At 33.8% G+C, this 144179-nt stretch overlaps 1 protein-coding gene across 1 annotated transcript; it reads right to left on the bottom strand.

Annotated features, from left to right (window-relative positions):
- Positions 1 to 59271: 59271 nt before the first annotated feature.
- LOC115881197 (craniofacial development protein 2-like) lies at positions 59272 to 60147 on the bottom strand. The gene has a single exon (XM_030898606.1). The coding sequence runs from the start codon at positions 60145 to 60147 to the stop codon at positions 59272 to 59274; it is 876 nt and encodes a 291-aa protein (XP_030754466.1).
- Between the last annotated feature and the right edge of the window lie 84032 nt (positions 60148 to 144179).

Genomic DNA, 144179 nt, shown 5'->3' on the forward strand with positions numbered 1-144179 from the left:
GAGATATATTACTATTATCAGTAAAAATCTAAAATATTATAAAAAAATCACATTTTTGTAGAAAAAATCTAGATTTAATTCTCTTAACAATAATTTATGTATTCAAACACCAGAGAGTTAGCGACTTAAAAAATATAAAACAAAATATTTCAAAATACCGTACTTTATAGATTCCTCACGTTCCCTCTAGACCAATTCAACAGTTTCAGCAGACACTTCACAAAAGCCAATAATCCTCATACTTCACTATTTCCTAATGTTTTCTTCGACTGACCCATTTTTAAATAAAAGCGCGCCATTTTACACTCTCGCAACGTTTTCTTCTACTGCTCCAACGTATCGGCACTGCGAATAGGTATTAAGTAACCATTACAAGTGACAAAAAGCCCTTACATTTATCTTGAAAACGTGACCCACTTCCTAAAGTTCTTGCGAAACGGTTCGGCTTAAATTGCCTAATTGAAAAATATGACAGGTCATAATCGTTTATTTGCCCGTGGTGTTTTTTCTTTTCTGTGAAAGTTGGGGTTTTCCGATTTTTTCACGGCATTTTTGTTTTATGGGTGACTAGAGCGTAGAAACTGTAAAGTTTTATTTCGGCTAATAAAGAGTTATAGGTTTTTGGAAGTGTAAAATGCAATAAAATGTTCCTTAAAGGAACTATATGGGATTTTTTACATAACCCTTTCATTAACCTTGCAACACGCGCGCGTATTTACAGTCCGCAGATATTTTATTTTTGAAGTAAAACTTCTTTACGCGCGCTGGGAGTAAAAATTCAAGGCCGTGAAACGACACGACACACGAGATGAAAGTGACAAAGACAGTGATGAGGTGTTCTGGTGTTTCGCCATTTTCCACGCAGAATCTGCATTCGCCGTTGTTTCTAAGTTTCAATCTACTGACATAGTATAAGGAAACTAGTAGTTTTACTCCTTGTCAAATCCTTTGTTCTTTTTCTGCCACTTTATATGTTTGTTCTTACCTCCCGTGACCACTGACGTAGCTGTATAGTCGTGGTATATTAACTAGGCAAAGTATAGTCGTGGCACTCGCCATAGTTTCACAAATATGTATTTAGGAAAATATGAGTTCACAATAAAATAAAATAAAAAAAATTGTAAATCATCGATTAAAAACTTGCTTGAAAACAGAATATTTTCACATTTCGTGTAGGTAACAATTCTTCTGTATCTGAAAATCTTCTGATGGGAATAAATGCGGAAAAAATATATAATGACATATTTTTATATTATTATCTATTTCAGAGATTTTCTACAACTTTTTTTTTATTTAAACAAGTTTAATTTTCTGTAGATAACTGGATTCGGCATAAAATTCTGCATATAGTACACTGTCTTTATTTAAAGCACACTGAGGTGTTGCCATTCTATTTCCTATTTACTAAAATTTTGGTTAAAAACATTACCTATGTATATAAGAAAAGTGGTAAAAAACTAGAGTGAATATAACTTTATTAATACTTAGCTAGGTTTTCTTAAACATGAAGGATACCAGAATAAATTCGTGTAAAAAAATTACTTTATCGTATACAGGATATTTTTTATGGCGTCACCAAAATCGTAATATTTAAAATGTTGTATCTCATTTTTTTTAATGCAACACCTTGTATATTATTTTTCTTTCAGATGTAGAATTAAAAGGTGAACATTTTTTGTATTTAAAGTGTTCTTAAATTTTTAGCCGTTTTGCAAATATTTTCTGTATTTCATTACATATGGGATTTTCAACGATAAAATATCAGACAAAGATCATATAAGGTGCTTTGATAAAATTTACTGTTGAAAGAGCCATATGTAAAAAATGTATAATACTGCGAATATCTGCGAAACCGTTAAGAATTTAGAAACACTTTAAATAAAAAAATGTTTACATTTTAATTCTGTATCTGACAGAAAAATAATATACAGAATATTGCATTTAAAAAAAATGAGATATACCATTTTAAATATTCCGATTTTGGTGACGCAATAAAAAACACTCTATATAGAATAATGTATATAGAATCATGTAAAATAATTTAAAAAAACTCACTTTACCATAACTTTTTTTGTGACACCCTGTATATAACAAAGTATTTTAGGATACGCCCCTTTATAAACCTTGAAACATATGAATAAAACTTTTTTCACATCTTCGACAACGACGACGATATTGGACTTCCTCGCACTAATGGGCCACCCTGTATATTTACGGTGGTTTAAAGCTAGGCGTGGCACTTTTCTTCCCTCAAATATAAACTCAATATTTTGTCTATAATATTTTGAATATTCTTATATTACGACCACTTATAATAAAAAATAAATAAAAAAAAACATAAAAAAAATACAGTCCACTAAATTTATAAGAGATTATGCTATTATAAAATTCTTTCAATTAAAAAATATGAATAATTTGCGGAGACTTTAGATGTACAAAATATTTACTCTAAAATTGTTTCAAAAACCAATCTATATAAATTATCTCGTAAATTATTATTGGAATAAAAATTTTATGGCAAATCCCCTAACCAAAAAATATTTTCATGCGCATATTTGAGACAACCTGTATATCTAAAAAACTATTTTTAAAATCTGCCCACATGCTAAAAAAAATAATAACATTTAATTAATTACATAATATCTCAGCTTCTAAAATAAACAAATATAATTAAATGTTTATTGATAATTACTATCAGCTTGCCGATTTTTATCCGATGGAAATCTAAAAAACTCAAAGAACAACTTTTTGAATTATTACTACAATTAATAGCAGCAAACAGTAAGGCCACTCATTTTTTGTCAATCCGTCTCTGTGCTGGGACGCAACGCTCGAACCTCGCAGCTCGACGGACGGAATTTAACTGAAACGCTTTGCAACCTGCCGACATTCGACAGCTTGCAAAAACTGGCAGAAAATATTTGCGAGAGTGCAACTACTCTTTTCCTTAAACTATGCTACTGAGGTATTCACTGAGGAGACTGTGTCCTGTTAAAAATTCTGTGAAAATCCGAAGATTGTTCTTTTTCTTTCTATTTTACTTAAATGAAGGAAAATATTTGATTTTTCTCGGTCTTAAGTCCTGAGAACACCCCTAAGACAGAACATTTACAGCCTGAATATAATAATACAGGGTGGTGCACAGAGTTCATTATTGCAGAATTAGGTGGTAATAAATACATATTCAAAAAATACATGTTTTGAAAAGTTGAAACGTATATTTTTTAAATGATGGTCGGACAGTGATGTAGATTTTATATTTAAAATAAATTAATCGTACTTTTATACAGGGTGTTTATTTTTTATTAATTAATTAAAAAACACTTCATGTGTGTATGTCTCACACGTCATAACTCTTAAGATATAGGGTGGTAAAATTTTCCGAAAAGAATATAAAAATTAAAATAAAAAAAATTATATTTTAGGTCGTCCTCGAATTTTACCACATAGATTGTGTTGAAAACATATGTCAAGACATGAGTATTTTGCTTTTCAAATGGACTCCCTTCGTACCAAATAGATTTGGTGTAGATAAATAGATTTTTTTTATTTATTGACATTATGTTTCCAAAAAAATATTTTTTGAAGTTTTTGGCACTTCTTGGCAGCCAATTTTAGAATGACTCTTTAGATAAAAGGATTACTCATAATAAAAACGTCTTTCGAAAATAAATATGAATAAATCCTGTATTTGGCAAGTTACAAAATCCAGTCTTGCGAAAGAAAAATAATTTTTTACGAAACATTTAAGAGAAATCCTTTTTTCTATTTCACACGGGACGTAAATATATTATGAAATTACCCAAAAATAATTAAAAACACCAACTTAGTCTCAAAAATCGCTGCCTAGTTATGCAAATTACAACTTCAAAAATTCAAAGATAAGCGTCACAAAACCAATAAAGTAAACAATCTAAGACAAAATCAACTTTGACGTTGCGCCTAAGCAACCTATGTTGAGATAAAAAAAAATATTGTTTTTTAATCATGTCTCTGGTTTATTGACAATGAAATACACCATCAATCGTAGTTTTTTTGATACCTTATTTTTTCGATTTATTAATTCCTAAAAAAATTAAAATGACCTATGTATGGCGCACCGCTCATACGGAGGCTCCAAGGAGAACGACAGTTTGTATTGAAATGAAATTTTGTGAGCATATGTAGGTTAATTCAGAGCACTTTAAAAAAATAGAGAGTTCTACAGGGTGTCCCCAAAAAACTTACATATCAAAGTTGTGTTTTTTGTAATAGAAACACCTTATATATTAATTGATTTTCCGATTCTTGGAGAAAAATAAAGGTGAGTTTTATAAGAGAAGTATATGACTAAAATGTAAGGTTCTTGACATATTTAAGATTTTCTAGAAATAAAGAACAATTTTTCAATTACAATAAAAGCTACCTAAATTGGAATTTACCCGGAATAGCCTAATTTTTAGTTAAATTAACTATTGTACTTTAAACCAAATTAAAACTTGCTCAAAAAAGTTATACAGGGTGAGACAAAATTAATATTGAACATTGGTCACCTTTAAAAGCATGTTACTCTTTTATTTTAAATGGAACACACAGTATATTATTCCGATATTCAATGGAGGATTCGTATCTCTTCAAAATACTATTAAGGTTACCTACCCCTCAAACAAAGGTTTTCTTAGATATTTTCATTTACATGATTTGATCTAACTAGATCTTTATTATTTGATAAAATCTAGGTGTTTATGATATGCCTGACGTTACTTCAACATAGCTGTCTAATTAGTCCAACTTTAACAACTAGTTTGGTTTGGTTTGGTTTGGTTGGTTTTTACTTCAACATAGCTGTCTAATTAGTCCAACTTTAACAACTAGTTATCATTTTGTGTCAGTTAAAACAAAAAAAAAATTCTCAGGAATTTTCGGAAAATTCCTGAGAATTTATCCTACATAAGAGAGAATTGATGTGATTCTATTAGTAGGTGAATGCAGTGTGCATTCACCAATTAAAAGAATACTTAAATGCTCTTGATTTTATCTAGTCTGGTTTTTTTTTATGGCGACATGTTAAAGAAAGCTTGACCAACTATTGTCGGCAACATGAGAAAAATTATTGTAACTGCTTTTCGAGGTAGAACTCCACATATGCCTTTTAAAATGAAAAGATCCTTTTGAAAAGACAATCATTTTATGCAGTTAACAGGAAAGGAAGCATTTTGAGCATTTGATTACATTTCGCTAATTCTTGTCAGATAATTATAGGTTTATATCTAGTTTTAATTCTGTAATAATTAAAATATGTTTTAAACGTGTATCTTTTTATTACCGTTGAGTATTTTACTCTACAATCTTTAATTTTTATTAAATTATCACAAGGTATATCACATAGTCACCTAGATTTTTTCATATAATAAAGATCTACTGACACAAAATCATAAAAATTAAGATATCTACGAAAATCTTTGTGTGAGGGGTAGGCAAACTTAATAATATTTTGAAGATATATAAATTCTCCATTGAACACCAGAATAATATACTGGGTAGGCATTTAAAATAAAGAAGTAACTTGCTTTTAAAAGTGACTAATGTTCCATATTAATTTTGTCTCACCCTGTATAAGTTTTCATGTCAAATTTCAATTTGTGTTAACATACAATGGTTACTGTAATTAAATATTATTACAGTAATTATATTGACTTTGATAAATTGTGCATTAAAAAAACACAACTTTGATGTGTAACTTTTTTTGGTGACACCCTGTATAATTCTATATATTTTTATAAAATGCTTTCAGTTAACCTACATATGCTGTCAAAATTTCATTTCGATATAAACTACCCTTTTCCTTGGAGCTTCCGTATGAGAGGCGCCACCCTGTACATAATATATTACACTCACCGGCACGAAAAACGGGCACCTTAAAATTTCCATGGATTTCAAAGTTTTATATTTTGTGTATGGACCGATTTAGATAATTTTTAAGCAATTTGAAGCTAAATTATTTAAATTTTTAGTATCTCGTTTTAAATTGAAAAAGAAAATTGCCATCTGTCAATTATACGAGGGAAAACAAAATGTTGATAGAATTTTGGTGAAACTTTGAAACACCCTGTGGAGTACGTTAACAAAGCAAGGAATCTAAAATTAATTTCATCATCTAGATGTATCTATTCTCGATAGTTTGTTTTTTGATTCGTCTCAATAGCTTTATTCTTTTTGGAGATATTTGCTTTTGAAGAAGATACTAACATTTTTTGTATATTTGCCATGCTGTATATTTGCCATGCCTTTGCTTTTAGTCCTAGTCAACATACCTAAGAAATAGTGATAATGATTTATGTAATGTTACTGTCTTTGAAAAGTCATACTATTATTGTCTGTTGGGCAGTCACTCTAGCTGATATGATATAGCTATATCTGATATACTTCAGATCTTAAAATCATCTCTACTAGAGTAAACGTCAATAAACAATAATAATATGACTTTTCAATGACAGTGACATTACAAAAAACAATTATCACTATTTTATAAGTATGTTATTGTCTTATTCAAAAGTGAATATCTCCAATAAAAATAAAGCTATCGATTTGAATTAAATAAAAAACTATCGAGAAGAGTCATATCTAGATGATAAAATGATGTTTAAATTCCTCGCTTTGTTAACGTACTCTACAGGGTGTTTCAAACTTTCACCAAAATATCAACATTTTGTTTTTCCACGTATAATTGACAGACGGAAACTTTCATTTTTAATTTAGAAAGATATACTAAAAAGTCAAATAATTTAACTACAAATTGCTTAAAAGATCATTAAAATCGGCCAACTAGAACAAAATATACTAAACTTTAAAATACATCAAAATATCAATATCGTATTTCGTGCTGGTGCGTGTATTTATTAATATTTATATTAAGACTCCTTTAAGGTAATTTTTAGATTTTTAAAATGTTGCAAAATTAAGTTTAATTTTTTTAAATGAAAAAAAAAATGTAAAAATAAATTTTTACAATTTTACAATTTTTCTTTATTTACAAACCTAAAAGCAATTTAATAATTTTAACCGTATAACATCGAATAACAAACTTCCACAAATTAGTTGCCCATTAAAAAATATACAAGAGTCGTTAAGCGACTAAATTTACTTTAATAAGTTTCCTGATTGGGGCCTTCAGAAAAACATTTTAATATTTTACGGAAAAAAAAGGGGAAAATTGCGCCATTTGTTTATTACGCCGAATTAAGCTCGGTTCGGGTCATTTCGAGACTCGCGTTCAACCTGTCGAGAAAATTCTCATTTTCCTAATTTCCTTCTTTTTCCGCGAGCGTTTCCCGGGCGGGCGTTCGAGTTGCGCTTAGATAAAACATCTAAACGGGATTGCAGAAGGAAAACGTAAAAACTACACTGAAACGATTAATTTTTTGGTATATTTTATTTAAAGTTAGTTAATTATTAGTGTTATAAGAACCATTACTGTAGAAAATTTAATGGTCTACAACATTTGTTTAGGTACTTTTGTGATAGCCGTTTAGGAGAAAAAAGCAAAAACACATATTTTTGACTTTTGACCTTGAATAATTTTTTTATCAGACGTGGGAGTGGTGGGGATTTTTTAGATATCATTTATAATAGTGTATTTAAGACCTGTACTAATTTTCAGCTCTATGCGAATTATTGTTAATCGAAATGTCTATTTTGACTGGGGTATTAACCGCAAGGGCAGATTAAATGATACTTTAACAGAGAGGATAGGTTAAAAACTTTATTCTGCAATCCTGTATTAAAAATATTCAAATTACAAAGAATTATCATTATTATTTTTATTCATGCAAATTTTTATAGTGCAATTGACATTACCCGAAATATGTAATGGGAAGGAAGGATCATATTTATGTTTCGTTAGGGATACAGATGTATTGGATTCAATGGTTCGATATTCCACACTATTAAGAATGCATTCTGATACAGCAATCTTCTTGGACACCGATTCTTCAATGTATGTCTCTGCTACCGAATAAGACTGCCAACCGACCGCTTTACTGCGACCAAGTCTGCTCCAGAATTTGCAACCATCGAAGCGGCAGAACGTCGAAAACAATGTCCAGTATACATTTCTGGATTTGGTAACTTTAAAAACTGAGCTATCTTCTGGGGAATTTTATAAATGGTGTTAATTCCTACAGGTTGAACAGTGCATTTTTTTTTCGATAGTTAATGAATAATTTGTTATGCGTCACATTATTAGGGTGTAGGGCAATGTATTTTCGTATAATCTCCAAAACGCTGTCCCCAGATTTTTTTTTTCTGTAATACAAAACGAGAAGCGAAACAACTATAAAAGAATGTCGATTATCAAGATTCCCAACTTCTAATTTGTACAATTCATCCGAACGGCATGCTCCATGTAAACCAATTATAGCTATAACCTGTAATCCAAAAAAACTTTAGGCTTTACAGTTTTAAGGTTATTCTCAGTTAAACCTTAACAGGAAGATATTCATCATCTCCAGCAATGCAAAGAAATGTCACGACATCTGGGTTTAAAATTTTTGACTTTTTCGGTTTGTAACCGCTACATGATTTCTTAAAGAAAGCTATGTGCTTAGTATATCTACAAAGTTTAGATATTACTATACTACGGAAATTTAAACGATATAGCTTATCCTTATCTTGAAATATCAATGTTTTCATTGACCAGTATTATTGTACTTTTTAGCATTGAAAAGTACGACGAAAAATTAAAAAATATTGACTCACAACTCACAACTAAAGAGACAGCTTTATTTATTTGTCAAATTACATAGAAACCAACGCCAACCCAGCACAATATTTTTTATACTCGTAATAAATTCCTTGAAATAATAATTTCTGAATATTTTTTAAAACGTAACTCGCTATGGAAAAAAATATTGTTTTATACACGACTATAAAATTGCATTATGGTCTCCCGAAATTAAAATCTTTTCGGTCGACGATAAAATACCATTTTATCGTCTTGTATAAAAAAATAACTATTTTAATAATATATAAAAATAAATTGACCATTTTCATAGTCTCACTAAAACTCGAAGATAGCTGGACCTATTTGGGTAATTTTTGTTTTGTTTGACAAAATTGTAGAAGTCCAAGTAAGGTTTAAGTGGTTAGGAAATATGAAGAAATTGCAGGAAAAATAGTAAAGTCAACAATAAAAAATATTTTTTTTTGACAACTGGTTTAATAACAAACTGTGTTTATAACTAACTAAAAATTTAAAAAAAATTCGCGATAAAAACATCGTACCGTTTTTCTAGGGTCGAAATATACTACCCCTAAAATATTTGCGCAGATTAAAGACTCACCCTGTGTAATTCAACATATATGTATTTTGAATGTAAATGTAGAGTAGTCGATATATTGGCAGTAAATGCCGAAAAAAATACTAAAGTCAGGATTTTAGAGGCTTTTTTGAAACACAAAATTTTAAAAAATACCTCTTTGAATTTATACTCTTTTATATAAATTAGTGAAGTTGCCAAATATTATTTATATTAATACTCATTTGACGGACACTTTACATTTTTCAAATGTTGTTAAAATAATGTAAATTTAAGATAAATACGAAAAAGAAAAAATATGTTGTTGGTAATAAAAATACATATTTTTAAATGTTTCTTTGTTTGCAAATCTAAAACCAATTTAGTGCCAGTCCTGAAAATAATTGCACTTATTTTAGTCTCACCCTGTATAATATACTGCCTTGATTAAAAAAAATTAATAAGAGTAATAACAATAATAAAATAAATTAAAATTTTAATAATAAATAACGCTTTATTGTGCAAAAAGCCAAAATAGCTTCATCGACAAAGCATTTACACAACAAACAAAAGCACAAAAGACATACAAATAATAAAAAATACACATTACAAATCATACAATTCAAAAAAAAACTAAGTTATCAAAATTACAAATAGAACATACATGGACAATTTCAGAACACAAAAAAAGGTGTTTAAATAAAATTTTACAATAGGAAGATTGTAAATAGATTTAATCTTAAGAGTTATATAATTACTCTTAATACTTTGACCAGTGTGTGAGATGATCAAAATTTTAAATTTCAAAATTGTTCATGATCAACAAAAAAGTCGTTTACCGCATATAGGGCTATCTCCAGTAAGTATGATTTCAGAGCTTTGCGAAATGCGGGAAAGAATAAAAGCGACTTGATATTCAAAGGCAGATGATTGTACATTTCTTTGGCGTTATACAGTATTGAACTTTTAACTAGTTCTGAGCTCGGGGTTGGCAGATAAAGATCGTGCTCCGCATTCCTGAGTGGATAGTTATGAAATAGCCTTTCGGGAATAGCAGATATGTGCTTGCGGATTAAGCAAACTGATTCAAAAATGAATAAAGAAGGAAGAGTCAGTATTTTGAAATTTACTACTGTTCAATCCCAATAAATATCGAACTGCTCTCTTTTGAAGTTTGAAAATACGATCTAATTTTGTTGCGCTGCAAGTACTCCAGAATGGAAGGCATAACGAAGATGTGATTCGAAAAGGGCGTAATAGGCTATTCTAGAGGTTGATAAGTTAAGTTCCTTAGAAACTGATATTAGCGTAAAACAGGCAGAGCTTAGTTTCTTTGATAGAGCTTCGATGTGAAAGTCCGAGTTGTCTACAACAAGTCCTAAGAATTTCCCACGACGTCAATATGTATTCATTCAATGTACTTTTTATTCAATCTTATTATTTAAGCATAAGGCTTAAAAGTTTGGTTTAGACAGAATACTGTGTTATAAATATAGCTGGCGGAAATGTTCATTTTTACATTTTATTATAGAAGGCAATAAAATCTTCAAAGTTTTTATGTTTATAATCTTGTACTTAATACAGAGCAATATATTTGAACAGGTGAATAAAATTATACTAAGTAGACTCAAATCAAAACCAACCTACATATTACTTATGAAATCATCTTGTGCATGTGTGTATTTCTAACATATAACAGATGCCAACCCATCACACTTATCTGTATTCCATTGAACTTAAAATACATTTTATTACAAACATTTCTTACTGGTTTATAATGAGAAAAATCATCACTTCTTTTATTCCGGGGTCTTTAATATTTTCAAAAGATCTTTTTTACGACTATTATGTCTTCAAATGAGGGTGTCAACAAGATATCTCTTTCAACCACCGAAAAATTAAAATAAATATCACTTTTTTTGTCGCCATCTACAAGATAAGAATAACGACGAATTAACGAGTTGACTCTCTCCTGTCAGTTTATCATCTCGAGCGACTCGTTTTTTTTCTTGTTTCTTTTTTATTTTCCTTCGTCTACTATTAGCGAACCTCGACAAGACCCTTTTTGCCCCACTTTCGACACTTTGATTCATCCGGGTGACAAATTTATCAGGACCGGCTTTGTCCTCTCGGACCATTTTATTTTTCGATGGCTTGTTATTATCAAGTTATCATATTTTTTTTTCTTTTCAGTTTTTTCGCACCTTTTTGAAGTGAAACTTCTTTACGCGCGTTGGGAGTAAAATTTCAAGGCCGTGGAGCTAGCGAGAGGAAAAGTGGTAACGGCAGTGTTGCCACAGCCACCCCGTTTGGGGGAGATCCCTTTAAAAAACATTTTAACCTCCCTATCTCGTGATAATCTACCCCGATGAAAAATAAGCTTGTGGCAACGCTGGGTAACGATCTGTGCCATACGCGACTAAGAAAATCACTATAATACACTTGATACTGTACCAACCTTGATGTGTACCAATATCCTTTGATTGTGTGCTAGAAAATAAATTTTCATGCAAATTTTCATCGATAGGTTTGTAGCTTCTGAATAACGGTCTAGGTAAAGCATTTAGCTCATTTGGCAGCTCAAAATTAGAATTATTAGAGTTAGTCATTGGATGACACTCTCATATTTCTTTCAAACCAATAATCAACGAGAATATTCATATAATTTAATATAATTTCTCTAAATCACTATAGATAATGAATAATGAACAAAGCATTTAAACAAAAACAGACCACACAAAACAAATTGTTGTCAAAAAAAAGTCCGAGATATACCGTACTGGTAATTGTTACTTTTTAAATCGCATAGGGATCTTATTAAGTCGGAATGACAGAAATGCGACGATGTGCTGTTGCGGCGTTGCCACATTTCTCCGGTGCGCCTTTCCCTATCAAGTAAAGTAAAATCACGATTGCAAACCGCTTATTTTTAAAAGGTTTTTTAGATACAAAAAGGTAACTAGATAAAATCATTAGTGTGTCCATTTTTTTTATAACGAGCAAACGCCAGTAATCGCGAAAATTTAAAAACTCAACTTTTTAACACATAACACGCGATAACTTAAGAACCACTTTAGATATTGAAACTTTTTTATTTTGAAGATCGGATTTTTTACAAGATGTTTAAATAAGAAAAATTCGATAGGCCTGTTTTTTCCATTCAAATTTTTAAACAACCTATCCATTTACTTTTAGTGCATAAGAATTTTCAGCAATCGTGTAACTTTTTTTTATAAAGATTTTTACATACTGTCTGCGAAGAAAAGATAGCAGAAATATTAAGAAAGTTTTTGAAAACTACAATCAATTATCTCTGATGGATTTCGAGATATCGATTTTTGAATTCGGAGTTCTAATAGCGCGACCACTGTCGAACACCAACTCAGCTCCACTTATTTTTACCAAAAATGCATGGGTTTCTAACTTGCACTTAAAAATGTTCAAGCAATAGGGAAAATTACAACGACTCGTTAATAAATAAACAAATAAGTATCACGTATTTTAAGTACTGACAGAGGTACTGCTATATCTCCTTCCACGTCCCTTAGCAATATGCGCAGTTTCTCGGTTTATTTCGTTCTCTCATTGTTCGGTACATTATAAACGCAATGTACTTCTTACATACGGAAATCCAACTCCAATTTTCATCCATATACTGACGTTACTTAGAAATTATTTGGAAAAAATCGAACCAAAAATGAAATTTCTACCCCTGCATCTCCGGAACATTTTAGGCAATTTAGGACATATTATAGAATATGCTGCCGAAGTTTCCTGAATACAGTTCGGACCACCCTGTATAATTACCATTTTAGTAAAAATATTAGATTTACTTAAACACACATTGCAATAACGAAGTTCTATTCAGTGATAAACATATAAAACCAAAATAACAAGCATAAATCTTACTTTAACTAAATTGAAACAAAAGAACAAGAATAAAGACAAATGCCTCACAATATTTAATATATCACACCCACAACAAAGTAGGCATACCCGCATGAAGCTTTTCTCTTACGCTTACGAATCCTCGGCGCAATTTTCCAGCATGAATAAAGAAAATAGGATTTCCTGTATAGAAGTCTCGTCTCACACCGTCAATATGAGTTTATAAAATCGCGTACCTTCGTCAGTATGATATGTTTGTATATCTTGTTTTAAATTATAACGCGTGACGTCATATTTGTAGAAAGATAGTTGTCAGATTGGGCAATATTTTTGTTTTCATATTTTTAAGTTTACTAGAACTCGAATCTTATAGTATTTACACAGCAGACACAGCAGTGTAACATAACAGTAACAGCGTGTTTCAAAAAGTAGTTTGGTTTGGTTTAGTTTGGTTAATTTTATATTAATAAACCACACTTATTCTAAAGAAAAATAATAATACATGCAGAAAAACAGAAATTTGCAGAAAAAGTAGCTAGAAATTAATATTAATGAGCATGTAAAGCGGTGTCTGATGACCAAATATACAGAGTGGTTCGAACTGTATTCCGGAAACTTCGGCAACATATTCAGCAGATAAAAATAAATAAAAATTTTCGTATAAATGTCCTATATTGATTAGTTTCGGAGATACAGGGTGTAGAAGTATCATTTTTATTTCCATTTGTTCCAAATAATTTCTGAAGTAACGTCAATATTTGGATGATAATTGGCGTCTGGGAGTTTTTAAGATGAGAAATTTGATCTTGATGTCAATATGACACCGCTAGGTTCCGACAGTACCCATTGTAGTTCTCCGCGATGGGTTTGTCATTTTAGGAAATCGACCAGAGCTCACCTGATGAAGGGTAAAGGCCCAGAAACCGGTCGTGAGAGGTTGGTTGATTTTCCCGAAATGTGGACAGTGCGGACACAACGTGGACTTGGCAAGCATTATATAATTTATTTATATAATTATATATATACGTAAAACTACAAGAAAACTATTTCCACTTTGTTCTATTTACACTGAGTTGATATGCAAATAAAAATTAAACTATATCCTCTGTAATATTTGTAATTACGTGTCATAAAATCGTAAAAAGCAATTTAATAAAACAAACGTTTTATTAACGTGCACTAACCGAAAATATTAAACATTATTAGACCATAATGGAACATAAATCGAAAAACATTAATCTTGCTCAAACTAATATGAAATGAAAAAGGAAAAATAAAATTTAGCACATTACTACACCCACTAAAACTTGAACAAAACCGCATGAAGCTTTTCTATAACGAGATCGCCACCACGCAATTTTCCAAAATAAATAAAGAAAATGGGATTTTCTCAATGGGACATTCGTACGTTCATACCACCACCGCCAATTCGACGTTTCTAAAATTGGAAACATTCGTCAGAATAATCCCGTTTACGTTGTTTTTTTAGTTTTTTTTTTATTTCTGCCTAGTGTAGATGGATGGTGTAGGGTAAAGCTTGATTGCGTTACTCGTTTGGTAACGAGTTTAAAATTGTAACGTCGATGGAAGTGTTGAAATATATCGGTTTGTTTTTTACTATCGGAATGAGAAAGCTGGACAGACTCGTGATCGATGGTAAACTGATGACAAACGAGATTAGTAGAAAATGTAGAACTTGAAAATTGCTTGATTGTTTATAAGTGCATTTTGTCTTGCCTAAATTTTCATTAGATTGGTTTACGTTTGAAATTACCCAGACAATTGTCATTAAGGGAAAATCGAAATATTTTAAATTTTCTAAAACCCCTTACATACTACATACTGCCATTACTCGTGGACGAGTATTCGACACGCATCAGAAGATGGTCATGCAAAGGCAAGTTTTCTTTCATGAGCTTTTCTGTGACTGAAAAGCCCGATACGTGATGTTATTTGCCTACTGCACTACGGACATTCAAAAATCTCATTGCTTTGTTGCCTCTTTACGTTTTGGTTGTCGCTGTTAACTGAGTTTACAATTCTTCTCCATTGGGTTCTATTGTGAACTGCTTCTTCCCACTCATTTTGTATGTTAATCACTTTTAAGTTTTTGTGAAAAATTTAAAGTACCTTTTGAGTTGTCCACCCAGCCTCCTCTTACCGTCTACAAGCTCACAGTAAAGCAGAGATTTTGGTATGCGGTTTTCTTAAGGTGCGTATTCATTATCCGAACGAACGAACGAACGAACGAACGAACGAATGTTCGCTAGTGGTATGGACGGGGACCGCACGTTCGTTCGGATAATGAATACGCACCTTTACATTCTGCATACGTGACCAGTCCATCTTAAGCGAGATTTTGTAACCATGACTTCAATACTCTCGTAGTTAGCTTTTTCAAGGACCCATACGTTTGAGACATGATGGAACCATCGGATTCTTAAGAGTTGTCTAAGGTGTCTCTGTTGCAACTTGTTTAATGCGTTCCTGTGTCGGCGGTACGGCACCCAGGCTTCGCTACCATATAACATGGTAGGGATTATAATTGCTCGGTACACTGCAAGTTTCGTTTTTGTGCTCAAGTCATTATTGTAGAAAACCCTCTCTTTTAATTTCCAGAATGCTCTTGAGGCGCTGCTAATCTTGTGCTGAATTTCAGAGTCGATATTGGTCTTTTCCGAAATCAAACTGCCGAGGTAATTGAATTCCGCTACATATTCCAATAGTCATTCTCCGATTTTTATAGCATTGTTATGATCTTCCGGGGGAGTGCATATGATTTTGGTTTTGTCAATGTTTAGCTTAAGACCCAAAGCCTCGTATGCCCAGGTATATCTGTTCAATATTTCTTGTAATTGTTGTAACGTCTAAAACCCTTCAAGAAATATAGCATGTAAAATATTTCCTGAACGCTTTAGTTATTTAAACTGGCAGATTTATTTAACTTTATTCTATTCATCCATTAAAGTTGAATTAAATAAATATTCTGTCTTCAGAATACTTAATCCGAAGTCTTTTCTCTGAGATAGATGGTCCTCTGAGTTAACTGTAAAAGGAAACTGTAAAACTGTCAGTTTTAAATAATAAACCATTCAAATTGTTTTAAGACGGGAACTACTCTAAAAGGTGTCGTAAGAAAAACATGAACGGATATGTCGAAACACTAATAATAATATTGGTTGTAATAAGAATAAAAGGTGTCTAGTGAAGAGACTAAGAAATGCTAGTAAAAATGAAATAATTGATAATTTTCAGTACATTTATTGTTAATAAACTTCTTTCGACAATATGTAAAATTCAAAATAAATCCATCTGATTGAAAACTTTTCCAACCAATTGCAAACGATAATGTAAAATGTTTTTCCATCGGGAAATTCGATTAGAAAAGGAAGACCGTACCGTCCGCATACGATCGAGAATTTTCCACGCCGAAACCAAATAGTTGCTTGGGAAAATGGGTGGAAATTTGCAAGTTATACGTTCCGTTTGGAAAGTAATAGAACGTCGTTCTGTTTACATCGCAACTGCTCGAGATTAGAGAGTTCCGCCGGTCGGAAGTGGAAAACATCTCGAGACGACGCGATAGAACATTAATCAAAGAAATAAATTAAGAAGGAAAATAACTGGGCCTGCATTTGTCGCTTTATCGTATTTTTTTAACAAATTATCGAAAATTACACTTGGGGTTTGAAACCTTGGGTGCTACAAGAGCAAAATAAAACACTAATTCACCACAATACAACAAAACACGATTTCTTATGTGAGCTGTTAAACTTGCCAGACATATGAAGTTTTTTTGCAACAAAAACGAGACTTAATGAAGCCAAACTTCAATAATGACAGATATTTTTCAGAAAGCGTGTTCCATAATAAGGAAGATTTCAGGCTAAACCGGGGGCAAAACATAGAAATGGAACAAAAAGAAGTCTAAGATAAGAATGTATAATTAATGACTTTGAAGGGGTTTAATCACCGCGAACATACAACAACCTATAGATCCATTGTGTCCCCCTTTGTTGAGTTATGGGCTATGAAAATAGCCAGTATCTGAGACGGTTTTAGAGAAGGTTTCTCCATCTCCGATATCAGTAGTACCATAGTTTATGGCACTTTTTTCCTACTTAAATTCACTGTCATAAGTTCTTCAAATATCTTAGACCGTTGCAGGATTCCCATTCCAGGTTACAGATGGAGTTTTACTAGTTGATTTCTGCAAAACGGTCTAGGTAGTGGAGTTTTCGCTCTTTTTCTAGCTAGATCACTTGCTTTCTCAAAACCTTCTTCCTTGATCTCCTTCTGCATCCAGAGTAGAAAGACTTTGTTTTCTTTGCCTAATTTATTCAGCATCTCTGATTTGTTCAGCAGCTCCCCAATTCTTTGACCAACTTCGAATTGATTGATACTGAGTTGATCGCTTTTTAACGCTGCATGGCTGTCAGATAAGATGGCTATTTATGCTTTCCAACAGTTCCTATACAAAGGTTAGTCTTGGGTCGAGATTTTCGTATGTAAGAAGAGCACAATGCGTTTATAATGTACTGAACAAAGAAAGAACAGTAACCACGTTGCCAAACGTATGTAATAAACCGAGAAACTGTGCACATTGCTAAGAGACGTGGTAGGGGATATAGCAGATTTGTCGCAGTCGACTAGTCGACCCAATCAGTACTTCTGTCATTAATTAAAGTTTTAGGGAAAGTTGTACATCAGCTTCACTATTTAATTACGTCTCATGATTAAATCGTATAGTTTATTTGTTTATTTATTAACGAGTAGTTGTAATTTTCCCTATAGGTTGAAAAATTATAAATGCTAGTTAGAAACACTTACATTTTTGGTAAAAATAAGTGGAATTGAGTTGGTGTTCGACAGTGGTCGCGCTATTAGAACTCTGAATTCAAAAATCGATATCTCGAAATCTATATATTAGAAATAATTGATTGTAGTTTTTTTCAAAAACTTTCTTAACATTTCTGCTATATTTTCTTCGCAGACAGTATGTAAAAATGCCGGTCTTCAAAATAAAAAAAAAATTTCAATATCTACAGTGGTTCTTAAGTTATGGCGTGTTACGTGTAAAAACGTTTTTAAATTATCGCAGTTACTAATGTTTTCTCGTTATGAAAAAATGGACACTCTAACGATATCCTTATAATTCCAATTCAGATGCTCAGAAACATATCTAATGATTTTATCTAGTTATCTTTTCGAAATAAATTCTTTTAAAAAAGCGGTTTGCGATCGTGATTTTGTTTTACTTGATAGGGAAAGGCGTATCGGCAACGCCGCAACAGCACACCGTCGCATTTCTCTCACTCTGACTTAATAAGATCCCTATGTGATTTACTTCCACACATGAAAATACCGACCCAAATGTAACAGTTGCCAGCCCGGTAATAAGATAAGTTGTACGCATCTTTCGATAGCGTATAATTCTGCCTGTATAATAGGAGCCCATCCCTAACAAGATAAAAAACAGAAAAAAACATTCATTCAAGCTGTTCTGGTATAAAACCTACGGTTTCTCCATTTCTTTTTTAAACTTTTTCCGGATTGTTTGTAAGGTTCAAGTTAAAAAAAAACTGCCTAGTGTTTGATACTTTTACCCTCATCCACGCAAAGTTTTAACGTTGCTATATTACTCCAATACATTTTGAGCTGTTTGCTCTTTTTTGCTTTTTTCCTTAAAACCGGCTCCCTTGTTCGCCCTTTTCGCCTTTCTTGCTTGAAATGTGGTTCGTTATAGTAAAAGTACAATGAAAGTTATAAATTGAAAGATAGGCGCTTTATTTTTTACCATCAATCTAACTTTGTTATTTTTCGGGGTGTTATCCGGCTTTTTATCAATTTCCTGAAAGCGGGACGGAGTGAAAAAAATTGGAAAGGACGGGATATAGTTGTGTGGGGAAATAATAGGAGCTAAGATAAATACGAATTGAGAGCTGGATTATAACAATAGATTGATAGGCGTAATTTGTCAGAAAAAAATCGGGGTTTAGCGAAAATAACACGTCTACGCTGTTCGAGGAAAATATTAATTTGATGATAAAATAAAGAAATATTTCTAAGTAAAGATATTTTGGATGGAATACCCTTATTATATACGGGGTTGAGAACTTTTCATTTTTAAATGGCACTCCGTTATATTTCTACTTTATCCTTGGGAAATTTGAGTTCTTGAATCTTGTTTCAAAAGTTGAGATATGTTATGTCATTCTCATTCTATTCAGTGTGCCATTTTCTGTCGATTAAATTAGAAATACACCGAGAATACCATTTAAAAATTAAAAATTGTAGTCAACCAAAAACAATTGAATTAATCCTAATTTATGTCATATACTAACATACCAAATAAAAGTTATAGTGGCGAGCCACTCTTGAGACGCACCCGGTATAATTATAATCATTAATACAATACTCTATATTTATACTTTGTTTTCGCACGTAAATGAGATAAAATATTTATAAAAATTAAGAAATTAACAAGAAAACAATAAAATAACGGAGCTATTTTACCTACTGGTAAAACGAATGCACTGTTCTTGGTAACGAATGCCCTTATTACAAATTTGCAAGTAGCTCATGTAATGAGACTTGGACCACGTAATGAGTCCACGTGGACTTGACATAATCACCAAGTCCACGTGGACTCTCTACCGCATATAGGTAGCGATCTATAAAATACCTATATTGCTGTTTATTTAAATGTGTTTTTGTAGTAAATTGATCATACTCCAATATTGTGTACGCTTTCTTGAAATTTCTTTCATAGGCACAGATCCAGTAAACGTACCTTAAAAGCGTCTCAGATACTGGCATTTGTCAAAGCCCTGATTTTTTATGATGAACTATATCTAAAAAAATGGAAAACAAATTTCTTGCAGTACAGATATATAATAAATTATATAAGATTCTTGCCTTGAACTACTGATATGGAAATTTAATTCCACACTGTGTTTGTCATAATGTGGATCAACCTGCTCTCACTACCGGTTTCGGAGCCATACTCCATCATCAGGTGCGCTTGAGTCAATTCCACAAAATGATAAACACAGCGCAGAGTATCTAATTCCGACTTGTCCGAAAATAGCGGTTAACGGTTTGTTCTCACAGCTGTAAGAAACATATTTCCAACAGATAATTATGCGCAATAGGGTAAAACGCGTTCGCACAGAAGTTTCTGATTGGTTTCCAACCAACAGTATGCTGTTCACACAGAAAATTCTGATTGTTAGCTGACAGTCAGACCTGTTCGCGGATCTTTTGCGAGTAAAGTGTCCGGCGCATGCGTATTGAGACCCGAAGTCATTACTTGGTAAACTTAACCTACAAAACGTGTGTTGTTTTTGTTTAGTGTTTTTTTTCTTCAAAAAATAAAGAAAAGAGATGAGCGATTTTGAATCTTCCGAAGAATCTGAGGCGTCCGACTGTGTCTATATCCGAATTTTCGGATATAGACACAGATCTAGAAGAGCTGATTGAGGAATTGTGGTATTAGATCAAAAAAGAAGAGTACGGGATTCGCTGTTCACACAGACAATTTTAAATCGATCAGAAATTGCATTATTAGAGACCTGCGCATTAACACCGGTTTGGAAGAAGTCACAAACATGTTGGGAACACGCTGTAAGAACAATCTTTAAATATCGCGCACGGCGAGATAGCCGCCTGCGTGCAATGGTACTTTCGTACCACGTATTTGTGGAATCGACCCAAGCTCACCTGATGATGGAGTAGGGCTCCGAAACCGGTAGTGAGAGCAGGTTGATCCTCATTATGACGGACACAGTGTGGAATTAAATTTCTATATCAGCAGTTCAAGGCAAGAATCTTATATACTTTATTATCTAAAAAAATATACACTACAATCTATAATATAGCGTGCGAATTTCGGTGGTTTCGCAACATTTTGTTGCGGCGCCAGTCTAATCTTCGTCGCGTGACGTCGTTTCAATTTGTGTTTTATTTAATGGAAACAAACGCACATACCGACACGAAAACTATGAATTATACTGTTCTGTCTATTGAAAATGCAGCGAGACAGGTTGCCTTGACATTGCACTAAAACGACTTTGATTTTTCTTTATATTTTTAGTCGATGGGTCCCGGAAATCGATTTAGATAATGTGCTCTGTGTAATTTGCTTGGAAAGTCGAACACGATATGTCTAAGTGAATTAGATTCTTATTTTTACTAAAATATATTTTATAGGTTAAGGGAAGTTAATATAATGTAATAAAAATATAGTGTGTGCACTATGTGCGCATATTTGAAGTGAAACTTCTTAGTAACAGCTATTAAATTGGAGGAAGGATTTGAAGAATATATATATTTTTATAAATGCTTTTTATAAACTTCAAAAAAAAATAGAATTGATATAAAACCGTATATTATTCTAGCTTTATAATTTTATGTTTTTTTTTTGATATATAAAACATATGTTACTTGTCTTGTCATTATTCAATCCATTATTCTAATTCTCAGAATATTGTTAACAAAAGTTTCATCTTAAAATAAAATTTTAATCAATCACAATTGCTTATCTCCATCATTTACCGGATTAACAATACCGAAATTACAGCTCAGTTACAAATAATTCATTATTTATAGTGATTTATAGTAATTTTATTAAAATTATAGGAATATTCTCGTTGATTATTGGTTTGAAATAAATATAACAGTGTCCTCTATTGAAAATGCGAGTTTCTATCTCTAAATTGTAATTCTGAGCTGGCAAATGAGCTACATGCTTTACCTAGACCGTTATTCAGAAGCTACAGACCAATCGATGAAAATATGCATAACCACATCAAGGTTGGTACAGTATCGTAAAGTTTATTATACTGATTTTCTTAGCCGCGTATGGCACAGATCGTTACTTAGTGTTGCCATAAGGTTATTTTTCATCGGGGTAGATTATCACGAGATAGCGGGATTAAATTGTTTTAAAAAGGGGTAGATCTACACCGAATGGGGCAGCTGTTGCAGCAAAACCGCTATCACTTTTCCTCTCGCTAGCTCGCGCGTCACGGGCGTCACGGCCCGTCATTCATGGCCATGTGTCACGGCCTTGAGTTTTTACTCCCAAGGCGCGTAAACGTTCATGGATCGTGCCATCCATCACGAGAATCCATGGAGTACCAAATTACTCCAAATGGTACGCTCTACAAAATATTGCAGACTGTAAAACACCGTAGATTGTTTTAGGCATTTCATAATACAATAGTTGCAATTTTTGGTTGCCTACCTACTGTTTGAGATTCATTTGTTTATTTTTAACGGAGGTTAAGTGAATTTTCCTTGTTATCAGTGCTAATTGATTAAGATGAAATTGTTTCCTTGGTTTTTAAGGTATGTAAGGAGTCGTTAAATATTATTTTTATTAGTAGTTGAAATTTTATCGAGAATTAGTTTAATAACGCATGACTATTTTTGATTCGATTTTATATGTCAAGATTTTCGGGAGAAGGGGCATTGTTAATATAAAACCCTTGTTTATATATTAATAGTTAGTCAATGTGCCTGTATAAGTCGATGCTGCCAACTGGTGGCAGAAATTAAAACGTAAAAAGGGGCGGAGACTATTGAATTTGGCAAAGAAGTAGGGACTAGGAATTATTTGAATTTAATTCTCGGTAAAGAATAAAAGAATAAAATATCTTTCTGATTCGAACCGAATTTATACCTCAAAGCGTTATTTACATTTTTTATTTTTGGACATGGATTTATATTTATTTTGATTTTCATGGCCACTTATTGGATACTAAAGTATTATATTAGGTACATAAATATTTTATTTTTAGATGGATAATTAAAGAATATAATATGAAACTATATCTACCTACGTCTGTAACTTTGTAAAAAGTGTGGCGGATTTAACATAATGTTTTTTTTAAATGTAACATCCTATTTTATTTTAGATTCTGCGTAAAATTCTATTACTTTTTTTACGTATATTTCTTGTATAATGCTGTAACCACAGATAACACATAATCCAGATGGCTATTGCTTACGGAACAGCATGTTCTCGATGAGACAGTTCCCGATTAATGACACAGAGGGCGCCTATAGCCAAATCTAATAATATTTTTAAAACGAACGAATTTGGATCCACTCCACGGCCACGCGATGTGAAGCGACGTCGCCGGTTGTTCACATTTATAAGCAAATACCCGGTCAAACCCAGGGAAAATGTATATTCGGACGTTTAATACTAGACAATTGGATATGAAAATACTAGTCGCAGTGGATGTTTGAAAGTCAGAATTTCTAGATGCATATGTTTTCTATTTATGGCCATGAAATTTATAATTTAGATTTTATTTTTAATATTTGTCTCTTAATATTCATTAGCTGAAATTAAGGGTAAAGGTTATCTATATAGTAATAAATAAAATTTGGCACATAGGTTCCTTAAGTGATGCAAATGAGCACTAAGAAGGTATTTTTTGAAAATTCGACCGCTAAGGGGGTGAAATTAGGGATGAAAATTTGTTAAAATCAGGTTTAAGAGTATGGAATTTTTCACGAGTGCTACTTGACTAACGTAATTGAACACTAAGCGGCAATTTTTGGAAATTCGCTCGTTAAGGGGATGATATGAGGGGTACTTTTGTATACAAAAAAAGCATGTCCTAGGACTACGAAATTTTGTACAGAGGTGCATAAGTAGCGTAACTTAACAGTTCAAAGCGATTTTAGGAAATTCTTCTCCTAAGGGGTGAAACTGGGGGTGAAATTTTGCATATTTTTATAAAATTAGTCCGAGGAGTTTGAAATTTGGAAATTGTTAATTAAGTGACGAAAGTGAGTACTCAGAAGCGAATTTTGGACATTCATCCCCTAAGAAATAAGGGATGAAAATTGGTATAAAAATTTGTTAAAATCGGTTTTAAAAGTATGAAATTCTGCGTAGACGTTCCTTATGTAACGTAATTTAGCACTAAGAGGCAATTTTAGGAAATTTGCCCTCTAAGGGGGTGAAATGAAGGGTGAACGTTCTGAAAAAAATCTGTCCTAGAAGTATGAAAATTTACACAGGAGTTCCTCAAGTGATGAAAGTTATACTCAGAAGCGAATTTTGGGCATTCATCCCTTAAGAAATAAGGGATGAAAATATGTACAAAAATTTGTTAAAATCGGTTTTAGAAGTATAAAATTCTGCGCAGACGTTCCTTATATAAGGTAATTTAGCACTAAGAGGCAATTTTTCGAAATTTTCCCTCTAAGGGGGTGAAATGAGGGGTGAACTTTCTGAAAAAAATCTGTCCTAGTTGCACAGAGGTTCCTCAAATGATGAAAGTGAGTACTCAGAAGCGAATTTTAGGCATTCGCCCCATAAAAATTAAGGGATGAAAATTTGTACAAAAATTCATTAAAATCGGTTTTGGAAGTATGAAATTTTGCGCAGACGTCCCTTTTGTAACGAAATTTAGCACTAAGGAACAATTTTTGGAAATTCACCCTCTAAGGGGGTGAAATGAGGTGTGGACGTTCTGAAAAAAAATTGCTTGTTATTGCTAAATTACGCTACATAAGCAACAAACAGAATTTCATACTTCTAAACACGATTTTAACAAATGTTTGTACAAATTTTCATCCCTTATTTCACTCTCTTAGGAGATGAACGTCCAAAATCCATTACAGTTACATCCAAACATACATGTTTATAAATTACATCATTTTTAATTTTATATATTCATAATGAAATGAAATATATTTCGATATAACGTTTGCCAACCACGCAACTGAAGTGCAAGCGACATCTGTGCAAGAGAAGCAAAACCTCCCAAAAAAGTTAGAAAAGAAATCTACAAATTTCAGATTATTCAAATCTCACTCCAATATTTTTCCAAATTGGAGTGAAATTGAGGTGACAATTTTTAACACGTAAGGAGCCATCTGGATTATGTGTTATCTGTGGTGTAACCTAAAACTAGTTTTATAATATTTCAATTTGTTGATGAAGAAAAAATATTAGATATTTATATGTAGATATTTAAGGTAGATGCTACAGGGTGTTCAATATATATTTTTGAAATTCGACTACGTATTTAAAATAGAAAAAATATCTGCAGATTCTTTCAATGACGCAGCCTATACTGAGTGTTTTTTCAAAAGCGTTTCACCTCTATAACTTTTTTATTTTTTCAGATAAAAAATTAAATTCGGGGTTTACCAAATTCGGTATGTTACTATATGACATAAATCGAGATTGATTCGTATTCCGTTAGTTTCGGTCACTTCCTGTTTCACCGGAAATGTATACAACATTTGATTTTTAAATGGTACCCTCGGTATTTTTTATACTTTATTTGATAGAAAATGACATTCTGAATAGAATGACATATATCGAATGACCCATACCCAGTCATTGTTTTATTTAATTCCAAAGCATACTTCTAAATTTATCAACATCCAGAATTTTGTGGGTTATAAAGGAAACTGCAGGTTATGCAACATTCAATGGAATGAAATATGCTGGGCATAACCAAAAATTGGTCAAGTGCGAGTAGGACTCGCGCACGAAGGGTTCCGTACCATTCATTATCTATACAACATTAGGCACTCTATTATTATAAACTTTTTTTCCGATTTAGCTGAAATTTTGAATGCGCGTATAAGTAATTTAAAAAAAATGAAGAAACACATTACTAAAAATTGTATTAATCAATAATAAATATGTAAAAAGTAAAAATATGTAAAAGTTAAAAAAAAGATTAAAAAAAAGTCGCCTTGACTAGGATTCAAACCTGCCCTACTACTTCTCCAACGTCATAGCAGCGTAAAGTCCTAACGCTTTAACCACGCGGCCACCGAGGACTTGAAAGATTCTATGTAAAATTCTTACATAAAAGATAATGTTTAGTAAAAGTACTTTTTTATTTATAAACATTTATTTAATTCTGTTTTTAGTATCTGTTCTTATAGCGGCAACATAGGTACATTATCTGTAAAAATTTCAACTGTCTAGCTATAACGTTTCATAAGATAGACCTTTGTGATAGACGGACGAACGTACAGCGAAGTCTTGGTAATAGGGTTCCCGTTTTTACCCTTTGGGTACGAAACCCTAAAAATGACCGAATAAAATAGAGAAACGATTTCTTTAAAAAACTGTTGTGTTAAAACGCCAACGTTATATGAAAATCTCACTTCATCAACAAATTCATCTCAAATAACAAGCTGAGTTCGCGCAAGACGGAACAATGACGAAAGTTAATCGCCTTAATAGAAATTTGAACATACTGCATCTGATATTCATCCCCGATAAATAGGAATGCAAATTAATTAAGCTAACCTTAATCAATTCAATTAACTGTTAACTCTCTCTCTCTCAATAGAATAGAGGGGGAGAGGGGGCAAACGGTGGGTGACAACTAAACAATTGCCATTGTTTATAACGCCTCCGAAGTTCAAAGTTTGAACTATCAAGCGGGGATTATAGAAAATTATTCGGCACGAGCTCTAGGGCTCTTCATAAGGCTGCGCGTCGTCTGGGATAAATTATAGTAATGTTTTCGGAAGTAATTGCCAGAAATTTTTGAAGTGAAATTTCTTTACGCGCGATGGGAGCAAACATTCAAGGTCGTGACAAACCACGACCTTGAGATGACAATGATCGCGGAGACACCAAAATCATTTGATTTAAAGCTAAGAAAAGCATTATAATAACTTTGATACTGTACCTCTGTACATATTATATCTTCTGGTTGTGTGCTAGGAAGTAAATTTTCATGCATATTTTCATCTATAGGTTTGTACCTTCTGAATAACGGTCTAGGTGAAGCTCTTAGCTCATTTGCTAGCTCAGAGTTAGAATTATTATAGTTAAGCAACTCGCATTTTCATTTGAGGACATTGCCATATTTATTTCAAACCAACGATCAATGAGAATATTTGTATAAATTAACAAAATTACTGTAAACTACTATAAATACGAATTGTTGGTTAGGTTCAAAAATTTTTCTCTCCTTAATAGGCCAGTGCAAATAATTTTGTATTTGCAAAAATTTTTAGAAAGCTGCGACCATTGAAAATATTTAGACTTAGTAACCCTTATTAACATACTAAAAGTCCTCATTTGTCCGATGTGTGCGTCATCAAAAAAAATCGGCCGCCATCTTGAATTTTGGTACTTTTTGGGAAAAAAATGTAATTAACTCGAAAACGATGCGTTATAGCGAAAAACTTCAAGAGGTAAAAATTAAAGACAATAAAAATCTCTATCAGAATTAATAAAAAGTAGTTTATTACCCTAACGCAGTGACGTACAAAAATTTTTTGAAAATTGAGCAATTTTTAAAAGGAATCACCGAAATGCAAATTACTATTTTTTTAAGCTTATTAACAAATAACATGGATATTTAGCATCAATTCAACTAAAATACAGTCCTTATGACATTTTCAAGAAATATTTATTGGTGGTTTAATAATATTTCTAAATTAATTTTTAAATTAACAAAAATTGTCAAAGCTATCCTTTACTAAATACATGTGTACTAATAATGTGCGAAAGCAGCTTCCACCTTGTTCCGGTCGGAGCTATTTGCTCTTAAACCAAGGTCTTTTTGTTACCTCATTGTAAACAACTTGTTTTTAAAAATACAGTGACAGTTTGAAAAATGTTATTAGGCTATAGGTTGGAAGAAAAAAATAAAATGTAATAAACTACTTGCGAATGTCTTTTTGACATAAATATCATCTACGATCTTAACTTAAGATCTTAACACTTTTTCATTATGAAAAATACATTATTATTTTAACTTCAGAGCAAAAATCGATTATATTTATGCGATTAAGGGATGGGGTTCCCATAAGGGACATTGCAGATGCATTAGGGATAAACAAAAAAACAGTGTTGTTGGCTAAATCCAAAAAAAAAATCAATATAATTCAAATATCCTTATAGACCAGGAGTTCCATCTGGGACTACTAATTCTTGTAGAACTTTTTTTTTATCGCAATGGTACATAGTTTATTATATCCAGATTTGCAATTACAGTAAATCATTTTTAATACAAATTCTGGTGCCACTGCGTTTGACATTGTTGTTTTGGTTTGGTTAACTAAGTTATCCGTTTTTTTACTCCATCCACATTCTGTGTTGCCTCTTCTCCGTTATTTATCCAATACTGCATTTATAAGGTATAAGTCCTATAATAATAATTTTCAGCTGCGTTAGTTGTTGGAGGTAAGGTAGCTAAATCAAAATTTTTACTATAAGTACCTGATGAGATGTAAGGGCTTTATATTGTTGCGGGCCGGTGTGGACTCGACCTAACCTCACAATATGGCCCGCCCTCGGATGACCTTAACATCGCATAGACACCGCAATGATTCATTCGTTCGAGAAGAATCGAGTCCCACTGGAATGGACGAGTACATACGAGAACATTCGAAAACCTTCTCTACGCACCTAACGATCTATGGACAATTCTAGAGTTCTTTACCTGCCGGTATAAAAGCCGGCGGCCGTGGCCTACAGGGGGCAGTTATAAATATACAGTTGACGCGCTAAAATTCAAAATAAATTCTTAGTTATAAATCGTTTGTAAATAGTTCTATAAGTCTTTTATCGTTATTATTTTTGTTCATTAGTGTTAAATAAATAGTGTTTAAATAAATTGTGACTTTCTATCCACACGGAACCGACGAAAAACGTAACAATTGGTGTCAGGTGTGGGGTGTGTGATAAGAAAAATAAAAAGACTAACAATGGCTCTGAAGAAATTGTTGAAAGACTTGAAAGTGTCCGAACTGAAATCCATATTGGAAGAGAGAGAGTGCGAGACAGATGGAAAGAAAAGTATTTTGCAAACCAGACTGAGAGACGTTTTGAGGGAGGAAGGCGAGGATCCGGACACATTTTGCTTTGAGTTCAAAGGTGACCTTGACTCGTGCCTACAAAAATTAGAAGATAAAATGACGGAAAACTCTCAAAAATTAGAAGACAGTTTGAATGACAAAATTACAGAAAATTCCCGAGAATTGCAAGACAATTTAAACGGCAATTTGAATAATTTAGAAGATAAAATCAGTGATAAAATGATGAAAAATTCCCAGGATTTAATTAATATTTTAGAAGATAAGATCGCAGAAAATTCTAAAGATATACAGGCCAGCTTTAATAATAAAATACAGGAATTAGAAGAAAAGATAATAGATACACAAGATAAAATAACAGAGATTGAGGAAGATGTAAATAGAAAAATCGAAATTTTAAAACAAGAAATAGAAAAGGCCAATTCACCAAAATGTCAAGAAACATCGGAGGCACCGAAACTAGTCGAAAATAAGTATATCTCAAAGTCAGTTATTAAGCCTCACAGTTTGACGGAAAAACCGCTTGGGCCAATTATTTTGCCAGTTTGAGGCCGCTGCGAGAGCGAACGGATGGACAATCGCTGAAAAGGCTACCGCTTTGACTGTCGCACTGCGAGGAGATGCGACTGATATTCTGCAGACATTGTCACCATCGGAACAGGGAGATTATCAGCAATTGGTACGACATTTAGAAATGAGGTACGGCCAAGCTCATTTGGAACATGTCTATCATTCCCAGCTAAAAATCGCATTCAAAAGTCAAATGAGTCTCTGCAGGAGTTTGAAGCCGACGTAGCCCGCCTCGTTCGCCTTGCGTACCCTGCTACGCCAGAGAATGTTATGGAGCGGTTGGCAGTACAGGCATTCTCCGACGGCTTACGTGATAACGAGACAAGACAAGCACTTCTCCTAGCCCATCCAACGCACTTGGTGGATGCTTTAGCACGTGCCCTAGAATTTGAGGCCGCGAAACAAAGTTCTCGGTCTCTAGTGAGAGTACGGGCGGTCAACCAATGTTCCGACGAATCCGTGGAAAGCATTGTGCGGAAAGTCATGGAGGAGTACATGCAAGAAAGGACCGACTTGTTGCTGGAATTGCGGCCAGGCAGGACACGTAAGAAGTCACTGTAAAGAAAAAGACGTGGACCCGGTTTCGCCAAGTGTCGAATCAAAGGGACACATATCGAGCAGTACCCAACAGGTTCCAACCAAAACTGCTCAAGTCGCATCGCTACAACACAAGTTCAACAGCATTTTTGTGGATGGTTTCGTGGATGGAGAGTTACGAACCATGCTTTTGGATACGGGTGCAACCAAAACGATCATCAGGCCGGATATCCTTAAAACATCAAAAAGGATTAAAACAACACAATGGCGACTACGTACAGCTACAGGAAGCTCCGCTCTCATCCATGGAGAGGTAGATCTTAATTTTGTTATCGGAAGCACCTGTTTTAATCATCGAGTGTTAGTAGCAGACATCGAAGATGAACTTATTCTCGGAATGGACATCATGACCACTAGAGGTTTTCAGCTAAACCTCAAACAAGGAATTTTGAAAATAAATGAAGAAGAAGTGGTTCTGCATCGAAAATGTGAGGAGACGCTTCGTATGGTGGTAGCAGAAGATGTTTCGATCCCTGAGCGCTGTGAGACATTTTTGGATGGTTGCCTGGAAGGTAAAATGAATAATGGGAGTATTATTCTGTTGGAGCCAAGGAATCATGACAGCGAAATAGGACGAGGGGTCGCTGTTGGAAAAGCCCTGCTACGAGCGAAGAAGACTGTACCGGTGAGAGTAATGAACACGAATTATTATTCTGTATCCTTGAAGAAGGGAACCCCGTTAGGGTACTGTTGTTCGGTCTCCTCAGTCATTCGAAGCGTGGAGGCCTCCAAAGTTTCGACTTCAAAAATTCCGGACAAAATGGTGAAGGAGTTAGTAAACGTTAAGGGATTATTTCCTGAAAATAGTAGAAAATTGAGAAACCTGATAATCAAGTATCAAGATGTGTTTGATAAAGGAGAAGCAGGACAGAGAGGTCGTACCAATTTAGTACAACACAAAATTGATACCGGAGATGCACAACCAATCAAACAAAATCCGAGAAGACTTCCGCTCGCCAAACGTGAAGAAGCTGATAAAATCCTTCGAGAAATGAAAGAAGACGGTGTCATCGAACCATCTAACAGCCCGTGGACATCGCCGGTAGTACTAGTAAAGAAGAAAGACGGTACCACCAGGTTCTGTATTGATTATCGGCAGCTCAATAATGTTACCAAGAAGGATAGTTATCCCCTGCCGAGGATAGACGATACTCTAGACACGCTGGCGGGGTCAACGATATTCTCTAAGTTAGATCTGAAGAGTGGATATTGGCAAGTCGACATGGCGCCGAAAGACAGAGAGAAGACAGCGTTCTCGGTGGGCTCCGGACTGTGGCAATTTACCGTCATGCCTTTTGGATTGTGCAACGCGCCAGCTACCTTTGAGAGATTAATGGAGTCTGTGTTAAGGGACTATCCTGGACTACCTGTTTAGTGTACCTGGATGACATCATAGTGGTTGGGAAATCCTTTGACGATCATCTGAAGAATTTGGAAGAAGTTTTCAAGCGACTAGGGGAGCTCTGGTTTGAAACTTAGCCCCAAGAAATGTCATCTGTGTCAAGAAAGGTACACTACTTGGGCCATGTAGTCTCCTCCCAAGGAGTTGCGGTAGATCCACAGAAGACCAAGACAGTGGAAGAGTGGCCGATACCTAAAGATAAACATGAACTACGAAGCTTTTGGGACTATGCACATACTATCGCCGCTATGTACAGGGTTTTGCCACCATCGCAAAACCATTGACCAGACTTACCGAAGGCGAGAGGCGTTTCTCTTGGGACTCAGATTCTGACGAGGCATTCCGAAAATTGAAGAAGGCCCTGACTAGTGCGCCCATACTTAGCTACCCTCTTGGCAACGGAAACTTTATATTGGATACCGACGCTAGCAATGTTGCGTTAGGCGCTGTTCTGTCTCAGATCCAGGATGGTCAAGAAAAAGTCATTGGTTATTTTAGTAAGACCTTGTCAAAACCGGAAAGGAACTACTGTGTAACCAGACGAGAATTACTAGCAGTAGTTAAAGCAGTGGAACACTTCTACAAGTATCTCTATGGAAGAAAGTTCTTGTTAAGAACAGACCATGCTGCTTTGAAATGGCTGTTGCAATTTAAGAATCCTGAAGGGCAGGTAGCTAGATGGATTGAACGATTACAAGAATTTGACTTCGACACAGAACATCGAGCTGGGGCAATCCATCGGAATGCCGACGCACTTTCCAGAAGACCTTGCGCTAAGGACTGTAAGCATTGTTCCCGAGCTGAAGAGAAAGAAGTGAAACTCCTAAGAACAACTGTGGTTAATGATAATTGGCAACCCGAAGATCTTGCAAATGACCAAACCAGTGACCCAGAATTAGGTTTAGTAATTAACTGGAAAACACAGGCCAAAGACCAACGTGGGAAGAAGTTTGCAGATATTCGCCGAACGTAAAGTCGTATGGGCCCAGTGGAATTCCTTGGTAATAGATAACGGACTACTTCGCCGTGTGATCGAGAGACCGGAGGGACAAGAAGAGAGAAGGCAGATCGTCATTCCAAAGAAGAGGGTCCCAGAAGTCTTGGAGGAAGTTCACAATGGAACCAGCGGAGGACATCTTGGTGTTACCAAGACACTTGGCAAGCTGCGTGAACGGTTCTACTGGGTGAACTGCAAAGAAGATGTGAGGGCCTGGTGTAAGAAATGTGACATTTGCGCAGCCATTAATGGGCCACAAAAGCGTGGTAAAGCCCCTATGCGCCAGTACAATGTTGGTAGTCCCTTCGAACGAATAGCGATCGACGTGGCTGGTCCTTTCCCGGAGACGAACGATGGCAACAAATACATTGTGGTAGTAATGGATTACTTCAGCAAATGGGTCGAGGCCTACGCGTTGCCAAATCAAGAAGCGTCCACGATTGCTGATGCCCTTGTTAAAGAATGGATCTGCAGGTTTGGTGTTCCCATGGAGCTTCATTCAGATCAGGGAAGAAACTTTGAGTCCAATCTGTTCCAAGGCGTCTGTGAAGTCCTGAACATCCGCAAGACCAGGACGACTGCTCTACATCCACAATCCGATGGGATGGTTGAACGCATGAACAGAACTATCAACCGTTATCTGGCCAAAGTAGTCTCTGACCACCAAAGAGACTGGGACAAATTTCTTCACCTGTTCCTGTTGGCCTACCGTTCATCCGTCCAAGAATCTACAGGGCAAACTCCAGCCAGCATCGTTATGGGACGGGAAGTGCGCCTACCCTGTGATCTGAAATTTGGTTGCCGACCGGGAGAAGAAGTCGCCGGAGAAGATTATGTCCACACACTACGTCAAAGGATGGACGACATTCATCAGAGAGTCCGCCTAAATATTCAAAGTGCTAGTGACCGAATGAAGGAACACTACGACATTCAAGCTGAGCATGGAGGATACCAACCAGGGAAGTTGGTGTGGCTATATAACCCGCAGAGACGTCGTGGGTTATCTCCGAAGCTACAATCCTCGTGGGAAGGGCCATACGAAGTCATGGATAGAATTAATGACGTCGTATACCGTATCAGAAAATTGCCAAAAGGAAAACCGAGGGTAGTCCATTTCAACCGTTTGAGCCCCTACCAAGGCGAAATAGAAGATCGTGCTGGGACCGTGAGAACCTGCAGCTTTGATCCCCCTGATTCGGAGATGTCCTTTGACGATTTCATGGCCCGATACAACAGCAGTGAGAAGGCTCGCTATGGTGTAACCAAAGAAGATCAACGAGACCTCTTTTCCGTGCCTCCTGATTATTCGCTCGCTCATTGTGTGGCTCGAGATTTGCGGATGTCCAGAGGAATCGCTGCGACGTTCAATGAGAAGTTTGGGCGTGTCGGAGAACTACGCCGACAGGATCCAGAGGTTGGAAGCGTCTTGAGGCTAACCGACAATGCACATGGTCAAGCAAGGCACATCTTCTACCTGGTCACCAAGGAATGGTCCCCGAGTAAGCCGACTTATCTCAATCTATGGAAGACCCTGATTGAACTGAGAGAAGCCCTGCTAAACAACAACATTGCACGATTAGCCATTCCGAAGCTGGCGTGTGGACTCGATGGTTTGAGTTGGCGTACAATCCGGAACATGATTGAAGTCTTGTTCAGATTTACGGGAATCGAGATCCTCGTTTGCTGCTACAACCCAAAGCTGAGATCGGGAGAGAAAACTGTAGACTGCTATTTCTACCAGACTTCGCAATGTACCAGGGGCCAGCTTTGCAAATACTTCATTCACCGTATACATCGGGACGAGCATGTACCTAAGAAGGGGGCAGTGTTGCGGGCCGGTGTGGACTCGACCTAACCTCACAATATGGCCCGCCCTCGGATGACCTTAACATCGCATAGACACCGCAATGATTCATTCGTTCTAGAAGAATCGAGTCCCACTGGAATGGACTAGTACATACGAGAACATTCGAAAACCTTGTCTACGCACCTAACGATCTATGGACAATTCTAGAGTTCTTTACCTGTCGGTATAAAAGCCGGCGGCGGTGGCCTACAGGGGGCAGTTATAAATATACAGTTGACGCGCTAAAATTCAAAATAAATTCTTAGTTATAAATCGTTTGTAAATAGTTCTATAAGTCTTTTATCGTTATTATTTTTGTTCATTAGTGTTAAATAAATAGTGTTTAAATAAATTGTGACTTTCTATCCACACGGAACCGACGAAAAACGTAACAATATTTAAAATACCTCAACTGATCTAAATCTTTAATCTATATATATAAATCTAAAATAAAATGATGTAATTTGTCGCACATGACGATCTTTTTGCAACGTTTTGAAAGTCGCCAGTTTACATTACATTTCATTTTTTTTCCAACCTGTAGCCTAATTTTTCAAACTGTCACTGTATTTTTAAAAACAAGTTGTTTACAAAATGGTAACCATAAGATCTTGGTTTCAGTGCAAATAGCCCCGACAGGGACAAGGTGGAGACTTGCTTTCGCACATTATTAGTACACATTTATTTAGTAAAGGATAGCTTTACAATTTTTGTTAATTTTGAAATATTATTAACCCACCAATAAAAAATATTTGTTGAAAATGTCACAAGGATTGTATTTCAGTTGAATTGATGCTAAATATCCATGTTATTTGTTAATAAGCTTAAATAATTAGTAATTTGCATTTCGGTGATTCCTTTTAAAAATTGCTCGGTATTCAAAATTTTTTTGTACGTCATTGCGTTAGGATAATAATTTTTTTATTGGTTCTAATAGAGTTTCTTATTCACTTTAATTTTTACCTCTTGAAGTTTTCCGCTATAATAAACCATTTTCGAGTTATTTACATTTTTTCCCAAAAAGTACCAAAATTCAAGATGGCGGCCGATTTTTTTTGATGACGCACACATCGGACAAATGGGGACTTTTAGTATGTTAATAAGGGTTACTAAGGCTAACTATTTTCAATGGTCGCAGCTTTCTAAAATTTTTTGCAATTTCAACATGGTGAATGTCTTAACTGCACTGGGGTATAAATAAATTAAAGCGTTAACATTATTAGGAATTTGCATAAAAGTGTGTATTTTGAGTGGTATTCCACTAAATTTGCAGGCTATTGAGGAAAAAGCAAATGTACAGATTACAGAAATAATTTGAAAATAATATTTATATTAAAACAGTACTATATGTCACTTTTTCAAACTGTCCTTCAAGTCCTCCAATTTAATAACCGTTGGTAAGACTTCAAATATTCGCACATATTGCAAACACAATTATTTTATCAATATTTTTTCATTCCTTTTTTTGTTAAAGATAAGAAATTCTTCGATTAACATTTGACAAAGATTTTGAAAGAATATTAAGTATATCTGTAGAAGAAGTAAATAGGTAAACATAATAAGAGTGACGGTAATGAACATGAATACATGCTCACCCAACCTCTCAGATGTAACACAAAAAATACTTAAGAAAATAATTGAGTATATTATTAATAATTAGATCTCTACTGACGAAGCATGGCATACTACACCCAAACTCGGCCATAGAAAGGTTGTACTTACCTAGAAATAAAGGAGGACGAGGACTGATCAGTTTAGAGTCTGCTAACCAGGAAGAAAGGCAGAAACTACGAAAATACTTACTCACCAAAAATGCATCTGTGTATAAAAGCATATAATATAAATCGACCAAGATCCGGAAGCAGAAAATCTTGCAGGACAGATAAAACAGCGCTGGCAGAGTCAAGTATCGCATGGTAGATTTTACGCCTCCTTGCACCACGAAGATGTGGATTTCAAGGCCTCAAATACCGTATGATCGAATAAAAACGATGGCTATGAAATGAAGATCGCTGTCATTTTATATGTAAATTTATATTTTTTCCAAGCCAACTGGACGCCGTTTTTATTCGATCATACGGTACTTGCCTAACAGCTGGATACCTCTTCCCAGCAACCGAAGGCGCAATACTATCCATTCAAGACCAAGTGATAAAAACCCGAACATATGCACGGTACATATTAAAACAACAAGTTGAAAGCACGAAGTGTCGATTGTGTAATATCAGTGAGGAGTTTGTACACCATTCATCTTCTGGATGCAGTAAAATAGCCGGGACCAGATACCTAGAGAGACATAATAACATGAGAAAAGTAGTGCACCAGTTGGTATGCCTGAATAAGGGCCTCCTTGACACATTCACCCCCCACCACATGTACGTTCCAAAAACTGTATTAGAAAATAACATCACCAAGACAACTAAACCTCCCAAACAACACCATCATGTGGATGCAAAAGCAGTGGTGTTTGGTACTGTCGGAATTATTCGAAGAATTGTCTCACCCTATTGACAATATTAGTCGTGTGACATGGACTACAACTACCACTATTAGTGTGAAAAAATAATAAAAAAAATAATAATTGGCAGTAAAGAGTTGCTAGCTTTAAAGCTTCAAAGTAGTAAATAAGGACACGAAGAGAGTCTCGAAATTTATATATTTAAATATTTAGGCAAAAAATTTATAAATATATTAGAAAAAATTGTAACACCGTGCTCGGCCCAAATGGTCCAAAAATCAGTTGTTCGCAAATATCTACCAAAATATGCAATTTACAATTTTTTTGGAACTACGGAAATGGTCCTTATCATTTTTTACGTAGAATTAGTAGTTTTCGAGATATTTCGCCTCAAAAATCCCCCAATTTTACTAAGAATTCAATTTTCAAGTCCGTTTAAGTTAACGTTCCGAAGCTAGATTTCGTAAGCGTATCACTGATTGATAGGTCAAATTGTTACTAACTCGGCTAAAATTTAATATTTTTTGATGATTAAAAGTTCATTTAAAACGTAGAATCAACAGCTATCACATTCTGGAATTTGTTTAATTTTTTTCATATTTTATAATAAAAAAACCGGGCAAACATTCCTTAGCCCAAAAATTTTCAGGTTTTTACAAACTTATTCATATTTTCACTAATAATAGCTTATTTGTCAAGATTTTTTAACTGTTGTTCTTAGAGCCTCTTTAAGCAACTCAGAAACTTTGAAGTATTTTTGTTTAATCCCATTTAATAAAAAAAAAACAACTATTGGTGAGTGGCTTTTTTCAGTTTTTTTGGGATTTCCGGAAAGTGTAAATAAAAAATTGTATAATAACTTTATATTGTTGTCTGTTAACAAGTTTTCGAGATTTGGCCCGATCATTTGAACTAGCTAAATAGTGGACCCAAGTAGCATTTGGACGTTATCTAACATCGGGTATACGTCGCGTTCAATAAACCCGACGTCGGGTACCAACGTCGGTTCGACCGCCTGACGACCCTTATTTGCACCTAAATGGGGAACACAGATTCGGGTCGCCTCGACGTCGCGTCGGTATCTGACCTAATAGGGAATGTAATTCTACCAATTACCAACGTCATATTACGTTGGATTTCAGTTACTTAAAATTCGTCGCTAAGCACTTACGTTACGTTTGTTTTCAAATTCGCTACCAAGAATACATAAAAACCTAACCAAACTACCTAATTACAAATGGATTCATAATCACTCCTCGAATATAACTATAAGTGCCTAGCTAATTTCATATTATAAGAAATTCTGAATCATTAATCCAGACATCAGTTTTGTCAACGGAAGTCACTTTTTTTATATATCTGATTAAACTACTCCGGAAAACAACGAGCGCCTTCAAAATTAGGTAGATTTATGAAATAAAAATATCTATAAAAAAGTAACTCCCAAATTTTTTTTTTATTTTCTAGCCGGTTTAATCATAAAACTGTACTGTGGTTCCCCAAACTCAACCTTATCAATATTATTCTACTAGAAATCGGAATGTGAATATAAATTTTAAAAACAAAAAACGATTTTAAAATGGCTGACAATCGGATACTTGTTAAGAATGGCCGATTTCTGTGTCCGACTTAATATGAACTACCAATATACCAATTCCAACCTGGTCTCCAACATTAGTCGTCTCACACGACCGAAGTCGTCAAACCGGACGACCGGCAATCGTATTATGACGTATATAATTCCAACGTACGCCACGTAAAATTTGCGATCGGCCGGCATACGTAGGAGTATCCGTCGTCGGCCACAGAGCATATAATTTTTCGTATTCCTGGTAAACGATTCCCGACGTTGTCTGTTATTGGTCTATGATAGTTCAATTGTTTGTTGTCAAAAAATGTTTGAGGGTTGACAGGTCAACGGTTTCGTATATTCGAAAAACGTTTCGATTTGTGCAATTATGTTTTAGCTTTTGTTTTCTCCTTAAAAAATGGGCAGCTACTTTTTTTAGATAGTATATATACAAAATTTAAAAGAATTGGAATCAGTACCTCACATATGAGAGGAGGATGGGGTCTGCTGGTTTCTTAAGCTAAAAAAGAAATTAAGATGCACCAGTGTAATGCAGCATCTCTTCCGGATAAAAAGCATTCGTGGGTGGAGGCAAGACTTTACTACTACTATTATTATTTTGTAAAAGCCTCGACCTCTTTCTGTAAAATGTAGATGAATGTCTAAATGCATTTTTAGTGTTTTTTAGGCATAATAAAAAAAATTAAGTTTGTTTACAAAAACTTTTTAATAGGTTATGTTCATGATGTTCATTAGGCCGCAAATGCTACTTAATGGGTTGTATTTACGGACGTAAATCGAGATACGTAAATTAGGTAATAAACATGAACATAAAATACAACAAAATATAATTGGACGTTACTTTAGAGATTATCAGTGAGACGTATCCTATTCGGACAACGGGTAGGTCGCTAGTTCAAGTATATGTACGTCGTGCAAGCCAACGTGGGAACGACGTTGGGAAATTAATAAAAATGGTACGATGTTATTTTGTAAGTCCACAGATTATTGGATTTACCGACTCAGATCCAACGACGTCGCTTTTAATAGGAAAGCGACGTCACCGGTCGTATCACCAGCACCCGACCTAAATTTGCACAAAGTCTGACGTCGCTTCAAGTCAGATTTAGTTCGAAGTCAGATAATGCTACTTGGGGATAGTGATGGGTTGTTATTTAACTATCTGTTATTTTATAACAATTATTTAGAAATAACATAACGCAACCGTTACTGCTTTTAAAAAATAACAGATATAAAATAACGACACGCAGAGATCGAGTGTTCGTGAAACGAAGTCGGCGCTCTGCACCGCCACGAAATTCGATGCTGCTCGAAACAATTCCAAAAACAACTAGTATGGATGGAAAACCTATTATTTCGACAACCATCGATACAGGCGGCGAGATACAACGGACAACGGTGGGGTATGCGCTACGGCGCGGCGCGTCGTGTTGGGCTGACAACAGCTTAAAAATAATAGGATATAAAAGAAGCAGCTTTTTGAAACAGTTGCGGGCATAACGCCTGGCTGTCGAGATAACAGGAGTGGGAAAGGAGCGCTGCTGCATCGATCGATTGTCGATGGAGGCTCGCAACGGGTTGGAGAATAACGCATCAGTTGTTTTAGCTATGTTGTTTTTTTTTACCTGTTACGAGCATAACAGAACGGCGTTCGAGATAATCGGAGGTTTGAAACAGGTTGGAGAATAACGCGTCAGTTGTTTTAGATACATATTGTTTTTCAACCTGTTACGAGCATAACGGGCGGAGGTCGAGATATTATGGCGCTGTATGTTTCAATACTTTGTTATTAAGTTTCAATATTTAAGTATTTATTTATTCTAAAAAATTTTCAGAATAATATTTTAAGATTTTTTAAAAATGTATACAGGGTGTTTTGAAAAATCTGGTCATTGATTAATCACGATCCTGCTTAAAGCCCTTGACGTAAAAAGCTGATTTTTGGAAAACGGATTGACTTTAGGGTGTAGAGGTGCGATAAGAAGGGATTTTTCGAAACTCAAATTCTAAGGGGGTGAAACCACCCTCAAATATTAGAATATTTTTATTTAAAAACTGGTGAGTTTTTCGAAAAAACTCTTAAACACATATATTTTATTTTGTTGTTTTACATATTTTGAGATTTTTACAAAATATATACAGCGTGTTTCATGAAATATGACCACTGAGTAATCACTATTCTGCTTAAACTGCTTGACGTTTAAAGCTGATTTTTGGTAAACGGATTGACTGTGGGGTGTAGAGGTGCGATAAGGAGGGGTTTCTCGAATCTCAAATTCCAAGAGGGTGAAAACGCCCCTCAAATATTACAATATTTATTATTTAAAAAACGGTTAGTCTTTCGGGAAAACGATTGGACACGCATAATTTATTTTGTTTTTTACATATTTTGAAATTTTTTAAAAAATAATACAGGGTGTTCCAAAAAGTTGAGTAATTGATTAACTACGATTCTGCTTAAACTTCTCGACGTTTAAAGCATATTTTTGGCAAATGTGAGAAAATTTTATCCAGTTTGTATGTTAGAAGAGGAGGCGTAGGTAGATCGGAATTTATAGATATAGACGAGTGGCGGTATTTTGGCTTTTTTATATCGCAATTTGTAAACAGCGCTTATTTGTAAACAACCCCCGTTTTTAGAGAGGTATTTTAGATAACAATCGATATTTAGAAATGTTATGACACCCTGGAAATACTACCACCGAGCATGTCATTGTTGCAACTGCGTTAATACGCCTGGCGGTGACCGCCTCATATTCTTTCAGATATTTAGCAATAAAATAAAGAAACCTGTTATTTTTACGCTGTTATTTTAAGCTGTTTTTTATAAATAACTATAACAGTTTCAACTGTTATCTAAAAATAACAGTTTTGCCCATCACTACTTGGGGATGGTTTTATGGTTAGGCCCGTCGAGTGAACTTCTCAGTGAACTTTTTAGTATATTCAGCCTTTGCGCTGTACTACTTCAGTACTTTACTTTTATTTATAGTACTTTTTAACGTGCACTTCCACGTAAAATAAAAGAAAATCTCTGTAAAATCTAGCACACATATTGCAGTAGAGCATTAAATGAAATAATAATTTTCTTTTCTTTGCTGAATATATTTTTCTAAACATTTAAATTCACTGCAAAGTCGCATTGTAAAAGTAAAACGAAAAAAAAGGGAGGCGGCTAGCAAAACGCATTATGAAAACTAAATGAAACTAGAATTTAATAAAAAGCTCAGCCCCGAATATATGCTTTCTTTTATTCTTTATCTCTTTTTTACGTACGTGGCATAAAGTATTTCAGTACATATGGAAATGCTTCCCTTAATTTAATCATAAAGATGCGAATATCTGAATAAGTAAATCACGGCGGTAAAAAAATCGGTTAAAATTGCAAAAATGGGAAAAGTAATTCTTAACTTTATTTAAAATGATTTCTCTGAAAAGTGCACTTATTTTATTAAAACGTACTTTTATGCATGTACGAAAATTATCCTTATAGGAATAAAGTATAAAATTAGGTACCATTTATATAATTATTCGTAATTACACCCACTTGCAATTATTTGAACATACACACATGGCCAAAATGATTGCATATAACGATATTTTTATTTTATTTTGGACCTAATATGATTCTTTTTATATTTTTGGACATATTGGCTTACTACACGACTAACTAATATAAAATTAAAAATCTAAGTGCAACTAGGCTGTTATTAGAAATTTATTTCATAATGAGTGAAAATCAATAAAACAAATTTCATTTTAAACAGAAAATATTGAAAACAATTTTAATAGTCTGTGTTGCCTCCTGGAGTCTCAACGCAAGCTGTGAGACGACGTGGCATGCTCTCAATTAAATTGTCCAGAAGATGTTGAGGAACGGCTTTCCATGTTTTGCGCGCAGCAATTTTCAAATCATTTAAGGTACGGGGGGGATCATTCCTTTTGGCGTTATGGCGTTTTAGCATGTCCCAAGCATGCTCGATCGCATTCATGTCTGGAGACATCGGTGGCCACCACGGTTTTCTTATACCCTCTTCCTCACAAAATTCGCGAACAGCTAAAGTGCGATGGGGAGGAACATTATCGTCCATGTAAACAAATTCATCCCCCACTGCCCCTCCAAATGGACGCACAATAGGCTCTAAAACGTCTCTAAGATATGAGGCACCTGTCATCGTGCCATCAATAAAAATAAGAGGAGTTTGGGCTCCGTGCATTATACCTGCCCACTGTAACGTTTTTAGTTCATTACATGCCTTTTTTATATATAATATATGATGTCTGGCCTATCATCACCGGATTCCCTCTCGTTCAGGCCGGATAGTTTATTTGACGCGTAATTTTTACGTTACCTAGTCGCCAACCCTGTTATCGTTCGACAAAACCCTGTTACTATTCTGTGGAGGCGCGCGCTGTCAACATCGCTTCTGTCAACTCTCTGTGATTTAACGGCACTTTTGGTTTGACCGTTTGGCCTGTCAGACGCCATTAGTCCCAGTTTTTTAGAAATGGTGATTATTTAAATCTTGCTGTATAATTTGAATCAGCTGCTATTTCGAGGCTACAGGTAAAGATGAGTTATTACCTTGTATAGATTCGATATTATTATTGAATATTTTTAGGGTAGAGTTACGGATGTCCCAACTTGTATTTGTGTTTTGCTGGCATGTTGGCGTCCCTTTTCTTTTATCCTTCAGAATGTCACATGGAAGAAAGGACATGTTGTTTATTATTTATTGAGCCCTCGGAAGTATTTCAAGGTAGGTTTATTTTGTTCATTAGACCTTGTTTAGTTTTAAACAAGAGTTTCATATTTTTTAGGGTCCAAGGTACGGACTGTATCCAAGGTACGGACTGTGTCCAAGGTACGGACTGTGTCCAAGGTACGGGTAGTGTCTTATGTACGGACATTATCTTATGTACGGATGTCCTGTGGACGAGTGTCCCCAGTAAGAATGATTTTTTCTTACATATAAGTGCCACAGCGTGGATGTAGCTTGAGTCCCATGCTGCTTCGTTCCCAGCTATAAGCTAGTTAGTTAAGGCTGTATAAATTCATGGTGTCCTCATTCTGGCCCCTTTGGTTTTGTTGGATGGCTGAGTACAGAGATGCGAGACCACCTCACGCTGCTACTGTTTGAAGCAAGATTATACATAAAGAACAGCTAAGTGTAGATTTACGTTCTAGTTTTTATGTTTTAGATTTTCTATATTTTCAGTCTTAAACAGTAACGTACATTTTAAATAATATCGTACAGACTATGTTTGGTGGTTAGATTATTAAGAACATTTATGTCGATTCAGTAGTTACAATGTGATTTAGATTTTATGTTTCATTATATTACGACTTGTAATAGTACATATTACTTTCTATAGATATTATTATTGCGCTATATTAACAGATGAATAACGAGACATAGATTCTAGAATCTACAAGTTGCAACATATCAGATTTAACACCGCATAAAATTTAACAATTTAAATAAAGTAATGCTACTTTTCTTATATTTTCTATAACGTTACACGCATTGTATTTTTTCATAGTCTTTTCATAGAACATATTTAATATTCTTCTCTGTACATGCCTGGCGCCCAATATTTATAATTTCGAGTTATTATTGTTAATTAGTTTCTTTCCAGTGAAATACCTTATCCACGACTGCTCTACCAACGAAAAGCTGCCGTTCGCAGTGATAATGTTTTAAAAAAACGCTACACCACTGCCCATACCATAATGCATGAGACGGGACAAGGGGTTGAGCACCATTCAAGCGTGCTCGTCTTCCCTGTTCTTCCAAAGTTCGTCGCGAGTCTGACACTAGGCCTATTCTTGTTTTATCACTAAACATGACGAAATTCCAGTTAGGTCATTTGTTCTTATCTCCTCAGTTCATCGTAGTCGAGTAATTTTGTGTTGTAAATTAAGCTTCGGAAAACGTAGAGGCTTCCTTAAATGTAATCCTCTGCCATGGAGTCTTCTTCTTAAGGTCTTTCTTGAAACATTTACTCCTACAAGGCGAGCTAACTCATTTTTAGTAGCAGTACTAGAAAGCAGGGGATTGCGTCGTGCAATTATGGATATTTGACAGTCTTGCACAGCAGTAGTAACTCTCTTTCTTCCAGGCCGGTCTGTAACCTTGTTTGTGTCCCTGAATTTTTTTAATATTTGCAAAACATCGCTTTGGTTAACTCCTACAATTTCAGCTATTTTCAGGCATTTTAAGGCCAAAACAATGGTCAAATTTCTTCTGAAACCCAAGAGACCACAAATCGAAATATACAAGAATTTGTAATAATATTGGGTCTGAACGATAAACATTGTTTACCATATCCATTTTAACAAAAAAATGTTTATTACAGATTATCAAAGCTATGTGTAAAAAAAGATTCTTTAAATTCCTTTCCGTAAATTTTTAAACGATATATACAATAATTTTGGCCATGTGTGTATACTAAGTGACTTCTATAATGAATGGTCTAATTTTCAATAGAGTTTGAAAATATGTTAGCATTAAGTAGTTTACAACTCAAAGAGTTTCGGACTTTCATGGTCTTTATTTATCTTGCTTACACAACGTTTCTGTCAGAAGTATCACTGACCGTTATCAAGTGTGAACTACGGTCAAATGTGATAACGGTCAGACCGAAAAAAAAAACATACGTTAAAATTACTGATTCCTACAAATCATCCACTTAATCCCTTTAGCACCGTTTATTCACACAAAGATAACAAATAGTCATAAATAACCGACTATATATTTTTTTCATCAAAAACTAAGAGTATCGTTTTCTATTTTACACAAAGGACCAATTCAATTGCAATATGTGTGACACAACCGTCTCCATTACTCGGGGAAATGTGACCATACCAGCATTAGGTACACAGGTGTATATTTCACAGGGCACGACTGCTTGTGATTCGCAATAAATCATGACAATTGATTATCGATTACTCGGACAATATACCGCAGAATGAATGCATAAAATAAGTGCATTTTTACAGACGTAATATACAGGGTGAGTTTCCTACGATGTTCTCTATGGGTATCTCGGAAACTACTGTAGATAGTGAGTCTTAATTAAATAAATGGTTAAATGGGGAAAGAATTGCAGTTTTGTGGGGTCATAAATATGCGCCTTTCAGATAGATTTTTAGATATTTCGAATAAAACAAGTTTTGGCTATTTTAAAAATTATCCCTATTTCCGCATAGCCAACAATAGACAACAGTGGGCCCAACTACAAAGAGAGTATGTAAATTAAGTAAATGCCTTTATTGTCAAAAAAAAAACAATTTGTAGACAAAGGTAAACTAAACAAACAAAGTAAACAAACAAAATAAACAAACAAACAAACAAACAAACAAACAAAGGAGAATACAAAACATTCTATAAATAACATTGTCGGTCTTATTGTTTAAAATAAACATTTATAAACGTTTACAATGTCAAAGAATAAAAAAAAAATATAATAATATTCAACAATATTTAGTTTATAATAAATATCAATGACCTGTAAAAAATTATTTTGTCATTGGTAAATATAGCAATAGCTAACATTAGACCAGTGTATACAAGATCAAATTCGATTATCAAAATATAAGTCACATACGGCGTAGAAAGCCTTGTCTAGTAAATAGCGTTCGAAAGTTCGCTTTGCTAAATGAAGAAAATTATGTTATGGATTTGATTTCAAATGGCAGGTGATTGTGCATTTTTTTCGAGTTGTATAATATTGAACTTTTAACTAACTCTGAGCGTGAGGTAGGTAGTTAAAGATCTTGCTCCGCGTTCCTGAGTGGATAAGTGTGAGATAGCATTTCTTGAGAAGCTGATACATATATTATTATTATATTATTAGATACGTATTAGGCAAACGGATTCAAATATAAATAAGCAAGGAAGAGTTAATATTTTTAATTTTCTAAAAAAGTCCTGGCAATGAGTTCTGCTGTTTACTACCAGTGAATATCGAACAGCTCTCTTCTGGATTTTGAAAATGCGGCCAAATTGAGTCGCACAACACTTACCCCAGAATGGAAGGGCATACCTGAGGTGCGACTCAAAAAGTGCATAATAAACAGTTCTAGCCACTGACAAGTTAAGATCCTTAGAAACAAATCTTAATGCAAAACAGGCCGAGCTTAATTTTTTCGACAAAGCGTCGATATGCATGTCCCATTTCAGAGAATTGTCTACAACAAGCCCTAAGAATTTTACATATTTTACGACATCAATGGTGGTGTTGTTAAGTACAAAAGGCTGCAGCGAGTTTTTATACAACAAAGCTTTAGTTTTAGAAATGTTGAGACTCTGTAGGTTCGAATCGCACCAAGATTTAATGGTGATTAAGTCATTTGATATAATCCTATGAAGAGCCGTGACGTCCTTGTTGCTCCAAGTGAAGCTAGTGTCGTCCGCAAAAAGAAATATTTTACCACTTATGTTTATGTTAGCAATGCCGTTAATAAAAAGAAGAAACAAAATAGGGCCTAGTACTGAGCCTTGTGGTACTCCACATTCTATTGGCTTGCTAGAAGACAACGTCGTATTCACCCTCACAAGTTGACTTCTGTTGCTCAGATACGACCTAAACCATTCGAGAGATGTTCCCCTGAACCCATAGTGCTGCAGTTTAATAATTAATTAATAACGCCTTAGAAAAATCACAGAAACTTTTTGCTGTAGAATGATGGTTATTTAGGCTGGAGTAAACTTTATTAAGGAGGAGAAACATAGCGTAATTTGTGGACTTGTTGCTTAGAAATCCAAATTGATGTTCAGTAAGTATTTTGTACTTAAACAGAAAAGATACCAGCCTTCTTTTAACCCACCTTTCTATGATCTTAGATAGCGTTGGAAAGAGTGCAATTGGGCGATAGTTAGAAGCTTCATCTTTGTCTCCTCCTTTGTGCAGAGGAATGATTATTGCCGTCTTAAGACATTATGGAAAAATACCATTTTGGAATGACATGTTTATTAAAGTAGTTAGGTGATTCAGAGTGCTTTCTGGCAGATTCGAAAATATTTTTAAAGTTAGGTGAGGGAGGCTACACCATAATTGGAAACGGTTGAATAATTTGAGAATAACTATATATATGATACTATGATAACTATAATATTGTCAAAAAACGCACTTTATTTTGCTGTTGGCTGTAAGTAACTAGCCGGGTCAGCTTGTTGATCATAGATCATATATCTGATACACTACGCTATAAAAAATATAGATAATAAACAATCTGTTATTCAGCAGCTGCATTTGCCTACACTTTTAAAGTAGAGTTTATTAATATTTAATAATAAAAGTCATTAAATTTTAACCAGATTACATTTTAAAATAAAACGCCATACACCGTGTTCATACGAACGCAGTACCTCATGCAACAAATGGGCAAATTACTTGAAGCAATGGCGTATAAAATATTACCACGGGAAAATGTTCGATAGATTTGATTACGGAGATAAGGAAAATTGTTTCCTTTCTGCGATAGAAAAGGCGCGGCTTTCCCATATAATTTCGTTATAGTTTCCTATTGAAAAGAGTCGGAAAATCGATGTTTAGTTTTGATTAAGGTTCGATAAAGTCGAGTGAAAGAACGCTAAGTCCTGATGGGAAATTACTGATAGGGCGGGAAATTGTCTGGAAGGAATATGGAAATATGAAAATTATGTCACGTTTCTTCAGGTAGTTAAAAAAGGAGAACTAGTACGTCTTTGTGCGCTTTATAATATAAAAGATAATTTCATTTGCATTTAATAACTTTTTTACTCGAATTACTTTATTAGAGATCATACCGAATAAACGTTTAGTCACGTGATTAAGATTGACCGGCACAGCGTTGCCCACTTTTACATTTTTTCTTTTAATCAAAATATTTCAGGAAACAAAAATAAACTAATTGTAAATATATAAACAGTTAATACACACATGGCCAAAATTATTGAATATATCGTTTAAAAATACGGAAAGTGATTTAAAGAATCTTTTTTTATACATAGCTTTGATAATCTGTAATAAACATATTTTTGTTAAAATGGATATGGTAATAGCTATTTATGTAACTAGTACCTAAAATGATGTTTTTTAGGACGAATCATTACTGTTTGCGGACGAGGCGTTAGCCGAGTCCGAAATAGTAGATGAGTCCTAAAAAACATAATTTAGGTACGTGTTACATACACTATTTTTTGTCATACGCTTTTTACAGTTTTTTAGAACGCATATTTGCAAATTTTCCATATTTGAAATTATAATGTTTGAAAAAGTTGGCTTATAAATTCATATCTTAGTAACGAGTTTGTTTATTTCATCGCATTTTGACATGTCATTCGAAATTTGTCACAAAATCACACAAATTCATCAACAATTTTAAAATGTTCCAAAATCCCGAACATATTGCTAATAAGGCCAAAGAAATCGTGTTGGATTTACTTCCTGTGAAGTCTCGTGCCATTTACCAGAAAGAATATGATGTTTTTAATGAATGGAAAGACAAAAATGGCGTATTCGTTGTAAATGAAGATGTATTGCTAAATTATTTCCACGAAAAGTAAGTACCTAGGTACCTATTTAAAAGAGGCTTTTAAATTAAAATATTCTTAAATTACAGTCACAAACATTCAAACCATCGTCAATTTGGTCGAAATATTCCATGCTGAGAGCAGTGTTAAGTGTTAAAGAAGATATTTATATTGACAAATTTCCAAAACTTATTGCTTTTTGAAGAGGAATTCGGTTGGTTACGAGCCTAAAAAGTCTAAGGTTTTGTCCATAAAAGAGATCGGTGATTTTTTGGCCACGGCTAGTGATGAAACTTATTTACTTACTAAGGTAAGTTTGCGATAATGATTTTTAAAATATATAGATGGTTTCTTATTCCATTGTATTTGATTTTTAGGTAGCTCTTGTCATTGGCCTTTGTGGAGCATGTAGAAGAGAAGAATTGTACTCTCTACGAGTGCAAGACATCATAGAAAAAGACAACAGCTGCCTTTTAGTTACCCTTGCGGATACAAAAACTAATATCAAAAGAGTGTTTCCGGTGGTGAACGAAGGGAACGTTGTCAATCCAGTTGAGTTGTATAGAAAATATGCTTGTCTTAGGCCAAAAAATGTACCACATGATTATGTCTTCATCTCTTATCGTAAAGGAAAATGCACCGTGCAACGAGTCGGCATTCATTCATTTGGGAAGATGCCATCGATTGTAGCAGCATTTTTAAAGTTGTCGAACCCAAACGAATATACAGGTCATTGTTTCCGACGTAGTTCTGCTACTCTTGCTGCAGATGCAGATGTGGATTTTACATCGCTGAAACGCCTAGGAGGTTGGAGGTAAAAATTTTAATATTTTCCGATCTTGTTCTAAACAACAATAATTATTTAGGTCGTCCACAGTGGCCGAAGGTTACATAGAAGAATCTATTGAGAAAAAGAAGAAAGTTTGCAAACTGCTAATGGGGGAAAAGAAAATCGCGACCACTTCCACGGATGTATTACCAAGTACATCATCGTTCGCATTTACTCCACCTCATCAGAAAGTAAATTTACCTGCCAATGGAGGAGTCGTTTCGATTGCAGATGCAAGTTTTCAAAATGCACAAAATTGTTCATTTCATTTTTATTTTTCCAAATAACTTAGCTTTTGATATTGTTAGTATTTAATAATTTAAAAATCAAATACAATGGAATAAGAAACCATCTATATATTTTAAAAATCATTATCGCAAACTTACCTTAGTAAGTAAATAAGTTTCATCACTAGCCGTGGCCAAAAAATCACCGATCTCTTTTATGGACAAAACCTTAGACTTTTTAGGCTCGTAACCAACCGAATTCCTCTTCAAAAAAGCAAAAGTTTTGGAAATTTGTCAATATAAATATCTTCTTTAACACTTAACACTGCTCTCAGCATGGAATATTTCGACCAAATTGACGATGGTTTGAATGTTTGTGACTGTAATTTAAGAATATTTTAATTTAAAAGCCTCTTTTAAATAGGTACCTAGGTACTTACTTTAAACAAATAACTTAGCTTTTGATATTGTTAGTATTTAATAATTTAATTATAAATATATGTATAATTTTATGTGATTTTGTGACAAATTTCGAATGACAAAATAAAACAACCAAATAACGAATTTAGACATTTTAGTCCATAAAGGTTGCCATGACGACCTTTACGGCCTAGGCCGAAAAAGAAACATTTTACGGACTGAAATGAGTCCGTAAAATAGCTGTTTTTGGGAGCGTATGACAAAAACAATGTTTATCGTTCAGACCCAATATTATTACAAATTCCTGCACATTTCAATTTGTGGTCTCTTGGGTATCAGAAGAAATTTGACCATTGTTTTGGCCTTAAAATACCTAGAAACATTATTTTACAGTTTTATAGAGTCAGAATAGTAACACTGTCTCAACAGGACTACTAACTGGCAAGTTGCAATAGCTCAAATTGTAGGAGTTAACCAGAGCGATGTTTCGCGAATATTAAAAAAATCAGGGAGACAAACAAGGTTACAGACAGGCCTGGAAGAGGTAGAAAGAGAGTTACTACTGCTGAGCAAGACCGTCGAATATTTCTAATTGCACGACGCAATCCCCTGCTTTCAAGTACTGCTATTAAAAATGAGTTAGCTCGTGTTGAAGGAGTAAATATTTCAAGAAAGACTATGGTCTTTCCTCCGTGCATTATACCTGCCCATACCATAATGCTTCCCCCTTGAAACGGGACACGGGGTTGAGCTGCATTCAAGCGTGCTCGTCTTTCAGATGCTCTCCAGACCAAAGTTCGTCGCGAGTCTGACACTAGGCCTATTCTTGTTTCATCACTAAACATGACGAAATTCCAATTAGGTCCATTTCCTCTCATCTCCTCAGTCCATTGTAGTCGCGTAATTTTGTGCTGCAAATTAAGCTTCGGAAAAGGTAGAGGACTCCTTAAATGTAATCCTCTATCATGGAGTCTTCTTGCTATTGGAAGACGAGCACGCTTGAATGCAGCTCAACCCCGTGTCCTGTTTGAAGGGGGAAGCATTATGGTATGGGCAGGTATAATGCACGGAGCTCGAACTCCCCTTGTTTTTATTGATGGCACAATGACAGGTGCCTCATCCGTTTTAGAGACGTTTTTGGGCCGTTACATGGACAGTAATGTTCCTCCCCATCGCACTTTAGCGGTTCACGAATTTTGTGAGGAAGAGAATATAAGAAAACTGTGGTGGCCACCGATGTCTGCAGATAGGAATGTGATCGAGCATGCTTGGGACATGCTAAAACGCCATATAGCCAAAAGGAATGATCCCCTCCGTACCCTAAATGAATTGAAATTTGCTGCGCGTGAAACATGGGAAGCCATTCCTCAACATCTTCTGGACAACTTAATTATATTCGACAACTTAATTGAGAGCATGCCACGCCGTCTCACAGCTTGCATTGAGGCTGGAGGAGGCTTTCTCTTGTGAGTTTTCTTAGGATAATTAGGGTACGCACTGACATGTAATTTTTAGTCCGCTGACTATTTAGTTGCAAAAGTGAAAACAATTCATTCTTATGGAGCCGATCGGGCCAATATTTGATTACATTGCGTAGCCTTAGGCTATGCCCTGACAGGCAATTTTTAATCGGCCGCCTATTTAGTTGCATATTTGTAACCAACCAATATATCCTTATGGAGTCGTGCTCACATGTAATCAAATAGTCGGGCGAGCGACTTTATAAGTATGCAATATTTTCACTTTTACAGCTAAATAGCCGGCCGACTAAAAATTACAGGTCATCGCGTAGGCTTATTGTATCGAATTTCCCTTCACAGTATCCATATTATTTAAAATCGTAAGTCCGGGAATTCAAAGTGTCTTGTTTCTCTAATTAATATTTTTTTAGAAAATATGCGATAATTGTTTTGAGTAGTTTATTAACATCAAAACTCATCTTCGTAACAGCCCTTAGGAGACGTAAAGGGCCATTACTACCGATTTTCCGTTCAAAATATTCTAATAAAGTTGCGATGAGTTTTTTGCGGATATTAAGCTATCTTATACACTAAAAGAGGTTCTAAAAAGATCATGTTCGACTGCAAGGTCTGCTAGTAAAAATTCATTTAAACCAAAACTCGTAATACAAAACTAAAGTTGCAAAACGCATGACAATGTCAGGAAATATATAAATAAATGTGGCATGTTGACATTTTTTATAGCAGAGCTACCACCTGAATCCTCAGCGGGAAATTTAAATTCCAGTGCCGGATATGTCCATTGTTGGCAACAATGAATTTAAAAATTGGGCCCTCGATTACGTAACTAAAAGTTTAATTAATATCAAATATACTTTACATGCGATAATTTTTAGTGTGTGCCAAAACCACCAAAAATGTGTTGAAGAATATTGGAAAATGGAATTAAAATATTCCAAATATTAGATACTTTTATGTCTTTTAAATAGCTTTTTTAATTAAAGAATATGAAAGTTAACCTCCCTAACCACTAGAGGGATGACTCAGAAAAGAGATGCATTTATAGTTATTAATGATACAAGTTCGATAATAAAACGCGTGTAACGTTAAGTTAGTTACACAAGTTTCATTAAAAAGTTCGTATCGAACGTGTATCATTCAAAATTTAATCTACGACGCGACACGAGGGACGATCCAAAGAGATTTGATTTAATTTAAAATATCAGAGATATCCTCATAAAAATTAAAATTCAAAATTAGCAGGTGCCCATATTAATCGACGCCGTGGTAATCGTGCTTGTTTATTGTTTCCATTTTGACTTTGACAACTCAATTATTGATGTTCAATTTTGTGTTAAACGTTCAGTTTTAGCAAAAAGCAAAAAATAATATTAATATGGGTGATTCTGATTCTGAAAGTGTCTCTTCGGATATTGAAGGCATTGCGCAAAACGTTGTCGATTCCCTACTTCCCGAAAAATCAAGACAAACGTACGAGCCAGCCTATGTAAAACTTGAAGATTGGTGTAAAGGGAAAGGAATCAAGAATAGTAGGTACCTTTTTTTGCTTGTTTCTTATTTTAGAATTTGCGGTGTTATTATGAATTCATAATAGCATTAGTGATATTATGAAAGCCATAATGACATCCAAATGACAATGTTAAATGTGTCATAATGACATTGCCGTAGATTAATAACTATAATACTTCTCGCCTTCTTTCATAATAATAATAGGGTGGTGACAATCTCGATGCTCAACATTGGTATCTCAGAAACTATGAGAGATACGAATTCGGTTAAATGAGACAAAAGTTGCGTAATTAGAAGTTTGACAAACACCTCTTAAGAAAACCCCGGTATCTTGATTAGTTTCGGATTTATGTAAAAAAAATGAAAATAATACGTCTATTTTAAATGACAATATCTTCAGAACTATTGTATCTATTGCATCGTAAGTTGGTAGCTTTACATTTTTGACTTCGGTCAGATACACCGAACAATTAATTAACAATAACAGACAATTTGACTCGAAATACCATGTGTGTGATACCAAATTATTCGTAAAAAATGGTTTTTCCAAATATGCTAACGAGCCTCCCTTGTTCGTTTGGAAAAATTGAGATATGATTAAAAATACGATTTGGGCATCTTATAAGTACGGGCCAGGACAAGACACGAAAATCATTAGATTATCAAATCTATTTTTCCAAGGCTCTTTGATTAAAAACTAGTGTTTTTAACACAGCCATGGCACTCTAGATTGAAATTTAAAATACAATTTTTTTAAAGCGAGAATGTCAAAAGTTGACATATGATATGTCATTCGATTCAGAGTGTCATTTTCTATCAAATAATGCAAAAACAAACCGAGGGTGTCATTTAAAAATCAAAAGTTGTAGTCATTTCCGGTGAAACAGGAAGTGACCAAAAACAATTGAATACGTCAATTATTCCTATTTTATGTCATATACTTACATACTAAATCTCGTTTTTTTATCTAAAAAAAATTAAAAAGTTATAGCGGTGAGCCACTTTTGAAACGCACCCGGTATAAAATGACAGCAATCTTCATTTCATGCCACCGCTGACACCGTTTTTTTTTCGATTATATGGTAGTTAATCAGTACAATAATTAATTTTAATATATTACTACGTTCACTAAGATCTAAAATAGTAATTTTAGTGTAACAAAAATGTTAATTGCTACAGTAATACGTTGTATATTCAGTTTACGGTTGGATGCTATCTACCAACACCATATAAATATAACAAACACGTTCTATGGTTGCATCTCTATAGTATGTTCTATCTTCTAGTTGCTGGTAGCGTTAAAAAACAAGATGGCAATATTTTAAAAGTCTTAATGATATTAAGTTGTATAAGTGATTCTTATATAGGGAAAATTATAAAAAAAAACATAAATATCACAATTTTAAATTTAAATGTGTAATACAATTTCTTGTATTGACCTGTATTGAACTCTACTATATAATTTTTGTGCGCCCAGATTTAACAAAAATAACTTGCTGACATATAAAGTGTCAATTGGATTTCCAAGGCAGACTTGATCTTAGGCGAATTAAAAAAAAATAGTGAATTTACACAATAATGAATAAAAATTAGATACCACCGAATAGATTATCTTTTGTTCTACCTAATACTATAAAACATTCAAAATGGGGGCCATAAGAAAACAAAAACTTGACTGTTGTGCGAAATCTAGAAGGCTTAAAAATTTTCTGAAAACGGCATTTAATTTGCCGAAGTCAAAAATATAAAGCTACCAACTTACGTTGCAATAGATACAATAGTTCTGAAGATATTGTAATTTAATTTAAACGTATTATTTTAATTTTTTGACATAAATCCGAAACTAATCAAGATACAGGGGTTTTAAATTCTTGATAGGTGTGTGTCAAACTTCTAATTACGCAAGTTTTGTCCCATTTAATCGAATTGGTATCTCTCGTAGTTTCTGAAATGCCAATGCTGAGCATCGAAATTATCACCACCCTGTATCCCCTCATTATACTTCATTTGTTATTATACTTTACTTTGTTTACTGTATAATTTATCCTCATATTCTACAGTTTTATGAAGACTAATTTTGTGTACTTCGCACCAGAGCCACGGGTAAGAAAATATGTTAATTCGCCCACATACTCGCTCGTATGAAGTATATTATGGGGCCTAGGGGGAGTGGACCCGATCTGGGGCTTACAGCTCCTCCGAGAGGTCTCCTAGCTAGAGGCGCAAAATGTCATTTTATCATTTTAACGTCTGGAATATGCTTGCCAGTTTAGTTCTAATGCTTTTATCGGCACTTTAATGACACTAATCAGCGTTGATGTAAGACGCTTTGATATAATTTGTTAGTTTTAGACGGTTTAAAGTAGAAAAGCATGTTACATTACACCTTTTCTAAGTGCTTGTTTTATATTATCATTAGATGTATTTTTTAGCTTCACAGGGTTATTTTTCTTTTTACAGTTTCAAACTATGTCGGTTAAAATAGAATATAATTGGCAAAACTTACACCGTTCAATAAAAAGAAAAAAAAACAGTGTTTTAATTTAATCGACACAATGTAGTATTAATAGGAATATAGTTATTTTTCTATACAGTATAATAAAAATATTAAAAAAAATTGTATGTGCACTATGTGCGCATATTTGAAGTGAAACTTCTTCTTACTTCCTGTCTGTCCATCTGTCTGTCTGAGGACTCCACTCGGGTACCTCTATCCACGTGCCGTCTTTTTTTATATAAGTCCTTTTCGTCTGTGAAATCACTTAACTCAATATAATTCTGAAGTCAAGACACTCAGAATTCAATTTAAATACCTATTTTTTAAATGTTAATTTTAATTTTATTGTATTACCCATTACCGATGTTTTTTATTATCTATATTAATTTATTGTAGATACAGATTAGAATAAAATATTATATAAACAACTATAATAAACAATAAAAAAAGAAACGCATCAAGGGAATAAAAACATCAACAACTTAAATAAAATTAAATTTTGTGGTACTTTGTACACAGTGACAGGTTGTCCCATTTTTGTGTGTTTTACAGGGTTTGGTTACTTTTTTATGAAACTAAAGATGGTAAACACATATTTGATGCCGCTGTTAAAAATTTACGATAAATATATATGAAAAAAAGACTTAAATCTTTTCTAAAAATACTTAAATCTCGTAAAAGAATTAAAGCTTTTAAAAGATATAAGTCTTTTGTAAATTATTGACTTATGTCATTAAAAAAAGATTTAAATCTTTTTTAATGACTTAAATTTTTTTCTATTTCAGAATAAAGACTTAAATCACAAGTCATTTTGAAAATGGCTTAAACTTTAAGTCTTTTTGAAATATGACTTAAAATCGAATGATTTAAGCCATTAAAATGATTTAAGTCAAGAAAAGACTTAAGTTTTCTGTGAGCTTTCAGCTCTGCTGCTAGCCAGTCCCAATTATGCCGAAATCAAACCACATTTTTCTTCAATATCAAATCCTTAGTCTCACACTGATGAAGATGTAAACAAAATGTCGTATCCAATTTTGCAGGGTGGGACTGTGTACACCTTCGCTCACATAGTCTACCCATCAAATTTGGTCGCGATAGGACGACATTAAAATTTGGCGTTTCTCACGTCAAAACTAACTGTCACACGTGTAGTAAACGGTCAAGTTAGCCTTGGTCCAATCTATCGACATACATAATTTCATTTAAATCGGACGATTTTTTTGATTTGATTTATTGATGATGGTGTTTCGTAGAGCACGAAACTTCGTCTAAATATCATGAAAATTGGACTCGAAGAACCACATCTACGTTACAAGTTTCAGCCCCCTAACTCCCATAGTGTGTCATGGCATTCAATTTTTACTCCCATCGCGGGTAAAAAAGTACTTTCAAAAATCACTTAAAAAATCTAATACCTATTGACATTTTTAACCAAACAGCATTTTCCCTATCATGACATCAAAGTTCAAAAAAATGGATAAAAAAAATATTAAAAATATGTTTTCTACAAATGTCAAAAAATGACAAGCTTCGCGAATTGATAGCAATGTGCGAAGTGACACTTTTTTTCATTTTCCTACGTTACCATGACACGGTGCGCGAAGTAATGCGCGAAATGCCTATTTCGCACACTGCATGTAAATTATATGGGATTTTGGAATTCTGATTTTTGGAAAATGAAGAACTAAATCATAACTATTTATTTATTTCGAAATATTCAAGAATAAACAAATATCAAATATCAAACTTAACACTGATGCATATTCTAGTTATTATTTACAATATTAACATTAATAGTACAACCAGTACACGAACCAGTATTTAATCAAACTAGATAGTTCTAGATCTAAACTAGATAGTTCTGATTTTGCTTGAGATATGGGGGTTTTGGGACTTGAGACAATATCCAATTTTGATGTACTTGATCCCGGTATTTGACACTCTAAAATTTTATTTGATATTTGAATTTTGTTGTTGGTAAATATAATAATAATTTTTAGGGATATCCCGATTTTAATGTTTGTAGAAAAAATATTGTTTGCAACTCGTGCGCGAACTACTTTGGTGATCTCTACTAATTTTTCAACTCGGCTACACCTCGTTAAAAAATTCAAGTATCGATCACCAAAGTCGCACTTCGCGCACTAGGTACAAAAATAACTATTATCGTAGTAAAACAAATAATAAGAAACAAACATAAAGGAAAAAATAGCAGGGAAACAAAAGGAAAATTATACTGGATGTTCATATATACCTATAATACGGGAAGAATACTTTTTTGTTTTAGGTCTCTCACAAATTTATATCCAAATAATTAAAACAACGTCGGGTTAGTTACACAACTTATAAGTCAAAAACGGTTGGACCAATTTTAATAATCTCTGGTTAATTGGATTCGTATCCGCTACGCATAACAGAATAACTATTACAATATAGGAAAGGGTCATGAAAAATAAATAAACAGAACATACATTTTTAAGTAAATTAGGTTTGCAACAACGCCATTTTCCGCAATTGACAGCTGAGAACGCTTATTTCTTCTTCTTAGCACGCCGTCTCCCTTCGGAGGTTGGCGATCCAATTGGCAATTGTGACTCGGGAGATGGCATCCCTGAAAATTTGGACTGATGTTCGATCAAGCCATCGACGCAGGTCTTTAAGCTAGGAGTTCTGTCTTCTTCCGACTGACCTCTTTCCTTCGATTTTCCCCTCAATTATAAGACGTAGCATTTCGTATTTATCTCATCTCATGATATGCCCGATATATTGGATTTTTCTTTCCTTGATAGTTGTAAGGAGTTCTTTGCCCTTCTGCATAGCTCTGAGTACTTCAGTGTTGGTTTTTCTATTCACCCAGGATATTCGTAGTATTCTCCTGTAGAAATACATCTCAAAAGCCTCGATGCGGGCTTCTATGAGCGGACTGAGAGTCCAGCTCTCCCAGCCATAGAGGAGAATTGGGAATATATAACATCGAAGCATTCGCAGTCGGAGTTGTAGGTCGAGGTCCCGCCTGATGAAAAGGTTCCTCATACTGAAAAAAGCACTCCTAGCTTGTTCAATCCGTGACAGGATCTCCTTTTTCGGATCACACCCTTCATTTACAAGTGCACCCAGATATCTAAAGGATGACACTTGTTCAATCATGTTATTGTTTATTTGAAGAGTGGCTTGTATTGGTGTGAAAAGCGCATTTCGCACAATTTTCCATTTTTCCTCCACTTCGCTGACTGGTGCTCCCAGTTCGATGTTAGTGTGTAATCTCCTCTCTAGCGTATGACTAGTGATTGTTTTTTTAGGGGTTCTTTGAGTTGTTTGATATCTATGCGTTTCGGTGTCTTAGTTGGTCTCGCATGTATGAAGCGCCTCACCTTCATCCATCACCGGGTTGTGATCGCTGTTTACGTCAGCACCGGGATACGTTTTAACTGACTTTACCGCCTTTTTGTGCTCCTTGTTTATCAGTATGAAATCAATTTGATTCCTAATTAGATTCTCATCACAGTCCGCCGGCGACCTCCAAGTGTAGAGACGACGAGGAGGCTGCTTGAAAAATGTATTAACGATAGCAAGTTGTTGTGTGCAAAACTGAACCAGGCGATCTCCTCTCAAGTTCCGGATGCCTAGCCCAAAGCCTCCAACCACATCACCTTCTGCTCCTACACCCACTTTAGCATTGAAATCACCTATGATAATGGTTAGTTCCCCCTTCTTTGTGAGTTTCATGATGTCTTCCAGTTCATTGTAGAACTGTTCCACTATATCATCCTGCTTTTCACTTGTTGGTGCGTATACCTGAACAATGTTCATTATTCGACGTGAGGTTTTAATTTTAAGAACCATCAGGCGATCCGAAATGGGAAAGAAATCGACGACCGATCTCTCAATACCTGAAGAGACCAGAACTCCGACACCGTTGTAATGGTTCGGGTTGTCATTTCCTGAGTAATAGAGGGTTCCGTGTTCTATTCTTATAGTGCCGGAACCGGGCCATCGGACTTCACTTAGGCCCAAGATCTTTATTTGCAATCGGTGCATCTCCGCATCCAGGTTGGCAAGTTTACCAGCCGCGTAAAGACTTCGCACATTCCATGTGGCAACCCTGGTAATTCTGTCAAATATCTGAAGTTTTGCATACGGGGGGATTCTTCGCACCCTCTCTCCATTTAAGGAGTGCCCCGGACTGAGGGCCCTTTCTGAGTTTGTATCTGCCATATTGAATTTTTTGGAAAAGTTAGTGCAGTAGGACTTCCGTTTCCTTTTTGCACCGTAGTGCAGAAGCCGTTTAAACTGTACCAGTCACGCCTTCTACGTTCGTAGATATGCCGTAAATGAAGATTATTTTTCAATCGCCACATCTAGGATACTAGGGGAACTGCTGCTTTCCACCAGGCTCAAATTGACAGCTGAGGACGCTTATAGCTTATTTGTAATAATTGATGTCCACTAGCCCAGTCAAATTAGAGAAATCGGTGGAAAAAAATTCCTACAGTTTTGAAAATGGTTTTCATTGATTCCTCTAGACTTGAGCTGATATGTGTCAAAAGTCCCCGAAGATAGACGATGAGCTCGAGGAGCGGGGAGGAGTTAAATGTCAATTTTTTTTCACATTGTAGCTTATATCTGAGTAAATATGACACCTACGAAAAAATACCATATATAAAAAATTGAAACTCAGAAAATTCTCTACAAAATTTGTTGAATGCATTTTTTTCATAGCTCTAACCTTTTAAGCGTTACAGGGTTGACAAAATAACGCTATTTCTCATATTGTATTTTCGCATTTAAAATCCAATTGGTCTAAATTTAACCTTTCATATTAATAACGGTAATATGTTATCTAATGGGTCCTAATGTTATCTTTCAAGTCTTCATTGCATTGTGACTTTTTGTCTTCCGTTGGAGAGCACTAGTGCACACAGGACTGAACAATAACTGCAAGTTAAAGATTAATGCTTGCCTGCTTTACAGTAGAAAAAAGTATTCCACAGCATGTAGCGCAGCTGCAAATATTGTTGAAAGTATACGAAAACCAAGAATGATGGTTAATGGTCGATGATAGCTCAGAGTTGAATATTTCTATCCCCGCCTGTAGTAGATTTTTTTAATGTTAGTACGATTGTAGACGGTTTTAATGTAGCACGAAGCATTTGAGGTATTAGCATTTGAGGTCTGGTTCCCTACAGTTGTATATTGCAATGATATTCTACATCATTTCTTTCTGTAGGTACAGTTAACTTAATTGTAATACTTACGTATCTGCACTCCCCAATCTATTTCGCAAATATAGTATGAGCCTTCCCTCGCAGAATTTCAGTGAGGCTTAAAAGCGCATATGAAAGTGTGATTTCAGAATCTTCTCAATCTACAATAATTGAATACAATAATAATATCCACATATATAACATGAGTCTCCATACTTTAAAATTATCTATATTATTCCACATCATCCGTTTTAGACAAGTAATTTGTATTCTATAAAAAGTGATTTTAATTTACTATTTATAGTAATGCATGTACTTTTAAGCTTACTTTTTTAATTTAGTAGGTCTTTCAAATTCTTTTTTAGTTTTGTACAATATTAAAAGTTTAAAAAAGGCCCATCGTTTAAATTACAATATCGTGGTCTATATTATGAAATTTAAATTACAAAAAATCTACGTTATTAAAGATAAAGTTCATTATAAGACTTTTGAATTAAATAATTTTATGAAGGTATTTATTATTTCCGACACACAAATTAATTCAGAAACACAATAATTCACTATTATTTTATAAATGTATTATTATTTATTGTGTTTCTTTAATATATTAATATAATTAATATATGTCGGTTTCCATAATGTCAGTTTTGATTGTTTTAACTACACAAAAATATAAAGCAAAATAAATGAACAGAAAACATTATCCTTGTTAACAAATAACTTGTGCAGTCAAGGAGTGATTTATGTGAACGCATCACGTCTAAAATTTATAAAATCACAGTATATACTAAAAATTTTACTTAATACTTAAAAAAACATGATATCGTACCTCTTCAACGCTATTTGAACGAAAAACGTGCAATAAAAAGAAATGTGTTTGTACAGATTTGGAATATGCCATTTGATTTAGTATTCAAATTAATGAAGGGCATAGGAAACCATGAAGTCAACAACAACAGGGAACAAAAATGTATGTCATTTTTATAGAGAATTTTGTCAGCTTTATTTTTATATATAGAGCGTTTTTTGGTAGACGTCATAGTTTTCGAGATATAAGAAAAAAAGGGAAAAAAATGACATTTAACTCCTCCCCACCCCTCGAGCTCATCGTATATCTTCGGGGACTTTTGACATATATCAACCCAAGTCTAGAGGAATCGTTTAAAACCATTTTCAAAACTGTGGGATTTTTTTTCCAACGATAGGCCTTTTTTAACTAATTTGACTGGGGTACACTACCAGTATATTTTGATATAGCATGCCTAAGAGTAAAGTGGTTTAATTGTTTCAAAATATGTAAACATTTGCTTAAACAAGTTAATAATGAAATATATGTATATGTCATATTGCTACCTTCCCATTTGGGAGGTGGGTTCAAAATTGTACCTATATAAAACACAAAATTTTAGTTCAATGTAATCACACAATAAAACACAGATTAACAAGACAGACGTTTAAGTTTATTCAGAGTAGGGTAGCTCATCATTTGAAACAATACAATTTAAAATGGTTTAAATAATTATTACAATAATATAGGGAAATTAAAATGACTATATTATAAATTAAATATTTGCAACAATTGGTAATACTGGTTACCAGTTAGTGTAACCTAGGCTAAAAAATTACCTACTCTACTAAAATTTAATATAAATGAAAAACGGGGTACCCACGATATAAATGATACTTATAATTACTAAATAAATGGTCTTTAACTAAAACTAATCAGAAGCAACAAAAAAAAATATGTACAATATTTATTAAGTACGCAGGAACGAGAGGGAGCTAATAAAGAGTTTGGTACTTAGCTTTTATTCGTAAGGGTCCCAAAAATCCCCTAGGATCTGCCGCACAAACAAAAGGCCCAACCACGTGGCTTCCCCTTAGCTGATCAATTGGTTTGAACAGGAACCTCGCTAGCCAGTCGTGAAAACCCTCGTGGAATCAAGTCGGTGTGTAAAAAGAAAAATCAAACCAAGGTGCCTAATTTAAAATTAACCCAATAAAAAAATTGTCCCACGTGATAATTAATAATCCAAAATTAACTTACCCAAACTGTGGGCGATTTCCTTGGAAATAATACAAAAGATGCAACGCTATTAGTTTCGTCTCAATCCAGCCGTAGCTGTATGATATAATTAATATCAATTAAACGTAGAGAATTATTAACCTTTCCCAAAATCAAATGAAAGGATTTTTCAACTCAAAACGTGACTTCACTGCCAGCGTGCCGAAAAGAAAAAGAAAGGAAATCACCAGACAGGTGGGCGCTTGGAATTTTAATCTCGAAACCCCCTCCTGATATAAAATTAGCTATAAAATCCCTAGGTACTTCCGCAACCAGTTAAGTACCAATGTTGCCAGGATGAATCCGATAATCAAAGAAAATTAATAATAAATCAAACAATAATAAGTTAAATGCAATTACAATTAGATACAATTGATAATAATTTAAGATCATTAATAAATAAAAGTATTAAAATAAGTTAAATGCTAAAATTAATTATTTAGAGACTAAATATGAATGAGGTGAAATATGATTTAAGAAAACTTCAAGAAGCTGGCAACACCGTTACCCGCGTTGACGATTTGACGTTTGCCTTAACCACAAATAAATTAATCATAACAAAAATCACAATCAGATTATTTATTAATAATAATTTTTGAAGGTAACAATATGTAGAATCACTGTTATCGACTATGGAAAAATAGTAACGTTTTTCGAAAAATTAAACCACTGTTTAACTCTGATATAACTAATATGACTTTATATTTTTGGAATTCCCTTGTATACGAAATGAAATACTTTAATATTGACTGGTTTCATAGAGTTGAATTTTATGAAGAACAAAAATATCTGAGTAACGAATGATGAAGTGAAATTTCTTAACGCGCCCTGGGAATAAAAATTCAAGGCCGTGACACACGAACTAGCCAGACGACCGTGACACACAAGGTAATGGTAACAATCGAAAAAGTGGTAAGCCAATGAGGAAGTTGAGATGGGTCTTTGGAGTGTCGTAACTCGGGCCCTATGTGAGCTATGGGGCTGAAATTCGGAATGTAGATGGAGCTCAAAGAGCCCCAAATTTTATACATACATACTGCCATTACTAGCTGACGAGTATTGAACACGCATCAGAAGATGATCACGCAAGGCGTTTTCTTTCATGAGTTTTTCTGTGACTGAAAAGCCCGATACGTGCTGTTATTTGCCTACCGCACTCCGCACATGCAAAAATTTCATTGCTTTGTTGCCTCTTTACTTTTTGGTTGTCGCTGTTAACTGAGTTTACAATTCTTCTCCATTGAGTTCTATAGTGAGCTGCTTCTTCCCACTTATTCTGCATGTTAATCTCCTTTAAGTTTTCGTGGAAATGTCCTTGTACCTTTTTAGTTGTCCACCCGATCTCCTCTTACCGTCTACAAGCTCACCGTAAAGCAGAGATTTTGGTATGCGGTTTTCTGTCATTCTGCATACGTGATCAGCCCATCTTAAGCGGGATTTTGTAACCATGACTTCAATACTCTCGCAGCTATTATCCAGAGACATGATGAAACCACTGGATTCTTAAGAGTTGTCTAGTCTAAGGTGTCTCTGTTGCAACTTGTTTAATGCGTTCATGTGACGGCTGTACGACACCCAGGTTTCGCTCCCACATAACATGGTGGGGATTATAATTGCTCGGTATACTGCCAGTTTCGTTTTTGTACTCAAGTCATGACTGTAGAAAACCCTGTCTTTTAATTTCCAGAATGCTCTTGAAGCGCTGATAATCCTGTGCTGAATTTCAGAGTCAATATTGGCTTTTTTCAAAATCAAACTGCCGAGGTAATTGAATTCCGCCACATATTCCAATAGTTCTTCTACGATTTTTATAGCATTGTTGTGATCTTCCGGGGGAGTGCACATGATCTTGGTTTTGTCGATGTTTTGGCTTAAGGCCCAAAGCTTCGTATTTATGATGAGGTATATGTTTTCAACATTTCTTGTAATTGTGGTAACGTGTTTGCAACTAGAGCGCAGTCATCAGCGTATTGAAGTTCTGTTTTTTCTGTGTATTGAAGTTCTGTTTTCCAAATTTTATAGATTTAAATAAAAATTGGTATGTTGATAGATTGACCAAGGCCAACTTCACCGTGTACGACACGTGTCACTGTGACTGTTAGTTTTGACGTGGTCCCACCCTGCAAAGTTGGATACGACGTTTTGTTTACATCTTCATCAGGGTAGGACCATGGCTGGGAAACTTAAATGGAAATGACAGTTCATTAAAAATAGTTTTTCCTCCAAGATGCAGAGGCGCAAAATATTAAAACTGTCAATATTAACAATGCAAATGTCAATATCTGACAATAATAAAATTTGACTTTAACTGTCACTCAGAGACGCTTTTGTTGTGATTTTACGGTTTGATTTCGTCTTGATTTGTCGAATTATTGTAAAATTAAATTCCTTCAGATTTTTTGCCAGTATTCTGTTTTAGACAATGTTTTTTTAAAAATGGTGGGACAATTTGTGTTTTGTAATAACTCTTAATTATTTTTTATCATGGAGTTTAATTGTTGTACACCTGGTTTCCGAAGGATACAATGGTAAGTAAATTAAACATATCTACTTACAGTTATAGATTTTTTAAATTAGTACTGCTAATAAATGCTACTTGCAGAGCAGCATTTAATTTTTTTTACGGCATGTAAGGAATTAAGGATGCATTTTATATTAGCATGATCAGCAGATGATTACATCTGATTTAATTTGTTTTTATTATTTCAGGTCCCAAACGGAAACAAACTGGGAATCTTGCCTACACCAAAATTATATACCTAGCCGTTTCCAATTCACTTCAAAGAGAGGCAAATTATGTAAAACTGCCTGCTATTTGCTGAAAACCGCCAAAGATTAAATTATAACTGTAACAACTTAATATATACTATTTCTAGTATTTTTAATATATTTTTTAATTAATATCCGACATATAGGAACACTTTGTATGCTTTTAATTCAGTTGATTTATCGTTTATAATATGTTCACTCCAATTAAAAGCACACAAAGTGTTCTTACATGTATGTCTAAATTTATTTTAAATTAACTAAAACAACCCCCCTTCCCCGCACCCCTCTCTTCCATTAGTATTTCTTCCTCCGTCTACCAGAGGCGCCCTTGTATAATAAAATTGAAATGTATTATAAGTTGCCTATCTATTTAATAGTATAAGTCTTTTATCTATGGGTAGGACTAAGGATTTGATATTGAAGAAAGATGTGGGTCGATATCGGTATAATTGGGAACGGGCTACATGATAACGCCCTCGACGTTTCGAACCGATGCCTCTAAATGGACGAAATCATGAGGATTTTTCTTAATTATGGGTCGATTGGAACCAAACTCGGTACGTGAATAGAGGTACCCGAATGTAGTCTTGAGACGGGCGGACTATTATTTTAATACAAATATGGGGATAGTGAATCAAATTATTTATTAATTTTTAATTTATTACTTTTACAACATTTCAAACTACACTTTTCCAAATATGTTCATCAAATCCTTCAATTTAATAGCTGTTACTAAGAAGTTTCACGTCAAATATGAGCACATAGTGCACACACCTTTTTTTGTAGACACAAAAATAAACTGATCGAAAAAAGTTAAGGATGTTGTATTTTCGCTAAAAAGAAAATTTTTCAGAAAAAATGTGTTATAACTATTAATACCTATGTCGTTAATGTTTAAAAAAATACTGTTTGTAAACATAAAGAATTATACCCAAACAAATAAATAGCATTATCATCAAAAACGTACATTTAATTTTTGTTTAGAATAGAATTTGTTTGCGTGTTGCTAAACGGCAGTTTGCTATATTGTGGTTATTCTGTCATCGATAATATAAATAGACGTCATTTAATAGTAGAGGAAGCAAATCAAGCCTTTGGGTTGCTTCTTGGCGGTGCGCGACAGATCGATGTGGCTGGTCGATTTAAAGTCACCTAAAGTGTAATTTCTAGACTTAATAACTCGATTTAATGAGACTGGATCTGTCATAGAAGGCACAGTGAGGATAGACCAAGGTCGACAAATGCTAGGAAGGACCGAAGCTTAATGAGAGGAGCTAGGATGGATCCTGCAAGAAACTACACGTTGCTCAGCCAGGACCTTTTGGCTGCTAGTAGGGTACGTATTTAATTGCCCCTCGGACGGTCTTAAATCGATTAAAAACGCAGGTTTACATTGCCATAGGCCTATAAGACGCCCTCCGTGATCCTCCAATGATATCGTCAGCATAAATTTCACCTGTCATTGTACCTTCACAGACATACAATTCCGTTCGGCCTCCGTAGAAAATTCCACCCCAGACCATATTACACTTCTAACTCCAAAGGGATACCCTTCTTGGGAACATATCGGTAGTTAAATCTTGTATTTCTTAGTCTCCACACACGAACTGTACTGTCAGTACAAAGAGAAAAGCGGCTTTCATCACTGAACATCGTTATTCATTATTAACTCATTATTCCAATTAGCTCTTTCATTACACCAGAGCAAACGTTAAGCTTTATGACCTCAACCTGACTCTCGCGGTCAACGGAGGGCGTCTTACAGGCCTAAAGTAATGTAAACCTGCTTTTTTTCATCGATTTAGGATCGTCCGCGGGTTAATACGTACTCTGCTGGCAGCCAAAAGGTCACGTCTGAGCAACGTGTAGTTTCTTGCAGGATCCATCCTAGCCCCTCTCAGTAAGCTTCGGTCCTCCCTAGCATTTGTCGACCTTCCCTATTCCTCTCCATGACAGATCCAGTCTCATCAAATTGGTTTTTAAGCCTAGAAATTACACTTTAGGTGACTTTAAATCGATCAGCCACATCGATCTGTCGCGCACCGCTAAGAACCAACCCAATGGCTTGATTTGCTTCCTCTATGACGTCTGTTCATATTATCGATGACAGAATAACCACAGTATCGGAAACTTCCACTTAGCAACACGCAAACAAGTTCTATTCTAAACAAAAATTAAATTTACATTTTTGATGATAATGCTTTTTATTTGTTTGGGTACAATTTTTTATGTTTACAAACAGTATTTTTTTAATATTTATTAAAAATATTAATAGTTATAACACATTTTTTCTGAAAAATTTTCTTAATTTTCTTTCTTTCTAAAACACAATATTCTTAACTTTTTTTGATTAGTTTAAAACAATTAAATGAAGAAGAACGATTTCTTGATATTTAAGACTTATATCTACCTGTTTAAATTAACATATAACCTTATTCCGCTCACGTTACTCCGAAATGCATAAAACCGGGGTTCATAAAGTCTAGAAATAATAGTGTGTATGGAGAAGGGAATAAGAAAAGGGAGCGGACGATTTGTGTTTCAAATTGCGGCGAATTGACGTCGATAAATTTTCAATTCCGGAAAAGTCGAATGCATTTTCTTCGCAGAAAATAAGAGAAAAGGGAGCAAGTACGAAAGAGAGATTTTATATTAGCTAGATGGGTAAGGTAATAAATGGAATTTGCGATTTTGCTAACTGAATAGCGTTTAATATAATTGGTTTTAGTTCTAACGTTGTTTATTATAATGTCATTTAATTAGATGAACAAAATGCTTCATTCAGAACCTCGCACTTAGTGGAAACAATTAGTTATTTTAATTACACTTTATATTTTTTAGTTTACGATCGTTCACAATATCTAAAAAACACAATTAAAATTAATAGAATATCTTAGCAACAGCTGTAGTCAATTGTATCCAGAGAGTCTAATATTTAGCTTATAAAATAATCAACTTTTGATTTTTAACCACAATTTCTCTTCAAATTCTGTCAAAAGTTTGTTAATTTTTTCTACCGAATGAAAAAACTACCACTAATTTTGACGTTCTGAATGCTTACTTACAGACACCTTCAATGTGTATAAAGGAGTCCGCCAGGGCTGTATACTGTCACCAATACTTTTTAATAGATGCGTCGAAAAGATATTTCAAATGGCCCTGGAAGGGGAAAGTGGAGGAATTAAGATTAACGGAGTTCCAATTAACAATATAAGATATGCAGATGATACGGCAATCCTAGCACCAACTTTAGAGGATCTCCAGCAAATAATAAATAAGTTAGAGGACATGGGAAATCGTTTCGGTCTTAAAATCAACGCTACCAAGACCAAACTTATGGTAATAGGACGCCAGCCTATAATCAACACCACATTGACGGTGGAGGGAAATATTATAGAGCGAGTACCTCGATTTAAATATCTAGGTGCTATGATCAATGAACGATGGGACTGCGATGAGGAAGTTAAACTTAGAACGAATTATACAAAATCAACATTTTAATTTAAAAACTTCCTATTAGCACGCAGTACTTAGACTACGGGTACTACAAATGCTACATATGGCCCATCTACTATACGGCGCAGAAACGTGGTCTCTCAAGGCTAGAACCCTGAACCGCATCGAGGCTTTCGAGATGTGGACTCTTCGGAGACTCTTACGTGTACCATGGACCGCACATGCCACCAACGAAGAAGTTTTAAGAACTGCAGGGTATGAACGAGAAATGCTTAATATAGTTAAAGAAAGAAAAGTTTCATACCTCGGCCATATCCTTAGAGGAGACAAACATTACATTCCTAAGCTGATTCAACAAAGAAAAATAGAGTGACGGCGAGGCCCAGGAAGAAAACAACATTCTTGGCTAAGAAACATACGGGATTGATGTAACATCAGCGACGCAGCCACCATATTTCGAAGAGCCGAAAACGGAACTCTGCACATTGTATGAAGAGTACAGACAATCGCCAACGTGCGGCTAAGCACAAGGCACAGGAAGAAGAAGAAGAATGCTTACATTGAAATTAAAAGAACAAACTTCTACTCTAATAATTGAAATCACTAATTTATTCCGCTAATTGCGAGGTTCTGAATGAACCTTAAGGATTCAGAACGTCAAAATTAGTGGTAGACATGTTCAATTAGTAGAAAAAGTTATCAAAATTTTAACTTCTCCACTAATTATATTTCAAAATTTGCCAGAAATATCATTTTGGCCTTTGATTATCTTCCGTTAAGAGAGATTGTGGTTAGAAATCAAAAGTTGATTGTTTTCTAAGCTAAATATTTTTTTTAATCTTTCTCTATGGATACAACTCACTAACACAAGCTGTTGCTAGGATACTCTATTAATTTTAATTGTTTTTTAAATATTGTAAATAATTGTAAACCAAGAAGTATAAAGTGTAACTGAAACCACTAATTTGTTCTTATAATTGCGAGGTTCTGAATGAGGCTTTATAGTTTGTTAAGATTGTCTCAAAGTATGTTGCATAGAAATGTAATTTTATTTAATTTTTATTTGTCGTACCTTAAGACCATTACTATAAATTATAAACAAACTTTACTGTACACGGTGTCCCATTTTCGAGTGCTTTATGGGTATTCTCCTTTATGAGTAGAGATACAAAGATGATCGAGCTAAAGATGCAACACATTGATTTGTCCTAGCCCCTTTGGTTTGTGAAATACAGGGCGAATTTGAAAATGTTCCATTTTGCGACTCTCTTTTATATGTATATCTTAGTTATCTTATTTTATCGAAAAGGTAAAAACTCTATGTCGTTGTTCATTCTAATCAAATGTTCATACCACCTAAGCTGACATTGCTCAATTTCATTCAGAATCAAATCTACTTTTAGTTCCTCTCTTATAAAGCTGTTCCTTTGTCTACCTTTTCCTTATTACCCCAAGTACTCTTAGTAGATATAACATCTCCATTCTTTGGATCTTACTCTTCAATCTTTTAGTTAATACCGAACTTTCACAACCAAAAATCAACGTCGGTATGAATACTGTCTTGTATACACTCATCTTCACTGCTCTCGAGATTTCTTCACTGCTCTCGAGACGTGTTACCAATGCTTTCCATGATTTCCGTCTCTTGTTCTCCTGTGTTGCTGTTTAGGTTAACCATGTTTAGGTCATATTTCAAGAAAGACAGCTCGCAGCAACACTTTAGTTAATTATAAATTTAAGTTAATAATAAATTCTACGTAAAAAACTCTATGGGTTTCAGTTTTCACCTTTTCGATATGTTATAAGTTAATAACGAGGTTAACAATGATGTATTTATTTTTGTTAACATGGAAACTTTAAAAATTTGAAATAGCTCAAGAGTAAAATGCGTTAGTTAAATAAATTTTCTGGTTTAAAAAGTAGATCTCATTTTTGAAGTTACTGCGATGTGCTATTGAAAAATAATAATTGCTTTATTTTTTTATGTCCATTTATTTAATTAATACTGACATACATATCTATTGGGGAATAACAAAAAAAAACATAATCAAATTGACATAATTAAATAATCGTTTACAATAGGTAAATAATTTTCGAAAAAAACGTCCAAAAAACGTAATTAAATTTGACGTAATCAATTCATTAAGCTGATTTATTGCATAATTTTTTGTAAATTAAAACTATAATTACAAATAGAGTGAGAAATGTAATAGAAATAGGGTGTCCTTTAAATTGAATTAGGGTCAAGTTTCGTTTAGCCGAAATCTGCTAAAAAAGAAAAAAACTTTTTTTTGCCATTTTAGGTACCTCAGGGAGTATATTACTGAAAAAATTTTGCCGCGGAAATGCGTCACCATTTTTTGAATGCGGTTTAAAAGTAACGAAATGACATACATGAAAAATTAATATTATTTCATATTTTAGACGTCTTTGTAAATACTAATACGAAAATAAAATTCCGCGGAAATGCTCTGTTGCCATTTTTTTGAATACGGTTTAGAAGTAACGAACCGTCTTCTGTTATGGACAGATGGGGCCGTTTTTGAACATTTCTCGCGGAATTCATTGTGGGGGATGAAACATACCCTCTCATAACTGCGAAGTACTTCTAATTCTTGTCGAGATTATACGGAAAATTTCAAAATAAGAACCTTTATTTTTCCGCAAAGATATCCATAGGATTAGATCCATAGGCACTAGGTCCGGTGAGCTTGACGGCCAACGGTTGGGATTTTGGTTAGCCATTCAATTATTCTTGAAATTGGCTGCAAAAATTTGCTGATAACTTCACAGTTCTAAAGCGGTTCCTCGTCTTGCTGGAAAAATATGTTTTTGAGTTCCATTAGGGGCATATCATCAATAAGGGGTGCAAACCCTACTAGTTAAAAGTGGTGAACGGTTAAAAATTCTGTATTTCGAAGGGGATTACAACAAAATACCAAGTGTGCTATATTTTTGGAAAAGTAATTTTAAGTTCTTTTTAGTTAATTAAAAATATACAGGGTGTCCAACATAAAAATCAATTTTTCTGTTGATAACTCTTAAATTTATTAACTTTAAAAAAATTATACTTAAACCATTAAATTCTACGTAAAAAGGCGCTCTGGAAATGTTTTCATATTAATACAAAATTTTCCATAGCAAAAAAGTTACAGCGATTTGTTAAAAACGCACATTTTTGAAAAACTCATTTTCGTAACTCATAAACGGTAACAGATATCGATGTGCGGTTTTCACCATCATATTTTTGATGAAAATTGAGCTCCAGACACCAATATTAATTTTCGTCTATCTCCTATAGAAAAGGGTATTTTCCTTTAAAAGCGACCAATTTGACCCACCCTGTAACAAAACGACCTTTAATTTGAAAATATTTTTTTCAGAATACTTTAACTTATATTCTTGTTCAGAGTTTTTAGAAGTTTTTATTATTCTTATATAAACAATCTTGTTTATTTTATTGACTAGTAATCTTACTAGTCATCCGAAAGTTCACGGCAAAGATCTACCAAATTAGATACCTGTGAAAGTGAGACTCTCGGTATTAAGATCGATTAGGTGATACAATGTTTAAACACAAAGTTGGGTAACGACCCTTTCAAAACTTTATAAAATTTTGAAAGGTAATTTATCACAGTCTGTCAGAATAATAAAAGAAAACTGGTTTAACTATAGAATTTCGTGAATTCGAAAACGGACAAAATAAATACGTATCAAAGCGTAGCAAAACGTGAAGGGATTTATCTACCCTTATTAAATAAAATGACGGCTGTCAAAAAAGGATGAGATGATAGAATTTTGATATTCATGTATATTAAATTAATATTATGTATTTAACATATTTATTAACGTCATGAAATTATAGTACAGAAATGTTCATAATTAATTTATGTTGAACTAAATAATGTACGTTTTGAATATAAAACATATTAATATAAATTAAATATAAAATTAGCAAATTTTTGTGAAATTTCAGAGCTGTTATGTTTTTACTTGTACTATTTAATTTAACTGATATTACACCATTTCTATAGAGAAAAGTGCATTTTTACCTAAATATATATATAAAATTATAATATAATTATATTAGGTTAAAAATTAGGTATACAGAGAATTAATTTTTAATTAAGTTTGGAACTCTGCCCTCTTTATCTGTAATATTGATGTCCACTGCAAATCAGTGATACGAGTATACAGGGTGCTACATTCGAGGTACGAGCATTGCTAACTTGGTAACCGTAATAGATACGAAAATGGTTAAATTGGGACAAAGTTGCGCTTTGGGATGTTCACCAAGATGCCATCAAAAAAGTTTTAAAAATTTCGAGGATTGCTAAGTTTTTTGGAAAAAACGGAAATTTTTGGAAATCAATTTTATTTTTTCCTGTCGTTACCTTTTAGAAAATCAAAAAACTAATTGCACATTATCATAGCAACTTAATTATGCCTATTTGATAGTATTTTTAGATTTTCAAATCAGCTGATAATTTGTGAGATACAGAGGCCAACTTAATTTTTTTAAATGCGGACCTGCATTTTTTATTTCAGATTTTGAAAGAACTCGCTCTCCTGAGTACAATGATATGCCAAACTTAATAAATTTTTTTGTTTTGGAAATTTGGACACAATTTAAACTAATTTCTAGTCCGGCTCTGTTTTTTTAATATTGAATATATTCATCGTTACAATATTAATAAGCTTTCAAATTTAACTTTACTTTCTTACTTAACAATGATGTGGGTTGAATACGGAAAATCAAATGCAATAAAATAATAAAAAGTAATATAAATAAAATGTAATATAAACAACAAAATTATTTCCCCGGAAGATGGACTGGAAATGGTAGTGCAGTATAATGGCCAGCGAGGTTCCTGGACCGTGTGACGACGTCAAGTAATGCGACAGGTCCAAATTTTACAAAAAAGTGAAATCAACACATCACAGGTTTCACAAAGATTGCAGGGACTAACTTGCTTCTTATTGTCTCTAACTAGTATTTTTACCTATGAAGCATATTTAGCGAGGAAAACTTGGAAATATCTGGGAAGAGTTTGTATACTAACGCTTTCCGTCATTACTACAGGTTATATAACATATATTTAACAAATTATTATAAAATCAAGCGAATAAATTAATTAACAATTTAAAATTACACCAAATAATGCAAAATAATTAAATATGATAACTATTTTACCTACATAAAAGGGCGCGTAGCGGTACGGGGTACCGCAACTTCCGTATTTGTCAGGTTTACGTCAGAATTACTACTGAACCGAAAATTTGCTGGATACGCAACTACTACGATCCAGGGTTTCAAATATCCCAAAACAAGCTTTTGATAGCACCACCAACCTGCGTCCAATAGATTTTTTGTTTTAACGATATTAGTAAAATTGCGGTAGAAAATTCCGGACTGTTTTCATCACAATTTTAAACCAGGAATGTTGATATAATAATACCCAGTTTTCCTCATTTTAAAAAATTAGAGGTGTTTTAGAAGATTTTACCAGCAAATGTCATCATTATCAGTCATCTGTAAAATGCTCACACTATTGTTTCTTATTAATTCCGGATTGAACCAAATATGTAGAATGATCTTACGATACTCTATTACGATACTATACAACTGCTAACATAAACATCAGTGGTAAAATATGACTTTTTGCGGACTTCCCTTGGAGCAACAAGGACGTCATGGCACTTCATAGGATTATATCAAATGACTTAATCACCATTAAATCTTGGTGCGATTCGAACCTCCTGAGTCTCAACATTTCTAAAACTAAAGCTTTGTCGTATAAAAAATTGCTGTAGCCTTTTGTACTTAACAACACCACTATTGTCGTCGTAAAATCTGTAAAATTCTTAGGGCTTGTTGTAGACAATTCTCTGAAATGGGACATGCAAATCGACGCTTTGTCGAAAAAATCAAGCTCTGCCTGTTTTGCATTAAGATCTGTTTCTACGGAGCTTAACTTGTCAGTTGCTAGAACTGCTAGTTATGCACTTTTTGAGTCGCACCTCAGATATGCCGTTCATTCTGGGGTACGTGTTGTGCGACTCAATTTGACCGCATTTTCAAGCTCCAGAAGAGAGGTGTTCGATATTCACTGGGACTAAACAGCAGAACTCATTGCCAGGACTTTTTTAAAAAATTAAAAATATTAACTCTTCCTTCCTTATTTATATTTGAATCCGTTTGCCTAATACGTAAGCATGTATCAGCTTCTCAAGAAAGGCCATCTCACACTTATCCACTCAGGAACGCGGAGCAAGATCTTTATCTAACTACCCCCCGCTCAGAGTTAGTTAAAAGTTCAATATTATACAACTCGAAGAAATGCACAATCACATGCCATTTGAAATCAAATCCATAACATCATTTTCTTCATTTCGCAAAGCATTGAAATCTTATTTACTAGACAAGGCTTTCTACGCCGTAAATGACTTATATTTTGATAATCGAATTTGATCTTGTAAACACTGGTTTAATGTTTGCTATTACTATGTAGAGGTCATTGATATTTACTATAAACTTAATAAATATTTTTGAATCTTATTTTTATTTTTTTATTCTTTGACATTGTAAACATTTATAAATGTGTATTTTAAACAATAAGACTGACAATGTTATTTGTATAATGTTTTGTATTCTCTTTTGTTTGTTTGCTTGTTTACTTTGGTTGTTTATTTTGTTTGTTTACTTTACCTTTGCCTACAAATTGTAATTTTTGTAATTGACAATAAAGGCATTTATTTATTATATAAAATATAATTTAATTATAAATTCAGCTCTTTCGTTGGTATTAGCCTAGATAATTACTCTATACACATCAAATAACTATAAATTAAATTTGAATAGCTACATACAGAGGAAACAGCAGTAACACCGGAGGCTTTTAACCTCCGAACGCCTAGTAGACTAGCCGTCTAATTTTAGTTCCAGTCATTTGCAGTCGGTGCTTGATTCTAATTTGCGAGCAGACGAGCGTCCCATCCGAATAAATATGCAAATTGCTGCTCATATTGCAATCGAAAATAATTCGGCCACCGCCTCGACGACATTCCGACACGTGCCCGCCCGCTGTGGGGTCGCTAGTGTCCCGGTTGGGACGAGGAATGCGGAAATGTGTCCGGAGTTTAAGGAAATGTCCCGAAATCCAAGACGCGATAGAGCTGCATCTTGGTTTCAGGGAGATATCTGTAATTTATGTATTTTATCAATTTAATTTATAATTTTTTTCCATAGCAACTGTTAGAATTGCCTTATACCCCAGTCAAATTAGTTAAAAAAAAGACCATATAAGTATAAGTTTATATATATATTTATATATATGTATTAGTTTTATTATATATAATATATATATATATATATATATATATATATATATATATATATATATATATATATATATATATATATATATATATATATCATCATGACAAATATAAATAAAAATGATTCTATACATTTTATTGCACATTTTCCTTTCAAATAGTATTGAAGAAGTACGATATTCATGATTTTTAAGTACTAAGTATAACTTTTAGTATATACTGTGATTTTATAAATTTTAGACGTGATGGGTTCACATAAATCACACCTTGGCTGCGCAAGTTATTGGTAAACATTATAACCCACAAAATTCTAGATGTTGATGAATTTAGAAGTATGCTTTGGAATTAAATAAAACAAGATATTATTTTTTTTTAAACTAACTTATATTTACTTAACAATTTCTCACTATAGTACAATTGGCTGGCTGTGACAGTCTTGACTATATTATGAAATAGTAGGTAATTAACTGGGATACTTAGATACTGCTGCTTCAGTTGATTGGGAGAAAGGCCTCGCCCTCTTCGCTGCACTCATCCGCTGGTGGGTAGCGTGATTGTCTGGCTAATCTTGAAGCTTGGACTCCACCAGTCTCTCAGTGCGTGAGCTACTTATGGGGAGGTCGGTTCTCTCGTATCTTCCTAGAGATAATAAACAGCAGTATGCTATTCCAAATAATGGTTAAGTACCCAGTTATGTGGTAGTGTTCTACAATTACCAAGTCGACTGTCTGTGGTTGCCAATAAAATGTACAATGAGAGTCAATCAAAATTTAAATCAAGGTATAGTTATTTACCTTAACAATATTTAAATTAAATCTAATTAACTACTACTAAAAATCAACTTAAAATTAACTTTAAATTAACATTAAAATTGATTTTAAAATACAAAACAAATTATTTAACCAATAAGTTGTTAGTCTTCTCAAAAACAACCAGTAAAAATGAATAAGTAAGTAATTGACAAAATTCTACTATCAAACTGAAATTTAATATTAATAATTAAATTTAATAAAATTTTAATTCAATTGAATAAATTTTGAAATCTATTTTATAACAGCAAATGAAATTAGAATTGAGTATAGTCAAATTATTTTAAAAACTAGGCAAAGATAAAAATGTATACCTCTCTCTCTCTGTCTCTCTCTCTAAAAAATGTAAAATCAATTTAATAAAAAAAATATCAAGACCACTACCACACTACAGGTACGATTTTATAATAAAATTGGATAAAAAGAAACCGTGGTTCTATCAGACAATTGTTATTGCTTTGCACGTGCTATAAATCAAATGCAATACGAAGAGACGATGGTTAAATTATAAAAAAATATTATTAATAAGAAATTAATTGACGGAGGCGAAAGAGAAAAAATTAGAAAAAATCTTATCTGTCGAGGAGACAAACGAGGAAAATAACCACCACAGGGTCCAGGTATGGGCCACCCTCTCTGGCAAGTAAAGTTTTTCAAAGATGACTATAGTCGTTAATAATGAAATTATAAAAGCTTTACTTGCAAAGGCCTGCTTTTCCTGGGATCTTCCTGATCGTACTCCTGCAGCAGTTGGTTCTCTCAGGACAGCCTGACTCTGTATCGAACACCTGTCTGTGTTCTGTTCACGTTATTCTCCGTATATTATATATAGGTAGAAAAATAAGACAATAATTAGTTATATATAACTCGAAGATAGTAGAGTAACTATCTTACGATAAGTCCTAAGCACGTGCTCTTATGAAAAAAAACTGTAGCTATGTAAAAAGCAAAATAAAACAATAGGTAGTTACCTACGTTTAGAAAATATATTAAGTAATGAAATAATTGCTGAAATAATTATTAAATAGAACCGTAGTAAAATTATCTAAAATCATTGCCTTCAGCGTGCAGTCTTGAAGAAAAAAAATAAAATCTCAAACAGATTGGAATAATGGCCAAATGCCCAGAGCAGAGATGTGAAGAGAAAAATAAAATTTTAAAATTTTTAGTGTTATTAACCATACCCTTCTCCCGAAAATCTTGACATATCAGATCGAATTAAAAATAGTCATGCGTTAACTAATTCTCGATAAAATTTCAGCTACTAATAAAAATAATACTTAGGACTCCTTACATACCTTAAAAATGAAGGAAACAATTGCATCTTAATCCAATTAGCACTGACAAGGAAAATTCACTTAACCTCTGTTAAATAAACAAATGAATCTCAAACAGTAGATAGGCAACCAAAATTGCAACTATTGTATTATGAATTGCCTAAAACAATCTACGGTGTTTACAGTCTGCAATATTTTGTACCGTACCATTTGGTGTAATTTGGTACTCCGTAGATTCTCGTGATGGATGGTACGATCCATGAAAAGAAACAACAATTTATAATCGTTGAACAAAACATATTAAAATCCAAATAATAAATTCAACTTTGCTAAGTACCATTGAGAATTATTAAAGAACGATAAAAAAAATATATTTTATCAGACGCACAACATCCAACTTGAGAAAAGTATGGCGCGGGCCAAGTGTCGAAATGCGGAAGTAAGAGTACAGAGCTGTAAAAACCTCGTTTAAAGTAAAAATAATCCGAAAGGCAAGCACAACGAAAATAAATTTTCGTTACACTCCTCCTTCGGAAAGAAAAATATGGGGAACTCAAGTTTGAATATTTTTCAAAAGAAATAATACTCAATTGAAAGACCAAAGATGCAACTGTCACTAAAAGGTGAAGATAATCAGATAGTTAGAATAGTTAGACAAAATATTAAATTGGGCGCCAGCACAAAATGGTGCGAGAGTCGAATCTGCATAGGCTAGGAAACTATTAATTACGTTAACAGGTTAAAGATAAGAAAAACGTAAAAGATAATAAAACAAATTCAACCTTAAAAGGCACTGCAAAGAAATCGTCAAGCACTAAACACCAATAGTACAAAAGAAGTAGATATATAAAGTAAACGAGAGTCAAAATTTGAACTGATTGTATCCATGATTGGCTCGTTTCGCGCCAAATCAATCACGGGCACAAAATATATAAGATAATAATTAAAAATTTGCAAGAAAAAATTAAACCGTCGTATCCATGATTTGGCCTGTTTCGCGCCAAATCAACACGGATACAAGATATATAAATAATTGAAAATTGCGGAGAGAGAGAGAGAGAGAAAGAGAAAGAAAGCTTAGGGAAAAATCGGAGAAATCGACTATTGTATCCGTGGCTAGTTCGTTTCGCGCCAAACTAATCACGGGCACAATATATAAAAAATTGAACATTTCGGAGAGAGAGAAAGAAATCTTAGGGGAAAATCGGAAAAATCAGACTATCGTATCCATGACCAGTTCGTTTCGCGCCAAACTAATCACGGGCACGATATATAAAGAAATAAAGCGTACTGATGATCAGTTCGTCCCACCCGAACTCAACACAAGCACAATACCCGTCAACGCCCCCCAAGATAAAAGTCAAAATTTAAAAGCTAAGTTATAGAAATATATATAATAATTCAAGTTATAGAAAATTTAAACAGGGCAGTTTTAATAAACATCCCGTAGCATAGATCGTGAATCCTTTCAACGATAGGTAGCGATACGGTAAAACTGCCATTACATTTAAGGGACACTTACAGTAAAAAGCACCGCGAGGGTCGTCAACTTAAGGTTGGCGCCCTTTAAGAACAAAAGCGGTGCCAAACAAAAAGTTGGAAGAGCTGAAGGCAACTTCCAACTGTCTCTTGACGGACTTTTACCGTCACGGGGAACCCGTACATAATTAGTCTTCCCTGTTGAATACACCACTGATACGTTATCGCGCCATATCAGAGGTATATCCAACTCGCCCACCATGTAGAGCGGAAAGAACGAAAGTTCACGAAAGAGAAGAAAAATAAACAGAGAGGAAAAAAAAATAATCCAAGAGAATCTAGTTGCTACTCTGATCGTCGGAAAGGTCGTCCGAATCCAAATCAGAATGGTCATCAGTTACGAAATTAGGTTTTAAATCTTTAATATGAAAATTACCAAGACTGTTACCATGTTTATCTTTTAAATGATAAACAAGAGGAGATAAAACTTTATCGACAATACAAGGTACGAATTTAGGACTTAATTTTGCAGAAAAATCATTTACAGCGTTAGAAAGTTGGAAATTCTTCTTCCAAACGTAATCACCAACATGAAATTGAAAATCTCTTTTCCTTAAATTATAATATTTGGTGTTTTTTACATGAGCGGACTTTAACCTGGTTCGTACCTCCTCATAAACCTTGGGTAACTGCTGCAAATCATTGGCTAAATGAATCTTTTCAGAAATGTCTGGTATATTCTGGTCATTTTCCGAAATATTACCATAATAATCTCCTGAGACTGGAATATTTCGTCCAAAAGTTAAAAAAGCGGGAGAGTATTCAGTAACATCGTGTTTAGCTAAGCGAATAGCTTGTGCAATTTCAAAGATATTAGTATCCCAAGTTTTATGATTTTCATGAATGTACGAACGTAAGGCGGTAACTATAACTCGATTAACTCTCTCAGTATGATTAACCTGAGCATGATATCGAGCATTATAAAATATTTTCTGTACCTTGTATTCTTCCATTAACTTTTTAAAATCTTTACTAATAAATTGAGAACCATTATCACAACAAAAAATCTGAGGAACACCAAAAATTAGAAATACTTGATTCTCGATAAATTTGGTAACAGCCTTAGTAGTGGCTTTAGCTAAAGGTTGAACTAAAACAAACTTGGTAAACCAATCAACAATAACAAGGACATACTGATTTCCATTCTTAGATCTAGGATACGGGCCTAATAAATCAGCGGAAATCATTTGAAATGGAAAATTTATATTACGATAAGAACCCATTAAACCAGCTCTAGGAAAATTTGAACTTTTACTTGCTGCACAGATGCTACATCTTTTTACGTATTTAATAACATCTTGCCGTAATTTTGGCCAATAATATAATTCTAGGATACGCGATAGTGTCTTAGATACTCCAAAGTGACCCGCAGTTGGATCATCGTGGTACATTTTTAAGACATCAGTACGATTTGGAGTCGGTACTACAATTTTCCATTCATATGAATTATTCAATAAAATATTTTTATGAGAAATATGTTTATAAATAATATTGTCTTTGATACAAAAAGTAGGATACTTGTCCGGATCAGTCTGAATGTTATCAAAAAGAGTTTGGTACCATTTGCAAGGCTTAAAACTAGAAGAATTTAGTACAGCTAATTCAGAATTAGAACGCGATAAGGCATCGGCCACTACCATCGTAGAACCTTTCCTATGAACAATTGTAAAATCAAACTGTGCTAATTTTAAAGACCACCGAGCCAGTCTTCCCGCTGGATTACTCATATTTTTCAACCAAATTAATGAAGCATGATCCGTTTCTACAGTAAAATGAGTACCCTCAACGTAGCTTCGAAAACGTTCGATACCAAAAATCACTCCCAAACATTCCTTCTCCGTTACAGTGTATTTACGTTCACATTTGTTTAAAGTGCGGCTTGCGTACGCTACCGGATGTTCTACACCGTCTGACCTCTGATAGAGCACAGCTCCAAGACCAGTGTCACTAGCGTCTGTTTGGATAACAAAGGCTCATTAAAATCGGAGCAGCCAAAGACCGGACTGGTGGTAGTCGATTTTTGATATCAATGAACGCTTTCCGCGTCGTCAGTCCAAGTTATCCGGCTGACCCTTTCGGCCCTTCAAAAATCAGTAATAGCGGAAGAAGTTGAACTAAAATTTTTGATAAAACGGCGGTAATAACTTACCAAGCCGATAAAACGTTTAATTTGAGTAGTAGTTTTAGGAACTGGAAAATTTAAAATAGAATCTACCTTCTCAGGGTTGGTTCTTAAACCATTTTGATCTACAAGAAAACCTAAATATGTAAGAGATGGTCTACAAAATTCACACTTGTCTAAATTAATAGTTAAATTAGCATTCTTCAACCGATAATAAATTTTCATTAAAATATCCTGATGGGTTTGAAAATCAGGAGTAGCTACGATAATATCATCAAGATAACAAAAAGCAAATGGTTCCAAACTAGGATCTATAACTTGATTCATCAATCTCATCATAGTTTGAGGAGAATTAGATAAACCAAAAGGCATAACCTTAAAATTAAAAACACCCCGGCCATGAACAATAAAAGCAGTCTTTTGTTTAGAACTTTCTTCCAAAGGAACCTGATAAAAAGCCTTACGAAGGTCTATCGAAGTCAGATATTTAGCGTTTCTTAATTTATTTAAAATTCCGTCGATCAAAGGTAAAGGATAACTATCTTTAACGGTAATTTCATTTAATTTACGACCATCAAAACAAACTCTATATTCGCCATCCTTTTTCTTGACTAGCCAAAGTGGACTAGACCAAGGAGATTGTGAAGGTTCGATAATACCCAAAGAAAGCATCTCATCAATCTCTTCATTTAAAAATTTCTGCATAGCCGGTGATAACGGATACTGTCTTTGCCTGAAGGGCTTAGCTGTACCAGTATCGATATGATGAGAGATTAAATTAGTGAGACCAAGTTTGTCTTTAGAAGAAAGCCCTTTAAACAAATTTATTATGTTCTCAAGTGACTGTTTCTGGTAAGAAGATAAATTTTCAAAAGAAGTAATAGTATTAATGGTACAAATATCCTGCTTTTCAGACTCATGCAAAAAATATCTAGAATTAAGATAATCAATAGTAAAACCAAACATTTTAAGAGCATCTATGCCAAGTATAAGTTCGTGACATAACGACGGTACAACTAAAACTTTAAGATTTAACGTCTGACTACCTATAGTCAACGGTAAATATACATAACCAACAACGTTTAATGAACGACCGTCGGCTGCAGACACGTTAAATAAACGATCAGAGTGAACTTCAAGATTAAATTTGTTAATAATATTATACGCATCGCTACCCAAAATTGAACTATTTGATCCATCATCAATTAATGCCAGAAACACATGATTAAAACACGATATAGATATATAATGACGATTATCTTGAACCTTTTGCGTCAGCAAGGGGCTTATATTTTTAGTTGAAGAAAAAGAAAAATTTCGCACAATTTTGAGCCAATTATCCCAATCAGTTAACTGTGATTTTAATTGTTTTGAGGTTGGTTTTTTGGTTTGGGATCTTTGGTTTTGGTATTGTGACCTTGTTGAGACGTACTTGGTAAATTGGCGCTTCGGACGGTGGTTTGATTTCCGGACTGTTGATTTTGAAACGGACCAGTGGTCGCTCCTCTGGGGCCACCACTGGTGCCGGCCAAGTTTTTTGAAGTACACTTGGGACAATTTGGTCTTGTTTTATTTTTGTAACCACAAGAGAAACAAAATATCGTTCGCGGACTACGACAATTACCGTAAGCATGTCCTACCCGATCACAATTCCAACAAGTAACATTGTTACTGAGAGTACTAACATTTTTACTACTGAAATTTCCCGAAGATGAACCACAGCTAAGATCAGGCTCCAGTAAACCAGACGTACGAGAAGGTGGAGGTTTATAACGATCAGACAAAGATAATGATTCCTCAATACGTTTGCAACTAGTAGATAAACTGGCAATAGTGCTAGTATCAACCAAAGCTAAATGTGAAATATAATGTGGCAATAAATTACGTCTTATTTGGTTTACTATAGTCTGCTCATCAGGAGGATTCGATAATCTTCTAAATAAGCTCTCCATAACTGCAATATAAATAGTAACACGTTCTTTAGAACCCTGAGTTCGTTTCCTAATTTCCTCCAAAAGATCTATATCATAATGATAGGGAAGAAAATCTTCCTTTAATTTAGTTACTAAACTATCCCAATCCGAAACACGACTTTTATTACTAACAAACCAAGTCCATGCTTGGTCTTTAAAGAGATCCAATGCGGACGCAAAAAGTTCTGATTTAGAAAGTCCACGAGCTTGTCGCAAAAGTTCTACTCTCTCCAGAAAAGCAACTAATGATTCATTACTTGAACCCGAAAAATGGACGTTCCATTTAAAAATATTTGCCGAATGTAAACTATGAGATGTAGATGGTAAAGGCATCGAAACTGCTTGAGTTGGTGTAGAAGTCATCGGAGCGAACTCAGATACCTTCGACACAAACTCACCCTCCAAATCAATCAATTTTAATTTTAACGTATCAGCCTGTTGCTGATCGTCGTCAGAGATAATGTTAAAATTATTAAATCTGTTAGATAAATGAGTCAAGCGAGTATCTATACGTTTAAAAGCAGGGTCATTCCTGACTCCAGCATAATTTTTTATCACATTCGACAAATCAAGAAGAGAATCGAGAAATAGTTTAACATCGTCATTAAAAAGAAAAGGGTTGTTAATGGAAACAAGACTTCTATTTGAAGATTGTTGATTCAATACGCCGCGTAAACGTTTACGTTTAGCATCAACGTTCCCGGTGGTTTCTAAACCACGAATACTAAGTTCATAGCATAGTTCGGCATCTTTAAGACAATTTGGATCCATAGTTCAAAATTTACGATAAAAGTTAAGATAAAATTACGATAATCAACGATCAGAAGTGGTAATATAAAATATTAAAAAAATTTAAAAAACTGCCAAAGCCAGATAAAAAATTTAATATAGCCAACAAAATAGCAAAAGAGAAAATTTCAAAATTTTATATGATAATAGAATTCTTTGAAAGAGAAAATTCTGGTTACTAAAATTTGAGAGAAGACTAAATACAGTCAAAATATTCAACTCCAAAGCAAACTTCCAAAGTGCAGTCTCGACAAAATGCCAAGAGCCCCACGTTTCAGGTGCCAAATGTATAACCCACAAAATTCTGGATGTTATGAATTTAGAAGTATGCTTTGGAATTAAATAAAACAAGTTCTTTTTTTAAAATACTACCTATATTCTAACTTATACTAATACAATTTGCTGGCTGTGACAGTCTTGACTATATAAGGTTAGATACAATATAACTGGGATACTTAAATTTTCATCTGCTTCGGTTGGTTCGTTGGTTGGGAGAAAGGCCTCGCCCTCTTCGCTGCACTCATCCGCTGGTGGGTAGCGTGATTGTCTGGCTAATCTTGGAGAGCTTGTGAGACTCCACCAGTCTCAGTGCGTGAGCTACTTATGGGGAGGGTCAGTTCTCGTATCTTCCTAGAAGATAATAAACAGCAGTATGCTATTCCAAATAATGGTTAAGTACCCAGTTATGTGGTAGTGTTCTACAGTACCAAGTCGACTGTCTGTGGTTGCCAATAAAATGTACAATGAGAGTCAATCAAAATTTAAATCAAAGGTATAGTTATTTACCTTAACAATATTTAAATTAAATCTAATTAACTACTACTAAAAATCAACTTAAAATTAACTTTAAAATTAACATTAAAATTGATCAATTTTAAAATACAAAACAAATTGGTATTTAACCAATAAGTTGTTAGTCTTCTCAAAAAACAACCAGTAAAAAATGAATAAGTAAGTAATTGACAAAATTCTACTATCAAACTGAAAATTTAATATTAATAATTAAATTTAATAAAATTTTAATTCAATTGAATAAATTTTGAAATCTGGCTATAACAGCTTAAATGAAATTAGAATTGAGTATAGTCCAAATTATTTTAAAAAACTAGGCAAAGATAAAATGTATACCTCTCTCTCTCTGTCTCTCTCTCTAAAAAATGTAAAATCAATTTAATAAAAAAAAATATCAAGACCACTACCACACTACAGGTACGATTTTATAATAAAAATTGGATAAAAAAAACCGTGGTTCTATCAGACAATTATTTATTGCTTTGCACGTGCTAAAAAACAAAATCCAAAAAAAATGCAATACGAAGAGACGATGATTTAAATTATAAAAAAAAATATTATTAATAAGAAATTAATTGACAGATAAGGCGAGAAAAAAAATTAGAAAAATCTTATCTGTCGAGGAGTCAAACGAGAAAAATAACCACCACAGGGTCCAGGTATGGAGAAGCCACCCTCTGGCAAGTAAAGTTTTTTCAAAGATGACTATAGTCGTTAATAATGAAATTATAAAAGCTTTACTTACCAAAGGCCTGCTTTTCCTGGGATCTTCCTGATCGTACTCCTGCAGCAGTTGGTTCTCTCGGACAGCCTGACTCTGTATCGAACACCTGTCTGTGTTCCTGTTCCACGTTGTGGCGTCTCCGTATATTATATATAGGTAGAAAAAATAAGACAATAATTAGTTATTTATAACTCGAAAGATAGTAGAGTAGAAAACTATCTTACGATACGTCTAAGCACGTGCTCTTATGAGAAAAAACTGTAGCTATATGATATATAAAAAACAATTGAAAAAAAAACAATAGGTAGCCTTATATTAAGGCTACTAAAAAGCACTGAAATAATTGCTGAAAATAAATTGTTAAATAGAACCAGATAGTAAAATCAAATAAAATCGTACCTTCAGCGTGCAATCTTGAAGAAAAAATAAAATCTCAAACAAATTGGAATAATGACCAAATGACCAGAGCAGAGATGAGAAGAGAAGAAGGCAAAATTTTAAAATTTTTAGTTTTATATTAACCATACCCCTTCTCCCGAAAATCTTGACATATCAGATCGAATTAAAAATAGTCATGCGTTGTTAAACTAATTCTCGATAAAATTTCAACTACTAATAAAAATAATACTTAACGACTCCTTACATACCTTAAAAATGAAGGAAACAATTGCATCTTAATCAATTAGCACTGATAACAAGGAAAATTCACTTAACCTCTGTTAAAAATAAGCAAATGAATCTCAAACAGTAGATAGGCAACCAAAAATTGCAACTATTGTATTATGAATTGCCTAAAACAATCTACAGTGTTTTACAGTCTGCAATATTTTGTACACCATTGCCATTTGGTGTAATTTGGTACTCATAGTTCTCGTAATGATGGATGGTACGATCCATGAAAAGAGCAACTTAATTTATAATCGTTGAACAAAACATATTAAAATCCAAATAATAAGTTCAACTTTGCTAAGTACCATTGAGAATTATTAAAGAACGATAAAAAAAATATATTTTATCCGACGCACAACATCCAACGGGGAAAAAGTATGGTACCCGAGGGCCAAGTGTCAATGCGAGTAAAATTGCAAACTGTAAAAACCTCGTTTAAAAGTAAAATAATCCGAAGGCAAGCACAACGAAAATAAATTTTCGTTACAACATGGATAACGTTTTCTGTTCATTTATTTTATTTTATATTTTTGTGTAATTAAAAGAATCAAAACCGACATTATGTACTATCTGTAAAAATAAAAACATCACCGACAACCGAACCGTGCCTGAGGCTTGAAAATCTGCCGGTGCCGATAAAACTCACCTCCAACCACCGATGCATACGTAAACGTCGAGCGAATGTGTGTGTACTTGTGTAATCCGCAGGATCAGATATTGGAATAATTTAGTGCAGGAGCGAATTAATAGTAGACCACTTTGCAGTCCGGTCCTGGATCCTGGCACTAATTTGCACCAGGACTTGCCAATGAATATGCTAATAGCTTTACTTAAATTGTACTTGTAGTGAAGGAGTGTAAATTAAATATTTAATGTTAAAGATTATCTGCAATATATAGTATATTCTTTTCTCAGTTTAAATTGAATTAAATTTATAAGATATTGAGAACTCAACAACGTTAAAGAAATTGTATAAAAATGGTTTGACATATTAAAAACTCTTATAACTAAACTTATCGATATATTTTAAAATGATTATCATGTGAAATCTTAATGTATGTTTAAGTGAAACGCGAAAAGAAATGCTTGTAAAGTAGGTATAAACGTGATTTTTTATAATGCTTCTACTTATAAAATCAGTTTTTTAATTTTTTTCTTCAACAATGTGAGACCCAGAATTCTCCTCTGAAGTGTTCTCATATATCTATATAACATACAAGACACTAAGAGAACGAAAAAAATATTTTAGTATCTATTAATCTTTACACCTAATTATTTTATTGATATTCTTGGCAAAAGGATCACAGAAAGAATTCTGAAAATTCCTTTTTCGGGTGCATAAAAGCATAAAAAACAATTTGTGCCAAAACCCACCCATCTCTCCGTTTTCATTCTATTATTTTTCGCTCATTTTCCAAAAAGAACAAGCGCCTTTTATTATTAAACGGCTTCCATCCAAAGCTCCGACCGATATTTTAGTTTTCTGGCATTCAGCAATCTTGCCAAGTTTTGAAGCGTTCCGACGACGACTCTGCCGTAATTAAAACTTTAAGACGGAGCTTTAAAAATGAGCCGCTATCAGATATTCTGGTAGTTTTGGTGAAAAAAATGGAAGCGGGGAAATTGTCTAAAAATAATTTAGTAACGATGATTAAATAGCACTTAGAATTTGCTAAATATTAAAAAAAAATGAAATTCATTAAGAATCATGTTGAGTAACACGTTGGCGAATGGAGTTGTGGTAAAGAAGTATCCTACTGTGTTTGTCCATTAGTCAAACATATTGCTCTAAGTTGCATATGGTGCACATCGGTGTATGTTTGAATATGAGTATAATAAAGTATTTTCATATCCAATATTCCCTATTAAAATTTACGATGTACTAATTTGCGTCAGGACTTGCCAATGAATATGCTAATAGCTTTACTTAAATTGTACTTGCAGTGAAGGAGTGTAAATTAAATATTTAATGTTAAAGATTATGTGCAATATATAGTATATTCTTTTCTCAATTTCAATTGAATTAAATTAAAAAGATATTGAGAACTCAACAACGTTAAATAATTGTATAAAAACGGTTTGATACATTAAATTCTTATAACTCAACTTATCGATATATTTTAGAATGAATATTATGTGAAATCTTAGTGTATGTTTAAGTGAAATACGAAAAGAAATGCTTGTAAAGTAGGTATAAACGAGATTTTTTAAAACGCTTCTACATACAAAATCAGTTTTTTAAATATTTACTTCAACAATGCGAGACCCAGACTTCCCTTCTGAAGTGTTCTCATAAATATGGCATACAAGACACTAAGCGAATGAAAAACATATTTTAGTGTTTATTAATCTTTACACCTAATTATTTTAAGAACAAGCGCCTTTTATTATTAAACGGCGCCCATCCAAAGCTCCGACTGATATTTTAGTTTGCTGGCATTCAGCAATCTTGCCAAGCTTTGAAGCGTTCCGGCGACGACTCTGTCGTAATTAAAACTTTAAGACGGAGTTTTAAAATTAAGCCTCTAACATATATTGTGGTCGTTTTGGTGTAAATAATGGTGGAGGAGAAATTGTCTAAAAATAATTTAGTAACGAAATAAAAAAAAATAAAATAAATAGCACTTAGAATTTGCTAAATATTAAAAATAAAACTTTATTAAGAATCATGTTGAGTAACACGTTGGCGAATGGAGTTGTAAAGTATCCTAGTGTGTTTATCCATTAGTCAACATATTGCTCAATGTTGCATATGGTGCACATCGGTGTATGTTTTAATATGAGTATAATAAAATATTTTCATATCCAATATTCCCTGTTCAAATTTGCGATGTAGAAAGGTAAATTCACTTTAAATAACATTCAGAACAAAACTATTTTCAAACCGAGATTAGAAACAGCCCCACAATAACTTTAAAGCACCAACGCCAAACTCGATAATTGCAATATTGTGTAAAGTATGAGCGTAATTATGCTGCCATCTGTAAAAATAAAAACATCGCCGACCACCGAACGGTGCCTGAGGCTTTATTGAAAATCTGCCGGTGCCGATAAAACTCACCTCCAACCGCCGATGCATACGTTAACGTCAAGCGAATATGTGTGTACGTGTGTAATCCGCAGGATCACATATTGGAATAATTTAGTGCAGGAGCGAATTAATAGTCGACCACTTTGCTGTCCGGTCCTGGATCCTGGCACTAATTTGGGCAGGACTTGTGAATGAATATGCTAATAGCCTCGTCTAAATTGTAGTCGTAGAGAAGTTGCATATGGTGCACATCGGTGTTTGTTTTAATATGAGGATAATAAAGTATTTTCATATCCAATATTCCCTGTTCAAATTTACGATGTAGAAAGGTAAATTTACTTTAAATAACATTCAGAACAAAACTATTTTCAAACCGAGATCAGAAACAGCCCCACAATAACTTTAAAGCACCAACGCCAAACTCGATAATTGCAATATTGTGTAAAGTATGAGCGTAATTATGCCGCCATTTGTAAAAAGAAAAACATCGCCGACCACCGAACGGTGCCTGAGGCTTTATTGAAAATCTGCCGGTGCCAATAAAACTCACTTCCAACCGCCGATGCATACGTTAACGTCAAGCGAATATGTGTGTACGTGTGTAATCCGCAGGATCACATATTGGAATAATTTAGTGCAGGAGCGAATTAATAGTCGACCACTTTGCTGTCCGGTCCTAGATCCTGGCACTAATTTGGGCAGGACTTGTGAATGAATATGATAATAGCCTCGCCTAAATTGTAGTCGTAGAGAAGTTGCATATGGTGCACATCGGTGTTTGTTTTAATATGAGTATAATAAAGTATTTTCATATCCAATATTCCCTGTTCAAATTTACGATGTAGAAAGGTAAATTTACTTTAAATAACATTCAGAACAAAACTATTTTCAAACCGAGATCAGAAACAGCCCCACAATAACTTTAAAGCACCAACGCCAAACTCGATAATTGCAATATTGTGTAAAGTATGAGCGTAATTACGCTGCAATCTGTAAAAAGAAAAACATCACCGACCACCTAACGGTGCCTGAGGCTTTATTGAAAATCTGCCAGTGCCGATAAAACTCACCTCTAACCACCGATGCAAACGTAAACGTCAAGCGAATATATGTGTACGTGTGTAATCCGCAGGTTCAGATATTGGAATAATTTAGTGCAGGAGCGAATTAATAGTCCACCAGTTTGCAGTCCGGTCCTGGATCCTGGCACTAATTTGCGTCAGGGCTTGCCAATGAATATGCTAATAGCTTTACTTAAATTGTACTTGTGGTGAAGGAGTGTAAATTAAATATTTAATGTTAAAGATTATGTGCAATATATAGTATATTCTTTTCTCAGTTTCAATTAAATTAAATTTAAAAGATATTGAGAACTCAACAATGTTAAATAATTGTATAAAAATGGTTTGATACATTAAATTCTTATAACTCAACTTATCGGTATATTTTAGAATGAATATCATGTGAAATCTTAGTGTATGTTTAAGTGAAATACGAAAAGAAACGCTTGTAAAGTAGGTATAAACGAGATTTTTTAAAACGCTTCTACATACAAAATCAGTTTTTTAAATATTTACTTCAACAATGCGAGACCCAGACTTCCCTTCTGAAGTGTTCTCATAAATATGGCACACAAGACACTAAGAGAATGAAAAACATATTTTAGTGTTTATTAATCTTTACACCTAATTATTTTAAGAACAAGCACCTTTTATTATTAAACGGCGCCCATCCAAAGCTCCGACTGATATTTTAGTTTTCTGGCATTCAGCAATCTTGCCAAGCTTTGAAGCGTTCCGGCGACGACTCTGTCGTAATTAAAACTTTAAGACGGAGTTTTAAAAATAAGCCTCTATCAGATATTCTGGTCGTTTTGGTGTGAATAATGGTGGAGGAGAAATTGTCTAAAAATAATTTAGTAACGAAATAAAAAAAATAAAATAAATAGCACTTAGAATTTGCTAAATATTAAAAAAAAAACTTTATTAAGAATCATGTTGAGTAACACGTTGGCGAATGGAGTTGTAAAGTATCCTAGTGTGTTTATCCATTAGTCAACATATTGCTCAATGTTGCATATAGTGCACATCGGTGTATGTTTTAATATGAGTATAATAAAATATTTTCGTATCCAATAATCCCTGTTCAAATTTGCTGAAGTGTTCTCATATATCTATATGACATACAAGACACTATGAGAATGAAAAAAATATTTTAGTATCTATTAATCTTTACACCTAATTATTTTATTGATATTCTTGGCAAAAGGATAACAGAAAGAATTATGAAAATTCCTTTTCGGGTGCATAAAAGCATAAAAAACAATTTATTATTTTACTCCGTTTTCATTCTATTATTTTTCGCTTATTTTCCAAAAAAGAACAAGCGCCTTTTATTATTAAACGGCTTCCATCCAAAGCTCCGACCGATATTTTAGTTTTCTGGCATTCAGCAATCTTGCCAAGTTTTGAAGCGTTCCGACAACGACTCGGTTGTAATTAAAACTTTAAGATGAAGTTCTAAAAATGAGTTGCTATAGGATATTGCGCTTATTTTTCGTGTAACGTAAAGTAGTAGAGGAGAAATAGTCTAAAAAGAATTTATTATCAATGATTGAATAGCACTTAGCAGCTGCTAAATATTTGATGAAATGTATGATCTTCGGTAAAACTTGGATAACGCCTACAATACATTTTTGAGAGGCTAAAGGAAGCTAGTCACTACGGGGGCATGTTGGGCAACATGTAGGTGAATAGAGTAGTGGTCCAACATGTATGTGATCGTTGGTTATTGTGTAGGATGGTTGGTAAACATGTTGATAAATCTTTTAACAAGCATGGGAGCTGTCAGTTGCAGATGATGGTATAATTACAGATCTAATTTATTTAAAAAATAATTTTCTGTGCATTTTTTTTCTTTCATTTTTCTGATGTTTTAATAGTTATTGTGGGAGCAGAGAGATCAATTCAATAAATCAGTTTTCATTAAAATCGGTCTATCCGTTCTTTAGTTATAAATTGTGAAACTATCCAAACTTTGTTTTATTTATTTAGAGGGAATCTTGATTTTTTCTTAATGAAACAATTGCTAGAAAACCCCTGTATGTCCGACACAAATAAGTTAATTAGATTAAATTAACCGAACCACTCAAATGAACCTAAATGAACAAAATAAATAATATTTCTCGTCAGATAAGAGATGCAAAATGCAAATTTCCAATTTTCATTAATGCGCCGCCATCAAAGTGTACTCTAGATTATTTGCCCGTCCCTTTAAATAATTGAAAAACGTTTTTCGTTAAAAGGCAGACGCTAGGTAAAAGGATTAAGAGCTCCGGCAGCCTTGTTGTTCTAGGGGATAAAATAATAATTGCTTTGTCTGGTAATAATCCTCGCAGAGTATTCAACGGGCATATATGAGCATTAAAACTATCAAATTATTAAATCGGATTGCGAATGATGGAGTGCCGTAATTAGCATTATTAATTTTCGTCTTATAACGCGTCTGCTAACAGCAAATGAACGTAGAATAAAACGATGTAGCATTTGTTAGGTTGCTTTTAGGCAGTGAAGCACTGACTACGTTTTACTTGAGTTACTAAATAACTACTACAGGGTTGTTGTTATACACTGTGTCAATTTTAAAACTTCCCACACTTAATATCTTTCTTGCAGTTAAAAATATGAAAAATCGGAAAGACACGATAATTTTATTTGTAAGGGGACACTTTAAATGAATATTTTTAGGCTTTTTCTTTCAACCCCCTAGGAGGGGTATATGTCACCTTTACAATATTAAATGGGAATTGGGGTCAAGTGGCACATGGTTTTAAAGGGCGTTTAATTCTCTTTTCAGTGGTATCCTACTTTCTTGCTTTTTCTCCAGAGGTTTCCGAATAATCGCGTTTCAAAGTTGCAGAAACAATTAAACATGCCTACATTGGGATTTTGGTTTTCAGATTAGTATTTACACAAACATTATTGCAATGTGTCTCCTTGTAGTACAAATGATTAAAAGATTAGGTGGCAAGATGGATGTAGCCATTATATTTTTCTAGGGGGATCGAAAAAAAATAAATAAATAAAATACTAATAAATAGCAGAAAATTTAAATAAAAATATAAATAAAATACTAATAAATAGCAGCCATTATATTTTTCTAGGGGGATCGAAAAAAATAAATAAATAAAATACTAATAAATAGCAGAAAATATAATAAGCATTAACGTTTTTTTTCTCAAATTCGAATGAGTGGCAACTTCCAGAGGGAGCATTTTTTGTTAAGACAACAACGTATTTTTAGAATTTTTTGATAGAATAGCAGGGCTTTTTGTGGAATTTTAGTGATAAGACATCGAATAAACGCAAATTAACTAGGTAGATACTCGTAATTTTTTTAGATTACTTTTGGATGTAATTTTTTTGCGGTTACTTTGCCAATCCCGAAACAAAGTTTCAAACGGTGCTACCGATGAACGGGGAAGCAGGGAAGGGCCATGCTGTCCTGGAAGTTGCCACTCATTCGAATTTAAGAAAAGGAACGTTAATGTATATGTTTATTAGTGTGTTCTGTTTATTAGTTTATTGGTATTTCTGTTTATTAGTTTTTCGACCCCTCTAGAAAAAAAAGTGTAATGGCTACGTCCATGTTGCCACTTAATCTACTAATCATTTGTACTGCAAGGAGACCCATTGCAATAATTTTTGTGTAAACACACACACTAGCCTGAAAACCAAAATCTCAATGCAGGCATGTTTAACTGTTTTTGCAACTTTGAAACGCGATTATTCGGAAACATCTGGAGAAAAAGCAACAAAGTAGAATACCACTAAAAAGAAAATTAAACGCTCTTTAAAACGATGTGCCACTTGACCCCCATTCCCATAAGGTGACATCTACCCCTCCTAGGGGGTTGAAAAAAAAGCCTAAAAATATTCATTTAAAGTGTCCCTCTAACAAATAAAATTGATGTGTCTTTCCGATTTTTCATATTTTTAACTGCAAGAAAGATATTAAGGGTGGGAAGTTTTAAAATTGACACAGTGTATAGGGAAACGGCCGATTATTAGATATAATATACAAGGTACAGCAAAAAGTTAAATACAAAACTATAGAGTTTTTAAATGTCTATTGGCGAGTAATAAATTTATATATACAGGGTTGGTCATAAAGTCATGGCTTATATAATTTTAAGCAATAATTGTAATACACAATGTACATAAATTGAAGAATTGAAATGTTAAACGAAAATTTTGTAATTTGCACACTTGATATAGTCTCATTTTATACACCTGTAAATGCTAACTTGAGCTTGAGAACTAATGTCAAATATTATTAATTATTCATTATTTAACTTATTAGATATTTATGTTTTCCGTTTACCTAGTTATTTCTTTTCAACGTTTGGTTTAATTATGGTATGTGTGTATTAAGGCTTGTTGAAAGATAAAAATGTATCTATTAATTTTTTGTTAAATGTTAAAATCTTTCAAATTGTGGACTTTTTGAATTGTTTTTAATTTCATCCTTAATTAAACACCGTTAAAGTGAAAAAATAGATGTAGCAAAAACAATAAATACTCCTACTACATATTTTAACAATTTTTATTGTGCAAAGCTGCCAGAAACCTTATCATATTGTCTTCTTTTTGAATAAAAATCCTTCAAAAAAAGCCCTTTAGTCGATGAAATTTAACTGTACTGTTCATATTGAGGACATCCTGCAATTCTGGCAATACTGGTTCTGTCATAATTCTAACAAACTGAACCACCTTATTTCAATGGAATGCGTTCGCTGTGAGCCGATAATTTTGACATTTATGACGTCATGCTTCGTTTTCGCGCCAAAGCAAATTTCAATCATTAATTTAAGTACTTTCCAGATGGAGTTTGTACAAACTGATTTTACATAATATATATGTTTTAAATAAAAATGTATTAGAAATCATAAATATTTTAATTATACCCGACATGTGCAAGGACCCCATTCAAAATTTGCATGGGATTTCCTATGTTTCCAACGAGGATGCACTACCCGGTATATTGCACATAATCTTTAAAATAAAATATTTAATTTACGCAACAACATTTTTCAACAATAACAACAACAACAACAATTTTCTCTACAACTAAAGTATAAGCACGGCTGTTAGCATATTCATTCACAAGCCCTGCTCAAATTAGTGCCAGGATCCAAGACCGGACTGCAAAGTGGTCCGGACTGCAAAAAACCGGAAGCGAAACCTGGGTGCCGTACCGCCGACACATCAACGCATTAAACAAGTTGCAGCAGAGACATCTTAGACAACTCTTAAGAATAAAATGGTTCCATCACGTATCAAACGTATCGGTCCTTGAAAAAGCTAACTGCGAGAGTATTGAAGTCATGATTACAAAGTCCCGCTTAAGATGGGCTGTGATATGCATAATGCAAGAAATGCATATGCAGAATGCAAGAAAACCGCATACCAAAGACCCTGCTTTACGGTGAGCTTGTAGACGGTAAGAGGAGGCCGGGTGGACAACTCAAAAGGTTCAAGGATATTTTCCACGAAAACTTAAAGGGAATTAACAAGCAGAATGAGTGGGAAGAGGCAGCTCACAATAGAACGAAATGGAGAAGAATTGTAAAGTCAGTTAAGAGCGACAACCAAAAAGTAAAGAGGCAACAAAGCATTGAGATTTTTGAATGTCTGGAGTGCGGTAGACGGATAACATCACGTATCGGGCTTTTCAGTCACAGAAAAGCTCATGAAAGAGAACGCCTTGCGTGACTATCTTCTGATGCGTGTCAAATACTCGTTTTCATTTAATCATGCGGAACATTCGCTCGACGTTTACGTATGCATCGATGGTTTGTGGTGAGTTTTATCGGCACCGGCAGATTTTCAATAAAGCTTTAGGCACCGTTCGGTGGTCGGCTATGTTTTTATTTTTACAGATGGCGGCGCAATTACTCTCATAATTTACACAATATTACAATTATCGAGTTTGGCGTTGGTACTTTAAAGTTATTGTGAGGCTGTTTCTAATCTCGGTTTGAAAGTAGTTTTGTTTTGAATGTTATTCAAAACACATCAGAAATTTCTACAGGGAATATTGGATATAAAAATATTTTATTATTCTCATATTAAAACACACACCAACGCAACTTAGAGCAACATGTTGACCAACGGACAAATACACTAGGGTACTTGTTTACAACAACTCAATTCACCAACGTGTTACTCAACATGATTCTTAATGAAGTTAATTTTTTTTTAATATTTAGCAAATCCTAAGTGCAATTTAATCATCGTTACTAAATTATTTTTAGACAATTTCCCTTCCACCATTCTTTAGACGAAAACGAGCGGGATATCTAATACCGGCTCATTTTTAAAGCTTCATCTCAAAGTTTTAATTACAAGTAAGTCGTTGTCGGACCGCTTCGAAACTTGGCAAGATTGCCGAATGCCAGAAAACTAAAATATCAGTCGGGGCTTTGGATGGGCGCCGTTTAATAATAAAAGGCGCTTGTTCTTTTTTGGAAAACGAGCGAAAATAATAGAATGGAAACGGAGAGATGGATAGGTTTTGGCGGAAATTATTATTTATGGTTTTGTGCACCTGAGAAAGGAATTTTCCGAATTTTTTGTGACTTCCTTTTGACAAGAATATCAATAAAATAATTAGGTGTAAAGATTGATAGATATTAAAATGTTTTTTTTTATTCTTTTGGTGTCTTGTATCTTATATGTATCTGATCAATATCTGATCCTGCGGATTACTTACGTACACACACATTCGCTCGACGTTTACGTATGCATCGGCGCACAGTGGTTCAGATTGCCAAAAAGTGACGCATAGGATATTTTTAATTTTATTACAAATTCTAGATTTATTAGGTTTAATGGCGGATTTATTAACATGACAAAGATAGTCCAAGGAATAAACAAAATATATTTCAGACTATGTTTGTTTAGTATAAAAATATTAAAAAAGGGGGATTTTCTATGAATTTTATTCAAAAATTATAGTTTTTAAAAAGGTTTGAAAAATGCTTTGAACCTAGTCAAAAAAAGAATAGGTTATCTGGTCTAAATTAAAGAAAAAAACATAAATTGCAATATGCGTTAAATGGAGTCTTCAAACTCATTTTCTTCATGACATGATTCACCACCACTTTCTTCTAGTTCTTCTTCACTATCTGATTGACAATAATATTCCGTTGCCATATGAATGTCATCTGCGGGTAAATCTTCACCTATTTTTAGTGGCGACTACTTTCTCTGGAAATTCATACCCTAGTTGGACTGCTTTTCCTGTCTTATTGTTATGTTCCTTCCTTAAATTAGAAACGAGATTCCGAGGTGTAAGAATTTCTAATTTCTAGAAATAAATTGATTTTTAATCTTTGCCATTAATTAAAAGCATTAATACAATATTTGCAGCATTATGTAGATAAAAAAACATGTTTTTTTTCTGTAAGACGTTATAAATTAATTCCTTGGCAATATATACCTTTGGTCTCTTTTCTTCTTGAAGGGCCAGGGTCATCAAAAGATTGATTCTCTTCCATTTGAAGTAAATTTTTATTCAGCCAGAGACAATTGTTGGAAATAAAACTGCTCCAAGTATAACTACATTTCCTCCACTTTTCTGACCATTTATAAACAAAATTTTCAATTTGCTTATTTTTCGATAATATGTTAGTATGTAGGAATATTATTATCACACAAAAATGAAATAATTTCATCAATAATATCCGCTTCTGACCTATTATTCCCATTTTCAAAAACCGCTCACATATTGATCTGCGGCTTATTGTTCCTAAAATAAAAGGAATAGAGTATGGGAGGAACATGTGAGTCTCTGTAGTTACACTTTTACCACTTCAGAGGTACTCAAAAAATATTAGTATAATAATTTAAGAAATTATCCATGGAACAAAAATCAGACTACTGGTCAATTTAAAATTTTAATTTATATATCATCTACCTCGGGGTCTCTTGGGGTAAGATACTTGTGGTAAATTAAACTTGGTATAATACCGTTTAAACATTATAAAATACAGAAGCGGAGATCTGCGGGGTTCTAAAGATACGCAATTTCAAAGTTTAATTTTTTTCAAAAGAACGCTCTGCTATGTTTGCGGTAACTACTAACATCATAAAAATATTTAAGTTAATAAAATTCTCTTAAAAAGTACTTACCTTAATCTTCAAAATCCATTATAATTTAATTTATTTCCAAGTCTCTGAACTAAGAACCAAAATATATTAGCAACACTAAACCATTATCAGCAAATAACTGATATATTTAAACTACAAAATCTAACGAAAACAACATTCCTGTACGCTTTTTCATTACGATTAAAAAGTGGATCGTGATAAATTTGAATAAATGGACCCATCATCTGTTGAAAATAGTATCATTGTCGAAATTTTCGAATTTTTTTTCTTGATCCCTATGCGTCGATTTTATTGAATATGAACCAATGTGCGGCGGTTGGAGGTGGGTTTTATCGGCACCGGCAGATTTTCAATAAAGCCTCAAGCACCGTTCGGTGGTCGGCAATGTTTTTATTTTTACAGATGACGCTGCAATTACGCTCATGATTTACACAATATTGCAATTATCGAGTTTGGCTTGGTACTATAAAGTTATTGAGGGGCTGTTTCTAATCTCTGAAGTGTTCTCATACATATAACATGCAAGACACTAAAAGAATAAAAAAACATTTTTAATATCTATCAGTCTTTACACCTAATTATTTTATTGATATTCTTGTCAAAAGAAAATCACAAAAATAATTCCGAAAATTCCTTTCTTGGGTGCACAAAAGCATAAAAAATAATTTCCGCCAAAACCAACCCATCTCTCCATTTTCCTTCTATTATTTTTCGCTGGTTTTCCAAAAAAGAACAAACGCCTTTTATTATTAAACGGCGCCCATCCAAAGCTCCGCCTAATATTTTAGTTCTCTGGCATTCAGCAATCTTGCCAAGTTTTGAAGCGGTTCGACAACGACTCGTAATTAAAACTTTAAGATGGAGCTTTAAAAATGAGCCGGTATCGGATATTACGCTCGTTTTAGTGTAAATAATGGTGGACGGGAAATTGTCTAAAAATAATTTAGTAACGATGATTAAATAGCACTTAGGATTTGCTAAATATTAAAAAAAATAAACTTAATTAAGAATCATGTTGAGTAACACGTTGGCGAATTGTAAACAAGTACCCTAGTGTGTTTGTCCATTGGTCAACATGTTGCTCTAAGTTACGTGGGTGTGTGTTATAATGTGAGTATAATAAAATATTTTCATATCCAATATTCTCTGTTCATATTTGTAATGTAAAAAGGTAAATTTATTTTGAATAACATTCAGAATAAAACTATTTTAAAACCTAGATTAGAAACAGCCACACAATATCTTTAAAGCACCAACGCCAAACTCGATTGAAATATTGCCTAAATTATGAGCGTAATTGCGCCGCCATCTGTAAAAGTAAAAATATCGCCGACCATCGAACGGTGCCTGCGGCTTTATTGAAAATATGCCGGTGTCGATAAACTCACCTCCAACCACCGATGCATACGTAAACGTCGAGCGAATGTGTGTGTACGCGTGTAATCCGCAGGATTAGATATTGGAATAATTTTGTGCAGGAGAGAATTAATAAGCGACCACTTTGCAGTCCGGTCTTGGATCCTGACACTAATTTGTGCAGGGCTTGTGAATAAATATGAGATTTTAATATTTTAATGTGCCAAACCATTTTTATACAATTACTTTAACGTTGTTCTCAATATCTTATAAATTTAATTCAGTTTAAACTGACAGAATGTACTGTATATTGCAGATCCTCTTTAACATCAATATTTAATTTACACTCACTCTCTACAACTAAAATATAAGCAAGGCTATTAGCATATTCATTCACAAGCCCTGCGCAAATTAGTGCCAGGATCCAGGACCGGACTGCAAAGTGGTCGACTATTAATTCGCTCCTGCACTAAATTATTCCAATATCTGATCCTGCGGATTACACACGTACACACACGTTCGCTCGACGTTTACGTATGCATCGCACTGAGAAAAAAATGCTTTGTAATATGCACAATAAATCACGTTAAAATAATTAACTCGTTCTATGGAATTCGATTTACCTAATTATTTGTTTTATAAACGATTGCTGATAATATAATATTGTTTTATACAGGGTTTCTCACCGTAGCCGTTCGTTAGAAGTTTTTGAGGTTAGGAAAAACTTAGAAGTTTGAAATTTTGAGACTTAGGGTTATTTAACCTTTCCTTTCATTTAAAAATATTTTCAAAGTCACACCATTAACTTCCTTATTTTAAATGGAACACCCTGTATATTATTTTATTTTTGGATTTCTAAGAAAATTTTATGATGAGTTTCATTAGGTTTCTCTATACCTACTTTCAACTGTTTATCAGATATCTTGATTTATTTGAAAATGTTTACAGATTTACTCCTATTTTTAACAGTCGGTCTTTTACTCATTTTGAATCGGTGATAAACGCTTCTGCGGTAAACCGAAGCAGAGGACTAATACTTTCAAAATCCATATTGACAATTAATTTATTGCATACAAGGTGTCTGGGGGTTTCTGATACTGATTAGATATTTTCAAACTCAAAATAGTTCATTTTTTCAAATGAGACTTGCTGCCGTACTATTAACGTTTTTCTGTTAACTGTATTTTACTTTAATCATTTTATATCGACGTCGTTTGTGCTTTTTTAAAGAAAATAATTATGTTAAAGTAAAGAAATTGAATGTAATTAGAACATATGAACAAAACAGGAACAAAACAAAAGTGAAAACGTATAAAATATAACATAACATAACAAAACAAACGTTTTTTCAACAGTAACGGTGAAGCATTAATTATTAATACTAGACGTTAGTGTTTCCCTACAATAATAAAAAAAAGTTGACTCAATAATTACAAAAATTTTCGTTCATAGCGGTCACTTCGAACAATAATTTTTGTAATTATGGTGTTTACTTTTTTTTATTATGGTAGCGATACACTAACGTCTAGTGTTAATAATTAATGCCTCACCGTTACTGTTATACGTTTGTTTTGTTATATTATGTTATATTTTATACGTTTTCACTTTCCTTTTGTTCCTGTTTTGTTCGTATGTTCTAATTACATTCAATTTCATTACTTTAACAATTATTTTATTTTAAACAATACAAACGATATTGTCGATTCTGCTAAAAATTGAATTAAAGTAAAATATACGGATTAAAAAGAAAACCGTTGAAAATGGGTATAGGGAAAGTTATAGCAAATCGATGCAGAATTGAATTCTGCATCCAACTGTCGAAAAATATATAGGGTGTCTCATTTGAAAAAATTGACTTTTTTGAGTTCGAAAATAATCTAATCAGTTATCGAATTTTGCATAAAATTTTCTGAGAAATCCAAAAATTATATAATATACAGGGTGTTCCATTTGAAATAAGGAAGTTAATGGCGACTTCCGGTGTAACCGGAAGTGGTATGATCTTGAAAATATTTTTAAATGAAAGGAAATTTTAAATAACCCTAAGTCTCAAAATTTCAAACTTCTAAGTTTTTCCTAACCTCAAAAACTTCTAACGAACGGCTACGGTGAGAAACCCTGTATACATAATAAAAATGAAAGCATTCGAAATAAAGTGAATACTGTTTTATCGGATATCTAATATTTAGTCCTTTTAAAGTAATTATTACTCTATATGTTTCAAAAGAACCACGTTTAAAATAAACTGGCATTGCCTTATTATTTTTGAAAAGTGTTGCTTGTCTATTTATTCCAATAAGACATCCTTATAATAAATTTATTTTAAGCACGAGAGTATTTTATTTCTATAATAATTGCTAACATTTCTGTTAGGCTTTTGCCACGTGATTAATATTTGCCAATAGAAAGTCATGCATTTGAGGTGGACATCGAAAGATGGTGTTTGGCGGTATTGACGGGATAAGCCCGATCAGCGACACGTTGTTGTATGATTTTTGTCGCGTTCCATTATTTTGAATAGTACAATGATATTTATTGTATATGACAGTTGATAGTGACAAAAAGGAGAATTGTATCGTTTACAGGTAATGTGTTGTTTAAGTAGTTGTTTAGAATGATCAAACGTTAATATTATTTTAGTAGCATTATGGCGGCCAAAGGCTTGAAGAGTAATGGAAATGACGCCGGCCGAAATGATGCTTTGTGATTTTGAATTTAACACTGGACGAATTCAACAATTCAAATTTGCAAAGTAATATTTCGCTAGATGATGAGAATTCAGATGTAGAGGAATACGAAGGCAAGCTAGGAAAATTGTTATAAAGGTGGAACTTACTACAGCTCGTACCAGTATAAAAGGTAAAAAAATATATTGATGAACATTACAGAATGTACAGGGTGAGTGAACGATAGAGTATAAGGTCATTATCTCCTTTGTTTTGAAATTTACAAAAAATGTTAAATATAAAAGTTATAGGGAGGGTTAAGATACACATTTTAAAATTATTTTAGAATATACAGAGTGCTTCAAAAAAGTGTTGCGGATATAACATGTTTTTTTAAATGCAACACCCTATTTTTTATTTTATTTTTTAAATTCTATAATTCTAAAAATTCTATAACTTTTTTATATAATAATATTTTTTTTATAATATACAGGGTCCGGCAGTAGTGCGTCAGGCATCTATAGCTGCTAGAATAATAAACTTCACAATTTTGTTTAAGTCCAAACCTAAAGTATGTACGAGGACGTATTTCAGGAAAATACTTCAACTTCTATAGGGTGGCTCAAAAATGTGTAAGTGGATTGGTATGTTTTTTTTAAATGGAACACCCTGTATATTATTGCATTTTTGGCTTCCTTTTGGACCACTTCACATAATATATTATATATGAGTATATTTCGATAATATCAGAGATATTAATAAATAAATAAAAAATATATTTTTTCCAACCTTCCTTTTTTTTATGAAGCACCCAGTATATTCTACAATAATTTAAAACGTGTATGTTAACCTTCCCTATAACTTTTGTATTTAACATTTATTTGTAAACCTCCAAACAATTATTACTGAGATAATGGACTTTACTCTATCGTTGACTCATCCTGTACAGAACAGAAATTTGTACAGGGTGGAAAATTTAATGTATTACCCAACTACAATATTTTTTCGCGAAAGAATGAGTGATTGACTTTCGAGTCTTTCAAGAAATTTAAGAACCCCACTTTTTTAAATTCAACATTTCTCATCTATAGTGGCGTTAGGAACCTAAAAAATACTGTTTTTTGCAATTATACGATTCGGAAAATCTGCAAATCCTGTATACCTTGCATAGAAAAAATTCTGTTTCAGGTTAACTTCAGTTTTAAGATGGAGAAAAGTATATCATATATTTAACTAAAAGTCGCTTTCTTTTTTAGAATCTCTATGACCTTTGAAGGAATCTAATAAAGACAGATCAATTCCAGGACATTACAAAAACCATTCGTCACTAGACAAAATTCACCAGGATACCCGTATATCTATTATTTTATTTTTATTTTGGAAGACATTCAATACAATTGTATTTATCTACTTATCACCAAAAGATTAATTCCGAAATAAAGTTATTTTCCTAATAAATTTGATATTTATTTCATTTAAATTGTTAGTACTGATCCTATTCGATTAAAATCAACTCAAGCTTTAAACAAAGTGACATATTAATAAATCATTAAGCATTGCATTTGAAAATATAAAGAGAAAAGCTTGAAATAAAAGGAATGCATTTGAAAAACAAAAGGAAAACAGTAATAAACAAATGTATATTTCTTTAAATCAAATAGACAATATAAATAATTATAAACAATGACAATGATCATGTATGTTTTATATGTACGAGTATATGCATAAAATCAATAAATATCTTATTAATTCAATTATGACCATTAATTAGGCCAAAACATGTTTGATTTTATTTGATTCATTAGCATTATTTTTGATTTTACAACGTTTTTTCTCTCAGTGTGGTGGTTAGAGGTGAATTTTATCGGCACCGGCAGATTTTCAATAAATCTTCAGGCACCGTTCGGTGGTTGGCGATGTTTTTATTTTTACAGATGGCGGCGCAATTACGCTCATAATTTACACAATATTGCAATTATCCAGTTTGGCTTGGTACTTTAAAGTTATTGTGGGGCTGTTTCTAATCTCGGTTTGAAAGTAGTTTTGTTCTGAATGTTATTCAAAATGAATTTACCTTTTTACATCACAAATTTGAACAGGGAATATTGGATATGAAAATATTTTAATATACTCATATTAAAACACCCACCAACGCAACTTAGTTCAACTTGTTGACCAACGGACAAACACACTAGGGTACTTGTTTACAACAACTCAACTCACCAACGTGTTACTCAACATGATGCTTAATGAAGTTTATTTTTTTTAAATATTTAGCAAATCCTAAGTGCTATTTAATCGTCGTTACTAAATTATTTTTAGGCAATTTCCCTTTCACCATTCTTTACACGAAAACGAGCGGAATATCTAATATCGGCTCATTTTTAAAGCTTCATCTTAAAGTTTTAATTACAACTAAGTCGTTGTCGGACCGCTTCAAAACTTGACAAGATTGCTGAATGCCAGAAAACTAAAATATCAGTCGGAGCTTTGGATGGGCGCCGTTTAATAATAAAAGCCGCTTGTTCTTTTTTGGAAAATCAGCGAAAAATAATAGAATGAAAACGGAGAGATGGGTAGGTTTTGGCGGAAATTATTTTTTATGCTTTTGTGCACCCGAAAAAGGAATTTTCGGAATTCTTTGTATCTTCCTTTTGACAAGAATATCAATAAAATTATTAAGTATAAAGAATAATGGAGATTAAAATATAATTTATTATTTATTTACTGTCTCTTATGTCATATATGGATATACTACAGGATGGTCCAAATTGTATTCGGAAAATTTATGGGGCATTTTCGGCAAATAAAAATAAATAAAAAGCTTCATTTTTAATTCATTTTTTCCAAATATTTTATAACGTACATTTATACGTGCTTTTTTACTTATTTTTATCTCACATAGAGGTGTCTGAAAAATAAAAAATATAAATTAGACCATTTGAGACTTTCTTACATTTACAAGTTTATATCAAGAAGTGCTATAAACTGTATCCATCACGGTAACAGTGTAGGTATAGGCTTGGTGCATTCTCCGCCGGTGTTGCCAACATCTGAGAATATCGTGAACAACTAGTATGTACAAATATATTTGTTCTAAAAGTGTTAGGAAGTATTAATTTGTGAAAATTCTAAAAATAAAAATATTTTGATATATTCAGAAGGTCTAGCTTGTATTATAATAATTTATTATTCAAACTAAAAACTTTTTAGATGAGTTCAACTGCGGAAGCGAGCATAGTTTTAATTACCGGTTTTGCTAGTGGAGTCATAATTGGGACTCTAACGAAATGTTTTAAAGCTACATAATTATAATTTTAGAAGATGTTCATAAAACATTTAATCACTAGTTGATTAAAATATTCTAACTATTTATACCATTAATATTGCAAATTATATTTTAGTCTCTCATAGTAATAATACTATTTAATTTTTTGATTATGTAACGAGCACTTTGTTTACACACTTGTTTCGTCGAACTGCTTGAATTCATTTCTGATTTTGATCAAATCGGTGCGGGAAACTATGAAGCTATAAAATGTTGATTCGGGAGAGTTGAATATCCAGGAAAGTTGAGTTATTGAATGGTATTGCACCCAACAATGCCCTAAATACGCTCTCCTTTACACGTTAACATTTTTTGGCAATTTTATTTACATTTGAAATTGTCACAATACAACTAGACTTCTAGTTCGAATTCTTTTTCACTTATTTTTTACTGCGCGAAACAGCGTAACAGCGCTTTCAGATGGAGCGGACCTCCAATCGAAAAAAAGTTAAAATTTACTAATATCTGAATATGTAATTTTATACTTATAGCGATGTTCAACTATCCTGTATATTATTTTCCATAAACAGCGTTTTTTGTTAGCAAATAAAAAAATAAATTTTGCGATCATTATCTTAAATCAGTGAAAAGAATAACATTCATAGTAGTTCTGTATATGGAGTTAAACGGTACGTACTTAATTGAAAGCCACTATGGATATTGTTAAACAAGGTATGTACTTTAAATGTATTTCTAAACAAGTTCGTGATTGTTTAGTTTTTATTTATTTTTTAAGATGATTCTTAAATGGGTATAAAAATTTACGTTTTCAAACTTCAAAAGGCATTTAAAAAAACATATCAAAACATATCGTATTTATTGAATATTTTGTTGTCATATTCATACACTTTTAAATTTTTGTATAGTTCACCTGCGTCTGCTTGCGACGAACTTTATTTTATAATACTTTTCAGATGGAGTAAAATTGATAAGCAATGCCGATCTGGTTAATACTTGGCTTGATCATAAGGACAAGAACTCAAAATTATTTGTATTTCATAAAATGTGTTCTTTATTAGATATTGATGAACCTTCCAGTCAAATGAGACACCACTTGTGCCTGAAAAAGCCCACTATGTTGGAGCGAAACGTCGCAGAAAAAAAGTTTCCATCTTTCAATTTATTAAGGTGCGTATTCATTATCCGAACGAACGAACGAACGAACGAACGAATGAAAGTGCGGTATATTTAGACGGGGACAGAACGCATGCGGCCGTTCGTTCGGTCGTGTGCTCGACCATCCGCTTCGAGTTGGTACATCAAAGGCGTTCGCCTGCGTGCGCTTTCAGATTTAAGGTGCGTATTCATTATCCGAACGAACGAACGAACGAACGAACGAACGAATGAAAGTGCGGTATATTTAGACGGGGACCGAACGCATGCGGCCGTTCGTTCGTTCGTGCGCTCGACCATCCGCTTCGAGTCGGTACATCAAAGGCGTTTAGACGTCATGGTACAAAGAATACAAGGTATGATCGATAGCGGCTCCAATTTCGTTCAGTTCGCGCATACCACCTGTGACGTCACTAGGAAAATAATGAATAAATAAAAAATAAAGAAAGTTGACAGGAGATCTGCAATTTTTGGGGTTATGGTTAAGAATTGTTTATTTTAAGACTTTTTAGTTCGTTTAATTTAATAATTACTAAAACCAGCAGTTCCAAAAATATATTTAAAAATAATAATTATCTATTAACATGGATTTGGACGATAGGTAAGAATACTGAATTTATTTCTATATTCGGTATAAAATTGTTTATTAGGTTTTTAGTTTGCGATGTTTATGGTAAATAATTTTCATTTTCATTGCCTCTGAATTCACATGAGGACAGAGTTGAGGATATCTATGGAAAAGTAACCACAAGAGGAATTGTTACATCATTTAAAAAATATTGGGAAGTTTATTGTTTCCCATCGAAAAGTAGAAAATGCCAATGCAGATGAACGTATTGTAATTGTGATAGAAGTAATTCTAAGGGTGAAGTTTATTATAATTAGTGGAAGTAATACCAAGGGTGAAGTTTATTATAATTAGTGACCTCTGCTTCTTTTTATATGTAGAAGTTTCTGGTTTTGAGAATAAATCGGTTGAACGACACCCAAAATTTAAAGGAAGTATTTGCATACCCAGAATATGCCCATCAAGGATTATATAGCTCAAATTTCCTTTAATGGTAGGCAATTATTCAATGCAAATTAACTTTTTAAGTGACTAAAATATTAAATAGTTTACAATATGGTATATCACTAAAAATATATTACTTTTAGGTACAATTAGGGCCCGATACATTTCAAAAAGTAGAATATTATTTTATATTAAATGAGGTATTGTACTAACAATCAATTTATATTAATAACGGAGATTAAAAATAACAGAATAAATAGTTCTTTTCTTATACCACAAAAATAAACTATAGAATACAACAGTATTTAAAAAAAATAAAAAGTGATGTTCCGGCCGAGATTCGAACTCCGGTCTCTCGCTTCCCTAGCCCGACTCCTTATGCACTGCTCCATAGTAACTTGCTTAGCGATAATTCAATGACGGTATATAAACAAAAAAAACAGGTTTATAACAATATCTTGACGATTTGAACTGGCGCGCGAATGAAGAAATGCGTGCGGTCTTCTCGTGCGGTTCTATCGTGCGGTCCCCGTCCATACCACTAGCGAACATTCGTTCGTTCGTTCGTTCGTTCGTTCGTTCGTGCGGATAATGAATACGCACCTTTATAAAACCTCATACCCAAGAAAAGGAAAAAATAATATATGGATATGGTCTATTAAAGAGATAACTATTAACATCCGAACCCCTCATACCAACAAAAAGAACAGTAACAACACGAAAAAGTAACATATTAGAAAATTATTTACAGAAATATTTTATGTGAGGATATTTCATCTACCTGTGATTTGGATACTATAAATTTGGAAGATTCTGTCAGCAGTGATTCTTCTGAATCAGAGTAGTTACGATCTATGCATTTTATTGTCCTAAAGTAAATTTATAGTATCTTAAGTTTTTTTTTAATTAAATATATCATTAATGTTTTTTTTCATTAAAGAAAAACATTTTTATCTTATATTAGGCTTATATTGTAGGAATCATATTCTAATGTTATTTCAATTCTTTTTTATCACAGGGATTTATTTAATACTTACACCGTTTTCATACAATAAATTATAATTTCCTTAGATGGAACACAGCTCCAACATTTTTTTATTTATAAATTATTTTTTCATAAACGTGGGACTAAGAACATCATCATTTAGTACAATGAGAGTACTCATCATTTATGTCAAATAAACCTAGTTTGAATAAATTGCCTACAATAAAAGAGAAGTTTTGCATTTTTGTCCTCTAGAGCCATATGTTCGAATCACTGTACATCGCGTCCGCGCGGATGTTTTTTTCAAGATAGCCCATCCGGACGGAGCATACGCGACCCATTTGAGATTGTTCATATAATTTCATGGTACTTGCTTGAAGTCGCGGACGGTCGGTCGCGGACGGTCCGCTCCATCTGAAAGCGTTGTTTCTATTTTATGGTCTCACCGCGCTTTCGGATGGAGCGGACCGTCCACGACGGAGCGTCCGCGGCTTCAAGCAAGTACCATGATTTTATATGAACAATGGAGGAACAGTGGAACAGTGGAGTTCGTCCGACATCTGTCTTGAAAAAAACACGATGGACGGTCCGTCGCGGACGCTCCGCTCCATCCGAAAGCGCTGTCAATAACTACACTAGCAAAAAACTAAAATACTTAAATATTATGACAAGGCCACGACTTAATATTATTTTAATGCAATCAGCATGAACTGTAACCGGGATGGCGTGAAATACATAGCGAAAATTTCTGATTACTATATACGGCGCCGCTGCAGGAATTTTTTGAAATCAACTGAAATGCACCAAGTCTATGTGATGCTACTAAATAAATATGTGATTAAAAGCGGTCTACCGTCTGTAATTTTTTCTTCTACCTGGAGAAACGACCACAATAATTATTAATTCTTATATAATATTAAATATAGGCAATCTTATATGACACCGACTTTATCTGTGACTGTAAATGAAATCATCAACAGAAATTAATCTGCAAAAAAATATTAACCTAACATATGGAACATCAGAATTCATATGGTTTATAAAAATTTTATATTTAGCTGTAGCGGTATTGTAATAAAAATCCTTTAGCGCAGCTGTTAAAAATCGGGCCATTAAAAGCTTATATGGTAGGGCATAAACAATACTCATATATTAAAATCCATTAAAATGGACGTTGAACATATATGGCAGAGTTTTAATAAATTACAATTACAAAGAAGTTTTATATTATATTAAACATTTATCACTAGGTAGAATTTAAAACCTGTACTTCCTTATTATCATTGAATAATTTAGTTTATTACCGTTGAATAATTATTAAAAAAAATAAAAAAATAAAGAATAAAAAAAATAATTAAAAAAAATAATAAAAAAATAAAAAAGAATCTAGATTAAATTATAATTTAATCTAGATTCTTTCATTTTATTTCACCTAGTTCTTTTTGATAAAAACAAATATTTGTTTGTAATTTTTTGACTGTGTATAAATTTTAATACTGGGAAAAACCGATTAATTACAATAATCAAGTACTCGAGTTTCAAGCGACTTCAATAATCGAGCGATAAAAAAAATTTGCTCGTATTTAAAAATACGATTTTTCGCCCGTCGCTTGTTGTATTCATATCGCCAAGCAGTTGCGTGCGCAGAGCATATATTCTTTGGGTAATGAATGACAAGTAGCGACGAGTAATTCGCTTGATTTAGTTTATTTTGAAGCATTCTCGATGTAGGTCGTAAAATGTTGTCACTCATATACGCAGTGGATAACGTCGTATAAATTTGCTACCTGCAATATACACACATAGCCAAAATTATTGCATATAACGATATTTTTATTTTATTTTAAACCTAATATGATTATTTTTATTTCTTTGGACATATTGGCTTACTACACGACTAACTAATATAAAATTAAAAATATAAGTACAACTAGGCTGTTATTATAATTTTATTTCATAATGAGTGAAAATCAACAAAAACAAATTTCATTTTAAACAGAAAATATTGAAAACAATTTTAATTATTTCTCACAACTAATAGTCTGTATTGCCTCCTCGAGCCTCAATGCAAGCTGTGAGACGACGTGGCATACTCTCAATTAAGTTGTCCAGAAGATGTTGAGGAATGGCTTCCCATGTTTCGCGCGCAGCAATTTTCAATTCATTTAAGGTACGGGGGGATCATTCCATTTGGCAATATGACCTTTTAGCATGTCCCAAGCATGCTCGATCACATTCATAACTGTAGACATCGGTGGCCACCACAGTTTTCTTATACCCTCTTCCTCACAAAATTCGCGAACCGCTAAAATGCTATGGGGAGTAGCATTATCGTCCATGTAAACAAATTCATCCTCCACTGCCCCTCGAAATGGACTCACAATAGGCTCTCAAACGTCTCTAAGATATGAGGCATCTGTCATTGTGCCATGAATAAAAAAATAGGAGTTCAAGCACCGTGCATTATACCTGCCCATACCATAATGAAACGCCCATACCATCCCCCTTGAAACGGGACATTGGGTTGAGCTGCATTCAAGCGTGCTCGTCTTCCAGATGCTCTCCAGACCAATGTTCGTCGCGAGTCTGACACCAGGCCTTTTCTTGTTTCATCACTAAACATGACGAAATTCCAATTAGGTCCATTTGCTCTCATCTCCTCAGCCGATTGTAGTAGCGTAATTTTGTGCTGTAAATTAAGCTTCGGAACACGTAGAGGTCTCCTTAAATGTAATTCTCTGTCATGGAGTCTTCTTGTTATGGTCTTTCTTGAAACATTTACTTCTTCAAGGCGAGCTAACTCATTTTTCATAGCAGTACTAGAAAGCAGGGGATTGCGTCGTGCAATTAGGGATATTTGACGGTCTTGCACAGCAGTAGTAACTCTCTTTCTACATCTTCCAGGCCGGTCTGTAACCTCGTTTGTCTCCCTGAATTTTTTTAATATTGCGAAACATCGCTTTGGTTAACTCCTACAATTTCAGCTATTGCAACTTACCGGTAGCCCTCTTCAGAGTCCAGTCAGAACAATGGTCAAATTTCTTCTGAAACCCAAGAAGGGAAGAGACCACAAATCGAAATGTGCAAGAATTTGTAATAATATTGAGTCTGAACGATAAACATTGTTTACCATATCCATTTTAACAAAAAATGTTTATTACAGATTATCAAAGCTATGTATAAAACAAGATTCTAAACGATATATGCAATAATTTTGGTCATGTGTATATGTAGAAGATTCGCTCGGCTTTTTATCGAGTATGTCACATTAAAATCGAATTTCAATTTATTTCAATCTAGGATCGCTTGCGTTCGTCGCTCGTAACTCGTCACTTGCATAGCTCGTTCATAATCGAGCGTTGTCAATAATCGAGTACTAGAGCGAATTTTGGCTCGAGTTATCCCATCATTACTAAATGTAAACTTATTTTTTATTTCTTCTCGGGCTAATAAAAAGTATGTATAGTAGAGATAAAACAGTTAATTTTCCTAAAACCATCTGTCGAGCAACGACCGCAAAACGAAATATTAATTAAATAAACCATTAAAACGTCGCGTACCATTAAAAACAGCAGTTTTCGCGATAGCGACCGATCCGTAAATACAAACGCTACAATTGAAAATTAATTGATGTCAAACACAGGAAGCATGTATTTGTCGTAGCGGCGCGGCTTGGCAACAGTGGTGGGGGTTAATTTAATTCGAACGGGTGACGGGCGGGTAAAAAATACGTAAGGAAAACAAGCGGAAATTCGACAATGCCGGAAAAACAATGGTGATACTACAAACACGATTTTTCACTTTATTTCAGTCGATTTCATTGTCAATTGAATATATTTTTTTAAATGGAATGTCAATATGAGTATAATAAATGTATTGTATGTAGGTTGTTAGCCGTAGAGTAAAATTAGAAAATATGTTTGTAAAATTGTAAAATTCGCAACCGACCTGTTTGTTGATTGTTTGTTTCGCGGTTGTAACGTTTTTAGTTCGTTACATGTCTTTTTTATATGATGTCTGGCCTATCATCACCGGATTCCCTCTCGTTCAGGCCGGATAGTTTATTTGACGCGTAATTTTTACGTTCTCTAGTCGGCAACCCTGCTATCGTTTCACTGTTCTGTGGAGGCGCTGTCAACATCGCTTCTGTCGACTCTCTCCATGCTTAACTTCACTGGGCTTTGACCGTCCGACTCTCACCGTGAAAAAATCCTTGCTTCGAGAAACTGCAATTATAAAAATCTTGCTGTATAATTTGAATCAGCTGCTATTTCAAAGTTACAGGTAAAAATGAGATATTATCTTTTTTGATTCGTTATTATTACTGCGTATTTTTAGGGTAGAGTTTTGGATGTCCCAACCTAACTTGTATTTGTATTTTGCTGGCACGTTGGCGTCTCTTTTCTTTTGTTCTCCAGAATGTCACATGGAAGAAAGGACATGTTCTTTATTATTTAGTGAGCCCTCGGAAGTAAGTCGAGGTAGTTTCATTTTGTTTGTTAGACCTTGTTTGATTTTAAACAAGAGTTTCGTATTTTTAGGGTTCAAGGTACGGACTATTTCCAAGGTTATAGTCCTAGGTTATGGTCCAAGGTACGGGTAGTGTTCCCTTGTACCATTATCCTATGTACGGATGTCCTATGGACGAGTATCCCCAGTAGGAATGTTTATTCTTGCATATAAAGTGCCCCAGCGTGATAGCTTGAGCCCTATGCTGCTTCGTTCCCATCCATAAGCTAGTTAGTAGTTACGGCTGTTCCAATTCATGGTGTCCTCATTCTGGCCCCTTTTGTTGTATTGGATGGCCGAGTACGGAGATGCGAGCCCACCTCACGCTGTTACTGTTTAGATTTAAGTTTTAGCTTACATTTAACATTTAACACATTTTCAGTCTTAAACAATAACGTACATCTTAAGTAATATCGTACAGACTATGTTTAGTGGTTAGATTGTTAAGAACATTCATGTCGATTTAATATTTAAAATACAATTTAGATCTTAGGTTTCATTGCCATTACGTCTTGTAATGGTATTACTTTTATAGATATTATTATTGCACTATTTTAACAGATGAATAACCAAACATAGATTCTAGAATCTACGGGTTGCAACATCTTCGATTTAACATCACATAAAATATATCAAATTAATTAAAGTAATACTACATTTCATATATTCTCTTAAACTTTACATGTCTTGTATTTTATCATAGTTGTTTTCATAGATATTTAGTACAACTCTTAACACCACTTTCTTTGACATATAACCACTATATATTTACTAGAACTTTACAATGTCATGTACCAGCAAAGAACATCATGAATGAATATAGTCACTAGTTTTAAGTAATAAACAACTGTGTTTTCTTTCTTTGTTCATGCCTTTCGCCCAATATTTATAATTTCGAGTTATTATTGTTAATTAGTTCTTTCCAGTGAAATACCTTATCCACGACTGCTCTACCAACGAAAAGCTGCCGTTCGCAGTGGTAATGTTTATAAAAAACGCTACACGCTGTTTTTTATAAAGTGTTCTTTCTATGATCTACGTTCTTGGGAAGGAAAACAAAAATATTTTTATTGTATTTTTAATGATGTTTTGAAACATTGTTTAATGTAATTGTAGACTCTAATGAAGGCCACAAAAAATGGACAAAACGTTAGACAGTATTAACCAAAATAAATGTGCTTAATGAAATTAAAGGAAAATTATTTATTGACCTAAGACCAAGAAAAAAAATATATATAAATTGAATATTTTTTTGTTAAACAGAATTTTATTTTTCTAGAAACGTCAGTAAAAATGTAATTTTTAACCCATGCTGTCAGTGCCTAAAATGTGACATTATGTCACTATGTTGGTAAAAGTCATTTACTTTTAGCACTGGTGCTAAAAGTAAGCCACGTGATTTACTTTTAACACTGAAGCGATAATATTACGATAGTAACCATAAACTTCATAATTAATTTGATTTCAGAATGACATATTATGAATTATTGATTAACGTAAAAAGTAATAATACCTTGATATATACGAGCATAACCTTGTTTGTAGAAAAAATAGTGTATGTTATGTGTTCGAAGGGATGCTTCCCTTCTCACAACATAAAATACTACTTTTAGCACTTATATCATAAATAACTATTAACCAAATGTGTGTTTTCTCTAACTTTTTAGCTACGAAACTTATAACTTTTAGCGTCTATTTTCTACTATACATGGTGGAGCCTCTCATATGACGCGAAGAGTCCGAGGGTAACGACAGTTTGTATTGAAATTAAATCCGAACTGTATTCCGAAACCTTCGGCAGCATATTCTCCAGATCAAAATAAGTAAAAAAGTTCGTATAAATGTATGTCCTAAAATGCTTAGTTTAGGAAATACAGGGTGTAGAAGTTTCATTTTTATTTCGATCTTTTCCAAATAATTTTTAAATTACCTCAATATTTGGATGAAAATTGGTGACTGGGAGTTGTTTGACATGAGAAATTTGTTTTTGATGTCAATATGACCGTTTTTTTATAGGGGGGCGCCACCTACAGTTGTTTTAACTGTTTTGAAGAGTAATAACTTTTCGTCCGTACCTGTATAAAACTACTGAGTGAAAAAAAATATACATTTCTATGATATTTTACTTGAAAATGTCTCTAAGTAGAAATCCCTATGAGCAACTTCCTTCTCAAGATATTTAGAATGGAAATAGTCAACACATACCATTATTCATAAAAATAAATATGTTGAGTAGATAGTTATTTCACTGAAATGATAAATTTGGGAACTTTTTATATTTTAAATTCATCACAAATTTTTATTCCAAAAAACTATGTTAAAACCGTTTGAACTTTTGGCATAAACTTTGGTTGAACTTTTGGTTGAACTTTTGGCATAAAAACACTTCAAATTAATGATTTCAGACTAATAACTATTTAGTCAATATGTTTAGTTTGTGTCAATGATGACAGCTATAGATAATTTTGATTTAGAATATGTCGAGAGTGGCATCAGAATCAAATTTCTCATGTCAAAAAACTCCCAAACACCAACTTTCATCTAAATATCGACGTTAATTTAGAAATTGTTTGGAAAAAAAACGAAAAAAATGTATCTTCTACATCCTGTATCTTCTACATCCTGTATCTCCACACTTGTGTTCATTTATATCAACATAAAACATTACATCACCACAATACACCAAAACACTTTTACTTTTACACTGGACGCGCGTTTCGCTAACCATGTTAGCATCATCAGCAGATGATTTTAAACTCTTGAGTTTTGAGTTTATATACAGGGTCCGGCAATAGTGCGTCGGGCATCTGTAGCTCCTAGAATAAAAAAATTGGAAATTTTGTTCAAGTGCAAATCTAAAGTATGCTTTGGGATGTGTTTGAAGAATATATTTTAACTTCTATAGGGTGGCTCAAAAAAGTGTGAGTAGATCGGGATAATTTTTATTAAATGGAACACCCTGTATTGCATTTTTGGCTTCTTTTCAGACCACTTTACACGATCCTAAGGGTACGAACATAGTGGAGGCAGGTTTCTGCTTTCCGGCAACCAGCGCCGTCTCTGGGGACCTATTCTTGACCACATATCGCTCACATCTCGCATCTCCGAAAAAGCCATATAACAATACACGTGATGCGTAACTTTGCGTATATGCCGTGTATTGTTATATGGCTTTTTCGGAGATGCGAGCAGGGTTCGGAAGTAGTTAATTAAGAGGAAATTTACCTGATTAACTAACCTAACCTAACCTAACCATATCCAAACGCCGCTCCCGCCGCGCCGGCCCCGCACATAGGGGTATTTGGTCTATAAACCTGGCCAAAAGTGAAATATTTTTATTTTCATTTTTTATCTTAACTGAATACAAATCTATAAATACTAAATGTAAGCGCGTTTATTAGCTTTTTTTAAGTCGTAAGTTGACTATCAAATAAATAATATATTTCAATTATAAGTATGAATTATCCTGAGTGTATTCTGAATATTTCTAAGATTATAAAATAGTGGAATTGTCTATAGTGCTTTTTTGCAAATTGTTTATAATAACTGTCATGATGGATACAGAGCCAGCTGTCAAGTCCTGTTTTATGCCATATTTTTATTTGGAAACGTTTCCTTCTATTCTATTTCTTTATAATGTTTTATATTTAAAAAATCAGAGGCATTTTTATAAGGTGTAAGACTATTCGGCAATATTCCGCATGGAAATTAGTATCCGTTCAATGCTTAAAGTCTCCAGCTTTGGAATATGTACAAAAATCTTGCCAATATTTGCCACTGCCAAAAAAAACATTGATTTAAATAGATTCTTAAAGGAAATAGTCTTTACCCTATAACACCCATCCTCGCTCAAATATCGTCTATAATATACAAATTACTTTCTTGTTCTAGCATCCTCATCCAATTGCTTGGTTTTGCACAGAATGGCCCTATTTGATCGGTGGAAAGGGTTTCAGAATAGAGGAAAAAATATTGTGTAGGAAAAACAAAATGAGGTTCCATATTAGCACCCTCTCCTCTAATAATTAATATTACTAGCAAAAAAGCAAAAAAATCATAAAACATAATTTTGGCCAACTTTTAGTTCTTAATACCCTCTGTGCGCCGTCGGCGCCTGCAAAAGCAGAAATAAATAAATTTTCGTTCCGGTAAAAGCAAGAACGCCGATGAACGCTGGTTGACGGCTCCTACCTGCTTTCACTGTGAACTAGCCGATTTGATAACACGCTTTATTTTTTCAAGGTTATAAGCGCGAGGCGGCGCGGCGCGGCGCTACTATGTAACCATATACAGGTTGTCCCAGAAATACGTGCAAGTATTTTAACTTAACTGGTAGTATAGTTCAACCCCAGAAACACGCCTATGAGGTTTTTTTCTAAATATTTCTTTTTGGAAAATTCGGAATTTTTTGAAAATATTTTTGGAATTTTTTTGCAATTTTTTTTAGTTTTTAAAAAATTTAAAAAAATAATTTCTTGATAATATGGCAACATGGATAGTAGATTAAATTTATAAGAAAGAAAATCCAGAAAAGATCCAGTGGTTCTCAAACAAATCTGGAAGTATTGGAAAGAATATGTAAGGACCAAGAACTATTGACTACAATAAAACGACGGAAAGCAGCATATTTTTCGAAATAACAAATATAGTTTCCTACAGCTGATCGTTGAGGGAAAGATTGAAGGACGACGAGGCATCGGGCGTAAACGGTTTTCCTGCTTGCGGAATTTGCGCCAGTGGTTTAATATAGGAGAGGCAAGTGCAATTATCCGTTTGGCTCAAGACAGGGAGGAATTCCGATTGATGGCCGCCAACCTCCGATGAGGAGAAGGCACATGAAGAAGGTTCTCAAAATTTTAGCAAAAAAGAATTTTTTTTGGAAATTTTCAAAGTAAAATAACTCCGTTATTTTGGACTTATTTGAAAAACGATAAAGGGAAAATATGTTTCTTTTATCTAGATCTACCACCCTTTAAAATACTTGCACTTATTTCTGGGATACCCTGTTTATAACAATACACGTGATGCGTATACGCAAAGTTGCGAACGATGTCAAGAATAGGTACCCAGATTGGCGCTGGCTACCAGAAAGCGGCAAACCTGCTTGCACTGTGTTCGCACACTAAGATATGAGTAAATATATTTCGATAGGTTCAGAGATATTAATAAATAAATAAAAAATATACATTTTTCAACCTCTTCTGAAAAAAATTATTAAAAATACAAGAACTGCCCTGAAATCAAAACTATATTAAGTATTTACTTTAGATGGTCTGTACTTACTTTGCTGAAAATATGGTAATCGTAAATCATACAGGATGATCAAAATTTGACGCCAAACTTTCTAAAATATAAAATAATTTTTCTTTATTTTTTTAAATGGAACACCCTATATATTATTTTTTCAGTAGATGGAAAATTAAAAAATGATCATTTTTTGTATTTATAGTATTTCAAAATTTTTAACAGTTTCGTAGATATTCGCATTTTTATATTTTATACGGCATTTTCCATAGTAAATTTTTATCAAAGCCACCCAATGATTTTTCTCTCGTATTTTACCGTTGAGAGAGCCATATGAAATAATACTGCGTGTATCTGCGAAACCATTAAAAATTTTGAAATACTTTAAATACAAAAAATGTTTATTTTTTAATTCTTCATCTAATAAAAAGATAATATACAGGGTGTTCCATTTAAAAAATCAAAGAAATATTAGATTATATTTTAGAAAGTTTGGCGTAGAATTTTGAACACCCTGTATTATTCAAAATTACGATATTTATAGCAAAGTAAGTATAGGCCATCTAAATTAAAAACCTAATATAGTTTTAATTTCAGGACAGTTCTTGTATTTGTAATAATTTTTTTTAATAAAGGTTGAAAATTATATATTTTTTATTTATTTATTAATAGCTCTGAAACTATCAAAATATATTTATTCATATCTTAGGATTATGTAAAGTGATCTGAAAGGAAGCCAAAAATGCAATAATATACAGCGTGTTCTATTTAAAAAAAATCATCGATCGATCCACTCAAACTTTTTTGAGCCACCCTGTAGAAGTTAAAATATTTTCCTGAAATACATTCTAGTACATACTTTAGGTTTACACCTAAACAAAATTCCCAAGTGTTTTATTCTAGGAGCTACAGATGCCCGACGCACTGTATATTCTCTCTGTATATTCTCTCTCACTTTGAGTTTATATCATCTACTGATGATGCTAACATGGTTAGCGAAACGCGCGTCCAGTGTAAAAGTAAAAGTGTTTTGCTGTATTGTGGTGATGTAGTATTTTATTTTGCTGTGTAACACCAAAGATTCCAACCCTCAACTCTAATTCATTTATATGAACTTTTTTTACTCATTTTTATCTACAGAATATGCTGCCTAAGTTTCCGGAATACAGTTCGGACCACCCTGTATAAAAAAATCTTTGAAAGATATTAATATAAAATCTGTATTATTTTCTCTATTTCTAAGAAATTCTAATAACTAACTAATAAATATACCTAAGGGAAATTAAAACAACTTTAGGTGCACGTTATCAATGACACCATGCGTCGTCTTATGGAGTGTGCTGGTGGTCGTATTATGATGTGCAACCAAAGTTATTTTAATTTCTCTATAGTTTATTATGAAGCCTCGATTCGGCACGTCGCGTCGCGTTGATCTAACCCACTCCAACCACACGAACCCGTCTCAATTCTTGCGGTTTTATCGATAGGGTTAGTACGGAGCCCTTCGGCGAAACACTCCATCAAAAGCAACAAGACTGCTTCGGCCTCTAATCGCCTTGGGCGACGACGGTCCACTCTGGAACAAGAGACCCTTCTATCGGGATCAGTTCTGAAGGGAGGCGTTCGATGCTACATTAGCTCCCTATATATGCAATGAATTTCAGCCTCTTACGACTAATTTGCTTAGGAGGGATACCCAATCTTGTCTCTCCTTTCGGCCTCTAGCTGAATTCTTTAAGGGATGTTTTCAATTAATTTGAAGGAATGGGCAAATAAGGGATAGATAGAAGAAAGGTTTATTAAGAATTGAAACACTTTAATTTTATGTACAGGGTGGCGCCTCTCATACGCCGCGGAAGCTCTAAGAAGAACGGGAGTTTATATCGAAATTAAATTTTGGCAGCATATGTAGATTAACTGAAAGCATTATATAAAATTATATAGAATTATACAGGGTGTCCCTAATAAAAGTTACACATCAAAGTTGTGTTTTTTCTAATGGAACACCTCATATATTAATTGATTTTCGGATTCTAGGAAAAAATTCACAGTCCTTTACAAAGATGCAACCGGGGGGGCATTGAAAATGATGAATAAAAACGTAAAAATATGATTAGTGTTAATATGAGTGTATTACATACATATGTTTAATTAACGAACTTAACAAAAAACAACAGATTTAAAGATTCACTGAAAAAGTAGTAGTGTTAACATTAAATAAAACATTATAAATAATAATTATGCGATCGGACCTATCCGTAAAACAAGCAAAAAACCTCGAAGAAAAACAAAATAACATACAAAACATCAGGTTAACATGATGACAGATCATGATCAATGACAGATAAAGAATTCTTACGGAAAGTTAGACTTTACGATATAATTTTTAACTGTTAAAGGCAAACCCCATTTAAACACAAAAACTTTTAATACCTACTACTGTATCTAAAAGACTTTTTTTAAATTACTAAATTCTTAGCCACGCTTCTGCTTTTTCTTGGCTGTTGTGCGTCACGTCACAGATTAACAGGCTAACGTTTGCACCACAAGGCGATGCTGCAGACCACTAGGTAGACCGGTCGTAGAAATTTATGTTATACAACTTGTAGTCAATCTACACAAATATTATCAAAATTTTTTTTTCTTTTAAAATGTGTTCAGATTTTGTAAAAAGTATAAGTCAAAATCGCAAAACTTAAATTTGATATGAGTTTCTTAGTTTTTAACTGATATAGTGGCGAATTACAAAAATTCCTTTTCAATGAAAATTAATGAGTTAAATAAAATAATTTAATAAATTACTAGCTTTTTCGACTACGTTCGCGTTACACCTCGAATCGTTCATGCATTGATTTAAATTATTTTTTACTTCTTTATAGAGAGCTAGTGAGCATAGATGTTTTTTATTTTTCATCTTTTTTTTTATTTATTAAGAGCACTAATACTCTCTTTATAGGTTATTTTTTATTCTTTGAAGGATAATTGAGGAAGATATATTTCGTTATGATGTCACTAAATAAACCCTTGTATAAAATTTTATACTGTCTGGTTTATAATGTTATAGTATTGCATTTTCGTACAGCAAACTTTCATTCCCTATTCTACTCCCTAAGGGTATAAATTTCATAAATTCGCTTTACCTTTGTGCCAATTCTTATGTGTATAATCCAGAGGTCACCAAGTTTTATATAAATTTTTACTAACTTTACCCATTTAGTTGATGAATTTCAAAAATTTCTTCTAATTCTTTTTGTAGGATTTCATTCTTCTAGACCAAATAGTAAGGAATTTTCATACAACAAACTGTTCCGAGATAATTTTACTCTCTAAGAGGATGAATTTCCTAAAATCGCTTTGTGTAGCTAATTCACTAATGTCGTTTAAAGGAACTTTTGTGCTAATATTTATGTACCTGAAGCTGGCGGCATGAACTCACTCTAAAATATCTAAAAACGTAATATATAATCTAACTGACACACCACTGACAATGACAAATAATTTCTTTCTGGAGGTATTGTGTGTATGTGTTTTTCAGGTATGTTTTAGTATTTAGTCGTTTTACACAAAGAAATAGCCATTAAGCACTATAAAAATACTTCATAACAAATCTACACATATATACCTTTCATTTAAAAAAAAAAGGATCATCAAGATTGGTAAAGCGGTTTCGGCGGGATGGATGCAACAAAAAAACCCTTTGAGCTTTTATATATGTATGGATTAATTATTTTTCCAACATATTTTACTTTGCAAATTTTTATAAATATTCAGACTCGCCAATATCGTACTCCACCGTGTCCAGCCTGTTTGGCCAAACCAAGGGCCAAACGTAGGCCGATTCCTCTTCGGCGGCGTCGTGACCCTGGCCGAAGGAAGAGTCTTGAAGACGCTCATCCGCGCATAGGAATAAGTTGACTGCGTAGCGTATTGCGTATTAATCGATTCTGAAACTTTCTATCTCGTGTATAACATGTTACGCAAGTTTATTATTTTAATCTCGATTTTAATAGATAAATGTGTGAAATGCCACCTGAATATCTTCCGCCATGACATGTTTTTACTTTTTTGTTATGGTAAAGTGATTTGTATAAACTTTATTCAATAACGTATATTTTCCTCCATTTGTGATTTTTTAATTTTAAGCGAAAATTAAGTATAACATTTTAGGAAAAAGAAACACTGTAATATTTAAAAGAATAAGAAGAAATTAGTCTTATTTTGAAAGGAAAATATAGAAAAAACTCTTTCTATAGAAAAAGTCTTTATACTAACCAGAATCCGGTGACATATACGCGGTCTCACCGGAAACATTACTTATTACTTCGCATAACTTGAAGAATATCTACTTTTAATAATGAACACTTCAGAAATACACCAGTAAAAACATTTATTATTTGAGATTAAAACTCGAATTAAATTATAAATATTAGTTACCTATGTTGTTATAGCTTTTATAGGCCTGTTTAACGACTTAATAAGTTACCTAGCGAAAAAATCTGTGCGCGTACCTACCACTATTGTTACAGGTTAATTCGTTAAAGAAATATGTTACACAAGTTAAAAACGCTAAAATTTTAATGGTATTACTTGTGCATTATTGGCCTTATAATGTAATTTGTTGGAATTATATCTTCTTTAAATATAATTAGACTTTTTAACGACTTTTAAGTTACCTAGGAAAAAATCTGTGCACGTACCTACCAGTATTGTTACAGGTTAATTCGTGAAACAAATGTGTTACATATTATTCGTGGTATTAGTGGTATTATATTGGAATCAGCTTGGCATTAGTGGGGCATTATATGAGAAATTTTGGTATTTAATTTGTATTTTTGGCATTACTTTGGCATTAGTATACAGACATTTGTCAGCGGTTTACTCCTTGTAGATAATCAAAAAGTTTTTTGATAAAATTTGCTTTTTATGTCAGATCATTTCTATGAAAAATTACATTAGATTTTTATTAAAGACGCTGGGTAATTAAAACATTGACTAATAAAGCTTGTCCACTTTAAATAAGGGGTCACGAAATATCCTCCTTGGAGTGTTTGGGTTAAGGGGTGTATAATAAATTAATCGTTGTTTTATAATAAAAACCATAAAACATTTATTTGTGAGTAAAATAATGCAATGGTTGGATATCTCTCCTTTATAATTAGGTGACTAAAAATACACTAAAATAATTAGAAAAAAAATCTTGTACTTATTTAGTAATTACGTCAATATTAATTAATTGACTTTCTAGTCTATTTTATTTTATGTACAAATATATTATTAAATTTTAAGCATTAAGTAATAAAACACTTTGTGCCCTCTTATATCGTAAGAGGTTACGAAATATACTCCTGGTTACACCCCTTACAGAAAACAGTGTAAGGGGTGTAAATAAATTGTATAATCACTGTTTTTTATAATAAAAACTATAAAACATTTCTTATTTGTGAGATTAAAAAAACAAAACAATGCATTGGTTAAAATAAGTACATTCAATACATATGTATGTGTTATAACATAATATAGCCATTACTATTATACTATTATTATTAAAATAATATGTGTGTAACATATTTCTTTAACGAATTAACCTGTAACAGACATTTATATGCCCAGTATATTTTTGTTTAACAAATCAATCAGGGAAAAATCCAAAACCTACCGTTATAGGAGGTATAAGATGATTAAACTTATATAATGACAATTACTTATCGGATAACAAATTAATTACTACTGTCAGCTAGTTCAGCTACTGTCTAGGTAGAATATACCTAGAGTGCCTACACCTACCTATGATGTAGGTAGATTAAAGCTTATTTTGACGTTACCTCTCACTTCGGTGTCACAAGCTGAATTTTTCAGGGATGGAAGTACAGTACATGATATGGGGACCCTTATTCCGAAAGTAGTACAAAATTAGACAGGGTAAAAGGGCACTATCATCAAAAATCGATATATTAATACCACCGTATAGAGAAAACAAATACTTATTTTTTGATCCAGTACACAATAAAGTCTTCGTAGGGAGTAATTTTTATAATTATTTACAAAAAACATTTCCATTAGCGCTTATGACCAAAAAAAACTTTAAACATGAATAATCATTTCATTCATGCGAAAATTTGGTTTAAAAATAGATTTTTTTAATATAACTTTCATTTAACGAAAAACGAAGGCCTAAATGAAAAAAAGAAACAATTTAAAAGTTTCGCTTATGTCTTGACAAGGTATCAAAGCAAACCCCATATTTTTTGCTTTTAAACTAATAAAGATATATCAATAAACAATTAGCGATGTAATGGTTTCTGCGCGCGCTGGCCGACTGCCGCCGCTGCGCCGAGATTTCCTATACCTTTGTATATATGACGTCATGGTGTGGCAAATGTAGCATTTTAATTCGATTTGGGCTCCCTTATATAGGATAACAGAAACATTTTCAATGTTAAAAATAAAGGTGAGATTTATTAAAGAAGCATACAATCTACAGACATACAATCTAAGGATTTTGGCTTAATTTCACATTTTGTGAAAATGAAGAGTAAATTTTAAATTTCGATAACAGCTACCTATCTTTTAGTTGACCTTGTATAGCCTGATATTTGATTACAGTAACCATCGTATGTTTAACCAAATTGAAATTTGACCCGAAAAGTTATACAGAGTGAGACAAAATTACTATAGAACATTAGACACTTTTAAAAGCAAGTTACTCCTTTATTTTAAATAGAACACCCAGTATATTATTCCGGTGTTCAATAGGGAATTTATATATCCTCAAAATATTATTAAGTTTGCCTACCCCTCAGACAAAGATTTTCCTAGATATTTTAATTTTTATTATTTTGCGTCAGTAGATCTTTATTATTTGAAAAAGGGTTATTTTATCTAGGGTGGCTGTGATATACAGACCATTTGTTAATTTAACAAAAATTAAAGATTGTAAAGTAAAATACTCAACGGTAATAAAAAGATACACGTTTAAAACATATTTTAATTATTACACAATTAAAACTAGATATAAACCTATAATTATGTGACAAAAATGAGCTAGATGAAATCAAATGCTCAAAATCCTTTCCTGTTAACTGCATAAAATGATTGTCTTTTCAAAAGGATTTTTTTATTTTAAAAGGCATATATGGAGTTCTTCCTCGAAAAACAGCTACAATAATTTCTCGCATGTTGTCGACAATAGTTGGTCGAGTTTTTAAACACTGTCTTTAACATATCCCCATAAAAAACACATTATATAAAATCAAGAGCATTTAAGCATTCTATTAATAAATAAACTAATATAATCTCTAATAATCAATTCTCTCTGATGTAGGATAAGTTTGCATTTTCGGCAAATTTCTGAGAAATTTTTTTTTTAACTGACACAAAATGATGACTAGTTGTTAAAGTTGGACTAATTAGACAGCAATATTGAAGTATCAAGCAAATCAAATAATTTTCAACAAGTAATAAAGTAATGTAATAAAGCAATGTTGAACGTCGTCAGAATAGCATGAAAAGAGGGGAATCTTTGAGACCATCTACATGCCGAGTTTCAGTTCCTTAGCCCACATAGGGCCCGGGTTACGATACTCTAATGGCAAAAAGTCAACGTTGCCACTTTTCCTCTTGCATCTCGTCTCGAGTGCCGTCACGGCCTTTAGTTTTACTCCCATCGCGCGTAAAGAAGTTTCACTTCAAAAATTAATAAATCAAAAGAACACTATTCTAAATATGACTATATTACATTGTATAAGATAAAAAAGTTTAAACTTTTCGTTACCATTTGGTTCTAAACCTCGCATTATTTTTGTTCGTTGTAAGACCCTTAACTGAAAACTTTAAAATGAACCTATGTAAGAGGATATTACGACAGTAGAAAATAACAAAGGCAGGTCCTCACGACGGAACACGCGAACAAAAAGAATTTATACTTACCAGCGTCGCAAGGAGAACCCTTTATCTGGAACAGACAATGAGGGAGAGGAAAACTACTACGAGATTCGAAAGCTAATTGAAGCCAGAGCACAAGGAAATGACACAAGAGAGAAGACAGATAGGGAATGGGAATGGAAAAAGAAACGTTACAGTTTGCGGATGGGAATATTATACTGTAGAATCTTTAAAATTTAATATCTTATGATTATAGTTTCTAAAATACGATATGCCCTGAAAACAGAAGTTAATAAGTGACTATATTTTTAGATATTGTTGTCTTCTAGAGCAGAGAAATATTTTTTATTATTGATATTTTTTAAAAAATGCATTCTTTATAAAAAAAATTTGCTTCTTCTAAATTGGTTAATCTCCTTTGCATTTTTCTAAATTTTCATTTCGTTTTAGAGACAATTAAAAAACCAGGAAAATATAGTTGAATAATTTCGTTTTCATTTTTTGATAGATTTTTATTAATATACATATTTATATATTTAATATTTTCTTACGCATAATTCTAAAATATATGATTCACCGTAGATTTTATAAAATAATTTATTATGTATGAGCTGGTCCACTACAGATCAGTGACGTACTAGACATTATAGAACAAATAAATCTCAAAAATTGCGGGAAAATAGCATGTTCAAATCCAGAAAGATTGAAAAATATAGGAAATATTTGAACTGAAATATAAACGATAGTAAAAATCTAGAGAACAAAGAAAAAACTGTCAAATTGATTAGTCAGAGTATTATTTAGCTATTAGTATTAGATAAATCATTCTAGATTATTCGGTCATTCAGTTCAACACCACTTCTTTTGCCTAATTCTATACCGGGTGCGTCTCAAAAGTGGCTTACCACTATAATGTTTTTATTTTTTCAGATAAAAGAACGAGATTTGGTATGTTAGTATATGACATAAATTAAAAGTGATTGACGTATTCAATTGTTTTCGGTCACTTCCTGTATCACCGGAAATGACTACAATTTTTTTAAATTTTTAAACGGCACCCTCCATATATTTTTTACTTTATTCTATCGAAAATGACACTCTGAATCGAATGACATATCGTATGTCAACTTCTGGCATTTTCGCATATGGTTTATTTGAAATTGTAACATTTCAATTCGCTCAAAAACAAATTGTATTTTAATTTCAATCTCGAGTGCCATGGCTGTGTTAAAAACACTAATTTTTAATCAAGGAGCCTTGGAAAAATAGATCTGATCTTCTAATATTTTTAGTGTCTTGTCCTGGCCGGTTAAAAGATGCCCAAATTGTATTTTTAATCATATCTCAATTTTTTCAAATGGAACGAGGGTGGCTCATTAGTATATTTAAAAAAAGCATTTTTTACGATTAATTATGACTAGCACACACTTGGTATTTCGAGTCAAATTGTCGTTATAAACCGCATGATACAATTTCAATACATACAATTTGACATATATGATATGTCATTCTATTCAGAGTGTCATTTTCTATCGAATAAAATAAAAAAATACCGAGGGTGCCATTTAAAAATCAAAAGTAGTAGTGATTTCCGGTGAAACAGGAAATAATCAAGAACAATTGAATACGTCAATCAATCCAAATTTATGTCATATATTAACATACCAAATCTCGTTTTATTATCTGAAGAAACAAAAAAAGGTTATAGGGGTGAGTTACTTTTTAGACGTACCCGGTATAGAATTTTGGGGCAAATCACTGATAATTTTTTTAAGTAATTAAAATTCTATTATTTAGGTCAAAATATGTTTTTAAAACTTTTGTGTGCATAAGTTTCTCTTATCATGCATATTTTTAAAAAGCTTGCCAAAAAAAAAGAATAAAATAAGAAAAAAGTAATTATTTTTATGTTTGCAAAAAGGCAATTTTACCACAAAGAAAAAGTACTGAAAATTTTAGAAGATATATCAATATACCCAATTTAAACCGAACAGACGGCAGCCTAAATCTAATCCGCGCAAAAGCTTTTTTTAAGGAAACAAAGTACCACACACTGTTTTCCATTAAGAAAATGAATTCCGCACTCTGTTGTCTTTTAAAATGTATTTTATTGTGGAAGACAAAAGGGAAAACGAATAAAATGGAGAATGGAGACTCTTTCCGGCGATGGTTAACGGTTTTTCGGTGGTAATGGAACGACGCGCGGCGGTGCCACGAGCGTTATTAAAATGGACAGTCTCTCGCCTTTAATGCGACGGCAATATTTGATAATGTCAGCTTATTCAAAGGACATTTAAGAATTATACGACGGATAAGATGCGAAAAGAGAAAATGAGATTGCTTTGTTTCGTTTTTAATATTTTCGAAAACCGTTATACACATTTTTTGGCTTTATTTTTATATATATTAGGATGGGTTTATAAAGTAGTATTTTTTATAATATAGTAGCTTAAAAAAATAACGTTAAAATATTATGTTTCAGATACAGTGAAGTACACCCGAAAATAAAATGCAATTGATCTAAGTCCATTACATAGTCATCTATACTAATACAGGGTGGCCCATCGAAAACGTTCCGCAAGGAATAACGGCCAGGATAAATTTTTTTTCAGAAAATTCAAAAACACGTCAATTTTGTTTGTGAGGGGGACAACTTTTGCCCCAAAAATTATTGCAAAATCTTCAACCCTCTAAGCGGGGGTGTCATCCCCCGATTTTTTTCAAATGGGAAGGAGGGTCAAGGGGTACCGCAATGAAAAGGGCTTTCTATTCTCTATACTTTCCTGCTTTGTTTTTGAAGATCGGTGAGGGATTGAATTATCAGGGATTGAAATTTATGAAAATATGAGGGATTGAAATTTGAAAAGTTTTTTAAACATTTATCAGAGTAAATGATAAGGATAAATTACTTCCACCAATTTGCTGTTTTTTCTTATTATTTCTATAGATGTTTGCAATCGGGTTGCGCAGATATTCAATGAACGCCATTCTGACAAACACCTTTATGGCAAAATTGTTCGCCAGTTAGTAGCAAAATTTCGCGAAACTGGTTCCGTTATGAATAAAAAGAGGCAGAGGGAAAATCCTGTAGTAAATGAAGCTATGGAGGTATTCGTATTGGGCCAAGTTGCCATGGACAGTATTCTGAGTACAAGAAAATTAGCCAATGAGACCGGCGGGAATCGTACAAGTTTCCAAAAGTTATTAAAAAAACACAAGTTCCACCCGTACAAAATTCACTTGGTACAAGAACTCAACGAAGACGATTTTGATCGTTGCTTGCAATTTTGTGAAGCTATGAGTGAACGAGTGGCGAATGATAATAATTTCCTATTTAATGAGTGTTTTTCGGATGAGTGTACTTTCTTTTTGAACGGTGTAGTTAATCGGCACAACTGTCGGTACTGGGCTGAGGACAACTCCAGAGCTTTTCACGAGGTGCACACACAAAACCCTCAGAAATTGAACGTGTAGGCTGGAATTTTTGGAAATTGTATTGTGAGCCAATTTAACAATATTGAGAAGGACTTCAACGGACAAGTCACAGAACAGCTATCCTTAGCAACTACCGCACCTGATCGTTCAACGTTGTGGCAAGGGAAAAAATGCGTAAACATCTAGAAATAATAAGAAAAAACAGCAAATTGGTCGAATTTATCCTTAATTATCATTTGCTCTGATAAATGCTTAAATAAACTTTTCAAATTTCAATCCTTCATATTTTCTCAATGACTCGACCGATTTTCAAAAACGAAGCGGGGGAATATAGAGAATAGAAAGCTTTTTTAATTGCGGCGCCACTTGACCCCCTTCCATTTGAAAAAAGTTGGGGAATGACACCCCCGCTTAGAGGGCTGAATATTTTGCAATCATTCTTGGGGCAAAAGTTGTCCCCCTCACAAACAAAATTGACGTGTTTTTGGATTTTTTGAAAAAATGAATACCCTGGCCGTTATGCCTTGCGGAAAGTTTTCGATGGGCCACCCTGTATATAAAATCCTTAAGCGACTGACATACTGATTAATCACGATCCTGCTCAAACCACTTAACGTAAGAAGTTCAATTTTGGCATACAGGTTGATTCTAGGGTGTAGAGGTTCGGTAAGAAGGGATTTTTCGAAATTCCAGTTCCAAGCGGGTGAAACCATCCCTCAAATATTACAATATTTTTTATTTAAAAAACGGTTAAGTTTCCGAAAAAACGCTTAAACACGTATATTTTATTTTGTTTTTTACATATTTTAAGATTTTTTAAAAATGTATACAGGGTGTTTCGAAAAATCTGGTCATTGATTAATCACGATCCTGCTTAAAGGGCTTGACGTAAAAAGCTGATTTTTGGAAAACAGATTGACTTTAGGGTGTAGAGGTTCGACAAGAAGGGATTTTTCGAAACTCGAATTCTAAGGGGGTGAAACTATCCCTAAAATATAAAAATATTTTTTTATTTAAAAAACTGTACTTGTGAAACGTGTGTTATTTAAAAAGTGTACTTGTGATGACACACATCACGTACATGCAAGAGGTAGCCGACCGACGTTCTATAGAGTATGGCTTTATTTAAAAATTTAAAAACTCTTAAACACGTATATTTTATTTTGCTGTTTTACATATTTTAAGATTTTTTATAAATTTATACAGGGTGTTTCATAAAATATGACCATTGAGTAATTACGACTCTGCTTAAACTGCTTGACGTTTAAAGGTAGGTAAAATATTAGGTATGCGATTCTGCTGGACTCCAGATTGAATTCATTTTATGGAAACCGGTGATGCTGTCACCGTACTATACAACGTATACAACGAACGTATTCAGTTCATACCAAATAAACTTTTAGTCACGTGTTTAAGCTTGACCAGCACAGTGTGGCCCACTTTTACATATTTTCTTTTAATCAAAATATTTTATGAAACAAAAATAAATTAATTATAAATATATAAACAGTTATTATTTACATCAACAAAACTCACCTTCTTAACAGTACTTAAGGGACATAAAGGGCCATTACTACCGCTTTCCCGTTCAAAATATTCTAATAAAGTTGTAATGAGTTTTTACGGCTATTAAGGTATCTTGTACACTTTGCACAAAAAGTAGTTCTAAAAAGAACAATGCTCGACTGCAAGGTCTGTTAGTAAACATTTTCAAGCTTAAATTATTACAATACTATTTATTTAAACCAAATACTCGTAATACAAAACTAAGGCTTCAAAACGAATGTCAATGTCAGGAAATAAATAAAATCGGTAACTTGACATTTTTTACAGCACAGTTACTACCTGTATCAAATACAACCGCGAAATTTAATTTCCAGTTAGTCAGCAGGGCGGCCAATAAGCCTTCTAGACCAATAAGCCTTCTCTCGCATCTATACAAGCTCTTCACTAGGATTATCAACAACCGACTGTCTACGAAACTAGATTCCTATCAGCCAATAGAACAGGCAGGCTTTCGAAAAGGTTTTAGTACCATCGATCATCTACAAACAACTAAAACAGTCATTGAAAAAACAACAGAATACAATATACCTCTACATTTGGCCCTTGTAGACTACCAAAAAGCCTTTGACAGCATCGAAACCTGGTCATTTCTAGCTGCAATGGAGGACGCGAGAATTGATTCCAGATATTATTCCATTATTAAAAATATCTCTGATAGTGCAACTTTCCAAGTTAAATTAGATGATGACCTCAAAACAGAAAAAATACCGCTCGGCAAGGGCGTGAGACAAGGAGATACCATCTCTCCCAAGTTATTTACACTGGCAGTGGAAAATGTCTTCAAGAAATTAGAATGGGAAAATAGAGGTCTAAACATCGATGGGGTACACCTTAGCCATCTGAGGTTCGCAGACGATATTGTCTTGCTGAGCACCGACATTCAAGAACTAAACAACATGCTAAATGAGCTAAATGACCAATCCCAGAAAATTGGCCTTAAAATGAACTTGAAGAAGACCAATATAATGAGCAACAATATCCATAACATTACAGTTGACAACGTTATTATTGAAAACGTAGACCATTATATATATTTAGGTCATAAAATCAAGTTGGGCAAGGAAAACCAAAATACGGAGATCAAACGCAGGATCCATTTGGCATGGGTAGTATTTGGAAATATGAGCAATATTTTCAAGGATAAAAAGGTGTCCATGAACCTAAAGAAAAAGGCTTACAACAGCTGCATTCTACCTGTGCTTACGTATGGCTTAGAGACTATGGCAATTACCCGAAAAACAGCAGAACAGCTACGAGTAGCACAAAGAGCCATGGAAAGAATCATGTTGGGAGTCACCATTAGAGAAAAAATACGGAATACCCACATACGTCAAAAAACAAAATTAATAGATGTCGTTAAAAGAGTGGCAAGTCTGAAGTGGCAATGGATAGGACATGTAGCAAGACAGGATCCAGACCGATGGCCCCAAAAAGTAATCCTATGGAGACCTAGGGGAACAACAAGAAGTGTGGGCCGACCAAAAAAGAGATGGGTCGATGACGTCAGGGCAGTGGCGGGAAGACAATGGATAAGATTGGCTAGAGATCGCGAAGCATGGAAAAACCTAGAAGAGGCCTATATCCAACACTGGATGGAACCAGGCTGAGAAAGAGAAGAGCAGGGCGGCGGCGCCGAATATGTCCATGGTTGGCAACAATTAATTTAAAAATCATACCCTCGATTATGTAACTAGAAGTTTAATTGGTATGAAATATAAATAAATATATTTGGCTGAGATATAACTTCATGAAGTGATAGCAGTTTATGGGTAGACTTAAAAACGTAAGCAGGCATTATAAAACATAGCAATGTTGGAATCTCAGTGGACAACCTCACACTGACTGTCCCAACTTCTTAAATCTGTCAGAAACGTTGTGTAAACCACCCAAATAGACATCGTCAGTTGAAGATAATATTCTATTTCATTTTCTGCCACATTAAAACAAGTGTATTTTACTTTTGTATAAATTATTCCCGAACCAGAATGTTTTAAACAAAAAAAAAACGCGACAACTGTGTATGTGTTTTGAACCCTACCAGTTCCGGCCTATAAAAATCGAATTACACTAAGAATTTATAACCCTTCGGCAACGTCCGAATAACTATGCCGAACTTCAATTACCGCGCTGTCACATATAATTGGCAACGCACAATGTTTATCCCGTCGCCGTCATAACGTCATTCCGGTATTTCCGATTACTGTAATTTCAACGTTGCCAGATTGGATAATAAACCAGTGAGCGCTCGAGCGACAAAACGAACGCGAGAACAAACGTTAGACAAATGTATGCTCCTGTATTGTAATTCATGTCAGTACGAGCGATTTCGTGTGGAGTCATACGTGATTGAATGAAGCTTTTTTATAATGACTAAATTTTGCAGAATTTATTTCAGCAAAGTGGGGAATTTCGGTAGATTCACACTACCTGCGTTGAATAAAAGAATATTAGAAATCCTATGAAAAAATTTGTTGCACAAGTCTATGATGTTATACAGAGAATTTCTAAAATTAACGAGCAAAATCAGAATAGGAAACAAACTATTTTAATCATTGCTGTTTGCTGCGTAAGCCCACGGCCACACAGAAAGCGTTTTTAGCGTGAACCGTCTTAAGCGACTAAAACAAAATAACGGGATCCTGTAGGAGCAAATGAAAACAAATCAGTTTGTTTTCTGTAGCGTCTTCAGCGATTTCTAAGATGATACCCCGTTATATTTAATAATACAAAAAAAAAATTAAATAGTAGGGTAAAATAAAATGCTAAATCGCCATAATACACCAATACACTTTTACTTTTATTTAATCATCAGAAGATGATTAAAACTAGTTTAAGCTAGCAGTTCTAAAGGTTATGGTGATTAACTTTTTCCTTCCCATATCTACATTAGAGTGTCCGTTATTTACCAAGTTGATCATTTCTCTCACGACGCCCTCTAAATTTTTAGTTTATTGTCTAAAAATAATAACAGACCATTGTAAACCTGAGCCCCAAACACGATTCATTTCCCACTTAAATTACATGGGAATTGGCCACTTTTTGCAAATATTTTTTTTTCTCTTGATATTGTTCTCTCGCAGCCATAACAATCACATATTCTTGTACAGAATTGAACGCTCTACAAAAAAGATCCACAATTTTTCGATAAACCTACTCCTTCAAAACGTATTCACGGTTAAAATTAACCACTCAGTAAATGCCTAAAATCTTCAGCTTTTTTGGTTAGTCTCTGGGGTATTTTTTTTTGTTTATAGATTGCACGCGAAATACCCGACCGATTTTGTAGAACTGTACGTTTTTGAAATTTAGGTTAAATTATGCTACTATTACTTAAGAACTTACTCTTGAAACTTACAAGTTTATAATGAAAGACAAGAAAATAACCCACGATTTAAATTTGGCGGGCATCATTGGAAAATGATCGGGAGACTTTGACCGCCATCGGAACTGTGGGTTGGAAGTTGGAGAGTTGCACGGTCCGGCTAGACGCAAGTGACTAGTTCAGATTTGGTTCAGATCAAATACGTTTAACTAAAATATACGACGGCCTCCCAATAAGAACAATGAGAGGATTTACGTCACAGTATTGAAGGACAGAAAATCGAGTCTGAATGGTTTCAGGATATAAGTTCATCCTTGTTTAGTCAAACCTCCTACACCACAAGGATAGACTTATGTAGGAAATGCATTGAAATTCTCTAGCCATCCTTCATTATCGGGAGAGGAATTTAAGTGCGCTTGCGTAGAAAAAATCTGTATGTTGGCAAGCATGCTTGTAAAAGTAAATTCAAATCGTCAACTCAATAGAAAAAATATGTTAAGAAAATAACAAAAATTTACCGAACTTACTAGAACTAAACTACAAAAGAATACAAGCTCAAAAATAATAAGTTTTAGAATTAACTACCTGGACATGCATTCAATTGTTTTCCATGATTCAAAATTGTTTATCATGGTATCATAAATTTTTTTCCAAATAATATATTACATTTTTCAAAAATAATCATAATTTCCAAACCATAGGCGCGGCGTATTTTGCCATACGAGTATTTTGATTGCGTAGATTTGTGAAAAAAACATTGAAGGCATTTAGGAATTTACCGAGAGGTTAACTTTAACCGTTAATAACTTTTGAAGGAGTAGGTTTATTTATTGTAAGAGATTTTTTTTTGAAAAAATTGTAAGAGACCTTTTTTGTAGAGCGTTCAATTCTGTACAAGAATGTGTAATTGTCATGGCTGCGGGAGAACAATATCGAGAGAAAAAAAAATATTTCCAAAAAGTGGCAAATTCCCATGTAATTTAAATGGGAAATAAAAATCGTCTTTGGGGCAAGGTATATATAAATTGGTATATATATAAATTGTGAATATTAAGGGTTTACAATGGTCAGTTATTATTTTTTAGACAATAAGCTAAAAATTTAGAGGGCGTTGTGAGAGAAATGATCAACTTGGTAAATAACGGACATCCTAATCTACATCTATAATCTATATCTAACCAAGTCCGAAACCAACAATACTTCTAATTGGAAAACATTGGTCTGGAATTTCCGAATTTTCTGATGGTTGTAAACGCATTTACTGACTTTTGCTTCTTTTCATCTTTTTCTCTCTCTCTTTAAACGATGTCACTGTTAACCTCTCTCTCCCCCCTCTACTAACCCACCTTTTTTTCTCACTCTTTTCAACTGCTCGGCACCCTATTCAATCGGCGTTGAATGGCGGCCGGTCAAGGTAGGCCGCTCTCAATTTAAAATCGCATTATGTAGTGGCGGCGGCGGCCGATTCGAACGGAGCAATTAAATGAAAACGGGAAACAATAGAACGGTAGGAAAAAAGGAAAATGGCCGACTACAGCGGGAAACCGGAGAATCGTTCGAACGAGGAATTTTAATTTTAAAATTATGTTATAAATTTTATATTGTTTTATTTTTCTTTGCTGGGATATATTTTTAATGTTAGGTTCTATTTAAAGTTGTTAATTAAGTTTTGTTGTAATTGTAGTAGCTAATGTTGAAGAAAGGCTGGAGAAAATATGACTCGTTAATATACAGGGTCCGGCAATAGTGCCTCGGGCATCTGTAGCTCTTGAAATAAAAAAAGGGAATTTTATTTAAGTGCAAACCTAAATTATGTAGTAGGATGTATTTCAGGAAAATATTTTAACTTATATAGACCGGCTCAAAAACGCGTGAGTGGATCTGAAGTGGATAAATGGAACACCCTGTATATTATTGCCATTTTTAGCTTCTTTCAGAACACTTTACATAATCCTAAGATATAAGTAAATATATTTTTTTCTTTTTATTCTTGGCTTTAGGTCGTTGGAGTTGCAAAGATATTACTAGATTTTGTTCATTATCTTATTTTTATGACGACGTTTCGACAGTATATGTCTTTTTCAAGACTCTTCAACGTAGATTCCTACAGAATTAAAATTATTAAAAACTGGACAAAAGCACAATAAGACATATTAAAACTATTATTTTAATTGTTTAGGGACATCACACTTTAGTATAGAGTACGTATTTTCTAGCAGACCGTTTTGTATAAAACATATCTATCAATAGTCTATGTCTACTGTAGTAGACATATTTATCGTTATCAACTGCGACCTGTGAGACCTATTGTGTTTGTGCCCTTTCTATATCTGCACCCATTCTCCTATCCCTGTGCCCTGCACTAACTTATGCAGGTCCTTGATAGGATGGGAGCATAGTTCCTCCGGTTCTAGCGTAGCTTTCCCAAATAAAAAGTGTCGCTAGCAATCCATAGCCTCGCAGTGACACATTATATGCTCCGCTGTTTCAGGATCTTTATCGCAGAGTCTGCAGCAAAGACTTCCTTGATACAGGTTGAGCTTGTTCAGGTAACACTTGACGGCATATGTCCTGTCAAGAGGCCTGTTGTAATCCGCAATTTATTCCTGCTAAGCATTAGCAGTTCTTTTGCGGCTTTAGAGCTAGGTCCTTGGATAAAAGCTTTGCTGTGCCTGTGCCCCTGTCTGTTTCTCCAGTGGACATTGTGCTTTTCCCTGATCCAGAGTTTTGGTGCACTACGGGCCATACATTTGGGTATTCCCAGTACTGGCTCTGGACCAAGATAGGATGCCAATGATTCTTGCCTAGCTAGCTCATCGGCTTTTTCGTTGCCTTAGATGCCGCTGTGGCCCGGCATCCAGAATAATTTAATTTGGTTCCTTCGAGCCAGAGCTTCCAGTTCACCTAGGCATTCTCAGGCGAGTCTCAACGATACCTCTGGGTTCATAAGCGCCCCAAGTGCCGCCTGACTGTCTGAGCATATATTGATGAGCTTACCTGAATAAGCTCTTCTATTGTTTTCTCTCGCACATTGTAGAATGGCGAAGATTTCTGTCTGGAATACGGTTGAGTGTTTACCCAAGGAAAAGGATAAACTTACCTGAAAATGGCCTTTTTCCCATTATTTCATCCCTAACATACCTGTCCATTAGTCTCTAAAGAGCCTTTAATACAAACGACATAAGACTGATGGGCCTTTGCAGTAGCAATGGGCGTCTGGACTATTGTTCAGACGCCCATTCTTGGGTATAAAAGCTACCCTGGTCAGCCTCCAAATTCTCGGTATATATCCTAAAGCCAGACTAGCTCTTAGTAGTGTACAAAGTTTGCTTCCCTTGAGGCTCTTCTCGTGAAGTTCTCAAGTGCACTACTCTTCCACGTTTTTGGGGATTGCTCCAAGGTTGTTGATCTGGGAAAGTGTACCCGAAAGAGTTAGGTCAGTATTCCTTTTCCAGTAGATGTGTATTCTCCTGCACTAGTAACAAGTGACTGCACTAGTATAGTACAGTACTACACTCTCTTGTCCAGAAGTTTGAGTATTTCTGATGGGATCTCATCCGGCCCAGTTGCTTTATTATTCTTCGCAAGTTGTATAGCCTTTTCAATCTCATCTTTCATAATAGAAGGTCCAGTTAGATTATTTTCGACTGTGAGTTCTTTGTCCGGTCTATTATCATTAAAGAGTTTTTCTACATAATCCTCCCATATTTGGTGTTTTTCGTTATCAATATACCGTGCTGGCAACTGTTACTTTTGGGTCGGCATTTACATGTGTGGAAGTAAATCGCATAGGGATCTTATTAAGTCGGAGTGAGAGAAATGCGACCCCGACGGACGCGACGCGCGACGGTGTGCTGTTGCGGCGTTGCCGATACGCCATTTCCTAGTTTCCTTCAAGTAAAGTAAAATCACGATCGCAAACCGCTTATTTTTAACTAGATAAAATCATTAGACATATTTCTGAGCATCTGAAATGGAATTATAAGGATACCGTTAGGGTGTCATTTTTTTTATAACGAGAAAACGTCAGTAATCGCGATAATTTAAAAACTCAACTTTTTTAACACATAACAGGCCATAGCTCTCAAGAACCACTTTAGATATTGAAACTTTTTTTTATTTTCTAAATCGGATATTTTACAATATAAGAAAGATTCGAGAAAGTTGTTTTTTCCATTCAAAAATTGTAAACAATCCATTTACTTTTAGAGCACAGCAATTTTCAGCAATCGTGTAATTTTTTTATCGATAAAGATTTTCACATACTGCCTACAAAGAAAATACAGCAGAAATATTAACAAAGTTCTTGAAAAAACTACAATCTATTATTTCTAATAGATTTCGAGATATCGATTTTTGAATTCAAAGTTCTAATAGCGCAACCACTATCGAACATCTACTCAATTCCACTTATTTTTACCAAAAATGCAAGTGTTACTACCTTGCACTTAAAGAAATTCAAGCTATAGGGAAAATTACAACGACTCGTTAATAAATAAACAAATCAAGTATCACGAGACGTAATTAAGTCGTGAAGCTGAACGCATGACGTACACCTTTCCCTAGAACTTTAAGTACTGACACAGGTATTAATTGGGTCGACCGGTCAACTGCGACAAATCTCCTATATCCCTTTCCACGTGCTTCCACGTCTCTTAGCGATGTGCACAGTTTCTCGGTTTATTTCATACGTTTAGCAACGTGTTTACTGTCCTCTCTTTGTCCAGACGCCCATTCTTGGGTAAAAAAGCTACCCCGGTCAGCCTCCAAATTCTCGGTATATATCCTAAAGCCAGACTAGATCTTAGTAGTGTACAAAGTTTGCTTCCTTTGAGGCTCTTCTCGTGAAGTTCTCAAGTGCACTACTCTTCCACGTTTCTGGGGATTGCTCCAAGGTTGTTGATCTGGGAAAGTGTACCCGAAAGAGTTAGGTCAGTATTCCTTTTCCAGTAGATGTGTATTCTCCTGCACTAGTAACAAGTCACAAGTGCACTAGTAACAAGAGAGTTAATTGAGGACTGAGAGTCCTTAGAGAGTATTTTTGAGGTCTGGCACGTTCTGAGGTACTGTCAATGCCCTCGAAGTACCTCCTCCAAGATAATGTCTTTGCTCTTCTCAGTTCCTTGTTATATTTGGTCAAAGAGGTCTTATATTCCCCCCAATCGCCGAATCTTTTTTCCTTATTCCAGTTTTTCCTTTCCTGCCTTCTTCTTGCCTCTAGTTAGACGGTCCACCAGGGTGTGGCCCGTTTGCGGCATCTGACAGTCTGAGGGCAGTTTTTCTCAAAAGAAGAGATGATCGTGTCAGTCAATTGCTACGCAACCAGTTCCACTTCTGTGTAAAGTATAAAATACTTTAATAATGCAATTAACCTAAATATTATGCTCCCAAAATTTCATTTGGATATAAACTACCGTTCTCTTTGGGGCCTCCAAGTCATATGAGAGGCGCCACCCTGTATTACCTATTTTTTATAGAATATATATTATAGTAACTTTACTCACAGCAGTAAACCTCTGATAAAACTAAAAAATAGGCAAATGTGAGGTAAGCCTGTAAAAATACTTTTATTGTTCAAATAAAAATATCAATTATTTTTGTGTTCGTTCCCAAAACCAAGAGTGTGAGGTAGAGAAATAGACGAGTTTAAATCCTCAAAAAATAATCCTCATCCTTATCAAGTGAAATGAAGTGTTGTTAAGTGTAGAGTTGCAGTTTCATTTTTAAACTTACGATTTATATGAACTTTGAACTATATACCTTAAGCATTTATCAAATAAAATAAACCTACTCTCCAGAGAAAGAGACAAGTTAAAAGTGAATTAATTATAAAATTAAACCTATTTGCTTTGAAGCGCACAACTGAACAATCCACTGAAATTTCGCTATCTCTAAAACTATTTTAAAGCTGCAGAAACTTGGGGCGCACACTGTTTTTGTCATACTTTATAAACAAGTTAATTAAAGGACTTTCCGTTATAGAAATTATAACGTATCCAAGCCGGAGCGCGGCTTCATCTCTATGCAGCCGGTCGCGTTAGTTATGCATCGGGCTAAAATGCTTTGATCTTAGACATGACAAGCGTTGCCGCTTGTATTTAGGTCGAATGCCGAAGTTTCGCCGGGCAAAGATAAATGCATTGTCACATTGTCAATGCGAGTTATGCAGTCTGATGTCGCCGGTACACTCTGGTGCGTAAATTTGCTTTTAACACATGGCAAAACTATGCTGGGGAAATGTTAATTCATAAGCGGAATAGTTGAAGGCAAAATAATTCCGACGCGACAGAAACAAAGACAATCTTGTAATTTTTTGGTGATATTGTTATTTTACTTTTTTATCGTATCAAATTATTCAGCTAGAACATAATAGAAATTTTCTACGATCGTGCAAAAAGTAGCTATTTTTTACACTATCTACTCTATTAAAAGTAAAGTTATTTACACTAGTGCAAAATGTAACTTATTTAAAAAACACCTTGACCTTATTAATGACTACTTTAAAGAGAAAAAATTTGTCAAATCCTGGAAGATAAACCAAGTACCAGTACTGCTCGCTAGTGAATTTTTTAAAATAATTCAGGAGAATAATAACAGTTTCTTTGAATGTGGTAGACAATGATTCAGTATTAAAACTAAAAGAGTTTCGGACTTCCATTGTATTTATTTATTTTTGCTTACACAACGTTTCTGTCAGAAGTATCACTGACCGTTATCAATTGTGAACTAAACTAAATCCTAAAACTACTGAGCTTATATACTAGAGCCGAGCATTCACCCGTGAATTTGGGTGCAGTCAAGCATGAGGTTTTCCCAGGGGTTTTCCACTAAGAACACCTGCATTGGAGCGTTTTATGAGTGGTTGCCATATTGTTGAAATTTCCATACTAGGATTGCTAAAGATTTTATTATTGTTAGAAATAAATACGGCCTCTTTAAATTTACGCTTTTTCCAATGGGGTTTTTTGTGGACAATCCGGGCTTCCGTCCATTTTATATTGTGGTGCTTGGACCACACATGATCTGCAATGCCCGACTTCATAGTTTCACCTCTTTGCGTATGTTTTTTATGTTCGTCAAGTCGCACATCTAGAGGATGTTTCGTCTCTCCAACATACGACTCACTTCACTCGCAAGGTACCTGGTAGATGCACTCTTTCTCTTGGTTTGATGATTCAGGTTTTGTTTTTGTTAGGACATTTCTTAGAGTAGTCACAGACTTAAAAACAGTTTTAATTTTATATTGCTTAGCTATTCGCCTGATCTTCTCCGATGTTCCTTTCACATATGGAATCGTCAAGAGAGAGAGAGAGAGAGAGCATCCTCCTCAGGCTGGCGCACCAATGAGTCGGACCTGCAATTGGATATAATATTGTTTAGGGATTTTGCAGAGTAACCATTCTGAAGCAAATCGGATTTAATATTATTTAGTTCAGAATTCAGAGATTCTTGGTCACTGCATATACTGATTGCTCTATGACATAGTGTTTTAATTATACTTCTTTTGGTTGATTCAGAATGGTTAGACTGAGATTTAAATATTGTCCTGTATGTCTTGGTTTTCTATATACAGAAGTGCTAATGGATCCATCGCCTCTACTTACAAGAACATCCAGAAACGGCAGACAGAAAATTTTCTCTTTCTCAATCGTGAATCTGATTGAGTTATTTCGTGAATTAAGATGATTAAGAAGAATCCAACTGTCTATCGGTGCCGTTCCAGATTATAAAGGTATCATCAACATATCGAAGCCAGATTTTTGGTTTAGCGACCGCAGTACTAATGGCATTGGTCTCAAACCATTATATTATCATATTCGCTATCACTGGAGAGAGCGGGGAATCCATAGGTAAACCATCATTTTGAGCATGAAACTTTTCTTTAACTTGAAAATAAGAATTATGCAGACAGCACTTCAAGAGCTCCATCACTCCCCCAAGAGGCAGCGAAGACCTTTCGGAAAACGTTACGACGTGCCTCAATCTAGCCTCGACGATGTCTAACGATTCCTCTTCATTTCACGTTGAGGGACGTTTCCCTTCAAGGGACGTTGGTGTATAAATTCTCTACGTCAAAACTGACAAATTGGTCTGAAGGAC

The sequence above is a fragment of the Sitophilus oryzae genome, unplaced genomic scaffold (assembly GCF_002938485.1).
Source record: "Sitophilus oryzae breed Bouriz unplaced genomic scaffold, Soryzae_2.0 scaffold_1701_pilon_pilon, whole genome shotgun sequence".
In the NCBI taxonomy this organism is placed as follows: domain Eukaryota; kingdom Metazoa; phylum Arthropoda; class Insecta; order Coleoptera; family Curculionidae; genus Sitophilus; species Sitophilus oryzae.

Coding starts and splice junctions, on each gene's coding strand:
- LOC115881197 (XM_030898606.1), bottom strand. CDS start 60,147: ATGGCAGATACAAACTCAGAAAGGGCCCTCAGTCCGGGGCACTCCTTA.